A 142,058-nucleotide genomic window follows, 5' to 3' on the forward strand; every position below is an offset into this window, starting at 1 on the left:
TTGCAAAAAAGGTTGAATCATCAGCAAACAAAAGGTGATTAACTGTTTGGCATCTCCGATTAACTTGAACTCATTGAATCAATCTGTTTTGCTCTGCCTTGTGTAGCAAGAAGGAAAGCCCTTCCGCACAAAAAAGAAATAGATATGGAGATAGGGGGTCACCCTGTCGGATGCCCCTATTTGGCCTAAAGTAGTCAAAAGGTTGCCCTTCCACAACAATAGAGTAAGAAACAGTCGTTGCCAATTCCTTAGTCCAGTTAATCCATTTAGCATCAAAGCCCAGCTTTTCCATGATGTACCATAAGTAGTGCCATCAACCCTATCATAAGCCTTGCTCATATCTAGTTTAATAGTCATCTCATGATCAGTTCCACTTCTCTTATTTTTCAAATAGTCTATATATTCGTGGGCAATTAGAATATTATCTGAAATGAGTCTACCTTTGAAAAAAGCACTCTGATTTGGGCTTATTATTTTATTCATAATACCTTGTAGTCGGTGCACCATAACTAGGGGTGGAAACAGGCCAGGCCAGGCTTTGCTCTTAACAGGCCTGGCTGTCATGTAGTTGATTGGCCAGAGCCTGGCCTGCAGCCTGCTATAGGCTTTTTTCAAAGTACTAAGCCTGGCCTAGCCTGAAACCTGTTAAAAGGCCTGCTATTTTTTTTTACAAAAATAAAAATATTATTTAAAAAAATATTTTTAATAAACATATTTATATATAAAATATCATATTTAATATTTATAAGAATTTTTAAACTTTAAAGTATTTAAAATATATAAAATTATTTATAATTAAATATAGTAAATTCAAAATATCTCATTATTTTGTTAATAATAAAAAAATTATTTATATATATAATTATATATTAAAAGGCCCAAACATGCCTGACAGGCTAGGCCAGGCTAATTAGTGAGCCTGGGCCTGGCCAATTAACATAATAAGGCTTTTATAACAGTCTGAGCTTGTGCCTATTTTATAACAGGCCAGGCCAGGCCAGGCCAAACACAGGCCAGGTTGCAGGTCCCTGGCAGGCCGCCTGACCTTTTTCCACCCCTAACCATAACTTTAGAAATAATTTTATACATAACTGAGGACAAACTAATCGGTCGTACCTGAGTCATGTCACTGGCATCTGGCACCTTTGGAATCAAACAAATTTGAGTATGGTTGAAGCTTTTTAGAATTCTGCCACTGTGAAAGAAACTTCGCACTGCCTTAAAAACGTTACCTCCAACTATATCCCAGAAAAAGTGAAAAAACTTAGCTGTAAACCCGTCATCACCAGGAGCACTCTGAGCATGAACACTAAACGTAGCTCTTTTGACCTCGTCCATAGTTATCGGCCTTTGGAGCCTACGGTTCATGGAAGCTATAACTTTAGGTTCCAAATCCTCCAAATATGGATTCGGATCAACCGAACAAGAAGAAGTAAAAATATCGCAGAAGTAGTCTTCAGCTACCTTTGCAATATCCTCCGGTTTCGATGCAATCTCATTATTCCTCCCAACTAATCTCCAAATTCTGTTCCTTCGCACCCTTGATTAAAATTTCTGGTGAAAGAATCTGGTGTTCTGATCTCCTTCTTTTAGCCATTTGACTCTAGATTTTTCTCTCCAATAGCTCTCTTCTTTCATATATGCTAGCACCAACTTCTCTTCCAATATGGTAATCTCCTCTCCCCCATTGATTCCAGCCACCCGCAGCTCCTCTAGTCTAGCTTGAAGGTCCTCAATTTCTTTTCGAGAGTTTGCTTTGTGAGTTATCTTCCATTGAACTAATCTATGTCTACATTCTTTCAACTTTTGGGCCAAGGAGAACATAGCCGAGCCTACTACTTCCATTTTCCACACTTCGCTGACAATTCTTTTGACATCATCTTCTCCACACTAACGTTCCTGGTATTTAAAACGCCTTTTACTATGCCAGGATTGAGGTTCAGTTTCCATCAAGATAGGAGCATGATCCGAGCCTGATTCTGTGAGCATGTGCACCACTGCATTCGGAAACTTCAGCTTCCATCCCATCCCTAATAAATAGCGGTCAAGCCTCTCCTTCACCTCTCCTTGTCTTTGGTTTGTCCATGTGAAAGGCCGCCCCACCATTCCAATATCCACTAATTCATTGCTATCAATAAAATTAATGAATGTTGCAATGGTAGTTGCTTATTTTTGGCCTCCACCCTCCTTTTCCGCTTGACTTCTTATAGCATTAAAATCTCCCGCTATTACCACTTTTCCTTCCAGTTGTTGACTCATTGTTGTAAGCTCCTCAAACTGTAAGGCTCGAATTTGTTCCGAACAGCTCAAATGGACAACAATGAACGTCCATACCCCATTATTTCCGAACTCCTTAACTTCAGCTGCTATAAAGAATTCCCCGCTGTTTATAATTTGAACATTGATGCTGTCCTTCCAAGCTAGCGCAAGTCCTCCTGCCATTCCTGACGGGTTAACAATATGCCAGTTTTCATAGCTGCATGCCCGGAGTTTTGCTTCCACCTGTCGAGATTGGTTCTTTGTTTCACTTATGAACACAATTTCGGGGGAGTGAGATTTACATATCCCTTTTAGGGTGTGAATTGTCAGGGGTCTCCCCAAATCCCGACAATTCCAAACTATAGTTCTCATGGCGCCTTGGGTGCCATTTGTAGGCTAGCACCCTCCACCCCCTGTTCAGCTACATTTTCATCCTCTGTTCTTGATTTCTTTGTAGATCATTCAACTATACCACTCATCAACCTTTTTTTGGATCCAGCTTTAGTATCCAACCCTCCAGTACCTTGTCTTGCTAATTTTTTCCACTTCCTGCCTTCCTCTGTTGTGAGACATTGCCCAATAGTGAATTGCATAGATTGTCCTTCATCCTCCTTGGTATTAGACTGACCAGCTATGATAACCTCCATGTATTCTATTCTAGAGTTGGCTGATTGAGGTGACTCAGGTGCTGCCTTGTTGCCAGCATTTTACGGTTTCAAATTTTGTTCCTCCTCTTGCATTGACATCCCTGCAAATTCCTCCAATAAGCAGTTTAAGACCGGATTTTTCTTACGTTGAGTAGCCTTATTCTGATTCTGGGCTGAGTTGTTGAATGTTCTTTCTCTTTCAGAGTTAATTCGTATTCCCACTTGACTGGCTTTAACCCATTCGTCAATGTCATCCTCTTTTACCCTATCACTCTCTGTATCCTTCAGCAGATCATGGCAGTTTTTCATCTCGTGCCCCAATTTTGCACAGTAGGTACAGAACTTTCCAAGTCTCTCATAGCGCAATGCTACCTCTACCTCCTTTTTATTAGGTCCTGCAATAATTAACTGATCCCTCACTTTCTTGGTAGTTTCAATATTGATCTTGGCCTTTACAATCCTAGTTTCTCTGTCTCTCATATGAAATTTACCTACTTCCAACACTGTGCTCAGCCTCTCTCCCAATTTACGTCCAACTTCGAGGGTTTTAAATGATTCTGGCAAACCCAAAATTGAACCCAAACTGAAAAATTGGAAACAATCTCTTCATCACCGTTCTGATCTTCCTTCCATCTCTTGACATGGAGCACGTAATCCTTGAATAGCCATGGAGAACCACGTTCAACGCGCAAGACATCCACCTCTTTATTAAAAAAGAATTGGAAGTAATTGTCCCCTTTGTCACTCACGCTAAACCCCTCTGGATTTCCCCATATAGCCTTTAAAGCATTCCCCATTGTTCCAACTGAGAAGGTTTTGGAAGCAAAGAGTCTGCCATAGACACTATTGGAGCAAGCGTTAATACCTTCTGATATGTCTGCCTCTTCCAGCAGAATCACATTCCTACCTCCTTTTTTATTGTCTTCCTCGGTCCGATCTTCATCCCTCCTTGCCTCAGCCATGCTGATTACGTAAATTATCTTTGTCAAACTAGTAGTCAGAGATTTGTGTTAAAATTTAACTGACGTTGACAGTGTAACCTTGACGGCAGCAGAGACTCTGTTAAAAATCCTAACAGAGCACTAAAAAACCCTAACAGAGCTTATTTAAGTAATTTACCCTTAAAAAAAGTTATTATAATATGTTATTATAATATGTTATTATTTTACATATTTATTAATTAAATAAATTAAAATATCTTAACATATCAATTAATTAATTATTTAAAATAAAAGATAAATATACTAATTTTAAAGTCGAGTGATTCTTAGGTTGAGTTATATATGCTTTTAAAAAGACAATTTACCTATTTAAATTATTTGGAGAATTATGTTATCAGATTACAACTTTTTAAAATTGTAAACGTAAATGCAACTTTTATAAATTTACAGAAACTACGGCACTCTCTTGCGAATTAAAATTGTACGTAAATCGCTACACCCTATCAGATTTCTTCAAAAATTAGATGAATATAAATCCGCTTGAGGTAATAGCAGATTGTTCACTTGGGGATTTTTGAATGGAATCCTAATTTATATTATAAAAAAATTACAATATAATTATAAAATTTATCGAATCGAATAAAAAATAAAAAAATTTTAATCAAAACAAAAATATTAGACATAAAGAACAGTAAATGATAAAAAAAAGTTAACATAAACAAAGAAATAATAAGAATTGCAAAAAATAATAATATACATGAAAAATTAGAACATTAAAAAAATAATATAAAAATTATTTATCATATAAATAAAATAAATACAATAAAAAATAAAAATATGAAAAAGAGTACTATAAATTTTATAATGTCAAACAAAAAGAAAATATTTTATAATTTTTTAGTACTATCAGTAGTTTAGTATTATTTTAAGCTATAAATTTTTATTATTTATAATTCTATTGTTACTTATAATTAGTTTTTCATTTATTTTGTCCTTTTTTATAGGATCATAATTCATATTATCCAAAATTTTGATAATAAACATATTAGATAATAAATTAATAATTACAATTACAAATTTTACAAAGTCGAATAAAAAATAATTTTTTTATAGAAAACAAAAATAAAGTACATCAAATAATAAATAAAAAAACTTATACAGATAAGAAAGAATAAAAATTCTATAAAATCAATAACATATATCATATAAACAAAAAAAATATAAATATTAAAATATGAAAGAGAGTACTAAAAATAATAAAAAAAATTAAAATATTCACCTTTCTAGTAATTGAAACAAATTTAAAAGACTTTGATGAAAAAAAATGGAACGAAAAACTACTGTGAAGCCATAAAAATAATAATTACTGGTATCATCAAGGTTGGTAGAAAAGAAATAATTTTTTTATTTAATTTTAAGAGACTCAAACGTGCTTCTCTTTTTTCTAACGTGTTTGTCAAACACATCCATAGACACATCCCAAGCAGTCATATTGTGAAGAAACTGTTGCATACTACTCCAGTTTTTTTATGTTGCCTATTCCTTCAGAAATCGTTACAGGGTGTAGCGCTTTCTGCATGCACGCTATTTAACATAAATCGCAACTGTAGTGGTTTATGTGCAATTCTAATCCGCGGAAGGGTGATATGATTTTTATAAATTTGTAGAAGTTGTATTTATGTTTATATTTTTTAAAAATTGTAATCTGGTAACATAATTCTCCAAACAATTTAAATAGGTAAATTATCCTTTTTTTTTTAATTTCAAAAATTTTAAAAATCTCTCAAATGATAAATATTTAATTATTTACCAATAAATAATATATTTAATTAATTTAAATAAAAAATCTATAAATATGTCAAATTTTAGTGAAAATATTTCTTGTCATTGTACATTCACAATTCTATATCTGTTTTATTTTTAATCATTAATCTTCGTTGCACTCCTAAAAAAATGTTAATTTAGCATTATTTTTATTTGTTTTTTTAAGAATTCGTTATTTTTTATTATCATAAGAGGATATACATGCTTGACGTGTCACGTGTCTATGCTTGATGTGTCTGTGCATTATTCATCAGAAGAAAATTTCGTTCGTAAAGAGTAATTTATTCAAACTTTTCAATATTCCTAGATATTTCTAGGTTCAATATTCCTATCTCAATATCAAAATTCTCTACTTACTTTAATATCAAAATTCTCTACTTACTTTAATCGATTTGATGCACGAACTGATAATAATGCTACAAATTTAAAAAGATATTTTGTGTATATTTGGATTGAAATTTATAAATAAAATTGTATAAAATTAAGTTTGTTTCAGGTTATATTACTCAAAATTATTTTTATATAAAAAATTATTAAAAAACAATTATTTTATATTATTTTATTTTAATCATTTAAATAAATTTTATTAATCAATTTTATAAATAAAAATTAATATTTATTTATTAAATAAAAATAATATATAAAATTAATAAAATATAATTTATATCAAAAATAAAAATAATACATCAAAATATTTTTTATTAAATTATATTATTCATAATTTTTCTAATACTCTCAGTACTCTATTATTAATTATAATTAATCTTTTTTATTTTATCTTTTTAATGTGATTAAGAATTTATATTATAACAAATTTACAATAATAAAAATAATATACTAGAGTCAAACAAAAATAAAAAAAATTATATAAAACAAAAATAAAATATAATAAAAATAGAAAAAAACTCATAAACAAAAAAAAATAAAAATTTTATTAAAAAATATAATTATATATATGAAAGATCTTAATACTAAAGAGACTAAAAAAATTGAAAAAATAGCATTAAAAAAAAAGAAAATAAACTCAATTAATTAATTGCACAATGTAATTTCTTAAACACAGAAACAATGCTCAGGACTTTGGACCATTAAATGGTCTCATAACAAAATATATTTTTTAAGTTTTTTTAATAATTGCTAAATAGTCATTTTTTTAAATTTAATTATAAATTAATTTCATATATTTTATTTAATTATAAAAATAATTTTTTATTTTATAAATAATTATTTTATTATAAATCTATCATGTTTATTAACAATCAAGAACAAAAATAATAATGAATTAGATCTTTCATTGATCCTAATAAATTTTTTGGCTATTCCAATCGATTAAAAAATTAAATTTGATCCATCGCGTTCGTGAGGAATCATAAAATCGTGTTTCCTTGACGTACAAACTAGGTGAGTTTAGAAAGTAACTAAGAAAAAAACATAATCAAATACAGAAAAAAAAATTTAAGAAGATAAATGTATTTTTCTCTTTCTCAAGAGAAAAAAAAAGTAAAGAAATAGAATTATGTGTTAAAATTGTGTAAAACATACAAGATACAAAGTATTTACAGATATATTCATCAATTACAATCATAAATATCTAACTGCTAGCTAACTTCTTTTCAATTACTAACGACACTCTATTATTATTATTCTACTATTTAGGGGTGGTAAAGCGGGCCGACTTGTTCCAATTCGTTCTGCTCTGCCAATTAGAGATGGCAAAATTTCCCGAGACGCGGAGATCCCTGCGGAGACGGCCCCGAATGGGGATTCGATTGTGGGGAATTTTTCCCGTGGGGATGGGGATGGGGGACAAAATTCCCCCGAAGCAGGCGCGGGGACCCGAGCGGAGATCCCCGTCCCCACTATTCCCCGAAATTTATTAATTCCTTGAATTATCCTTAATAGTTTATTCTCATATATGTTTTTTAGTCATTTCTCACACATACATATATATACAGAAACCCAAAACTCCTAATCTTTATTTGCATAATCATTCTTCAATTCAGAGATCCCTAAGGCTGTCTATACTCTATCCAACCTCTCTGCAGCCACCCCCTCGTCACCCTCTCACCGCATCGTCACACCTCACCATGCCATCACCCTTACCGCGGTAATTTCTATTTGCGGCGTTCATTTTCGTAACTCTGTCGTCGTGTCCATTCTCCTCTCTATTGTCGCATCTCCCACCTCGTCCATTGCTTTATCTTTTGACTCGTCGTTGCGTCCCTCCATTGCATTATTTCGAAAGAAGTCACCATCGTATCATTTAGACTTTTTGTATAAAATCTTGCAGTTTTTGTACTAGATAGATACTTGTAGCTCTATTCATATAGAAATTAATAATTAGTTAGAACCATTATGTAGATGGGGAATGGGGTCCCCGCGGGGAATGGGACCCTGTGGAGAATGGGGATGGGGAGCAATATTCCCCCACGGCGGAGAATGGGGCGGGGATGGGGAGCAACTCTGAGGGCGGGGATGGGGAGTAGGGAGGCATCCCCCGCCCCCGCCCTGCCCCATTGACATCCCTACTGCCAATTAAAATGAGTTCAAAATGCTAATCTGCTTCACTTTATGGCAGATTGGCGGGTTGGCGGGTTAGTCCTTTAAAAAATAAAATTCATTAAAATTAACCAAAAAATAATAATTAAAAAATCAAATACAAAAAAAAATAGTCAAATTATAATATAATTTTTTTACTATTTTTTTTAAATTTTTTAACTTCAACAAAATTATTCAAAATAATATTTGTCAATAGAATCATCTTTATTTTAAAAAAAAGTCACACAATTTGAACATATATACGAAATTGTAAAATAAAATAAATAAAGTTAATAACTAAAAGAAGAATAAAAACAAAAAATAAAAAAAAAGTGTTTAAAAATTCTATAATTATTAATTTTATAATAGTAACAACTCTTTTATTTAATAAAAAAAAAATAAAAATCTTCAAGTCTGGCGGACCGGTCCGCCCCGTCCCGCCAAAACCCGCTAATTTAGAGGTGCGAGTTTGACGGGCTCCAAATTCTAGCCTGACCCGCTTTTTTTAGCGGCTTTAGCGGACTCGACCCAACGGACTCGACCCGTTTTACTCCTCCTACTAATATTTGTTACATGATAAAGTAAAATGAATTACGGAAGATAAAATTGATTTCTTTAACGTGAATTAAATTATATTTTTTTTAGGGGAATTGTTATTATTTGAAATTTTGAGAATATAATTACAAGCAGAGAGGATCTTATCAAATTGGGTGGAATCAACAACAAATGAACCGCTATGGCCAAACTACACATAAAAGAAGAAAGCCAACCCAATGAGCTGTTTAGTGTTTTGTCTTGTAAACTTTCAGCTCTTACCTTATCAGGTTTGGATTTTATATATGGATTTATTTTAGACAAATGAACCTAATGCACAAATATAGTGTGTGTGTTATACCAAAAAAAAAAAAAAAATAGTGTGTGTTTTTTACTTAAAAACAACGAAGAAATAAAAACACACTGAAATGCATAATAAGTAATAACCAGACCGCTATAAATGGGGTTAAAAAATATTATTTGTTTTAAAAAAATTAGTCATTAAAATTAGCTATTATATTACGTTATGCACAAGTATAACAAATAATAATTTAAGGGGAAAAATGTCATATGAATCAGGCTGCAAGGCAAAACTGGCTACAAAAGTCTTGTTTATAATTTTGGTTACATTATAATGCATTTATGTGCACACAAGATCCGGTCTTGAACGATATAATATGTTAAGAGACAAAATGTAGAAAGAATAAATATATGTGGGGTTTTACCGGCAGCAGGGTCATACATGTAAATAAAGGTACATCATTATAGCAAGGTTTCAGTCAAAATTTAAATCATCATACATATTGAGATGATCTTATATTAGAGCATAGAAAAAGATCGACATGAAATTATGAATTTGGACATGTGGCTACAATGCTTATTGCTTACTAAGTCTACAAAAAAAAAAAAAGAATATTCGGCCTAAGTCTATAGGTCTTCACAAAAGGAGATGAAAATGGGAAACGGTCCCACTCTCCTAACTTTTTATGCATTTTTCATTCAATTATTACATGCAGCATGAGGTGGCAGCTTGAATACTCGAAACTGTATACATATGTGGGTCCAATAATATGGTGATGAGTAATTTACTTTTTTTTCCCCGAGCTTTATAAAATTACCTAAGTACTTATGTTGTATTTATTTACAGGCAGGTAATATTGAGACAGAAATATTGAGATATAAAATTATATTTGATAAATAAAATATAAATAAAAATATTATATTTAAAAATATTAAATTAATATATTTTATGTTTATTTTAATAAATAAAAAAATAGACAAAAATATTAATAAAAAGTATAATTTATTTTTTATTATTTTTATTAATTTTTATAATTATATTTTTGTTATTATATATATTTTTAAATTTTTTAAATGAAAAATTAAAAATAAATTAAATTTTTATAATTTATTTTATTTTATTATTAAATAAAATATAAAAATATTAAATTTTATGTCTTTATTTTTTATGTTTTATTTTCAGTATCTTGTCTTATTTTATTCTCTTAAATCCTATTCTCTTAAACAAAAGTAGCATAAATACTTAAGGGTAAAATATATTTTTTGTCCTTTAAATTTGACAAAAGTTTTAAAAATATCCCTAAATTTTATTTTGTTTCAATTTTGTCCCAAAAGTTTTCGATTTGCATCAAATATACCTCTAACGGCTAATTTTTCAAAAAATTTAAGACCAATTCGACAACAATTTCATAAGAATAACCTTCAACACAAGCAAATCAAGTATAATTTTCATATATTATTGTTAAATTGGTATTAAATTTTTTTAAAATTTAACCGTCAACGGTATATTTGATGCAAATAAAAAACTTTTGGGACAAAATTAAAACAGAATAAAACTTAAAAATATTTTTAAAATTTTTACCAAACTTTAGGAACAAAAACCATACTTTACCCATAACTTAAACTAACTGCATACGACTCATAGGTGGTGGCAAACATTATGACCCTTAGCTTCCCCCATTTTGCCTAACCTCTATGTATGGTTCTAAGGTCCAACAAAAAGCGTTTTTTCAATATCTTGAAGGGATATGTGTTAAGAATAGCGGCTAAAAGAGCTTAATGAAGTGAAGTTAGTGTCTTGACTTTTGTTTTCTATGCAAGCTAAGGGCAAGACTAGTCCTTCTTTGGCTTAAAAAACAAGCTTATCCAAACAAAACCCAGTTTTATTTTAAAGCTAAAATATTGTTTTTATTATAATTAGGTCAACAAATATTTTTTAAAGAAAAAAATTAGAAAACAATTTTTTTTTCAGTCAATAATAAACTCTTATTTCTCTTTGATTGTTAGTTGAAAAAATTATTTTCCTAACAAAAATATGTTTTTAAAAAATATGATAGAAACGTCAGGTTTGATTGGATTATCTAATACATATATAGTAGAGATGAGGAGAAATTTATTACATAATATCTTTTTAAAATATCTTTCATGTTTCATCGTATACGATTTATAAGAAAAAAAAAATTATTAACTGTAAGAATTGAATCCATAATCATTTAATTTTAATATAGTAGCATATATACTTACCATCTTGATTAAAATTAAATTTATTATTGTTATTTATATTTAATCTATAAAAAAAATGAATAATACACTGGTAATAATAAGTTATTATAAACGGTTCAACTAATAACCTTGTTGAATCACTGATCTACTATACTAACAAGTTAACACAATACTTTTGACCGAATCAATTGCTGTTCGTTATGATAACTACCGTACATGGGAGCGATTAATTTTGCCATTTTGGTACTAGGAATGGGAACATAGAAAAGCGTGCAATGGTGTCAACAACGGAGTGTGGCCGCCATCAAGTTTTTCAGGCTGTCTTGGTTTCCTTTCTCTCTCTCTTTTTTTTTTTTTTAATATCCAAAAAGATTCATCCATGCCATGCCCCCCGGGCCCAGGGCCCAAATTAGCCAAATGTGTTGCCAACTGCTTCCTGCTGGCACCTCTTTTACAGCACCCCAATCTCTTTCTTCTTTTTCTAGTAGAATATTCTAGAACTTTCAATTTCTTTTTCTTTTTCCTTTGGTCGCCTCTGTATCTCCAGTTAGACAGGTTAAAGACTAATTTTTCGCAGATCGAAATTCCATCTAAGAGTTTATCATTGGCCTGCATGTACAAGGTGTGATTCGAGCACTTCTTTAATGAACTAATGATTGTCTAATCAACCTAAGGGAAAAGAGAAAATAAAAAGACAGGCTTATTTGGAATTAGAAATCAAATAGAAAAGGAATTTTCAACATAACACATCAAAGAGAAGAAAAGATAATTATGAGGATGTTCACAATGTATGATGATTCGTGTTTAGAACATTGCAGTATGGTGGTAAATATCAGATACATGTTGGCCAATGGCCATTGTCCCCTCTTTTGTTTTGATTCTGCTTGTCTTCTTTTTTCGGTCGGGCTGTAAATAATGTTGTCTACTAAGATTCTGCCAATCGCTAAATGCTAATCCACAACTCGTTTGGGCCACTCCTCTTCCCATATACATGATTCTGTAGTTCACATGGCCCAATTAAGTTGAGCTAGCTCATATTTTTAATACCAAACATATAGATAAAGAAACTCAATCAGACGTAAAAAAAAAAAAAAAAAAAAAAGAAAACAACTATTTCAAATGGACATTGAGTTAGTCACAAAAAAAAAATGGACATTGAGTTCTGACCAAAAACATAGATAACGAGCAATAAGTTAAAAAAAAAAAATTGAGTTGTTTTAGTGGTTAGTTTGCTTAAATAAATGTCGAAAGTTCGAATTTTATCTTGTGTATGCAACAATTCATTGGCCAACGATAAATCCTTAATGACGGATTAGTTCTTGACCTGCCAGACTGGAGAATACTATAAAAAACAAAAAAATTGTAAAAACAAATGATACTAAAAACAAAAGAATTGCAAAAACAAATAAGTAACTTCAGTTGTAAAGTAATTAACTCATTTGTTCACTTAAATAGCTATCGAATATTTAAATTATATCTTGTGTATATAACAATCTATTGTCAAGCAACATATCTTTAAATGAAATCTAAATTTGTTGCAGCATATTAATATGTCCTATTGAGGAGGAATAGAACCTACCTTCACTTATTTCTTTTTATTCTTTATCCTCCTTTACATGACAAAGGCATGGAAGGTAAGCAGAGGATGGTGGCTAGGTGAAATAAACGGTAAGGAACAATGAATCAGAGTAATTATTGGCAACTAGAACATACCGGATAGTGGATAGATATTATAGAAGTAAACCAAAATCATGATCCTTGATGGAGATAAAAATGCATTTAGACACAGACAGCTCCTAAAACCAATCAACTTGGCCTAAGCTTAGAAAAATAAGAACAAGTGGACGGCAAAGAGGGGACACCACCATAACTCCAATATTTGACTTTTCCATTTATTTTTATTTTTATGCATGCGTGGTAACCGGCAACCGGCAACGGCTAAGGGAGCAAGGTTAAGGGAATGAAATCGTGACACTTGCCTCTATCAAGAGTTTGGTCCCATGTGTGAATGAGTTATAGCTCAAATGGCATAATCTTCTCATACTCAATTAAGAGGTTGTGGGTTCGAGTCTCATATCTTTCATAAAAAAAAAAGAGTTTGGTCCCATGTACAAAGACCACAGATTTATCAAATTATTACAACAAATAATATTTAAATTAGTGACATCGACTTTGCATTATTATATGAACTTCAAACTCTATTCTGTTTCAATAATGAACAAATGAATGACGCTTGCGCGAATTGGATTGGCGTGTAAGTCAGTAAGTTCATGAAATCTTTTTATATTTAAGATGTATGTTAAAATAGTAGGGCAAACGATGTTAATTTGATATTGAACTTCCACTAATTCTACAAGATATCGCGTCGTCGCAGGCTGATTTTATAAACACCACTTTATTAATCAATTAATAATCAGTATTAGCGTGGAATTTTGATCCTCCAAAATGAAAGTCACTACTAGCAATAAAAAGAATTTGACTATGGATATAAACCCTTATCACTAATTAAGTAATTATTCTTTTTTTTTTTTTTTACCAAAAATAAGAAACTCGAACCCGTAACCTTTTAATTGAGTAGGGGAAGATTATATCATTTGAACTATAATTCATTGAAAATTAAGTAATTATTCTTATTATTAGAGTATATATCAAATAAATCTTTAAAAAAATTTGCATAAGTCATTTAAAAAAAAAAAAAAAAACTTATCATATTAAAAATTTTAAAATTTATGAAAAAAAGATATATAAGTCCTTCTATTATATTTTTTAAAAACGTATTTATTTAAATAAAACAACGAATCTAATTAAAATAAAAATTTATATGCCTTATTTTATGAATTTTAAAAATTTTAATATAATAAAATTTTGTTAAAGACAAAAATATTTGATGCAAAATACCCTATTTGACTATATACTATTGTTATTTTTCTACATTTTATCATATAGTCTTAAAGGTGACATTTATGCATATACAAACACTTGGTCCCATCACGAAAAAAAGACTTGTGAACTTTCCGCAATTATATTTATTTGGTTGGACCCGTTTTGCTAAAGACTAAAAAGAGTGATATGTAGACGCTGAGTGATTATCCACCATAGAATTAAGTTGATAGACCTGAATATTATCACCTACTTTTTTTAATTAGTTAATGTTCTTACCAGCTTAGGCCGAGGTATAGGTCGCACTCCAGATAGGTCGTCCTCCTGATAAGGTCGGTGGATTCCTAAGACGCGATCCAAAACCTCGGTATAAAGAAAGAGTGGAAGAATCGGGCACCTGCAAAAGGCACTCCGACGCTCAAGTCAGTAAGAGAATATGTATGGAGTCTTTTTCTTAGAAAGATTGCTTACCTTCTTTTGTTCCTGCTTTTCCTTTTATACTCGTTTGTTGTTGAGCGTTTAGATTTAAGTCGTAACGTCTGGAGAGGGAATTTATTGCCTATCCGACGTTATTGTGTGAGAATGAATGCCGATTATAGCAAATATTCGGTTATAATGGTGAACACGTTACCGAGCTTATAACTCGTAACCGACTTTACTGGTCATATCACAGCCCCCAAGCTTGGCCTGACTTGGTGGGGACAGGTTGAGCTTTTAATTGACGAGTTATAGTTCGGCGTGTGGAGCCCCCAGATCAACGTGTCTCAATTTAACTTCAACCCTTGGTATTCGAAGAGGTGAGGTGTAATCTTGCGATGAGTCATTGGTTGATGTGAAATGCAATTATTATGGTTTGGTTCAACTTCCTATGAGGCTTTTTAACCGTTTAACGTGGCTTTAGTTTAACGGTCAGGATGTAACTGTGGAACTGAAGAGTTGAATTAAATTAGTGTTTAGTGAAACTTGCTGCACGTTTACCGTGTTTGAGTAGGAGGTGGAACTCTTATAGAAGAATGAGCACTAGAGGTTAGTAAAACTGCTTCTTCTTCCTATTACTTCTAATTTCTCTACTGGCTTCTTCTTTGAAAATGAGTGATAAAAAGAAAAAATTGTTTTCTGGTGTTGAAGATGATGAGACCTATGGTTGGGTTGATCAAGATGTACATATACGGGCATCACTATTTTCTGATAGGGAGAGTGTAGATAGGGTAAATTTGGGAAGGATAGTAAGAACTGGGTTTCGGGTAGAGTTGTTGCCATGCAATCGATCTGATCGTGTTTTTCATAGAAAAAAGGATTTTGAAAATTTTTACATGTATAGCTGTGTGATGGAGGAATTGCGGGTCAAGCTTCCTTTCTCTAGTTTTGAGTGTGATGTGATGAAACAAATGAATTGCGCTCCTTCTCAAATACACCCGAATGGCTGGGCCTTTATCAGATGCTTCCAAGCTCTGATGGATTTCCTTGAGATTGAGGCAGAGTTGGAGTTGTTTTTTTCTTTATTCCAAGCGAAGGGGGTATGGAAGGGCCTGTGGATAAATTTAAACAGTACGCCAGGGTTTGCTATTTTCAAACTTTATAAATCTTCTTTTAAAGATTTTAAAGAAATGTTTCTGAAAGTGAAATCAATAGATGAAGATTTTCCCTTTTACCTTGATGAGCATCTGGGGGAAAAGTTTCCCATGTATTGGTGTTGCCAACCGCAGCACATACTAGGTCCAGAACTCATCAATGGCCGTAATGAGTGCATTATCTCATTTCTGATTGAGATGGTGGATAGGGGTGGTTTGATATCTGTGTCTGACTTATTGCTGTGGGAGGAGAATAGATCGGCTGTTTTAGAATATTTTGGTAAGAAATTGGGGGGATTTTGGTTTTAAATTTTTCTGATAAACTTATAGACTGAGCAATTCTTTATGATACTGCAGCTGGTAACTTTCCGGGAGTGACTGCTTCGAGCTTAAGGTCTCGTTTTAAAGCAAAAAACTTTGATGGTTCGTCTTCAAATGCCGATAAAGCTGATGGTGGTACCGAGGTCAACCAGCCTCAGCCAAAGAAAAAGGGTATAGTGTTTAAAAAGAGGAAGTCGGAATCGGTTAATGCAGACGAGGTGTTAGTTAAAGACAATAGCCTTCAGCTTGAGGATTTATCAAATTTTACTAAAATGCAAGAGAAGCTCCATGTATTCGAAGAAGAAGGAGAGTCTGGTTCAGTGTGGAGTAAAAAATTTCCTTTTAGTGTTGTAGCTGACGAAATTGTTCAAACAGTGTCAGACATAAGCCGGGTAGAAGAGGTTGGAGATATAGGAATAGATCAGCTCCTGCAGGTTTGCATCAAGTATCTTTTCTGTTTTGATATTTTGTGTCTTGCTTCTTTTTCCTTTTTAACAGACATTGTCTTTTGAAATTTCAGGTGTTAGGCTTCCGTCTTGCCAGTATTGGGCGTAGTCAAGAAAAAAGGCATAGGAGAGCAGCTTGTGAATTTTCCTAAATCACTGAATTGAAAGAGCAGTTATTGTCAAAAGAGTCGAGCCTGACTGAGTTGAAGAAAAAACTTTCTGAGGTTGAAACTGATTTGAAGGTGGAAAGAGAATGTCGTGAAAATATTTCTGGACTATTGAAAAAGAAAGAAAGTGACTTATTAAGTCTAACTGACCGAGTTGTTGAGTTATCGGCAAAAATGAAAGAGCTTGAAAATAATAAACAAGGTGATATTTTGGATGCATTTGCTGAGGGATTTCAGAGGGCTGTTAACCAGGCAAGGTATCTTGCTCCGGATAGAGACTTTTCTGATATGGATCCCGGAAAGATAGTTCGGGAGGGGAAGCTTGTAGATGACGAAGAAACTGTTGAGGAGGGAGATGAGAATCTGGCCGACTGATTTTTTTTTTTTTTTTTAAAAAAACTCTTATATGTGCTTTTTGTAGTCTGCGCGATTAGGTTTTGCTGTTTCCTAATCGTTTAGCTGGTAGCCTTATTTTGGCTTAATGACTGTTATGTCCGTGTAGGTTTGCTTGCGCATCCGTAGTATAATGATGCGACTTTTTGGTGTTATTGGTATTATTATTTAATGATTATGGTATACCGTAGTTTTATGAAATAGTCTTGTTCATACTTCAAACAGAAATAAATGAGCATTGAAGCTGTATGAAAAGATTAAACTTTATCAGTAATAGTACCTGTACAACGTTATTCAGTAGGACCAGCCTCGTTAAAACCTCTATGAGTAAAAACCTCTTGGGAAAAAATCCTCAAAGTAGGAAAAAGAGTACTGGTTTGTTTGCTAACTGTAGTATTGTTTCAAAGAGTTGATGTTCCACGTGTTTGGAATTGTTGTGCCATCCAATTGCTCCAATTTGTAAGCCCCTCGCCCCAGCACTTCACATACTCGGTATGGACCATCCCATGCTGCGGCGAGTTTTCCGTGGAAAGAAGGTCGGCGGGCTTGCTCAGTTTTTCTTAACACCAAGTCACCAGTGTTGAACGTTCTCGGCTGTACTTTTCGTGAATGTCGTCGGCTAAGTTGTTGTTGTAGTGCTCGGTGCCGGATGGCTGATATTTCTCGAATTTCTTCAATAAGGTCGAGTTCTGCTTGCCGAGCTTCGTCATGATGTTCGGTCAGGGTTCTGAGAGAGTCTTGTGATATTTCCATAGGGATCATTGCCTCGGATCCATAGACCAAACGAAATGGTGTCTCTTTGGTCGTTGAGTGTGCTGTGGTGTTGTATGCCCATAACACTTCTGGTACGAGCTCAGCCCACAATCCTTTCGCATCATCGAGCTTTTTTCGTAGTGCCTGGAGGACGACTTTGTTAGCGGCCTCTGCTAAGCCATTAGATTGTGGGTGTTCCACCGAGGAGAAATGCTGCTTTATTTTTAGGTTCTGCAAAAATTCCTTGAAACTATGGTCAGTGAACTGCCGACCATTATCGGTTATGATGTGACCTGGTACGCCGAATCTGCAAATTATGCTTTTCCAAACAAAACTTATCATTTGAGATGATGTAATTTTCGCCAAAGGATGTGCTTCAATCCATTTGGAGAAATAGTCTATTGCGACTACCAAATATTTCATTTGTCTTGGGGCAGTGGGGAATGGCCCGAGAATATCAATTCCCCATCTATTGAATGGCCAGCTCACTTCTGATTGATGAAGTTGCTCGGCAGGCACATTAATCATCGGCGAGTGCTTCTGACATTTGTCACAGGTTCTGACCTTTTGCCTACTATCGTCCCATATCGTCGGCCAGTAAAAACCTGCCCGGAGTACCTTCTGTGCTAAGCTCCGAGCTCCACAATGTATTCCACAAATGCCCTCGTGGGCTTCTGACAAAATAAGATCGGCTTCTGTCCTGTCCAAACATTTTAACAGAGGTCGAGAATAGCCTCGCCTATACAGAATGTTATTCATTAATGTAAAGAAGGAGGCTTGTCGCCTGAATTTAATTTTATCTTTGATTTGTTCTGGAATAGAGCCACTACGGAGATATTGTATATAGGGTTGTTGCCAACTCCCTTCATTGATCATGCTTAGGATATTGAGTATATCGATGCTTGGCCTACTTAAAGTTGACTGCAAAAGTGTTGTAGTTTGTGTTTGTGTAGTGGCTAGTTTTGATAAAGTATCTGCTCTATGGTTTTGTTCTCTTGGTATATGGATAACCTCAATATTTGAAAAATCATTTAATAGCTTCCGGACGATGTCTAGGTATTTTAATAGGATCTGATCTTTTGTCTGAAAACTATGATTTACTTGCTGGACGACTAATAAAGAATCGCAGTAAACTTTCAGAATATTAACATGTAAATCAATAGCTAACCTGAGCCCAGCAATGAGGGCTTCATACTCAGCTTGATTGTTGCTTGCTTTGAAGGAGAATCTGAGAGAATGCTCGATTACTATGCCGTCTGAGCTTTCAAGTAGTATTCCTGCACCTGACCCCTGAGGGTTTGAAGCACCGTCCACGAATAAGGTCCAGGGTTGACCTTTATCGTCGGAGTTTGGGCATGAAAGTTCGGCAACGAAATCTGCTAAACATTGTGATTTAACAGACCCTCTAGGTTGATAGTGAATGTCAAATTCGGACAGCTCTATGGACCACTTAATTAGTCGTCCTGCTAACTCAGGCTTCGAGAGTATTTGCCGAAGTGGGTGTGCTGTTCGAACGATGATTGTATGGCTCTGAAAATAAGGTCGGAGGCGCCTCGCCGAGAAGATTAGTGCTAGGACGAGCTTCTCGAGTATTGGGTAGCGTAGCTCGGCATTTTGCAGCGACTTGCTCACGAAATAGACCGGCTGTTGATCCTTGTTATTCTCTGTAATAATAACAGAACTAATGGTCACATCAGTCACAGATAAATATAAATATAGTGGTTCACCGAGCTTTGGTTTCTGCAGAACAGGTGGTTTAGACAGGAACTGTTTTAAGCCCATGAATGCCTCTTCACATTCTTCATTCCAAGAAAAGTGCCTTGTCGTTTTCTTTAAACACTGAAAAAAGTTAAAGGATTTAGCTGCTAGGCATGGTAGGAATCTTGATAACGCAGCTAAACGGCCTGTCAGTCGTTGAACTTCTTTAATTGTCTTAGGACTGTGCATGTCGAGAATAGCTTGGCATTTTTCTGGGTTAGCCTCTATTCCTCGGCTTGTCAAGATGAATCCGAGGAATTTTCCTCCTTGAACACCGAAGGCGCATTTTTCAGGATTTAACCTCATGTTGTATTTTCTGACTTGCGTAAATATCTCATCGAGGTCTTCTATGTGTGGGTGGCCGACCTTTGTTTTGACGACCATGTCGTCGACGTAGACCTCGACGTTTCTGCCTATTTGCTGCTCAAAGACTTTGTTCATCAATCTTTGATATGTTGCACCTGCATTCTTTAAACCAAAAGGCATAACATTATAGCAATAATTACCGCATTCAGTTATAAAAGCTGTTTTTTCCTGGTCCGATGGATGCATAAAGATCTGGTTATAACCAGAGTACGCATCCATGAAACTCAGCGTACCATATCCACATGAGTTATCAACTAAAGTATCTATGCAGGGTAGGGGATAAGCATCTTTGGGGCATGCTTTATTTAAATCAGTAAAATCGACGCACATGCGCCATTTACCATTATTCTTTTTTACCATAACGATGTTGGCCAACCATGTTGTGAATCTCAGTTCTCGGATGAATTGGGCGTCTATGAGTTTGTTGACTTCAGACATTGAGGCTGCTCGCTTTTCAGTTCCGAGGTTCCGCTTTTTCTGGGAAACTGGTCGGGCTGTTGGGTTGACTGCTAACCTGTGTGTTATTACTGATGGACTAATTCCTGGCATATCCCCTGAGGTCCAAGCAAATAAGTCGGTATTCCGGCGTAAGAATGCAATCAGCTTCTCCTTTGCGCCTTTTTCCAGTGATGCTCCGATAAAGGTGAACTTCGTATGATCGTCAGTCAGGGTGACCTTTATTAGATCCTCATTTGGTACAGGGCGCTCTTGAAAGTCGGCTCTCGGGTCTAGCTCGGCTAGGGTTGGCTGCTCTGATGTTATGGAATTGACACGAACTTCGGTATTGGCTTTCACTGGCTTAAGGCTTATATTGTAGCATTGCCGAGCTTCGTGTAGATCACTGTGGATGGTGGCGACGATGTTGTCCTGCACAGGAAACTTAACACAAAGGTGAAATGTTGAAACTATTGCAGTAAATTTATTCAAGAAGGGTCTCCCTAATATAACGTTATAAGGACTAAAACAGTCAACCACCAGATACTGGACGTCTTGTGTTTTAGACAAGGGCTGCTCTCCGAGAGTGGTTTGTAACCACACAGATCCCATCACGGGAACTCGTTCTCCTGAGAAGCCGACCAATTCTCCCGAATATGGCTGTAAAATGTTAGTGCTCAGTTTCATTTTCTGAAATGTGGTAAAGAAAAGGATATCAGCACTGCTTCCTGGATCAAGTAGGACTTTTCTGACTATGAGATCACCCAGTTGGATAGAAATAACCACGGGATCATCATAGTTGGTGTAAGTGGAATTGAGGTCGGCGTGTTCGAAGGTCAGCTCCGGGACTTCTTGCATCGGTGGAGGATTATGAGGATTATTCTCAACTGCTAACATGGCTCTGTAGGTCCTTTTTCTAGCCGAGCTTGTGTGGCCACCACCAGCATAGCCACCTGAAATGCAATTGATCACCCCTCTAGGGTGAGCAGGAGTTTTATCCTTTTCCTTTGAAGATGGGCCTGTTGTATGTTGTTCAGGGTCCGACATTGCTCTCTTTTGCATATGTCCTGTAATGAATTTGTCAAGGTGGCCTTGCCGTGCCAAACGCTCTAGCAAATCTTTAGCAATGACACATTCGTCGGTTGTGTGGCCATGCTTTTGATGAAAAGTGCAGTATCTAGTTTTGTCGACGTTTTTTGCTTCTGGATAAGCGCCTGCCTTTCGAGGGGGTTTGATTAGCTTAGAATTTAGTATTTCCTTGATTATATCATCCCGTTTGGTGTTAAACTGGGTATAAGATTCATATCGCGGGACCGGTTTGAAGCTCTTCTTGTTATCGCGTGGTTTTTCATCATCCTTGACTGCTGATTTTTCTGCCTTTCTTGCTTGGCGAAGTTCTTCGATATCGATCTGTCCTTTGGCCTTCTCGCGGAATTCGGCCAAGGTTTTTGGTTTTGCAACGGCAATGGTCTCTTGAAATTTACCTGGTCGCAGGCCACTCTTAATTGCATGAAGATGGACCTCGGGGTGGAGATTAGGGATTTTCATAGCCACCTTCGTGAAACGAGTTATATAATCCTTCAGGCTCTCTTGTGGTCCCTGCTTAATAGTTGTCAAATAGTCAGAATCATGGAGGTATATTGCAGATGCTGCAAAATGGTCTTCAAATTGACGAGCTAACTCCTGAAAGCGGGATATTGAATCTGCAGGCAAAGAGCAAAACCAGTCAAGTGCAGGACCGTCTAGAAAAGATGGAAAACATCGACAAAGAATTGGATCAGATGCACCGTTAACAATCATAATAGATCGGAACTTTTTAACATGCTGCTTTGGATCACCCAGTCCGTCATATGGGGTTAAAGTTGTTGGGAGGGTGAATTGTCTGGGGAGTTGAAAGTTCATTATATCCGCCGTGAATGGTCCTGCGGAGTTGTCAGGTTGTTCTTCCTCATTTTCAGGCTGAGCTTCTTCATTCCGTTGATCTTCTTCATTATTGCTTTGTGGTGTCTCAGAAACATGAGTTCGTTCGTTGTTTTCATCATCATTAGTATGGTGCCCTAAACGAGCTTGTTCTAACTGCGCGATTTGATTTTGCATTCTCTGGTTATCTTCCGCCATTCGCTGATTTGCCTGTTGAAGCTCGGTCACCATCCTCAGAAGCTCGGATGAAGTGGGCGGGGGGACGTCCGCCATGAGGGTGTGTGGAAAATCTGGGGCCTAGCACAAGTGATGTTTCAAATTGTTCGGTCCCACGGTGGGCGCCAATGTTCTTACCAGCTTAGGCCGAGGTATAGGTCGCACTCCAGATAGGTCGTCCTCCTGATAAGGTCGGTGGATTCCTAAGACGCGATCCAAAACCTCGGTATAAAGAAAGAGTGGAAGAATCGGGCACCTGCAAAAGGCACTCCGACGCTCAAGTCAGTAAGAGAATATGTATGGAGTCTTTTTCTTAGAAAGATTGCTTACCTTCTTTTGTTCCTGCTTTTCCTTTTATACTCGTTTGTTGTTGAGCGTTTAGATTTAAGTCGTAACGTCTGGAGAGGGAATTTATTGCCTATCCGACGTTATTGTGTGAGAATGAATGCCGATTATAGCAAATATTCGGTTATAATGGTGAACACGTTACCGAGCTTATAACTCGTAACCGACTTTACTGGTCATATCAGTTAAACAAGAAATCACTTCCTTAAGTATTGAAAATTTGGGTAAGACTTAATATATCAAGATTAAATTATATATATTAGTGTATAATGTACGCACATCGACCTAGTCCTATCCATTAATATGATTAAATTAAGCTATATTAACTGAATTTTAATATCTTTACAAAATAATACTATGTTTCTAATTTTTCAATTGCTTTGGCAGAATTCATCAACAGTTAGATTAGATGTAATATTATGTTTAATTAACATGAACAATTAACCGTGGTTCATTCTACATATACTAAAACTATTAAAATAAACTATTGCCCTTGGCTTGACCATCGGCAATAATTCTTGCAAATATACCTTTGCAAGCATGTGATGAAAGTCATACAAAATTGTCCATGACAGCTTTTTATTGTAAAGATCGTAAACATTGAAGAAGACGTTGGTAATTCGTATGATTGAGTTGAAGGGTAATCAATCAATACTCAATAGAATGCTACTCAACAGTTAAGGTCATTATTCTCGATAGTCTAAATTTTAGATTTTATTTTAGAGAATAAAGTATAATTTTTTACTATTTATTTTATAAATAGAACTAAGGAAAAATATGAGAGAGAAAATATTTAAAAATAAAAGATCATATTTTATTTTCTCAAATAAAAATTTAAAATTTAGAGAATTCAAATTTAATACGATTTTTATTTAACAAAAAATCTCAACTTAAATCTAATCAATGTGTGATAATTGATAAATAATTTGCTAGACATTTGAATAGAATACAAACATATACATACGTGATATATAAATTATTTTTATATATCGTTCGTGTTCTAATCGAGTTTACAATTTGACAATTTGTAGAGGTGGAGACTGAAGATTCTAATTTCGTCAAGTGCAGAACTAAGTCGGGAGGACAACCTGTAAGGCATTTCGATATTAAAGTCAGTAAAGTATTAGATGATGAAAGCCTTTTTTTCGTGTGTTTTATCTGTTAGTTGCTTTTCCCTTTTAGCTTTTCTGTTAGAGAATAAATTAGAATCAATATTAGATCAATTAATATCATTTATATTTATATAACATATCTGTATGTTAATTATAGGATTGTATACTTTTATTACTTTGATTCTTCTAGCACACATATATATATATATATATATATATATATATATATATATATATATATATATATATATATATATATATATCCCTTTTACATTGTACTTTTTCACAACCTGAATAATATACTCTTTCAGATTACTCTCTTATTTCTAACATGGTATCAAGAGCATAGGTTTTTTTTCCATGTAAATTCGTTTATAGCCCCTTTGTTTCTTCTCCTCCAACTGCGTTCTTTAGCCTCGTTTTTCGATCCTCTCTTGACGCTTTGGTTCGTCACAGCCGTTCCCACCGTATTCGTCTCATCGTCGTGATTCCAACGCATCCAGATTCGCCGTCACCCGCCGCTGCACGCACTGCCGCAAGACGCTGCCGCAACCAGTATTCTTCTCCTTCCAGATTCATCATGCGCCATCAGATTGGGCTCCGTGATCAACAGCCCAACGCACTCCACGTGTCACTCCCTTTGCTCCGCGCTGACCCGGCAACCCGCGCCTCGACCTAGCCCGATCCGACAGTTGACCCGCGTTCCAGCTCACTCGCCAGCGTGTCCTTCCCCTCCACTCAGACATCGCCATGTGGCATCCATCTGCTGACGTGGATGTTGACATGGTGCTGACGTGGCAGACAGTGGGACCCTCCCTAAGATTTTTTTGGTGAGCTCTTTCTGATTCTGCACTCCGATTTCTCATTTTCTGCTCCGAAATTGCAAATTTCTCTCCTCTCTTTGATCTCTGTGTCTACTATTATGGAAAAGTCAAATGTTTTTGCTGCCACAGATAAAAAGGGTAAATCCTGTCAAAACTGTAACCATTCCGGGCACTTCTTCTCCAACTGTCCTTCTGTTGAATGTCGCACATGCCACCAAAAAGATTACATTAGCTATCATTGTTTACAGCTGTTCTGCCATTATTGCAAGCTCTCGGAACATTTGATTACTACTTGTCCTACTCGCCCACTACATCCTAATCAACTCAAGTATCATTCTCGTCCCAACTTTTCCAAGATTGTGCATGCTTTTGCTGTTGCTGCTACTAATGAATCTACCACCTCTCTCCTCTCAACTCGTCTCCTGTCTCTCTATCTAATATTGCATCTCTTCTTTAGCATATTATCTTCCTTTCTGGTAATACCTTTGCTGCTTTTTCGATTCCTCCAGGTAATTCTAAATGGTATTTTGACTCAGGTTGCTTTAATCACATGTCTCCATTGCTTAATCTTTTCTCGTCTCTGTCTACCACTACAAATGCACCTTTTGTCAATACTGCTAATGGTTCTCTCTTGCACGCAACACATAAGGGTTCTATCTCCCAGTCAATTTTAATCTTCTTGATACTTATTATATTCCGAAATTGAATTTTAATCTTATTTCTGTTGGTCAACTTGTTGATCTGGGTTTTGATGTCATTTTTTTCCATTTCTGGTTGTCGTGTACAGAATCGTCGGATGGGACAAATCATCGGGACTGGACGTAAGGTTGGAAGATTGTTTAAACTCGAGAATCTTCATATTCCTCTTGTGCCAAATCTCTGTGCTGCTTCTTTTCTATCTACCCTTCACTTATGGTATCAACGTCTTGCCCACAGCTCCTTAGAAAAATTACGTCCTCGTATGTCTCAGGGTGTTTTGGGTTAGGTTCCTAATGAATCTTTTGATTGCATTTCTTGTCAAACTACCAAACAACATACTTTATCTTTTCACAATAATTTCTCTCTTGCTTGCTCTCCTTTTAATCTCATTCACTCTGATGTTTGGGTCTCCGCTTTCACCGCTTCTATGAGAGGAGCTCGATACTTTGTCATTTTCATTGATGATTATTCACGTTTTACTTGAGTTTATTTGATGACTAATCACCATGAATTACCTCATATTTATATTAACTTTGCTACTATGATTAGAACTCAGTTTTCCAAGGTCATTAAGGTTTTTCGACGTGATAATTCTATGGAATACCGTGATTCTAAACTTTTAATCTTTCTTGCAGAATAGGGTACTTTGTCTGAGTTTTCTCGTCGTGGTTCGTCTCAACAAAATGGATGAGGTGAATGCAAACACCGTCACATTCTTGACTTTGTTCGTGCAATGCTTCTTCCTTCTTCGTGTCTTGAGTGTACTTGGGGTGAAGCTATTCTTACTACTGTTTATGTTATCAATAGACTTCCTTCTTATGTTCTAAGTAACGTTACTCCCTTTGAGTGTATTTATCATACCTCTCCAGATTACAGTTCTCTTCGAGTTTTTGGTTGTGTCTATTTTGCTCTTCTTCAGCCTCATGAACATAGTAAACTTGAACCTCAGGCTCGTATGTGTTGTTTCCTTATTTATGGCACTGAACACAAGGGTTATCGTTGTTGGGATCCTCTCTCTAAATGTATTTGTATATCTCGTCATGTTGTCTTCTAAGAGAATCACATGTTTTTTCGGTTCTCCTCCTTTGAGTCCATTCCTCCTACTCAGTCACCTTTTTTCACTAACCCCAATATTGATCTTTTTCCTAGTGATGATTCTACTGGTTCTATCTCGAGTCACCCTCTACAGCCTCCTGTTCTTCTGCCTTTTCCATCTCTTAATGATTTTAGACCGGACGACGACCTTGCTCCTACCGTCATGCCTCCTCCTTCCACTTGTTCTTCTACGGTAAGAAATTCACCTCCTCATCTTTTTTATTATCATTGTTTTTCTACTATTCTTCATCAACATAAACCTAAGTCATTCAGAGAAGCCTCCACAAATTCAAATTGGCAACAAGTAATGCAAGAAGAAATACAGGCACTTGAAAAAGCATATACTTGGGATTTGGTTGATCCTCCTTTTAATCAGGAAGTTGTGGGAAGTAGATAGGTATACAAGATCAAGACTCGCTCTGATGGTTCTATTGACTGTTATAAGGCACAATTGGATGCTCAAGGTTGTATGCAAGAGTATGGTATTGACTATGAAGAGACTTTTGCTCCTGTTGCTCGTCTCACATCTGTTTGAGCTCTTCTTGCCATTGCTACAGTAAAAAAATGGTTTCTTAGTCAGATGAACGTTAAGAATGCATTTCTTAATGGAGATTTGAAAAAAAAAAGGTCTATATGAAACCCCTTCTGGGTTATCCTTGTCCTTCTAGTAAAGTTTGTCTCCTTCGCAAGACACTTTATGGTCTTAAGCAAGCTCCTCGCGAATGGTTTGACAAGTTTAGTACCACTATATGCAATCTCGGTTTTACTTGCAGCCCTTATGAGAATGCTCTCTTTATTCGTAAAGTGAACATGGAGTTGTTCTTCTGCTTTTGTATGTTGATGACATTATCATTACTGGAGATGATGTTGATGGTATCTCTGATCTCAAAGCCTCCCTTCAACATATTTTTGAAATGAAAGATCTTGGTTCTCTCAGTTATTTTCTTGGTCTCGATGTCATATCCACAGATAATGGTATCTATCTCTCTCAAACTAAGTATGCTTCGGATTTTCTTGCTCGAGCTGGTATAACAGATAGTTGCACTGAGTCTACTCCTCTTGAGCCTAATGTTCATTTTACTCCTATGGATGACACTGTTTTGGATAATCATACTCTTTATCGACAGTTAGTTGGAGTACTAGTCTACTTAACTGTCACCCGACCATACATTGCCTATCCGGTTCATGTTCTTAGCCAGTTCTTGTGATCCTAGTACTACTCACTATGCGGCAGTTCTTTGCATTATTCGCTACATCAAAGGCACCCTATTTCATGGCCTTTATTTTTCTGCGCATTCATCTTTATCCCTTTAGACATACTCAGATGCTGATTGGGCTGGTGATCCCACTGATCATCGTTCTACTACTTGTTATTGTTTATTTCTTGGCGACTCTCACATTTCCTGGTGAGCTAAGAAGCAAACTTCACTGCTCGATTAAACATGGAAGCTGAATATCGTGCTCTCGCTGACACCACTGCTGAGGTTGTCTCGATTCATTGGCTTCTCGAAGACTTGGGTGCACCGTAGTCGTCCCCAATTGATGTTTTTTGTGACAACCGCAGTGCTATTCAGATTGCCCATAATGATGTGTTTCATGAGAGCACCAAACATATTGAGATTGATGATCACTTTGTTCGACAACACATCCTTATTGATGTTGTTCGTCTAATCGCTGTTGGAACACTGGATCAGACTGCTGATATATTCATGAAAGCTCATCATCTAACTCATTTCGGACTCTAGTATCCAAATTCAAGATGGTATTCTTAACTTCCACTTGAGTTTGAGGGAGAATGTTAGAGAATAAATTATAATCAATATTAGATCAATTAGTATCATTTATATTTATATAGCATATCTGTATATTAATTATAGGATTGTATACTTTTATTACTCTGATTCTTCTAGTACCTATATATATCTTCTGTACATTGTACTTTTCCACAACCTGAATAATACACTCTTTCAGATTACCCTTTTGTTTCTAATATTTTTCTTCTGGAGCTGTCGTTTTTTCGACATTTAGTGCTTATTGCAACATATTATTGCTGAGATTCAGGCGGTTACAAGCTTTAATGGCATAGCGATTGTGGTATCTTGCCGTTATCCCGTGAAGTCGGCCATGACTTTAATCGCTTCATCGGTTATGTTATTTTTTGTCCGGAACATGTATATATAATTTTTTTTGAGAATATATTACTAAAAGTATAAGATATTAATAAAATTAATTGATTATATATATATATATATATATATATATATATATATAATATTTTCAATTTTGTATGGATAATTTATATTTATATATTATTAGTGTAAAAAAAATTACACTAAGTGGTAAACATAACATATTAACAATTATAATTGTTACCCATTAAAACAAAATTCATTTGTTATTTTGACCGGCGAGTAGTCAACTACTAATAATTCACAGAATCTATATATATTAGCAGAAAAGAGAAAAAAAAAAAAAGAAGATTCTTATTAATTTAAAAATATTTTTGAAAAAGTTCGTTACCTCGGTTGTAGGATTGGATAAAGGGGTAAACCGCTCCGCCCCCGCCAAATTAATTCATTTCAAAGTGAAAGGTTCGTTTCACTTCTAATTTCTAATCTCACCCACCAACGTTTCATTCTTCCGTCACCAGATTTTCTCGGAAAAAAAAAAGGGTTTTATTTCAAATTTTCCGGGACAAAACTAAAAAACAAAAAAGGAAAAAGACTTGAGTTGAGTATATTTAAATTCTCTCACTATAACAGTACTCTACGATTACGATTACTTTTGTTTCCCTTCCTTTCCGTTCCTTCCAGTTTGGGATAAAACTTCTCACTCAGTCTTAACTGTTACCTTTTTGTTTCTATTTGTGTGCTTCATGTTAATAACCAGAATCTCGTGAGTGCTCTCGTTCGTTTATACTTTTATATACACATGGCGTGGCGGGGCTTCATATCTTTTGGAAGAATATGGCCACCGTTTCAGGTAGTTATTCATTTTCTTCTTTTCTATACTTACCACAATAATTTAAACTCAGAATTTGGATTTGGATATTCATTTGATTCTTACCGCCGTACCAGTGGGATTTAATGTTGATTTGGTTTAGGATGTTAAAACTTCGAAGCAGGTAAAATTATCTTCTGGTAACTTCATTTACGTTTTAGCAGGGTTAATTGATGATGGAGACCTGATTATGCTTGAATTTTAATTGAAGCATGGAATAACCTAACTTTCAGTGGTTGTTTCAAATAGGTAGCAGCAAATTTATAGGGATAGAGACGTGTGGTCCATTTCTAATTAGGATGCGTGTGGTGTGGGTTGAAACTTGAGAGACTCCTCTTGATCCGTAAGAAACTGAGATCCAAAAATAAAAATTATCGACCATTTTCGTATGAGATTAAAATGAAGAACTAAGTATTAATCAACATAATTTACCCAGTTTATTACTGTTTCTTCAACTGAAGAATTTTACGCTGATTGATTGATGCATGCAATAATCATGTGGTGCGGGAGGAAAATTTTCCGACTAGTTTTATGTGACCATTTTGTACTCAAATGTTGCCTCTGTTAAATTAGATGTTTCTCTCTTGGTTGTTTCTTCCGGCAGGGACGGATGCCCCGGGTTGATCCTTCTGCTCACACAATCAAATCACATGGGGCTACACTTGCAAGAAATCACCTTCATGATTGGCTCATATTGCTGTTGCTCATAGTCATAGAGGTTATTCTTTTCGTCATTCACCCGTTTTACCGCTTTGTGGGAAGAGACATGTTGGAAGACCTTAAATATCCCATGAAAGAGAACACTGTTCCCGTGTGGGCTGTTCCTGTAAGTTCCCTTCCTTAGACAGAATTAAAAGCTCATTGAATTGCTTCCATGTTAGGGGATCCCTTGCTTTGTTGATTTCTGTTTTCATTTCATTACGCCTGCATGAACTTGAATTATGTTTTAATAATAATGGCCTGAGCTAATTGCATATTTTTATTTAATGCAAGTAATTATGTGGTTGATATGTTTTTCCCTTCTTTGATGTGTCCAGCTATATGCGGTTCTGTTGCCAATGGCTGTTTTTCTTCTCTTCTATATGCGGAGGAGAGATGTTTATGATTTGCATCACAGTGTCCTAGGTAAACTTCGTATTTTGCATACTTTCACATACACAAATTAAAGCTGTTGATGAATTGGTAATAATGTTGTATTTCATTGCTAGCAGGGCTCCTGTTTGCCGTTCTGATTACCGCTGTCTTGACCGATGCAATAAAAGATGCAGTTGGTCGACCCCGGCCAGACTTCTATTGGCGTTGCTTCCCTGATGGAGTAGAGGTTAGCAACTATCATTTAATGGACAATGTCTTTACATATATATACTAATATAGCCACTTGATCATAGTTTCTCATACTCAGTGTTTTAGTCTCTCCCAAGTGAATTTTGGCCCCATTTTGTTGTGGTAATGGTGGCATAGAAGGTATAAAGATAATAGGATGGGTCCATCTCTTGTATAGAGTTTCTGGATTATTCCTTGTCTATCTTTTTTATATACTTGTATGGTTTCATTTTATTAAGAGTTTTCAGATGGTTTTACAAGAACTGTAACTGCTGAAATTTCGTACAGAGGGAATGGTCTTTACTTATTTGTTATTTTCTATTCCATTAACCTTGTAGGTTTATGACAAATGGGGAGGTGTAGTGTGCCATGGTAAGGAAAGTGATATAAAAGAAGGACACAAGAGTTTCCCAAGCGGTCATACATCATGTGAGCAACAAAAAGTTTACTGTTCTCTTCTACTACAAGCTTTTGGTCCGAGCAGATTGGAATTAACAATGCATTTTTAGTAGTGAAGTCGAATCATAACATTAAATCAGTTGCTCTCACATATAACTGGGTTGATAATCTTTAAGAAACACGAAATTGGTGAAATGCAGTAATGTTTGTATTCTTATAAGATAGCATATTGTAAATCTAACGAAATTGGTAATCATCATTCACTTAAAATTTTCAGACAGTAGCAACAAATTCTTTCCAAAATCAGTGCTGAAGTTTATTATAGCCAATATGTCTCGTGTGCTGTTAAGTACATAAAATAATATCTTAATTTACTCATCAAATCAGTAGCTAATTCCTTCAGAAAAAGGTCTGTGTGTGGAACCTGATACTTATATTCACTTCTGCAGGGTCCTTTGCAGGATTGGGTTTTCTATCGCTGTACCTATCTGGGAAGATCAAAGCTTTTGATCGCCAAGGGCATGTAGCAAAGCTATGCATCGTGTTTCTTCCAATACTTGCTGCTTGTCTAGTTGGAGTCTCTCGCGTAGATGACTACTGGCATCATTGGCAAGATGTCTTTGCTGGAGGTCTTCTAGGTTGTTCTTAATGACTTAAATAGCTAGAAAAGTTTAAAAATGGCTTAGTCCCAGCGCTGAAAGATCAAATTAAAGGGAAACTCATTTGATTGTGTTTCTTGCAGGGCTGGTTGTAGCAACCTTTTGCTATATGCAGTTCTTCCCTCCCCCTTATAGTGATGATGGTAACACCTCATCTCTCTGTTTGACTTCTTCAGTATTTCAAACCTTGTTTACGTTGATTTCTCCGAAGTTTTTGATTCACAAATATATTTCCAAAATTAAGTCTTTTGTAGTTTTCTTATTGCCATGGCTCTACCAAGATATGGCTTTTTATAGTTTTTTTACTATACCCTCTCACTCCCTATACCTATTAGATTCTTCTTGAGAAGTTAACTTATTTTAGATAGCAAACAAGATCAAACATTGAGCCTTGCTTAATTAGTCACCTGCAATTTCTCCCTTCAAAGTCACTATTCTTCAAGGCCTTTTCCTTTGTCCCTCGTTTAGAAGAAAATTTTAATCTCCTCATTCAAGTTACCTAGAGATATCAGATATAGCACTTGCAGGTGATTTGACCACTGTAGCAATAATCTAGTTTGTAACGAAGTCGCATTTGTGCTTAATGTGCCACTTTTGTCGTCCAATCATTATTTCAATTTTCAACTGAGAATAAGAACGGATGCCTCTGGCCTATAAGTGTAGTTAGGTGGAAGTTGGTTGTACTAGTATTAAATTCTGCATGATTTTGGATTTGATATCATTTTCAATGACAAATAAAAAATATTAAGGTGGATTTGGCCACTAACTTCAGGTTGGCCATGTGGTTGTGTTTGACCACCTTTACCAATAAGCTAAAATTTTGGCCATTCATGATGTCTGGATCAATGTATCATATACTCCTAGTTTGAAGCAGATTCCTCGAGCTGACTTTAAATTTGTTTCTCTTCAGGATGGGGTCCCTATGCATATTTCAAGGCAATGGAGGAAGCACGACCCAATTCAAACACGAACCGGGATTCACCTCTTGTGCAGGCCATGGAGGTTCCAGGGGGTGTGAATCAAGCACCAAGGAGAAATGGTGATACATTGCCCCCTTTCACTTATCATAGCCCAAGCTTGGAAGCAATGGAGCTTGGACAGAAGTGATCCGATGAATTCTTCTGCGTTAATCTTCTCCTTTGATCCTTGTGACTTTGCTTTTGTGTAAATTGAAATGAGGTTCTCGGTCTACACGGCAAACACTTGATTTTAGCAAAGTAGCAAATATTGTGCAGTTTCTGTTCATGCATTACTAGCACTGTTGCTGGGTAAACAGAAAATGGTGCATGCTTTTCCACTTATTAAGTAGATAGAACGTAGCTTAGTGGAAGAATTTCTTTAGATTAGTGTTAACATATGAATAATACTTGATGGCATTTGAATAATAATCGTGGTTCTAAATGTTCTATCTTCCTGTTCGCCATTACTCACAAGTCATAATTTGACGCCTCAAACCAAAAATACATCAGTATTATTCTGTTAAAATTTATTTACCTACTACGGTTCTTGTAACAACTTAAATTTGGATGTGCTATATGATTTGAGTTTTATATGTGAGCATTGAACAATTCAAAAGGAGGAGGAATGGTATAGTGCTTATAAGGTTTTCCATGAAAGTAATGGATGATAAATAAAAGCATTAATAAACTTGTAAGATGCACATGCACTTTTCCAAGTTATCACGAATATCCAGCCAGCTGCATTGTCTGCTTGCTCGCATAACAATAAAGCCCATAAAAGAACATGTTTCTTGTAGCCCTAAAGGGCGAGCAAGAGAATTATTTTTTTTTTCAATTATGTGATAAAGTGTGATCTTTTATCTTAAATTCTTAAAGTAAGACAAAAAAAAAATACGTAAAAAAAGATATTAAATGATAAAAAATTACATGTTATCAAACAATTTAAGAAAAAAATTGAAAAAGTTTACTCCCATAATCTTTTACTGATTTTAGAATAAATAAACTTATTATTTGGCCCTCTAAGTTATGTACTATATTATATTATTATATAATCTTAATACAGCAAGTACGATTCACTATGATATTCAGCTAAACATTAAATAAATCATGAATCATAGGGAAAAGAAAGGAGACTTTTCCTTGACAGTATGTATTTTATTTTATATATTATTTGAGGTGTATGCCTCAGGAAATAATCATATGCAAATCAGTTGTCACCTCTTCTTAGCAATCAAAGGGTTGCTGGAGTAGTAAGCAATAACCACCCCGACCCATTTAATAAAAAATTCAATAAGAAATGTCTATAGTCTAAAATAAAGTCCGTTAGGTTCTGAAAAATTAAACAGTATATTTCACATATAAACTGAAATTAGTCAAAATTTGATTAATGAAAAAGGAGATTTGAATTAAACCCCTTGCAATTGCAAACGAGTTGATAGAGTTTGAATGGATGACTGACTAAATCCAAATAAGAAAAAGCAAAAGCCAAAAGGAAAAGAGGCAAAGCGGGGTTGAGATACGATTACGAAGTTAAAGTGCATATAGAAATTAGAAAACATATCCACTCTTCCGTTGAGTAGTTATGATTTGTGAACGCAATAATAATAATTTTAGTAAGTAATTGTATTGTATTTTACCTTTCCAAACGAAAGGGAAAAAAAAAATCAAATTATTCAAATTTATTTATTATTAGTTTATTACACCATTGGCTTCTTTCTATGCCAAGGCTCTCTCGCCACTCTGTCTGTGTGACCGTGTCGGTTGCTGTTCCTTTTTTTTTCTTCCCCCTTCTTTCATTTTTTTTTTCGGTGTTCTATAGGGAGTTTGAGTAGAGAGCAAATAATTAGTTGTAAATAACGAAAAACAAATAAAAGGTGACATAGGAAGAACCGAAGAAGATTACTCGTAACAATTCTAATAAGCAATTATGAAGTTCAAATTCCCTATTTCCCTTTCATAAGTAGAAAATAGAATAACTGACCCGAAATCATGAAGGAAGCAAATTCCTAATAATTGAGAAGAAAACAAGAGATAGCGAAACCGCTTTGCGTTGTTCAACAACTCCACGCGCCTTCACCATTGTTTCTGCTGCTTCCGCCTTTTTTGAATTTCCTTTCTCCTACATCACCACAAACGCACATTCTCTCCCACACATTTTCATATCATTCTTTCCTTCTGCTTAGCCTTGAATCTCGAACACGTGCATCTGAATCTGCAGGTCAGTTACTTTCTCTCAATCTCTTCGCATTGTGATTCCTCTTTGTTCGTTGCACGTTTCACTTTTGTGTCTCGGTTTTTTACGCTTTTGCTTCTTAATTTTCTGTTAAGCGCGACTTGTGTAATATTTGATAGCTTAAGTTGACTCCTCCTCGAAAATGCTCTTGTTTCCCGTGAAAACCGCTTCCACAGAATATTAACGGTTGGATTTGTGTGCTGATTGCTGAAACACTCTTCTCAATCGATGATTTTACTTATCAGAGATTCAGAGTTGGATGTGATCTTTTTTTTTTTCTTTTTCCGGCTGTGGAACTCCTTGAGACAATTCTCGTTTTTCTTTATCTGTGTTCGACCGACGAATGAGTTTGAACTAGCAAAAGGATGAAAACTCTCCTTTTTTTCTTTATGATTACTTTTTGAAGAGAATACGCACTGTATATAGTTATTAACTTGATGATACCGGTGCCTGCTCAATAGCTAGGGCACAGAAAACTTACACCGTGATCATTATGAATTCTGTGGCTGGAATTAACCGTGCGATCTAGATAATTTTGGATTTTATATAGGTGTATATGTAATTATATATTTCTGGTGCTAAGAAATCGTGTGTTGACTCATTCTTGGTTAATCAATTAGATGTCTAAAGGTTTTGCATTCCCCTGAGGAGGTTTAAGAGAACTCAGAGCTTGCGACTGTCACATCGTTTTGGGATAGGTCAATAATGAATTGTCTTGATTTTATCAAAGTCAATATCTTACCCGTGAATATGATTAATTTGAATGCTGCTTTCGTTGATTGCAATTCAACCCCAAATTGAACCGTGAACCTACATTCCTACCTACCTGTTAAAGTGTTTTATATAACACATTCCTACCTACCCTCATTCCATCTTCTTTTTGCTCCTCCTTTTTTGGAACCTGTAGTCTAAAAGTCCTTACATTCTTTTCCATTTCTCTTACCAATCTAAGCATGAAAAGTATATCAACGAAATCATATGCATAACAATATACTGTGGTTCAATGGTAATGACAAATTGACAATGGTAGTGATTACATGTTTGCTCGAGATCAATATGAGGCACAACATTAAATAAATAAAAACTGAAAAAATGGAACTATACATTCAGGTTTATTACCCTAAAAAACTTGTCACTCTAAGAATTTGAGGTGTCTTTGTGTACAAAATTGGGCTTGGGAAAAAGTGGAGAAAAATCCTTCAGACGCCAAACTACATAGTTCTGGATTGTAAATTTTCTTTCTTCTTGGGTGAAGACTCTTCCCCAATCCTATCTACTGAATTAATAGGATCTATCCCGCTAGTGTTCTGTTTTGTCAGTTTCACATGATTTGTGACTCTCTGTTTGTTTTGTTCTCCTTTCTGATTTTGCTTTTGCTAAATTTCCTTAAATTTTATGGTACCTTAATTCCTTCTTCCTATTTTCTCATTTGAAGCAGAGAAATGCCAGAAATTCAATTGGGTACACACACTATCAGATCACATGGAACTAGAGTGGCAAGAATACATATGCATGACTGGTTTATTCTTTTGCTTCTTGTGATCATTGATGCTGTCTTGAATATAATAGAGCCATTCCACCGTTTTGTTGGACGGGATATGATGACAGACCTTAGCTACCCATTGAAAGATAATACTATTCCCTTTTGGGCAGTTCCGGTATGTTGTATTTCCAAGAATTGTCTTAAAAGAAATTTACACCTATACAGATATTAAAGCTATATTATCCATTGGTTTGATCAACATTCAAGATATAATCTCTTGACTGTGTACTTTCTGAGCAGATCATTGCAATATTGTTGCCGCTGGTCATCTTTCTTATTTACTATTTCATTAGAAAGGATGTTTATGACTTTCACCATGCTATATTGGGTACGTCTCTGAACCTTTTAAAAGTTTTTTGTTATTTGTTATCCTTCCTGTTTGCAGATCACTGATACACGAACATATTGTGAAATTCACACCAGGCCTTCTGTATTCAGTCCTCATTACTGCTGTGATAACTGATGCTATCAAAGATGGTGTTGGACGACCACGGCCAGATTTCTTCTGGCGTTGTTTTCCTAATGGGAAAGGGGTGGGTTTTCAACATCAACTACTGAGCCTGTTTTATTCCCTTTAATGTTGCACTTTGTATTTCATTGCTGAATAAAAATGACATTGGTGCATGACATATCAGGTGTTTGATCAAGTAACAACTGATGTTAGGTGTACTGGAGATAAAAGTGTTATCAAGGAAGGGCACAAAAGTTTCCCAAGTGGACATACCTCCTGTATGTAGCCTTTGACGATCTTAAATTAGAATTACATTCTCTTCTAATATATTCTTTTTTCTATTTAAAAAATCTTTATAGAGTATAACTACAAAGTCAGAAATTGTTCATGGATGAGTTTGGTTAAAAAGAATAAGGATACAAGAATCTTTGAACCCTATTTAAGAATAATATACTTACGTAAAAGGTTGAGGTTTTGGTGGTATTAGAATAGTTAGTTTATCAACCTTGTGAATTTTGAAAAAGGGCTTCCCGTAGATTTGGCATTTTTGTGTGGTGGTCCATCTCAAGAATGTGTTATTCTGTTCTTGTTTTGTAATTTACTACTTCCTACATGAATGACAACAATATAATCAAATAAAGTCTCCTTTTTTGCTTTTATTTTTTTTAATTATTTTATTTTTTATCCAGGGTCCTTTGCTGGTCTTGTTTATCTGTCTTGGTATCTATCTGGAAAAGTTAGGGCATTTGATCGTAGTGGCCACATTGCAAAGCTCTGTCTTGTTTTCTTTCCAATCCTCATGGCATCTATGGTTGCTGTCTCTCGTGTTGATGATTATTGGCATCATTGGCAAGATGTGTTTGCTGGAGGCCTAATAGGTTTGTTATTTAAAGTTAAATTTATTATTAACATTTAAGTAAATCTTTTGGTAAAGTTTCTTATGCAGACTTTTGCTATGCAGGGAGTGTAATTGCTTCCTTTTGTTACTTGCAATTCTTCCCACCACCATATGACACTGACGGTATGACCATGAATTGTTATCTTTTCTAGTATGTGTTGCAAAATCTGTCATATCTAACATCTTATACTGCAAGTTTAGTATGTGTTGCAAAAAAAAGAATGTTTAACATGTTCTGTGTCCTATATATTCTGTGATCATATGATTTGATGCTGTTCCTAATATGATTTAAGCTTCTATAAATATTAACAAAACTATTATTAGATTAGTAAACAATATATTTTGCAGCTTTTGAAATAACTTTCATATCAACGAATTATTGATATTATTATTATTATTATTATTATTATTATTATTATTATTTGGTGGGGGGTGTGGAGGCGGGGGGGTGTCATACAAACCCACCCACACAACCATAACCAAGCTATTGCTAGGGATCGAGCATGATGTGCCTATATAGGAGGCAATTGCTTTTGCAGTTTTGCATAGTTGCACAAGTCTCATTCATTTGATATTATTTTGTTGGGTTGATTATTTTTTAAAAAAAGCTACATTTAAATTTATGTTTATTTAGGTTTAGTTCCAAGGTTGGGCCGTTGGGAACCTGGCCCAAATCTAAAATAATTTATAGTTGGGCTAGGTCCAATCTTTACATAAAATGAAGGGGAAAAGAAGATCTTGTATGACAAAAACAGATCTTGTAACTGAAGAACTGTCGCCACGTAAATTTGTTGGAGCTGAGTGAAAATTTGTCATTTGATGTTTTCTTTCGATTGAGATTAAGCAATGGATTAGCGTCTTTGTTTATGCGGCCAATCTTTTGTCTAATTGTCTAAGGACTAAGATCCTCGGCCCTGTTATTCAGGTGTCTTGAAGCATAGATGGCTTTTCGGTTGGCTTGTTTACACAAGTGTTGTTCATCAATGATTACTTGATTTCATGTTTCAAGAATAATATGATACTGTCACATATGCAGGGTGGGGGCCTCATGCATATTTCCGGATGTTGGCTGAATCTCATAATGCCGCTCGAACCTCTTCCGCCAATAATGACAGCCAGCGAGTGCAGTCCTCTGAGCTTCAGGCAGTGACTTTGTATATCCCACCTCACCAGGAGGGAGATACACGAAGCAATAGCTGGGATTCAAGCCCCATGTTAGGCGCACCACAAAATGTCAGGACACACTGACTGCTGTAAAGAGATTGGAAAGATCACCGGATGTAAAAATTTTACGGGTTTGAGTTTTAGTTGCAGATAATAGACATTAGCATCACCCTGTTAGATATATATGCGGATGTCGATCTCTTTGGTTTTAACTTTTGAGCTTCTTATTGGATTAGAAATATCTTGTAAGTTCGTTATCCTTTTTTTTATAATGGCTTAGTTTTTACTTTTTACAGTCACTTGTTTCCAGTACATATACTAACATTACTCTATACATCATATATCGTTGGATGAATGATTATTAGTGAAACGTAATTGTTAAGTTAGGTTTAAAATGTGTGTCCAAAACTAATTTGTCATGTTTAATTTTTCCCTTAAAATAGCATAATGTGAGAGAGAAAAATAATAATTCTCAGCTATATGGAACATTTGGTTACGACGAAATGAGGCCATATTTTAGAACAAGACTACAAAAGTCGTTGATTGTGTGGCTCAATCCTTCTTATGTGCTGCAGAGTAGTGTCGTAAATAATCTTTGTTATTGATGGCTATGTCGGAGATGATTTTGGATTTGTTTTTCTTTTTCTTGTTTGGATTCTTTGCTCCACTGTAGTGTTGAGCTTTTTTGTTCAAAATAAATAAATAAATAAACAAGGAGCAAAGCACCGATAAATCTATAAATACATATTAGTCGTTGTTCATATTTACGAAGTCTCCAAGAGTTTTATAAAGAGCCATCTTAAATGTTTTGAGTCATCATAACTATAAAAATCAATCGTCATGTATTTATGTATAAATATGTGTGTTGCTTAACTTTTATAGATAATTAATTTAATAATTAATTTTTTTATATACGCATAATATGATTGTCATATTAAGTATAAATGGATTTTCAAGTTAAAAAATATCATTATAGTAGTCATGATTTTTTAATTTAAATTGAGTTTGACTATTGACAATTTTACGTACCTAACTTCCCAATGACTCGAAAGAAAATGTTTGTTAAGGGCCGGACAATATTTTAAAGAAAGATATGACAAAAAATGGAGGGAAAGTCAGCAACAAACGACAACCTAGCACGTTATTTATTCTGGCAAAGATCAAACGGCGAGTGCTTAAAGACCATGCTTCTCTGTTTGTCTGCTTAGTGTAACTGCTGCAAGCAAAGCTACAGAGCAGCAATACTGAAAAGATGACAATCCCATCTGATAGTGAAGCTGCTTCTCTTGATTCTGGGCATGTCCGCCTTCACGAACTCGGCTACAAGCAAGAGCTCAAGCGTGATCTCTCGTTAAGTTCTCTCCTTTTTCACCTTTCATTTTCATTTGCTAACTAGTTTGCTATTTAGATCCCAAGAATAGGATATTTTGAAATACTACTATTAGAAACTCACTTCACTTGTAAATAAACTACTTGTTTGAGAAGTTTTAGTTTAAATTTTGTTTAATTGATATTGAGAAAAGTTGTTTAAATTTACTTAGTGCTGAATGAATTTGATTTTACTTTATTTCCACAAAACAATTTTATTATTTTTTTACTTTTGAGTGGTAAGTTCTTTTTCTTTTAACCAATATTTTTAAGTTTGATTTTTTGTATATGGATTAACATCTCTATAGAATCTCAATACCTGAACATGATTGATTGTCTTGACTAACAAAATATGGTAAGTTTTTGTTTTAGTACTTGGATTCACGGTTTTTTATTTTGATTCCTAAATTTGTCCAATATGCAGGGTCATCTCAAATTTTGCACTTACATTTTCTATTATATCCGTGCTGACTGGTATAAGTACTCTTTACAATACTGGTTTAAACTATGGTGGTCCAGTTTCAATGGTGTATGGCTGGTTGGTAGTTTGTATCTTCACCATGCTTGTTGCTCTATCAATGGCTGAGATTTGTTCAGCATATCCAACTTCTGGTGGTCTCTACTTTTGGAGTGCCAAGCTTGCTGGTCCTCAATGGGCACCCTTTGCCTCTTGGATCACTGGCTGGTATTGTAGCCAACTCATCTTTTTTTGATTCGGAAATTTCTTTTCATACTCATTCTTCGTCGCGCATTGAGCCAATTCATAATTCATTCCTCTCCACTAGTAGAAACGATGAGTTGCTGAGTATATATAACACAATGTTGGTTTCCCATGCAGGTTCAATATCATTGGCCAGGTATTTTTGAAAAATCACATAATCTAGTATTTTTGATAACCCATTTGACTAAGTTTTGAAATTTTTTTCATTTGCAGTGGGCAGGGACAACAAGTATAGACTTCTCACTAGCACAACTGATTCAGGTTATCATTCTCCTTAGTACTGGTGGGAAAAATGGTGGTGGATATGTGGCATCTAAATATGTAGTTATTGCTATCCATGGTGGGATTTTGCTCCTACATGGTATAATAAACAGCCTCCCTATCTCAATGTTATCACTCTTGGCAAACTTTGGTACTGTTTGGAATGTTGTAGGTAGGAAGAATTTTTCTATTTGAATTCTCTTTTTCAGTTTAGGGGAAATGATTTTGAATATCTAATTGGAACTTGAAAAAACTTTCAGGTGTTGTTGTGCTTATTATTCTGATCCCATCTGTTGCAACGAAAAAAGCGAGTGCCAAGTTTGTTTTCACCGAGTTCAATACAGATAATGGGGTTGGAATCAATAGCAGACCTTACATATTTGTTTTGGGACTTCTTATGAGTCAGTATACCTTAGCTGGGTATGATGCATCAGCTCATATGGTGAATATTTTTCGCTCTTTTTCGCCCCCTCTCACAGAATGCATTTCCTGTCATATAAATTTTGCATTTCTATTGCATGATCCCTTGAAAGTGCTTTTTTCGTCAAGAATTTAAGTATTAGTTTATAAGTATTGGTGCTATTCATTTACTGTTATAATCCATGCTGACAGATAAACAAGGGGAAAATTGAGAAAGTTAGAATTGGATTTTGTTAATGGTGAGATTTAGATTTACATTAGAGATACACACTACATATAGGATGGTAACTATCAAGAAACTAACACATTGTAGTAGCCAACATCCAGAAGTGATTAACCTCTAAGTCACTAATGTCTCTAAAATTTAACTTGACTGGTTGAGTGATTAAAGGATTGGACTAAGATTTTTCTTTTATTGAAAACTTCAATTTTCAGACGGAGGAAACCAAGAGATCTGATATAAATGGACCAAAAGGAATTATCAGCTCAGTTGGAATATCTATTGTTTTTGGATTTGGTTACATATTAGGCATTACCTTTGCAGTTACTGATATCCCTTACCTATTGAGTCAAGACAATGATGCTGGTGGATATGCAATTGCTCAAATATTTTATATGACATTCAAGAAAAGATATGGCCATGGATTTGGGGGTATTATGTGCTTGGTGATTATTGCTATTGCCATATTTTTCTGTGGTATGGGTTCAGTTACCAGCAACTCAAGGTAAATGTACCTGAAATTTGGTGCTATGCATTTGGCATTTGCATATTAGAGGCTTTATAATCTCTCTAGTTGCTTATATTTACAGGATGGCTTATGCTTTCTCAAGAGATGGGGCCATGCCCTTGTCATCATTGTGGCATCAAGTTAATAAGGAGGAGGTTCCTATAAATGCTGTTTGGCTTTCTGTTTTGATTTCATTTTGCATGGCTCTAACGGTATGTGCTTTTTTATTTTGTTAAGAAATATTAAATATTTTAAATTTCAAAATGCTCTTCAAACCACATCTTCTCTTATTTGTCCTTGGCAACAATGTAGAGGAACTAGTATTTATCTAACGGGTAATGTTAGGTAGACAAAAAAAACAGACAGAACTTGTCTTATTTAGCATTAATTAATTGTCGCAACAATTAATAAATGCTAAATAAGACAAGTTATAGTTGTTTTTGGCTGATTTTATTTGGTTACCAAACATTTCCATTATCTAACTCTGCTAGAGATTCATAATCAGTATCTAACTCAACTCTAATTCTATTGCAGTCTCTTGGAAGCATGGTAGCATTTCAGGCCACAGTGTCAATAGCAGTGATTACTAGCTATATAGCATATGCACTTCCAATATTCTTTAGAGTGACATTGGCAGCAAAGCATTTTGTGCCTGGGCCTTTCAACTTGGGCCGTTATGGGCTCATTGTGGGCTGGGTTGCAGTTATCTGGGTTGTGATAATCTCAGTACTCTTCTCACTCCCTGTTTCCTACCCAATAACCATTGAGACACTTAACTATACCCCTATTGCTCTTGGATGTTTGGTAATTCTTATAGTTTCTTATTGGATCATCAGTGCTCGCCATTGGTTTAAAGGCCCTTTAACCAATATAGATAAATGAAGTTGTGTTCATTATATTTAGTGACTTATATATAATAATAATAATAATGTCTCTTGGCATATCAGAATTTGATATCAGCATCTAATATTAATATAAAAAACACTCAAGACCATACTAAGAAAATCTGCTTTGGTTTAAGTGTTGATATTTGTTTATGGTCAGCATTTTGGGTTGACAATTTGACCTTGTAATTAAGAATTGTGATTTTTCTTTTGAATACCTAAATACCAAGACTTTAGATCAAAATACAAAAGGAAAAGGGGATGTAAATAAGAAAAGTGAGATGTGATCCACCGACGCTTTTTCTTCGGGCATGCACGTCTTCACTCTTCATGAACTCGGTTACAAGAAAGAGCTTGATCTTTCATTGCCCTGCTTCTCCCTGAAATTCAAACAAATAAAAAAGATTTACAAAAATAATTCGCTAAATTAACTATTTTTATAAAATATATATTAAAATATTTATATATAAATATAAAATAAATTTACTATTCCCAATAAAATAAGATTACAAATTTATACTCTGCACAACTTGACGTAGCTACCTTCCTAATGACTTGGAAGAAAATATTTGGATAAACCATCAAATGCGTTCAACTTTAATGCAAGTGTAAAATTTAAACAGTTGTGCAATTATATCTATTTTTGGATGACCATCTAAGCAATTAATATAATGTGGTATTATATAATTAGATGTATATATAAAATTATTTTATACTGATTAATTTTGATACAATGATAATTATACGTACATCTAATTACGTAACGTTATCAAAATTAAACCCAAAAAGTAGTAGGATTGATGTAAGTGCAGTTAGAAAAATATGAAAGCTGAGTTAGCAAAGCATCCAAAAGTAAAAAGGCAGTTAGAGATTAGAAAAGTGTAGAAATTTATTGTTAGCAATTTATTGCAACTAACTCTCCAACTTATCAAGTTTAGAAGCTGTGTATAAATATAAAAATCTTTGGTTGTTGTTGAATGTGAAAAATCAACTGTTACCAATAGAATTCTTCATTCCCTCTCGTCATCTACTTTTTTTTTCTCTTTATTTTCTTAGCATAAAAAATAATTATTATTTTTATTAAATACTCATCTAAAAGAAATTATACACAGTATCGTGCATTAAAGTTAAACTCAAAATACCATCTGATTTGATAATAAAATTATTCTATAAATCTATTAATGATAAAAATACTCTCATTTTTTTTAAGTAGTAAATAACTTTATGTATTTACGAATCACTTGTATAATTCATCCAAAATTTTGTGAGAATATATGGCTAACCATTTAAAAATTTTATACAAAAATTAAAACCAAAAATTGATCTCAAAATTTGTTATTTTTAAAATTATTTTTTGATATTTACAAAAATCACAAAAATTTATAGTAAAATCATCACATTTTAACAATAAAAGAAACATTTGTGAAGGTTGCACAAAATATTTTAAAGTATGGTACAAGAAAAATTGTAGGGAAAGTCAGCCATAAACGAAAAGCTATAGCGTTATTTATTCTGGCAAAAAATAGTACGGAATGAAGTTGAAGAATATCAATTACCGATTTGCATTAGTTAATGATTTTTTATTTTTAAATTTAGAATGAATTTGACTTTGGATAGTTGACTTTTGTACCGGCTGCCTTCCTAGGCTGCGTTTGTTTTTAAGATCAGGATGGGACAATACACCGAGAACAGGATAAGATAAGACACGGACAGAGATACAAAATTTTGTGTTATTATATTTTGTTTGGTGATAAAATAGAACAAATTATGAAAATTCAATTTATTCTATTTTTTTTATTCAAAAAATTTAAGATGAAAAATATAACAATAAAAAATATAATTATAAAAAATTAACAAGAATAATAAAAGAAAAAATAAAAAATAAGTTATGTTCCTTGTTAGTGTCTCCGTGTCGATGGACACAAAATACACTAATTCAGTGTCTCTTTACACATTGTCTTTGTCCATGTCTCCTCTGCCAAACACAATTTTGTGTCTTAGTGTCCCTGTCTCAGTGTCCGTAGCGACTTGAAATATTTGTTTACGGCTGCACAAAATATTTTAAAGATAATAAATACTTATATCCAGTTATCTTTATGTAAAGTAAAATTAAAAATTAAAAATGATTGAAAATCTATTCATTTAAATTTATCAAATCATTTAACGATTCTCAACTACTAACTTTAAGTCCTTAAGACGCACTGCTTCTCTGTTTATCTGCTTAGTGCAACTGCAAGCAAAGCTAAAGAGTGAAAAGATGACAATTCCATTTGATAATGAAGGTGCTTCTCTTGATTCTGGGCTTGTCCGTCTTCATGAACTAGGCTACAAGCAAGAGCTCAAGCGTGAACTCTCGTTAAGTTCTCTCCTTTATCACCTTTCATTTCAGACCCAAAAATAGCATATTTTGATTCCTTATTTCATCCAATGTGCAGGGTCATCTCAAATTTTGCACTTACATTTTCTATTATATCCGTACTTACTTGTATAAGCACCCTTTACAACACTGGTTTAAACTATGGTGGCCCAGTTTCTATGGTGTATGGCTGGTTGGTAGTTTGTATCTTCACCATGCTTGTTGCTCTATCAATGGCTGAGATTTGTTCAGCATATCCAACTTCTGGTGGTCTCTACTTTTGGAGCGCCAAGCTTGCTGGCCCTCAATGGGCACCCTTTGCCTCTTGGATCACTGGCTGGTATTGTATCCAACTCATCTTTTTTTTATTTGAAAATGTTTTTCAATTCATAATTCATCCCTCTCCAGATGTAACATAATATTGGTTTCCCATGCAGGTTCAATATTATTGGCCAGGTATTCTTGAAAAATCACATAGTTTAGTATTTCACCATCCTTCAACTTTTACTGCAAAGTCAAAGTTGAGTAAGTTGAAGGTTTTTGAATTTCTATTCATTTGCAGTGGGCAGGGACAACAAGTATAAACTTCTCACTGGCACAGCTGCTTCAGGTTATCATTCTGCTTAGTACTGGTGGCAAAAATGGTGGTGGATATGTCGCATCTAAATATGTAGTTATTGCTATCCATGGTGGAATTTTGGTCATACATGGTGTAATTAACAGCCTCCCTATCTCAATCTTATCACTCTTGGCACACTTGGGTGCTATTTGGAATGTTGTAGGTAGGAAGAAATTTCCTATTTGAATTTTCTTTTTCAGTAGTTTAGGGGGAGAAGACTTTGAATACTTAATTGGAATTTGACAAACTCTCAGGTGTTTTTGTTCTTATTATTCTAATCCCATCTGTTGCAACGGAGAGGGCAAGTGTCAAGTTTGTTTTCACTGAGTTCAATTCAGATAATGGGGCTGGAATCAACAGCAAATCTTACATATTTGTTCTGGGACTTCTTATGAGTCAGTTTACCCTAGCTGGGTATGATGCATCAGTTCATATGGTGAATTTTTCCACTTTTTTTGTTTTTTGGCCTTGTCTCATAGAATATGTTGCCTTAGACTGGTTGAATGATTGGACTAAGATTTTTCTTTTTATTAAAAACTTCAATTTTCAGACGGAGGAAACTAAGAGATCTGATATAAATGGACCAAAAGGAATTATCAGCTCAGTTGGAATATCTATTGTTGTTGGATTCTGTTACATACTAGGCATTACCTTTGCAGTTACTGATATCCCTTACCTATTGAGTGAAGACAATGATGCTGGTGGATATGCCATTGCTCAAATATTTTATATGTCATTCAAGAAAAGATATGGCAGTGGATTTGGGGGTATTATGTGCTTGGTTATTGTTGCTATTGCTATATTTTTCTGTGGTATGGGTTCAATTACCAGCAACTCAAGGTAAATGTACCTGAAATTCAGTACTATCCATTTGGCATTTGCACATTAAAGGTTTTGTAATCTCTCTAGTTGCTTATTATATGTACAGGATGGCTTATGCTTTCTCAAGAGATGGGGCCATGCCCTTGTCATCATTGTGGCATCAAGTTAATAAGGAGGAGGTTCCTATAAATGCTGTTTGGCTTTCTGTTTTGATTTCATTTTGCATGGCACTAACAGTATGTATTTTATGTTTTACTAAGAAAAATTATTTAGTTATCTGGATCTTGTGCTAACAGAAAGAAGAAACTATATAACAGAATTATAAGTAACTGCTAACTAACTTCATCTTAGCTAAGGCTATTTGTAACTGTGAAATCTGTTCTTGGCATTGGCAAGTCTCTAAACTCAACTCTAATTGTAATGCAGTCTCTTGGAAGCATGGTAGCATTTCAGGCCACTGTGTCCATAGCAGTAATTAGTCTCTATGTAGCATATGCACTTCCAATATTCTTCAGGGTGACATTGGCAGCAAAGCATTTTCAGCCTGGGCCTTTCAACTTGAGCCGTTATGGGATTATTGTGGGTTGGGTTGCAGTTATCTGGGTTGTGTTAATCTCAGTACTCTTCTCACTGCCTGTTTCCTACCCAATAACCATTGAGACACTTAACTACACCCCTATTGCTCTTGGATGTTTGATTATTCTTATAGTTTCTTATTGGATCATCAGTGCTCGCCATTGGTTTAAAGGCCCTTTAACCAATACAGAAAACTAAAGTTGTGTTCATTATACATGCAAGGCCTTGGTCTAGTGGTCATCATCTATGTCTTGCAACACACGCATACCAAGGTCAAGTAGTGGATAGAACTCTTAAGTATTGTTTGTACGAGTGAATTTGTAATATTTAGAATTAGGAGTTGTCCAATTGACCAAAAAAAGATAAACTACATTTTGGGGTTTAAGTTTTAATGGTGTCAATGAAAAACCTTTAAGTAGAGTGTTTTAGAGTGAATGTGAGTTGTATGAAAAAAAAAATATTGTATTCATTATATTTATTATTTGGTGACTTATATATAATAATGTCTCTTGCCATTTTATTTTTATGTCAGAAGATGATATCAGCCTCTGATATTTGTATACAAAACTTTGAAGACCATACTAATAAAATCTGCTTTGGTCAAAGTGTTGAATTTTTCTTTGTTGATTTTTATTTTTGTCAACATTTTGTGCTGATAATTTGACATTGTAATTGGGAATTGTCACGGTTTGGAGTTTTCTTTCTATTCACGCCCAAATCTTGATTACCAAAATACTGAGTTTAAATCAGAAACAAAAAGAGAAGGGGATGTATATAAGAAACTGAGATGTGGTCCACCAAAACAAGCTTTGGTCTGTGTCTGTCCGGAGTTGAAGAAATTGCATTATTAATGGATAAGATATGATGATGTCTCTTCTCATTGTTTTTATGGCAGATAAGCTAACTATGATGGAAAAAATGGATACGTGCACGTGTTCTTTGTCTCTCAGGCTTAGCTGTTTGTGATTTGTGACATACAACCACTGCTTCATTATATATACGGTTACAATAGAATGATACATTATGTTACCTTAAGTTCTCCACATGATTTCTTTTATACTGTATATTGTATGGATTCGTGAAAAAAAAAAAAATGACATCATTAAAATTGAAGTGAGAATATCCGACTAAATTCCCATTTTGGTCCCTGAGATTCACGCGATTACTCAATTTGGTTCTCGAAAATCAAAATTACCTATACTAATCCTCAGGATTTAAGTTCGGGCACTAATATGGTCCCTCGACTCTTTCTGACGATGATTAGGCAAACGGAGTGCTAAGATGACACTCTCACTGCTACGCTGGATGATAAGTAAACGACGTCGTTTACTCTTGGCGCCCAAACAAGTCAAAAATGAAAAATAGTGGAGGTAGAGAAGAAAAAGAATATTTTATTTTGGGTTTCCATCGTTTCTTCTCCCTTTATATACAAAGACGATATTTCTGACTTGTTTAGGTGCCAAGGTAATCGAAGTCGTTTACTCATCATCCAGCATGGCAAGGAGGGTGTCATCTCAGCATTCTATTTGTTTAGTCATCGTCAGAAAGAGTCGAGGGACCACATTGGTGCCCAAACTTGAATCTGGAGGACCAATATAAGTAATTTTAAATTTCGAGGACTAAAATGAGTAATTGCGTGAATCTCAGGGACCAAAATGGGGATTTAGTCGAGAATATCCATTTGAAAAGTTGTGAGAGTATTTTTGTGTCAATTATGGAGGGCCAGCATAGATATTTATATTGTCCCTGCGTGAGTGCAGGTATTCCGAGGTATAACTCGTTCTACTGTCGCTTGAACTTGCTTTCCTGGGAATGAAGGTAAGGAACGTCGTATTCTTGTGAGGGCGGCGGCGTTGGGCACCTCACGACAAAAATTGGATGGGAGAAAATTAGCATCCAATGATTAACAATGACTTACATACATACATACATAATGAAAATTTGGTCAAAGACTCGCAAAATATCAACTCATGGAGTTTTTATCAATCACAAAACCATACTATAACTTTGACTATTCATTTGCTTCCGTGTTGCTTGCTTAATTTGTTCAACCAAGCTCTTAGCTGGTGGAGTCTTGTATTCAACATGACACTCCAAACTCATGTGGTGGTCGACGCTTCTTCTTCTCTTGATTCAGGCCATGCACGTCTTCATGAACTCGGTTACAAGCAAGAGCTCAAGCGTGATCTTTCGTTAAGTCCTCTCCATTCTTTTCTTTCATTTACCTTGCTTCTCCTTCGAATTCTAACTAACAAACAAAAGAAAAAAGTATGTTTTGTATTCAGATTTCAGACAAAAGAAGGTTGTGATTTACTAAAATAAGATCAGAAATTTATAGTTCAGTCTTTATATATATTTATTGCACACTCAAGCATACACTATTTTGCAGGGCTATCTCAAATTTTGCATTCTCGTTTTCTATTATATCGATCCTGACCGGAGTAACCACACTTTACAACACTGGCTTGAACTATGGTGGACCTTTTTCAATGGTCTACGGGTGGCTTATTGCTGGTTTTTTCACCATGTTTGTTGCTTTATCAATGGCTGAGATTTGTTCAGCTTATCCAACTTCTGGTGGTCTCTACTATTGGAGTGCTAAGCTTGCTGGCCCAAATTGGGCACCTTTTGCTTCTTGGATCACTGGCTGGTATTGTAACCAGTTCTTTCATTTTGCATTGTTTTTCTTTGATGAACCTTTCCAACAGTTGTTATTTCTCTGACATGTGTTCTGTCTGGTTTGTTTTTCAATGCAGGTTTAATATTATTGGTCAGGTATTCTTGAGAATTCGAGTATTCTGGACAAGAATTTCAACATCCTAGTGTGTGATGAAGATTTCTAATTAATTTGAAGCTCTAACTTTTTTGCTTCTTTGAATCTCCAGTGGGCAGTGACAACAAGTGTAGATTTCTCATTAGCACAACTGATTCAGGTCATTGTTCTGCTTAGCACTGGTGGAAAAAATGGAGGTGGATATGAAGCATCTAAATATGTAGTTATTGCTATTCATGGTGGAATTTTGCTCCTCCACGGTATATTGAACACCCTTCCTATCTCAGTGCTATCATTCTTTGGACAATTTGCTTCTATTTGGAATGCAATAGGTATGAAAACTTATCCTTTTTTATTTATGTCTGTCTTTTCTAAGTTCATTTCACATGGGAAAATTAAAGCATTTTGAGAGTCTAATTAGAGGCAAAGTTTTCAGGTGTTTTTGTGCTTATGATTCTGATTCCGATTGTTGCGACCCAAAGGGCTAGTGTTAAGTTTGTTTTCACTCATTTCAATACTGATAATGGTGCCGGAATCAGTAGCAGTCCCTACATATTTCTGGTGGGACTTCTTATGGCTCAGTATTCTCTATCTGGATATGATGCATCAGCTCATATGGTAAATCTTTTCTCTTCATTTCTACTTTTCCTTTGTAACATAATTTCAGTCAAGTTATTGAAGAATTTAGCTTAATTTTCAGACAGAAGAGACCAAAGAAGCTGATAAAAATGGACCAAAAGGAATTATCAGTGCTGTGGGAATATCTATTGTTCTTGGATTCTGCTACATATTAGGAATTACCTTTGCAGTTACTAACATCCCTTACCTGTTAAGTACAGACAATGATGCTGGTGGATATGCCATTGCTCAAATATTTTATATGGCATTCAAGGACAGATATGGTCATAGTATTGGAGGGATTATCTGCTTGATCATTGTTGCTGTAGCTATATTTTTTTGTGGTATGAGTTCAGTGACTAGCAACTCAAGGTAACCAACCATGCCTTAGAATATTACTAAAATTTCTTGTGTGCTCTAAGAGCAAATACATTCTCTTGTTCTGTATCATTTATGTTTATATTGCTACTTTGAAGTTACTTATAATTAATTCATCAGAGACAGAGCACTATGAGAGATATTTAATTAATATCTTTAGCTGTTAATGAAGGATGGCTTATGCTTTCTCAAGAGATGAGGCCATGCCATTGTCTTCCTTGTGGCGAAAGGTTAACAAGCAAGAGGTCCCTATCAATGCAGTTTGGCTTTCTGTTTTTATATCATTCTGTATGGCACTGACGGTATGTATTCTGAGAGCTATTAGATGATAATTTAATCAAATCTGTCAAATTAGTTAACGATTTTTAGTTATCAAGTTTACATGAAGTTAACTACACTCGAGTTTCTACCTTCAATTTAATTATATCTTAGTGTAAATGTTATTGATGCCACATTTCTAAACTAAATTTTGACCGTTATGCAGTCTCTTGGGAGCATGGTGGCATTTCAGGCCATGGTGTCCATAGCAACAATTGGTCTCTACATAGCATATGCACTTCCAATATTCTTCAGGGTGACACTTGCAGCAAAGTACTTTGATCCTGGGCCTTTCAATTTGGGCCCTTTTGGGCTCATTGTGGGCTGGGTTGCAGTTCTTTGGGTTGTCACAATCTCAGTACTTTTCTCACTGCCTGTTTCTTATCCAATAACCATTGAGACACTTAACTATACCCCTGTTGCTATTGGATGTTTGATTATTATTATTGTTTCTTATTGGATCATTAGTGGTCGCCGTTGGTTCACAGGACCAATATCCAATATAAAAAACTAAATTTTATTCATTTTTAATAATAATAATTTTTTTAAGAGAATAATTTCCAATAGACATTGTAAACAAAGAAGTTGTGTATTGTCCCTCTGAAAGTAATCAAAGTAGTGATGGACTGATGTAGCTCCATATTTATTGCTTGTTCACTTTACTTAGCAAAATTTTATATTCGCCTCTCTTAATTTGAGATTTATGTTGATAAATGACTCATAATTACATCTAAAAATTTTATCACAGTTTTTTTCCCCTTAAATGAAGGAGATTTTTTTTGTCAATTAATTTCAGTCTAATATTCATTTTAGGCTCTAAGAAAGGTCGTGTGTGATGGGAACTCGTGGATTTGATTTAGAGACAATTTTGTTAAACTAACTAAGCATCATTGTCCATAATTTTGGAAATTAAATAGTAAATTGGAGTTTTATTGGAGAAAGGAGCTAAGGGGAAAAGAAAGTCAATTGAGACGCAAGAATTCTTTCTGGCTCGGCTAGGCTGGTTCTCATCTCATGTTACTTAGCAATACTGCCAGAATGTATTACGCATATCAATAGTTCAATACTGCCAACTAATTAGAGAGGGTGGAAAACAATTTAAAAAATAGAGAAGAGGAGAAATAGGTCACTTTTAGCTTAGAGATTGAGAATTTGAAAATACATTTAAATTCTCGACTTTTTTAAAACTTGAACCTAATTTATTCTATTTTAAAAATTCTCTCACGTGTATATTCGTATATGGGTTAAGTTAGTACAACAGAAATCACGTTTAATTTTTTCGTTAGATCAAACAGATTCAAGTAAATGCAGAAATCAATGTATCCAAATTTTGAGAAGGTAAAAAATTTAAGAGAAAGTATAGGGAGCCAATGACCTAAGCGTACAATGTGTACAGTGGAGGTTTAGGAAGTATTAGAGATATGACTATTAGTGTTACATTATCCTGTCAGGTTACGCTTTTGGGATGAGTGATTTTATGATATGGTATTAGAGTTCTAGATCCGAAAGGTTAAGAATTCGATCCTTGGTGAACCCCATCCCTAGTATTCGGATGGTTATTCTGGATAGTATGAATGATGTTCATTTTATTCATGGACCAAAGATTTAGCCCATTGTACACATTGTACGCTTAGGTCATTGACTCTCTAGCAGTATTCAAAATTTAAATGTATTTTTAAATTTTTAAAAACTTAAATGGCCATAAGTAAAAAAAAAAATATATATTGTACCATTTGCTGCTATGGCCTATGGGTCAACTTCTGGCTGCCCTTGTGGTTGTTGGGAATATGTTATCATCATATTATATTGTGTGTTGTCTTTGATCTTTTTTTCCTCCGGCCATTTTCTTATTGTTATTTGTCACATGTTCACAGCAAGTCAGCAATGGTGTTTTTTGTCAATGTGAAAGTTATTAACATCCACCGGCCGTCCACAACCCACATCATCATAACCATCATCTGATTTCAATATATCAATTAAAAAGTCAATTGTATGAAGTAATTTATAAAATTATATTTTAAAAAAATCAGATGCCTTATTAAACAAATGAAATAGTCACCAAAAAAAAAAAACAAATGAAACGAATTAATTTAGTTGGTGCAGCACATCTACTCGCTAATCAGTTACAACTTACAACATAACCAACACTAGCTTATATTACCGGAAGGCTGGATAACTAACTCTAGTAGTTAATACGTGTGAGGGACTCAAACTAAAAAAATGTATTAGTCGCATTATTATTCCCCTTCTTTCTCTACCATCCAACTTGCTGCACATTCGAATCGAATCACAGATGCAGAGCGGACAAGTAACTTGTTTTTGGTCAACGCGTGTGATTGAAGTATCATTGTGTGAGTGGGCCCTATCGGACACGGGTTTTGATTTGATACTTAACCAACTTGAGTTGGTCGAGTGGTCAACTCACCCGTCTGCTTAAACAAGTGTCGAGAGTTCGAATCCCGCCTTGTGCATGCAGCAACTTATTGGCCAGCGGCAGATCCTTAAATGAAAGTCAGATCTGCGACGAATTAGTCCTTGACCTGTCGGGTCGAGGAATACTGTAAATAACAAAAAAAAATTATGTAATAATTAACAACGTGGAATGTAGCTTAGTCAACAATAGATCCAAAGCTAAAGGATCCTCACAAAACAAGGGAGAATTTATAATTTTATACGCACCTTTTCTTTTCTTATTAATTTGCATGTCCCTTTAACTCAGACTCCTGTATTCTATCTGCAACAACAGCATGACACTCCCGTCACACGTGGCTCCCGATAATGGCGGAGGCGGTAGTGTTCCGCTTGATTCTGGACATGCCCGTCTTCAAGAGCTCGGTTACAAGCAAGAGCTCAAGCGTGACCTCTCGTAAGTGTTTTGGCTCATCTCATCTCATTTGCTCTTCAATTTTATTTTGCTTCTGATTAATAATGATTGAGTTTGCAGGGCGATTTCGAATTTTGCATTCTCGTTTGCAATTATATCGATTCTAACTGGAGTAACCACACTTTACAACAATGGCTTGAACTATGGTGGACCTGTTTCATTGGTCTACGGGTGGCTTATTGCTGGTGCTTTCACCATGTTTGTTGCTCTATCAATGGCTGAGATTTGTTCATCGTATCCAACTTCTGGTGGTCTCTACTATTGGAGTGCTAAGCTTGCTGGTCCATCATGGGCACCCTTTGCTTCTTGGATCACTGGTTGGTAAGTCAACCTTTTCCCCTTCTTTGCCTTTATATTTTTATTTGCAAATAGTATCCATCATGTGTTGATGTAATTAAATTCAAAGGAAGCTGCTTGTTTCTTTGTTTTGCAATTTGATGACACTATAATGATATTCTATTAGAGAAGAAGATACTCACATCCTAGAATCAAGATTTTCTATGTTCAATTTTCAAGTTCTACTTCTTCTGTATCACTGCTGAATCAAAAGGCCAATCAATTTGGAGTACATTTAAGCCATTTAACTATTCAGTAGTACAATCATAATCATATATTCATACCAGGAATGCTAGGGAACCAGCAACTTTTGTGATTTGTAACCATCAAGTAACCATCAATGATGGTTTTAATGGTGTGAGATTGGTGTGAGATTTCATCCAATGGCTCACTTTTCTTTACTGGTTACATGCTGGCCAGAATTTAACAAAGTTGCTGGCCCCCTAGACTTTTTCTATTCGATATTATCATGTTCAGTTATAGTCAATGAAATTTCTGCCGCTTTAATTTCCCTGTTTTCTTTATTACCCAATTTTTAACTGTAGTTTTGAAAGTCTACTGCATTTAACCACCATTCTATTGATTCTATAACATCTCTTATTTACAGTATGTAAATATCTAATTTTGTAACTTCCCCTCATGCCATACACTTGAAAACGAGGTTTAACGCTTAATCTACATCATATCATATAAGTATAATCACTAGTTAATTGCACTCTTACATTTGCTGCAGGTTCAATATTGCTGGTCAGTGGGCAGTGACAACAAGCGTAGATTTCTCACTAGCACAACTGATTCAGGTTATTGTACTCCTTAGTACTGGTGGCAAAAATGGTGGAGGATATGAAGCATCTAAATATGTAGTTATTGCTATCCATGGGGGAATTTTGCTCCTCCATGGCATCATAAACAGCCTTCCTATCTCATTATTATCATTCTTGGGACAATTGGCCGCTTTCTGGAATATTTTAGGTATAGAACAAGGACATACCTATTTGATCTTTATTTAATTTTTGAATGAATTGATTAGTTCTAAGTTCATTTCTCAGTTTTGAGTCTCTAATTTGGAACGGCTAAAAATTTGAAGGTGTTTTTGTGCTTATGATTCTGATTCCAACTGTTGCAACGGAAAGAGCTAGTGCCAAGTTTGTTTTCACTCATTTCAATGCTGATAATGGTGCTGGAATCAGTAGCAAACCCTATATATTTTTGCTGGGACTTCTGATGGCTCAATATACACTAACTGGATATGATGCATCAGCTCATATGGTAAATCTTTTCTACTATTTACAATGAATATACTTCCTCTTAAAACATTTCAGTTCTAATTTGCTCTTGATTTTCCACTGTGATTAAGAGTTTAGGACTAAGATCATTTCTTGTTTACACTTGTGTTTTCAATTTTCAGACAGAGGAAACCAAAAATGCTGATGAAAATGGACCAAAAGGAATTATCACAGCTGTTGCAATATCCATTATTGTTGGATTCGGTTACATACTAGGAATTACCTTTGCAGTTACTAACATCCCTTACCTGTTGAGTGAAGACAATGATGCTGGTGGATATGCCATTGCTCAAATATTTTATATGGCATTCAAGAAAAGATATGGCCATGGATTTGGGGGTATTATGTGCTTGGTGATTATTGCTATTGCCATATTTTTCTGTGGTATGAGTTCAGTTACCAGCAACTCAAGGTAACTAACTAACTAACCAATGCGTTTGGGATTAGTGTTTCATTCATTAGCTACTTGCAAATTTACAATGCATGAAATTTTTGTAGGATGACTTATGCTTTCTCAAGAGATGGAGCCATGCCATTTTCATCATTGTGGCATAAAGTTAATAAGCAGGATGTCCCTATAAATGCAGTTTGGCTTTCTGTTGTTATAGCATTTTGCATGGCCCTAACGGTATGTATTGAATTCTGTTACCTGGTATTATTTTTAATTGATTTTATGTCTTTTTATAACAAAATGTAATTTCTGTGTATTGCAGTCTTTGGGGAGTTTGGTAGCATTTGAGGCCATGGTGTCCATAGCAACAATTGGTCTCTACATAGCATATGCACTCCCAATATTCTTCAGGGTGACACTGGCAGCAAAGTACTTTGTGCCTGGGCCTTTCAATTTGGGCCGTTTTGGGCTCGTTGTGGGCTGGGTTGCAGTTCTATGGGTTTTGACAATCTCAGTACTCTTCTCACTGCCTGTTTCCTACCCAATAACCATAAAGACACTTAACTACACACCTGTGGCCGTTGGATGTTTGCTAATTTTAGTAGTTTCTTATTGGATAATCAGTGGTAGGCATTGGTTTAAAGGCCCTGTAACCAACCTCAAATACTAAAGTTTAGTGATTTAATGATGAATGAATAGTGCAGTATAGAGCCGAGGTTATTTGTGAAAATTATTGCAATATTTTGTTAAGGTTAAAGAGAGGTGATTCCTATCCATAGGTTAGAACAATTGTAACATTATTCTAGAAAATATCTTAGAGGAATTTTAATTGATTTATATTTTCTTTGTAATTTAAATAAACGAAGATGTTTTTGCTGTATAATTTGTTAAGAAACACTCCATGCTACCTTGAAATGAGGTGGTTTCTGGTTTCTACTTTCTAGCATTCCGAAGAACAAGGGAAGGCATCAGTGGTCTTATCTTAATTCAAAGATGAGAAGGAAGTTTCTCCAAGAAATGGTGTCCCAATCTGTGTCCCTTGAACGCATGTTTGATTATAATCCTTAACAAGCAAGAGAATTAGTGAAGATTGATTAGCAGCTGGATTAAACATATAACAGGACCCAATGCAGTTGCTACAACATATCAGAATAAGTTGCAAGTAGTGAAGAAAATCAAGGGCCAAACAATCCATTGCAAAGTTCATGATTCAAGGAAAATATTTTCTTCCATGTGTCCCCCAAGGAATTTTTTTATTTAAATATTTTAGAATTATAAAATCTTGAATTTAAAATTTAGATGGATATAATTAAAATTAACGACTTAGTTTAATCTAATACAAATAAACATATTCACATTATTTTTTGTTTCAGGAGTGCTAGGGGTCAGTAAATTTTGTGTTTTGTAACCATCAATTGACTATCAATAGTCTTTTTAATGGTATGAGATTACATCCAATAGTGGGAGATCACTCACTTTTCTCTTGATGGTTAAGTGTTGACCACAAAACACAAAAATTGCTGGCCTCTAAACTTTTTTTTTTTTTTTTTTTTTACTTGTAACACTTCTATGTATCCGAACTCTATGTTTAATTGTTTTTTAACCTATGTAATGGCCGTGTAAAAATTATAGGTACACTCAACAATATACATATTGGTAAATAAAATATTTATTTTGTTTATATAAAAAAAAGGAATGCTAAGGAACCAACAAATTTTGTGATTTATAGCCATCAATTAGCTTATCAGATCTTAATAAAAATACTTGACTCCTAGATTTTTTTAAAAAAAACTCCCCCCTCCCCCAAAATTGTGTAAGGATTTTAGAATATTATTTATGGATTACTTTTTCCAAAAGTAGCCTATCTTTGTTGTTTATTTATTTATGAGTAAAGTGATCATTAAGCCTTGAAGATTTTAATTTTGGACTAATTAGCCTTTAAAAAAAATATCAATTGGTCTTTTAAGATAGTCAACCATGGACACATGATGTTTTTCTATCAATTTATTAACTAAAATTTAACGGTAATATTTATATGTACTGTTAATTACTCTGACATGTCTATCTATGAAAGATAATCATGTAGATAACAACTTTTGGAGCGAAATTTTATTTGTTTTGATAGAATTTATAATAAAAAGAGAGCCATTGGTAAAAAGGTATATGAAAACTCAAAAGATAATAAATGTTTCACTGTCCAAAATTACATCATTTTTATGCTCATGTGACAGTAACAAAACATACACCATTATAAATAACAAAATACATTGATAATTTTATTTCGTTTCGTATTATTCATTGACAGAAGGACATTGATGAGTTTGGAAAACTCTAAATTAATATGTGTGATGACTAAACATTATTAAAATTAATTAATTGCAAAATTATTTGATCTGAATTTTTATTCAATACATTGATGATTATAATTTTGCTGCAGGTTTAATCATGGGCCGGAAATAAATGTATTGTGCTAAGCCCAATTTACACTCAGCCTTGGTTTTAATAACAAAAATAAATGTGGCTGTTTTAATGTTACTTGGGCCCAAATAATTTTCTGATCTAAGCCCAAGTGGGTTACATGCTTTCCACTTGCTTTATGCATGTTCCAAATTTTATCAGGAAAGCAAATGTTATTAATGGGCCAAGATCAAATATTGTTGCTACCAAGCCCAATGTTGATGAATGTTTCCATGCCTTATTCGAATCCATGAAGCAAATGAAATGCCTAAATGCTTCCAACGGATTCCACTTCATTATTTTGAAGGATTTCAAATGTAATTAATACATTGGAAACATAAGAAAGAGAGAGAAGATTGATTTGATGGTTATTATGACACTACACGCTACTCAACAAAGGGAAGTGGGAAACTTGAATTAACTTTTACATTCTCTCTCTTTGTTCATTGATTATTGTTCAAACCCATTGAATATTTTCTCTTTCTTCTCTCTCACAACTCTTTCTCTCTTCGGTCTTTACTCAGAAAATATTGGCAGCCATGGAAGCAAAAGTAAGCTACCGAGATGAAGAGAAAGCAAGCCTAAAGACCATCACAATGATGGCAAGAAAACATACTAAAATAAAAATGAGCTGTGGCTAAGATATTCACCAAATGTGGTTAGATTTGGTGAGGTTATCTTGAGTCTTTCATGCTCAAAATGGAAGAAGAAGATTCGGCCAGCTAGAGGAGATTCTTGAAGCATGGCTTGTCTTCGATTCTGCTCAACCACCACAGGAAGTAGCTAGAGTGGCGAAGTGATGGTTGAAGGCAGAGATTGAAGCAGATGAAGTCATCATCATCATGAAGCATCAAGGGCCAGAATTCCATCTTGGAGAGCAAGCCAAGGATGGAGAGCTCGGATTGATGAAGGGTGATGATCAAGAAAGGACTAGAGGTAATTGCATGTTGGTTAATGCATGGTTATCTCTTCTCTCTCTATGTGGCCGAACCGGTTTGTTGAAGGAGGAAGAAGTTGGTTCAGTTTTGGCTTCAATAAGTGGAGGCTCCCCTCTTCTATATTAAGGGTGGACAGCCATTGTTTGAAGCAAGGAGAAAAATTGAGAGTGCAAGGCACAGAGTTCTCAGAGCTACCTGAGCTAACAGTTTTCTCTTCTCCTTCAATGTATTCAGTTTTGTATTTTTCTGTTTAATTTTGTCATGTCTTGAGTCTCATGGTAAAAGGCAAACAGTGAGGTTTGTAATGAAAAAGCCATAGAGCGGAAAAAGGCAGAGAGTGCAAAATTAAAAGAAAAAGCCATAGGTGTCTTAGAGTTCCTTTGTTCATCTATGTTGTGTTTCATGATTCTGTGGGAATCCCCTTGTAAGTTGGGTTAGCACTTTACAAGTTGTAATCTGTTTGATTATAGTGAAATTCCATCATTGTTGTGATGGAGACTGGATGTAGGCTGCACTGCACTTAGCAGCCGAACCAGGATATATCTTGGTGTGATTTTCTTCCTCTCCTACTTCATTTCTGTTTTCTACTGCACAGGAGCAAAAACAAAAAATGTCTCGTGCCAAGTGACGAGACAAAATGAAAATGTCTCGTGGCTAGGGACGAGCTAAAAACAGAAAAGTCTCCTCTGAATCCAGCAAGTGTTAGCAAAAAAAAAGGGGCTAAGATTCAACCCCCCCTTCTCTTAGCCACTGAAACCATCAATTGGTATCAGAGCTTGGTCTCAAAGAGATCAAGCTTTGCAGCTTGGAGTAAAGATCCTCATGGCAGAAAACAGTGGCGCAAATGTGGTGTCTTATAATCTAACTGAAGGACAATCAAGCAACAGACCCCCTCTTTTCAATGGGAAAAACTATACCTATTGGAAGGAGAGGATGAAGATATTCGTACAAGCAGTGGATTACAGACTTTGGAAGATTATCCTCGAAGGGCCTAAATTTCCAACTACCACAAGTGCAGAAGGAGTTGTTTCTATCAAACCAGAAGCAAGATGGACCGAGGAAGATAGGAAGAAGGTAGAGTTAAATGCCAAGGCAATAAATCTGCTCAATTGTGCTATCAGCTTTGAGGAGTACCGACGGGTATCAAGATGCACAACGGCAAAGGAAATCTGGGACAAATTGCAAATCACCCATGAAGGAACCACCATTGTCAAGAAGACTCGGGCAGATATGCTAAACAGAGAATATGAAACGTTTGCAATGAAGGAAGGAGAGTCCATTGATGAACTCTTTGAACGTTTCAATGCTATCATTGTTGGCTTAGATGCTCTGGGAATTACACATTCTGATTCTGTGCTAGTGAGAAGAGTGTTGAGATGTCTCACAAAAGAGTGGGAGACTAAAGCTTTAATTATTTCTGAGAGTAGTAGCCTAGACTCCATAACACTTGATGATTTGAGAGGAAATCTTCTTGCTTTTGAAAATACCTATTTGAAAAAAGATACAAAAAAGAAAGGAATTGCATTTTCTTCTGTGACTAACCCCCTGGATGATGAATCCAGTGATAACTCTTCTGAAAATGAGTTTGTTTTATTTGCAAAAAAATTCAGGAAAATGGCTAAGCTCAGAGGCAAAGGCAGCAGCACAAGGAAAGTGAAGAAAGACCTCAGCAAGGTAACTTGCTACAATTGCAAGGAAATGGGGCATTTCAAATCTGATTGTCCCAAGCTGAAGAAGGAGGAAAAGCCAAAAAGAGGAAAGAAGAAAGGACTGATGGCCACATGGGAAGACTTGGAGAATGATTCTGATGATGATGATGAAGAAACCGAGACCAAGTCACAAACATGTCTCATGGCAGACCACATAGATCAGGTAGTCTTTCATAACCCTAACACTGAAGATCTCCATCTTATGATAGACCACCTTTCTGAAAAAATAAGATGTTTTCTGCTGGAAAATCAAGAACTTGAACAGCAAATTACCATTCTTAAGGCCGAAAACAGTTTTCTAAAAGAAAAAGTGAGAGAGGCCGAAACTGCTTGTGATCTTGTTGAAGAAAATAAGCAGTTAAGAGCCCAAGTTAGGAGCTGTGAAAGTAACCATTGTGTTCTTGCATATGTGGACTGTTTTAAACAAAATGAAGAGTTGCTTAAAAAGGTTAAAAGACTTGAGGAAGACTTAGCCAAATTTACACAAAGTTCTGAAAGTTTAAATCACATCTTGGCTAGTCAAAAACCTCTTTATGATAAGGCTGGGTTGGGGTTTCATAAATCTGAAAATTCACATTTTGAAAATATTGCTTCATCTTCTAATGACATAAGATTTCAAGATCCCACCTACTTTAACAAAAAGGCAACTCCAAGATTTTGTAGACTATGCAATCGGAATGGACACTTTCCCATTCAATGCTTTTTCGGTGAAAGAATGGTTGGTAACAAGGTTTATAAAATTGTTTTTGATTACAATGGCTTAGGACATAGAAGATGGTTTAACGTAAAAGGATCCAAAAAGATTTGGATACCTAAGGTTACTTAAGCATTGTTTTGTAGGTGTGCCTAGCATCCCAAAGGAAAGAAAATGTGTGGTATATGGACAGCGGATGCTCTAGGCATATGACCGGAAAGGCAACCTTCTTCATAAAGCTTGATGACTATGATGGAGGACTTGTCACTTTCGGTGATGATGCAAAAGGAAAAATTGTGGCTGTTGGGAAAGTTGGTAAAAACTTTTCTTCTTGTATAAATGATGTTCTCCTTGTACATGGCTTGAAACATAATTTGCTTAGTGTTAGTCAACTTTGTGATTTGGGTTTTGAAGTTATCTTTAAGAAATCTGTTTGTTTAGTTGTGTGTGAAAAAACTGGGAATGTTCTTCTTGAAGCTAAAAGATGTAACAATGTGTATGGATTAACTCTTGAGGATTTAAAGGAACAAAATGTAACATGCTTCACATCTTTTGAATCTGAAAAATGGCTTTGGCATAGAAAGTTGGGACATGCTAGCATGTATCAAATTTCTAAGTTAGTCAAAAGAAATTTGGTTAGAGGAATCCCAAACATCAAGTTTGATAAGGATCTTACTTGTGACGCTTGTCAATTAGGCAAACAAGTAAAATCCTCTTTTAAATCAAAAGATGGAATCTCAACCAAAAGGCCATTGGAAATGTTACATATTGATCTTTTTGGTCCTACTAGAACTCAAAGCTTAGGAGGTAAACATTATGGTCTTGTGGTGGTAGATGATTATTCTAGATTTGGTTGGGTACTTTTCCTTGCTCATAAGAATGATGCTTTTCATGCTTTTTCCACCCTTTGTAAGAAAATTCAAAATGAAAAGGATTTGAAAATTGCCCATTTAAGAAGTGATCATGGAAGAGAATTTGAAAATCAAGATTTTGAAAAATTCTGTGATGACTTAGGGATTTCTCATAACTTTTCATGTCCTAGAACCCCCCAACAAAATGGGGTAGTTGAAAGAAGGAATAGAAGCCTTCAAGAAATGACTAGGGCTATGTTATGTGAGAGTGAAATTCCTAAATTCCTATGGGCTGAGGCTGTGAACACAGCATGTTATATTTTGAATAGAACAATCATTAGAAAAGGGTTAAAGAAAACACCTTATGAGTTATGGAAAGGAACCCCTCCAAATCTTAAGTACTTTCATATTTTTGGATGCAAATGCTTTGTGCTTAATAATAAAGAAAACCTTGGAAAATTTGATCCAAAATCATATGAAGGAATGTTTGTTGGATATTCCACCACAAGCAAGGCCTATAGAGTTTATCTCAAGGAGCATAGGACAATAGAGGAATCCATACATGTTACTTTTTGTGATTCTAACTTAGTTCCCAGTATTGTGAAGGATATTGATTCAGATTGTGAAGAGGCTGCAACAAGTAAAGAAAATCCCAAATCTGTACAAAATGAAGAATCTGTCAGCCCGGTTTTATCTCGTCAGATTGTAGGAGAAACTTCCAATTTATCTCCTGAGCAGACACGAGAAACTGAAACAGTGAGACCACCAGAAGTTCATCAAAGTTCAACACCTGGCCGAAAACCTAGAGAATGGAAGTCTATGAGGGGTTATCCTCATGACTTCATCATTGGTGATCCCTCTCATGGTGTAACAACAAGATCCTCCACCAAAAGGCAAACCGAACCTAGCAACTTAGCTCTCTTGTCACAAATGGAGCCCAACAATGTCAAACAAGCTCTTGAAGATCCATCATGGGTCAAAGCCATGCAAGAGGAGCTAGCTCAATTTGACAAGAATGAGGTTTGGACATTAGTACCTTATTCGGATGGTATGAAGGTAACGGGTACTAAGTGGGTCTTTAAAAATAAACTTGGTGAGGATGGACAAGTTGTTCGTAACAAGGCTAGATTAGTGGCCCAAGGTTACGATCAAGAAGAGGGTATAGATTTTGATGAGTCTTTTGCTCCGGTAGCTAGAATGGAAGCAATTCGGTTGCTTCTTGCCTATGCCGCCCATAAAGGTTTCAAAATGTTTCAAATGGATGTTAAGTGTGCTTTCCTTAATGGCTTTATTGATAGAGAAGTGTATGTGGCACAACCCCCCGGTTTTGAACATAAAGAGTTTCCAAATCATGTTCTTAAATTATCTAAGGCTCTTTATGGGCTTAGACAAGCTCCAAGAGCTTGGTATGAAAGGCTTAGTGCCTTCTTGTTGGAAAATCAATTTCAAAGGGGTACCACCGACACTACTTTATTTATTAAAGCATCTAATGATGACATACTTCTTGTTCAAGTTTATGTTGATGACATTGTATTTGGATCGGCCAACATTTCCTTGTGTGAAGAGTTTGGAAAACTCATGACTAGTGAGTTTGAAATGAGTTTAATGGGAGAGCTTACCTTCTTTCTTGGCCTCCAAATTAAACAAACTCCTAGTGGTACTTTTATTTACCAAGGAAAGTATGCAAAAGAACTTATCAAAAAGTTTGGCCTAGAAAATTCCAAAGCAATGAGTACACCAATGCATCCCAACACAAAACTTGAAAAGGATGATGATGGTCAAGATGTGGATGAAACAAGGTATAGAGGAATGATAGGTTCACTCATGTACCTTACCTCCTCTAGACCAGATATTGTTCAAAGTGTGGGTGTATGTTCAAGATTTCAATCTCACCCAAAAGAATCCCATCTTACGGCTGTTAAACGCATCATTAGATACATTAAGGGAACTTGTGATTATGGCTTGTGGTATCCTAAATCTGATGAATTTTGTGCAGTAGGGTTTTGTGATGCAGATTATGCGGGAGATAGAGTGGATAGAAGAAGCACGTCAGGCATGTGTTGCTTCCTTGGAAGCTCTCTCAACATGTGGTCAAGCAAGAAACAAGCCACAGTGGCTTTATCCACCGCTGAAGCAGAATATATTTCCGCATCTGCATGTTGCACTCAATTAATTTGGTTAAAAACACAATTGGAAGATTACAAATTAAAAATCAATAGTATACCCCTATTTTGTGATAATATGAGTGCAATAAATATTTCAAAAAATCCTGTTTTGCACTCAAGAACTAAGCACATTGAGATAAAATATCATTTTATTAGGGAACATGTGCAAAAGGGTACTATTGATATTCAATTTGTAAAATCAGAAGACCAAATTGCTGATATTTTTACAAAACCCCTCTGTGAAGACAGATTCTGCACCTTGAGAAAAAGATTGGGAATGTTTGATTTAAGTTTTATTGAAAATTTGTGAATATTTGATTCTGTTCAGTTTTGTCTCGTAGGTTTGGACGAGATAAAAAACGCAAGCTTGATGGAGGAGCTCTGTTCAGGGGGAGGCAACACAAATTTAAATTCTTCTGGGCCCCACCTAATAAATTCTGACCCCACCATGGCAGTTTAGTTAGTTATTCCTTCCTTGAAAAAATAAAATCACAAAATTTTTTAGATTGTCTTTTCAAATCTAGTTGGAAGATACATGTTATCAAATCATATCTTCTCCTTCCAACTAAATCCCTTGATTCAAGGAAAAACTCCCTCTTTATCACTTTTTGAAACTCCCATTTGGATAATAACCGTGCCATTATGGTCATTAACCTCCCATCATCTCTCTCCAATCCTCATTTATTGCACCTCTAACCTCCTTCCATCCTCCTCTCATTCGGCCATCACCCCTTCATATTCAACCCCTCATTCATCCACCATGAAAAAGAAAACCGCTGTTAGGCGAAGTAGCCGAACCCCCATTCCAAAAAACCCACCTTTCTCATCACCTCCAACCCATACACATATCCATCTCCATTCTACCTCATCCTCTTCTCAGTCACCACCCTCCAAGAAAACCGAAACCATGCGCCGAAAGGTTATTGCTCAGAAAACCTCAGGGAGAGGCAAGACAGGGAAGAACAAGCAACCAAATGTTGAAGAAGATGAAGAAGCATCTCAGACTACTCCACCTCCATCACCACCAAAAAGATCTACCTCTCATGCGAAAAGCTCTCACAAGAAACAGAAAACCTTTACTCTGCATGACACAAGCGAACCTCCCAATCTGGAATCTCTAGAGTTCAAAAACAAATTCCACAAAACTCATTCACATTTTGATCCTTCCCGCTTCCACTCATGTGCCTTCTATGAATTTCACAAAGACGTTCTTCTGCAGCGCAATCTCTGCCCCTCTTACTTGGTGAACCTTCCAAATCTTGCCACCAAAGGAATGAACTTTTCGTCTTTGTTTGATGCTCTGAAATGGACTCCTCTGACTCACATTCAGAAATTGGTATACCCGGGGCTGGTCCGGGAATTTTATGCAAACATGCGCCTGATTGGTGGGTCAATCCACTCTTATGTCAAGCGTGTTTACATAACCCTCACTCCTCAAACCATTGGTGCTGCCCTTGGGTATGAAGATGAGGGACCAAAGGTTTATATGGTTGATAAATGGGATGATCAAGTGGGAGTTACTCAACAAACTGTAATGCAACACATCTGTGCCAACCTGTCCGGGCTTGATGGATTAATCCCAACTCACAAATCCCTCGGCCCAGAGAACTCTCTGTTACACCGTATCATCACTCATATCATCACTCCTCAAAGTGGTTCTCATCATAGAGTAACAGTTTCTGACTCTATCATCCTCTTTGCTCTTATTACTTCCACTCCAATTTCATTTGCTTATATTATGACACGTCATATGTGGGAAGCAGTAAGAAGCACAAAAAAGGCTAATCTTCCTTATGGCATGTTTCTTACATGTATATTTGAATATTTTAAGGTTGATTTGTCTAATGAATCTGTTGAGAACAAAGTGTCACAGATTAAAGGAGGAGGAGTTTCGAACAAGAAAAGCAAGAAATCTGTTGCCTCCGAACCCTCTCTAAGCGATTTGGAAAGCCACCCTGAACCCTCAAAGGTGTCGGCATCCATCAGGGAGACTCTCAGTGAATTCCGCAATATGTCCAAATTAATGCTTAAGTCAAGCAAGGCTGCCCGGAAACTGGCGTATGCAAATGAGAAAGCCTGGAGGAAGTGCTATGAAAGGGTCGGTTTCATGATTCAAACCTTTGATGATGAAATGGGAACAGGAGATTCTGAAGATGATTCTGGTTCTGAGTTCAATGTTTCTGATGATTAGTGACTATTCCTCTACTTTTATTTGATATTGGCAACAATAGGCTCAATCCTTCTTTTGTTTTTTGTAAAGGCATGACTTGATACTCCCTGCCGTATGATACTCTGAACAATTACTGCTTTGTTACAAATATTATGTATTGCTCATGTCTCTTGTTGCAGGTTTTTATGCCCCTTGATGCCAAAAGGGGGAGGAAATTTAGATTCCAAAATTGAAATTGGAATAAAACAGGGGCTGAAAAACAGGGGATAACAGGGGCTGAAAAACAGGGGATAAGGGTTGAAATTTTCAAATTGAAAATTCATGATTACCCTTATTCAAAGAAAGCATGTTTCTATTATATTTCCTGCTGTATGTACTGCATTTGGCATTTGGTTTACTATGATGTTTGATATATTGATGCCTGGCTGATGGTTCATCTTTGATAAACCTGTTGGTTTGAAAATTTACATTTGGCAGTTCCTTTAAGCTGTGTTATTTAACAACTGCCATGTTTTGATGTGCTAATATGTGTTTCAAAAATATTTTCCTTATTTTGAATGACATTGCTCTGATATCTGGACTGGAAAATATTTGGAAATTTTCTGAACAACACTGGTTTGTGTTCTGTTGATATGTGTATGTTTGAGCAGTAAATCAGTTTATGATATCAAAAGAGATTTGATTATCAATTAAAACTGCTCATAAATCAAGCATTTAGCATCTTAAAATGTGCTAAATAACATTGTCATTAGAAGCTTGATTAAAGTGTTACAGGTTAGTGCTTCCCTTGGTAAAAACAGCATATATTAAGGGGGAGCAATGTGACAATTTGAAAGGGGGAGAAATACAAATTTAAAGGGAGTACTCTTACTTAATTTTAAATTTCTTTCCATTTCAATTTTAATATTGTTTGTCATCAAGGGGGAGATTGATGAGTTTGGAAAACTCTAAATTAATATGTGTGATGACTAAACATTATTAAAATTAATTAATTGCAAAATTATTTGATCTGAATTTTTATTCAATACATTGATGATTATAATTTTGCTGCAGGTTTAATCATGGGCCGGAAATAAATGTATTGTGCTAAGCCCAATTTACACTCAGCCTTGGTTTTAATAACAAAAATAAATGTGGCTGTTTTAATGTTACTTGGGCCCAAATAATTTTCTGATCTAAGCCCAAGTGGGTTACATGCTTTCCACTTGCTTTATGCATGTTCCAAATTTTATCAGGAAAGCAAATGTTATTAATGGGCCAAGATCAAATATTGTTGCTACCAAGCCCAATGTTGATGAATGTTTCCATGCCTTATTCGAATCCATGAAGCAAATGAAATGCCTAAATGCTTCCAACGGATTCCACTTCATTATTTTGAAGGATTTCAAATGTAATTAATACATTGGAAACATAAGAAAGAGAGAGAAGATTGATTTGATGGTTATTATGACACTACACGCTACTCAACAAAGGGAAGTGGGAAACTTGAATTAACTTTTACATTCTCTCTCTTTGTTCATTGATTATTGTTCAAACCCATTGAATATTTTCTCTTTCTTCTCTCTCACAACTCTTTCTCTCTTCGGTCTTTACTCAGAAAATATTGGCAGCCATGGAAGCAAAAGTAAGCTACCGAGATGAAGAGAAAGCAAGCCTAAAGACCATCACAATGATGGCAAGAAAACATACTAAAATAAAAATGAGCTGTGGCTAAGATATTCACCAAATGTGGTTAGATTTGGTGAGGTTATCTTGAGTCTTTCATGCTCAAAATGGAAGAAGAAGATTCGGCCAGCTAGAGGAGATTCTTGAAGCATGGCTTGTCTTCGATTCTGCTCAACCACCACAGGAAGTAGCTAGAGTGGCGAAGTGATGGTTGAAGGCAGAGATTGAAGCAGATGAAGTCATCATCATCATGAAGCATCAAGGGCCAGAATTCCATCTTGGAGAGCAAGCCAAGGATGGAGAGCTCGGATTGATGAAGGGTGATGATCAAGAAAGGACTAGAGGTAATTGCATGTTGGTTAATGCATGGTTATCTCTTCTCTCTCTATGTGGCCGAACCGGTTTGTTGAAGGAGGAAGAAGTTGGTTCAGTTTTGGCTTCAATAAGTGGAGGCTCCCCTCTTCTATATTAAGGGTGGACAGCCATTGTTTGAAGCAAGGAGAAAAATTGAGAGTGCAAGGCACAGAGTTCTCAGAGCTACCTGAGCTAACAGTTTTCTCTTCTCCTTCAATGTATTCAGTTTTGTATTTTTCTGTTTAATTTTGTCATGTCTTGAGTCTCATGGTAAAAGGCAAACAGTGAGGTTTGTAATGAAAAAGCCATAGAGCGGAAAAAGGCAGAGAGTGCAAAATTAAAAGAAAAAGCCATAGGTGTCTTAGAGTTCCTTTGTTCATCTATGTTGTGTTTCATGATTCTGTGGGAATCCCCTTGTAAGTTGGGTTAGCACTTTACAAGTTGTAATCTGTTTGATTATAGTGAAATTCCATCATTGTTGTGATGGAGACTGGATGTAGGCTGCACTGCACTTAGCAGCCGAACCAGGATATATCTTGGTGTGATTTTCTTCCTCTCCTACTTCATTTCTGTTTTCTACTGCACAGGAGCAAAAACAAAAAATGTCTCGTGCCAAGTGACGAGACAAAATGAAAATGTCTCGTGGCTAGGGACGAGCTAAAAACAGAAAAGTCTCCTCTGAATCCAGCAAGTGTTAGCAAAAAAAAAGGGGCTAAGATTCAACCCCCCCTCTCTTAGCCACTGAAACCATCAGACATACATATCCACCGTTTGTTATCTTAAAGAACCTAATTGATACTTTTTTTTTCAAAGACTAATTAGTCCAAAATTAACACATTTTCAAAAATCTAATTATCACTTCACTTTTTATTTATTATTGGTTTTGTTAACAACAATGAGATTTTAATATAGGATCTCATGCATATCACTTAAATATTTTTTTACTAGAAAACTCAAAGTCACTTATCCAAATCAAACTCTAATTATATAAAAATTTAAAAATATTACACATAATTTTTTTTTAAATAAAATCTAACCAAGTTAAATAATAAAAATTAGATAAACAGGTAAATAAGAGTGATGAGAATAATTTTTATTAATATTAGACTAATTTTTTTTTTTACCAAAGATATGAGACTCGAACCCGCAACCTCTTAATTGAGTATGGAGAGACTATGTCATTTAAGCTATTACTCATTGACAATATTAGACTAACTTAACTGACAAAAAAAAAAACTGTACATATAATATTAGAGTAATGTTACACATTTAAGTCTTTTTATAAACTAAATCTAATCAAGTTAAATAATAAGATTTGGAGTAATATTATCCATAATTAATTTTTATTAATATTAAACCATATTAGTTAAACTTAATTAATAAAAACACTTGAATGTGTAGCATTATTCATAATTATTATTCTAAAAATTTATCATTTACTAATACATTTATTCAAGCCTATCCCTAATAAACTTTAGTTATATTCATTTTAAACCTTACATTCACTTTAAAGATATCATAACCAATCTTATTTATTGTAACTTAACTTTATTTTTCAGTAATTTTATAAGAAATTTAATTTTGGTACATTTAGAATCTAATATTTTTATCACATGATCGTTCAATCAAATCCAATTTATTTGCTAATGATCATTTATTTAAATAGATGATATAAAAATAATTTTATTAATTCTTGTGTTGATGTTTTTTTATAAAATAAAATATTTCTAAACGTTAATTATAAATTATAAATTTAATTAATTTTAATACATTGAAATATTGAACTATTCTGAGATATTTGTAGATGATTTTTTAAATAATAAATTTAAAAATTAGTTAAATTTTTTATGTAACAATCCATTATTAATTATAAACTATAGTTTAAACTTTGGTATTGGTTCAATTTTTTGATTGAGCAATGTGAATCTTTGAAAAAGGAACTATTTTAAATAAAGGTGGAAACCAGCTAGGGGTGAGCACGGGTAGTGGGTACTTGATTACCTATCCAAACTCGAATCGAACTAATTAAATTGGTTCTGAAACCAACGGGTAATTGAGTCCAACGCGAACCAAACCAATGGCCTTTGTTAGTGATTGGTTCGGCTATCGATTCTGGGGGTGCAGAATCCGAACCAACCTGTAAATCCGATCATATATTAATTAAATAAAAAAATAAAAAAAATATATATGATTTTTAGTGACTTTTAGTGAGATTATTCACTATTAATATGTTTGGCTTTTAATGAGTTTAGTTTTTAATGTATTTGGTGTTTAACATGTTTAGATTATTTATATTAATGTTACATGTTTATTGTACTTGTTGAATTTTTAAGATAAAAATTTGATTTTTTTATAAATTTCAAAGTCATCAGGTACCCAATTATCCGAACCGAACCAATCCGTTCTTAATCGGTTTGGTTTGGTTCGGATACATACACAAAAAAAATACAAATCCAAACCAAACCGAACCAATTATATTTTGATCAGTTCAATTCTAATTTCACCTTGAACCCGAACCAAACCGACCCGTGCTCACCCCTAAACTCAGCTGCAGCCGACTTCACATGAAGTTGATAATTGAGAGCTATTAGATGTTTAACTGATTTGACTAAATCTTTATCTATATCTAACGATATCAACTTCACGTGAAGTAGACTGTACTTGAGTTTTCACCATAAATAAAATATGTTGATCTTCATTTTTAAAATATGAAATAGATCTAGTCACCGAAAAAAAAAAAAAGAAAAAGAAATAGATCTATAGAAGCATAGAACTAAAACATACGATTCGAGACGCCGCCAAGCACCAGAAGGGCGCGTGGGTCGTGAGTCGTGAAGTATGACGGTGAGGTTTTTCAAACTCAAATCAAGGATTACCGCCAATTATGAACCCTAGGTTTCTCTCAAATCCCTAATTCAGTTTTCTTTTCTCTATGCAGGACGACGAATTCGCCGATGAACTAGAGCCCTTGTTTGATTACAGTCGCGTTCAGCCCCCCGTCATTTCCCTCGACGATGGTTTGAATCCGAAAATATCTTCTCTTTTGCTTCTTAGTCGAAGTTGAATTTGAATTCCTAATTGTTGTTGATGAATCTCAGAAGATGATGATGCTGATAAGGATGTTGTTCCCCCCAAGAAGGGAAAAACCTCTCATGATCCTGTAATTACAGCATTGCTCCGACTTTCTACCTATTTGCAATTGATTGTTTCTGCAATTTGGGAACTTATTGAAACTGTTGTTGGGATTTAGGTTGTGCCTGAGAAGAAGCAGACTGACGTGAAGCCGGTGCCGGTTGTGGATATTGACGATGAGGATGATTGGTTGCCTCCTCCACCAAAGGTCTCTACTGATGCACACAAGTCTATTGATGAAGATTCAACACTCAAGAAGTTGAGGTTATGTGCATTTTTTACTCTTCAAACTAATTTTCATTTTACAGTTGCTAGATCCTTGCGATTATTACTATCTAACCAATTAAGCATGTTGCATGATCCACACTAATATCTAGATTGTGTAATGAAATGATGAACTGTAACAGTTTAGATTTTTTTTGGTAATACCTCCCTCTTGTTTGTGTGTTAATAATGTGGATAAGAGTAGTCACCAAAAAAAAAATAATGTGGATAAGAGTAATGACTAATTGAAAGTTGAAACAGAAGAAAACATGCTCAGTTATCTTTGATTTTAAAAGAAAACCTACCACGTTTTTGGTAGAGTTTCTTATAAGGTTTTATTCATCTATGTAGATTGAAGAAGCAGGAACTTCAAGATTTGTTCAAAACTGTTGAGGAGTCTGAAAAAAGTGAAATCTGTGATTCACCGAAGTCTTCCATGGATGATACAAGTGAGAAAACATCAAAACCTGCAGAAAGACCTAAGATTTTGATCTCAATTCAAGACAAGAGCGAAAAGAAGCCAGTTCGTGTGTACAGGGTATATAATTTCTCCAGTAGTTATACTTCGTGTAGTCATTGTACTATTTGTATTTCTTATTGCTTTGTAATTTCAAAACTATAGTCTGCTTTTTCAAAAAGTTAGTGCTTTGCATTTGTGGTCAAATATAGGTTGTAACTTGTAACTAAAACTTGTGTTGAAATGTAGGACATGGCGACTCTGCTATATATGTTGAAATGAAATAAATTGAATTTCAGTTTGCACCATTTAAACCACAGTTTGTGATGCTTAAAAGATCAGTTTAGAAAGATCTGATTTTGCATTTCTTTTTAGGTCATATTTTATGATAATTTGGCAGAGTGGAGATAATTTTTTTATATTTCAGCTTGATGTCTGAATCTTGTTCTTCAATTCTCTGTAGGATGACAAGTTTGAAAGGATTTTCAAAATGTATGCTGAGAAACTGGGATGTGATCAAAACAAGATAGTGTTATCATTTGATGGTGATAAAATCAGTCCTTCCGAAACCCCGGATACCCTTGGGATGGAAGATGGTGACATGATTGAAGTTCATGTGAAATCAAGCTGATATAGGGTGAGACATCTTATAGCTTCTACAAATTATTCATTCCTGTAATCTTGTTATAATACTATTTTTTGATGCTGTGTACGACTTGAATTGACTCTAAATGTGTCACAATGATGAAAGTATCCAAAGTAAAAAGTAGGAGGGATCTATTGTAAAAATAGTTAGCAGAGCCCAAATTGTAGCTTGAAAATATTTATAATCTGATTTCTTACTAATAATCTAATGTACCTTCATTCAGGTCTATCAATCAGGGATGCTCATCCTGGCATTTTGGAGCCTCTGTTTTTTGTCGTCAAGTGTTTGTATTGTCATCATTGTGTCTCTGTATTGTAGGAGAAAGCCGAACATATTGACAATATTTGACCTAATTGTACAGCATATGTTTTTTGGGAACGTTTTAGCTAAAGTTTTTGGTAGAAGATTCTCGGCTACTTGGTATAGTTCTGTGAAAAAAAAAATGCAAAAACGCTATTTGGAGTTTTTGGAATCCCCATGTTTGATTTTTGTTTGTCACAAACTAATGGAACGATGCTGATTTAAATTTTGGGAAGGGGAATCCATATTCTAGTTCGATATTATATGGTAAATAGTCTTCACTGTTCAGGGATATTGAACTTGGACGAACGAACCACTTTGTTCTTCTCTGCTTGTTCTATTCTTTTGTAGTTTCCTTTATGTATTTATATTTTATATTAAGTCGTCATTGACTATATTTATTACTTTAATTTATCAAGTTGATGCCATTTGATGTGGTCCATTATGTTTATAATAATATATACATTAATCTGACAAAAAAATAATAACAATAATAATAAATCTATATATTACATGCATAACGCCGTACATAGCGAGGATTCACTTTCAATTAGAATTTAGAAAACATTTAAAGAGTTGCAATTTGCAAATCAATGGGCTGAACTGCTGAAGTACCCACCGTGCTAGTATAAACAACTTCATATTTCGTGGAAAAAATAATCATATTGACTGTCACAATTTGATGCATATAAGTGGAAACCTAGTAATACCCATTTATTTTCGTATATTGAAGGTTTTCTGAAATTGTAGTAATAGTTGTAGGCACCGACACTTTTCTTTTATCTGCACTACCCTGTTGTCCCTATTTTCAACGCTTTTGCCTGTAGATTCAAATGCACAATGAACTTAATACTGACATTCCAAAACTGAAATGATTTCAAATTGTGTTTCGTTGAGCCCAAAATTAACAAATAAATTGTGAGTTTGTCCTGTGATAGTATAACAAAGCCTTGACTCGATAGAAGATAGTAGATAGATTTTTTTTTTTTTTTTTTGTTTCCCACGGTATCCCCCAACCCGGCAGGTCAAGGACTAATCCGTCGCGGTACTGAGCTCCATTTAAGGATTTGCCGCTGGCCAATGGGTTGCTGCATGCACAAGGCGAGATTCGAACCCCCGACACTTGCTTAAGCGGACTAGTGAGCTAACCACTAGACCAACCCAACTTGGTTGATAGTAGATAGATGGAAAAGGTTAAGATGGGTGTGGCTCGTGAATCACGGGGGTGGGTTGAAGGGGTGTGGGTCCTACAAGGTTCCCCGCGCCCATCCCGGTTAGCAAGTTAGAAGGCGAATTTTGATTGGCGGAGTGATGAACTTTCGGATCAACATTACCATTACCTTGACCTTTCTTTTCACATGTGAGGGAGGGTGAGGCACGCACTACACTATGCATCGGATAACGTCCCTGGACCCCACCACTCCTTGTCCACGTCTTCCCTTCCACGCTGGAAAGTTCACTCTCTTTATGACACGTCACCTCCACCATTGGGGCAAACACCTACAACGACCGTACCACCAACACCCAAACCCAGCAACGCATGTCTCCTCTCTCCTTCATACAACGCATTACACGACCTCACACTCGTCACACTCTTCTCTTTTCTTAGTTCTTCTCCCAAACTCCCTAATTTCTCCTTACATAGTTGGATCAATTCAATTCCTTCCTTTAGAGAGGAAAAAAAAATTAGTTGCTGGTTTTATTGGGAAACAATCACGGGTACGTCTCTTCCTTTCTTCTTTTGCAGTTTTCCATGTAATTTGTGAAGTCAGCTCCTCCGCCTGCTTGCTTCTCTGAGTTTCACGAGAATTTCATGCTAGTTCTCTCTCTTACAAGGACGGACTGCTTTCTAACTTTGGGCTTTTATAATTGTTTATTTGTTTTTGGGAACTTTAATAATTGGGATCTTCTTTTCTTTATTTGGCTTTTTTTTTGGTATTTTCATTTTTGGGAGGTTACAGTGCTTTGCTGTTACTAAGTTACCATTAATTTGGAATTTTCCAAGCTGGGCATGTGCATGAATGTGATGATTATTATTGATGAGTGATGATGACAACTATCATACTATAACTACAGTGTGTTCCGCATGCAACAGTTTAATTGACTATGCAACTTTTCCCTTTCGGATATCCAACAAAATTGGAGCTACAGAACTAGGATCTGAAGTTTGACTTTTACTGCCTTATTACTGGTTACCATCGTTTTTTATTATTGTTGTAAGGATTCAACTCCATGCAACTATATTTTGATGTAAACTTATGGTCTTCTTTTTAGCTATATTCTGATTTGTTTTTATTTTATATTTTACATTTTGTTTTTTTGTTTTTTGCTTTAGACAGGACGGAATGGATACCTTAACTTGACTTTGCCTTTGATGGAAAAGGTCTCTGTATCTATCTGAGACCAGCTAGGCTAATATCTGGATTCTACTACATTCAAATTGCTGGCAGCGTAGCATGGAGTTTCACAATTTCAGTGCTCATTTTCATGTTTGAAAACCAAAGGGAATGGAGAAGGTCTGCGAATTCTGCACGGATTTGAGGCCACTTGTTTATTGTAAGGCTGATGCAGCTTATCTGTGTCTATCCTGTGATTCAAAGGTGCATTTTGCGAATGCACTGTCCAGCCGGCATCTTCGGACCCTTGTTTGTAACTCTTGTAGGTACCATCTTGCTTATGTGCAGTGTTTGGATCACAAAATATTAATTTGTCAAGAGTGTGATCAGAAGCTGCACGATGTGTCTTTACCACATCGAAAACGAGCTATCAGAAGTTTCATGGGTTGCCCTTCTGCTAAAGACTTTGCGATGCTATGGTGTTTTGGCTTGAATGAGATGGAAAACATCACCTGTGAGGATTTGTTTGGATCTGCTTCATGTGTTTCCGCTGATTCAAATATGGCACAAACCTCTGTACGGGCTAGAAGTCGAATATCATCTAAGGCCAAACTTCATGGGGGATCGAGCAGTCGACAAGGTCAGGTATGCCTGATGATTATATATATTGATTAGCCATGTAAATTTTTTAGATTAACAGACAAAATGGTACTTAAAAAGTGATTGATTGCAAAAATCTGAAGCGAATACATAACTTAAAGCAGCCCATATATGAGGATACAGAGGTTGGATCACTGGATGTTAGTTTACCTTTGATATTCATTTTGAAAATGAATATCAATATGGAGTGGTTATTAGTTGAGAGTTGAAAAGGACCTATACTTTAATTGCTTTCATTTTGTTTTTGGATTTATGCAATGAAAGGATGCTTGAATTTAAGCCTTTGTTTTTGTAGAATTTGAAACCTGGTATAAGTCGTCTTGCAGATATTATACAGTGATCAAGAGCGAAAAAAGATTCTGCAGCAGATTATTGATTTAAAACAGCTTCAGCTAAATGAGAATACTGATCAAACTATAAAGATAAATGGACCTGAAGAAGAAACAGACTTAACTTCTTCAGCATATCAAACTATCAAGAAATCAGATGAAAAGTTCAATAAGCAAGAACAAAATTCAAAGGATGTTGTGGAAAAAGACAGTCACACAGTGGAGCTGAATCCTGAACCTTTGCCTTCTACGTTTTCTCAGCTTGATAACTTACCTTCAATTGTAGATCTTCCCTTACATGGAGAGTTATTCTGGACAGGGAAAAGTCCACCCCGAAGTAATCAGGTCAGCCTATAACTACAAACTTATTCTGCTGCTCTAGACTTTTCTGCAGTGATAAGCATGCTTTTGATATGGGTCTTAGTGCCAAATCATATGGAAATATGGCGTTCAGTTCATAAAGATGTGCAATACATAATTTTTCTTTTCCTCTTTTTAGTCTAATAATCCTGTTAAAAAGAAAATAATCTCAAAATGCTCAACATTTTATGCTGATGTTAACTAAGATAATATGCCTTATATAGGCAACTCAAAGCACCCCAAATTTACTAGTAAGACAAGCCAAATTAATTGAATGTCTGACATCTAGCAGTGTAAGCAAACACTTGTATACTCTTTGTTGCAGTGACTATTAACATTCTATTTATTCAAATGAGGTTGGTTGTCATTTTATCGATTCAATACTCAAGCCTCTGGATTTTTGGTCATCTTGGAAAATTCTTTTTGTGAATCTTTGCAGTTGTGGTCCCAAAACATACAAGACCTTGGGATATGTGAAGAACTTGTTTGTCGAGATGATTTCAACATACCTGACGTTGATCTAACATTCCAAAACTTTGAGGAACTATTTGGAGATCAAGATCCAGTTAGAGCACTGCTTGATGATAATGATGTTTCCTGCTCCTCTTTAGAGAAGGATATGTCAATTGATAAGTCAGATATTGACAATCTAAGTGCAATAGAGGTCTGAATTTATACCTTCTGCTCTCTGAAATTTCTAACATCTTAACATTATATTCAACGCGTGTTATATTAAAGCATCATCATATACTTTATATGAGCTTGAGCAGAACATGGATCATATGGATAGCTTTTTGTAGACATGAATTATGTTTGCATAAATTCGTTGCTGTCATTCATTGTTGTTAGTGATTCCAAACAAGTAAATGAAGTTACAAAGTTGGCATATGTATGTAAAAGTTATTGCAGCCTTTTACAAATATAGTGTTTTATAAAATAGAAAAATGAGTGGCTATTGTAGCCTTCTATAGTTCTATATGTGGTGCAATGGTTTGAGTCCTTTATTGTGTAGCACAAGCATAAATTACATTTAGAAGAACATATGAACTTGTTAATTTAAAGTTGATTCCATTTGGTCTTCAACAAAATCTTATAATCAACTATTTACAGGTGTTGATGATTGAGCTAGTGTTTAAGATCTAAGATGTGAATGTAACAACATCAATGATATATCCTGCCTCAGAAATAAATTATTTTTTTATGTTATTGCTGTTGTCTGTGATGAAAGGATTCTTCGGCAGCCATATCGATTACCATCTTGCAATCAGCTCATGAGAACAAGGATATCGATAGTACCAACATCCAGCATTATCCAAGAAGCACAGATCCTCCACACACAATTCGACCATTCGAGTCAACTGTGTCATCGTCTGTTTCAAGATTCTGGGCTGCAAGCAATCCTACTTATCACAATGACGGTGCCCTTTCTCCCTGCAGTGAAGAGAAAGGCTATTTAGGAAATTCAGCTGAATTGGAGATATCACATATGGAGGCCACACAAAATCTCACTCTCACGTATGAAGAGAAGCCATCTCGACGGTAAGTGCTAATTATCTCCCTTCAGCCTTCCTTGTTTTGAACAATCACATACTATGGTGCTTTCTGATTTCAGAAGAAAATTGCATCAATCTCCATCTCAGTATTGTTGTTAATATCTGAGCTTACTATTATTGTTTACCATGCTGGTTTTAATAGTCGCAATAATGCAGGATGAGCCTGGAAATACCAATTAGGGTCAATTACACTAATCTCCCGAGATATAAATTATATAATATTCGATATCATAGTCATATGAATTCACTAATTAGGTGATCTACTGCATACTAATTCGTGCATACCATTTCATAATCCATCTGCGTACCGGAACATCATAAGTATACTTTCTACATAAAATGTTTTACATATGGTGTACCTTATACTACCAACCTGTTCCCGTATCGGAACATATTGCGTTCCATATAACTATAATCAATACCTTTGTATTGTATAAATTGAAGTGTGCCGTATGTAATGTCCTTTAATTAACTTTAGATGAGTTCAGTGTGATCTACCCTAGTAACTGATATATGTATGCCACTATTTTTCACATTTTTCTTGTTTATATTCTTTTGGTTCCAGGAACGAGAAGCAAGTTCGACTCCCATCTGGGAAACCTGGAGCTAATGTAAGAAAGAAGGTGAAAGGCACTGCCAAGGCAGAAAGCTATTGACCTTAGCTAGCAATAGCGTGTGAATGCTTTATATATATATATAATGTATTATCCATCTTCATGTTCATTTCACCAACTGATTCTTTCATTTTCATCATACACATACTTTTATATATTTCTAACAAGTATAGGGAGCACCATAATGTTAATATACTAATTCTTATTTGGAAGTTTTAACATGTGTGCTTCTAATTAATTAGTAATAAGGGATAAGATCTACACATATTAGTCTCCCATTCAAATCTGCTAGCAGCCATTTTCAGTTGTAGCTCTGTGAATTGAGACAAAACAGAGAAAGGGACATCTGCTCCTTAGGCTTGACAAAACCACAAGAACAGCTAATTGAGATTGTTTTAGTTATAATAGTCTGCATGGACCGAAGCTGTAATGAAAAGGAAATGTAATCTGACCATTGCTTGTTTTATGGAAAGTCATTATGAGAAGAATTGTGTGGCTAACTTAACAACCGTGACACAAGGGAAGCCCTTCACTCATTGGAGGAGAAATCAATATCCGGATTAGTTATCTTTTAATATTTAGAAATTACAAATTCATTTATCGCAATAAAAGGAGTAAAGGACAACAAATTAGTCTTTCGATTAGGGGTGAACGCGGATTGGCTAAAATTCCAATCTGATCCGCACTAAAATAATCGGATCGGATCCCAAATTCGCAGTTTTTAAATTTGGATCTGTTCCGATCTGATCCAATCGGATATCGGATATATCCACAAAACACAAAAATATTTTAAAAATTTTATTTTTATTAAAAAATATCAATAAAATTTAATTTTTCTATTCTTTTAAATATATTTACTCTTAAAATAATATTAAACATAATTTTCTTAAATAATAAATTAAAATAACACAACAGATATGATAATTATTAGTTGAAATAAAACATAAAAAGAATATTTACTTATTTATTTCTTTATTTTTGCGGATACGCGGATATGCGGATACCTATACAAAATCCGCAATCCGATTCGATTAGTATGCGGATCAAATCCGATCTGATAGCCTTGCGGATCGGATCCATATCCGCAATTTTCGGATCGAATTCGAATAAACACGGCGCGAATATGCGGATTCGGATCCAATCCATAAATACCCCTACTTTCAATGTAAAAAACTAAAAATCATACTATATGCGACGACTAACGTGGGCCTGTTTTTTTTTTAAGAGGAGTTTGCTATTTATAAATTTTGATTAACTACTTTACTTTTTTATGGCTGGGATTAGGAATTTAATCTTGCTTTTTTTTTAAAAAAATGATTTATTGGTACCATGTATTTGTGTTCTTTTATTCACCATTTCACCAAACATTTTGATATAAGATTTTGAATTGATAGAGTAGCGATTAGAAGAAGAGGTTGTTGTAAATGTGATTAAGAAGCAAGCACCTTTGCCTTCACCTCAGAAATAAGAAAAGAGCATGATGGGCTCTATCTTCCTAAATGACATGTGTCTTAAGATGTCCTCATGACTTGAAAATTGGAAACATATGTGCCAAAGACCACCAGCCAATAACCTCCGATCCTTCAAAATAACTTCAAAATCAAGCATTAAATAATCAAATGCCTCTTCTAACCGCAACTACACCTTGAATACGCTCTCTAAACTATCTCTCCCCCTTATTATGTTTTCTGTTAGAACCGATAAAGTCTTTATATTCTTTATATACAATGCATGTTCTAGGTGGGACCCTATTGTGTGCTTTCGATGTGATTGAATGTTGATTAGAGTTGGACATCATTTCATATTGCCAACCATCATATACATACCACAAATCCTAATTAATCTAACTTTTCCTGATTTGATTGTTTTAAGAAAAAAAATAAACAATCACATATTTGATGGAATAGAAATGAGTTGAAAAGATGAATACAATAGTAATTGATATGAGAATTATTGAAGTGTATGTAGTTCAAGGATAAATGCAGACTCAAATAGATACCCATCTGATCGAAATAAATTGAACATATGATTTCAACAAATATTTTGAAATGTTTTTGTTAGATCTCTATCTTTTTGAAATATATTTTTTTTTATAATTATGCAATCTTTTCATGATTCAACTCCAATTTTCTGAAAAAAAAAAAAAAAAGCTTCCCAGTGCAACATTCACTAAATTATATTTATTCCATTCTAATTTCTTTGAAAATTTAAGTACATATCTTTAAATTAATGTATCTAAATTTAAGTTATTGTGAATCCAAAAAATCATTCACTATATGCATCTTAACAACCCTTTCTTTTTTCCGATAAACATTGATTTCATTTTCATGTCCAAAAGAATAAAACTATAAAAGTTGTACTCATTTTATCTCCACTATTTTTTTTCTTAATTTTCTCTATTTTTAAAATTTCTTTCCTCCGTTGCTATCTCTTTCACTCTGAGTTCACATACTCATGTAAGTACAAACTAGCCTCTAGGTAAAATCTTCTGTTACTTATATATTAAGTGTAGCTAAATATATGAGACCAATTTTATTTATTTGAACATATTAAATATACATAATTTAAACATAATAAAAAACAAAAATGATGTAATAATTTATATTTTTCTTCTTTTTTTTTGTTTAAATTTTCAAATGTACTGGTATACCGGTAGGGGTGGCAATGGGTAGGGTAGGGTAGGGTAGGGTTTCTAACCCTACCCGCGGGTTGAGATTTTTATATAAACTCAACTCTATTCTTCTCGCGGGTTACAAAAAAAAATACAACGTTATTACATAACTTGATGATAATTTAAAATAGAACTGATTTTTATATAAAAAAAGTTTATTAAATTATCAATTAATGATCTTCTTTTAATGACTAAGAATCTTTTGTATTTAGTGAGAAATTTTTAGTTCAACGTCCACTTAAAATATATTTTTATATAAATATATAACATATACATATATAAAGTGCGGATTGGTCGGGTAGGGTTGAGGCTCAACCGCACCCTACCCGACCCGCACGAAAACCCTATATGCACCCTACCCTACCCGTTGCGGATCGGGTTGGCAACCCTACCCGATCGGGTGGGGTCAGGTTGGGTATCCGCAGGTAGGGTACAAATTATCACTCTATATACGGGTGTTTCAGTGATTTTTAACCATTAATCTTAATGATAAAAAGTATATATAATATATATAATTAAAATCAACGGTTAAAAATCACTAAAATACTGGTGTACTGGTATACTTGAAAACTTTCCAAGTATATTAGAATGTATTATGTACAACAGTACACGTAGCTTCTTTCCATATCTCCGGCCATTATCATTTGATGGAGCTACAGAATAAAAGTTTGCAATTGCAATGTAGTGACCCTGAGACCTGACTCCTCAGGATTGAGGATCTCTACAGCAAGTCAGCAACCTGTGCCTTTCAGCTCCATGGGCCCCACCAGACTAGATTACCCAAACAGCCCCCGCTGATACCGGGTTCTACTGAAAAGTGTAGGGGCTAACGTGGTAAAATCACTTCCCACCCCTCGATAATTGCACAAGGGTCCGAAAGAGCATTCTGTTAGGAAGTGTGTCGGAGACGGTTTTTTTCCCTCGCACCAAACACACTACCCCTCTCTCACTCATCGCCACTATATAAACCCTTCTTCCACCTTTCTCTCTCTCTCAAGAAGCTCAGAACCAGACGACGACGTCAGGTCAGGGATTCTTCTTCTTTGCTCCTTAGCGTCCATGTTACGTTCCACAAACTCTGATTCGTATCTCAATTGGACCTTACTCTATTCCGTTATTTTCCATTTCAATTTATTGTTATCATACTTCTATATTTGTTATATAATGATTGTTTCATCAATATCATGTTCATTTCTTGAATCATCGCGTTTTGTTTTTAGTTTTTGTTTATATATATTCGATCACATTTATAACAGTTTCTGTGAATTCTTGATGATTCTGTAAAGCTATTGCGACGTAGAAATTTGATGTACGAATGAGCTAAAGAAATGTGACTGATTCCGTTAATTAGTTTGTAGTCAAGTTTCTGATATTTTCGTATATTTGATCGAGATATTTACAGCATAATCTTGCATCGAGGAGAGAAAAAAAAAATGCATAACAAGGAAGCTTGCTCTCCCTCCTCCAATGGCGGATTTGGCGCCAACACCGCCACAGGCTGTACTCAAATTCAGTCCAATGGCGGTGCATTGGCTTCGTTCTACTCTGCTCTCTTGAACGACAATCCGTCGCTCTCGGCGAATAGCAGCAGCTCGCTTTACCCGTACTCTGAGTCGGGAACTCAGATCAACTCGTACGACTCTTGCGTCATACAGAAGCACCAGGACATGGTGAATCGTCACAGCATGTGCCTCAATCGCCTCGTGGAGACTTCCAAGGAGGTAGAATCTCTGCGACAAGAGAACGCACATCTCCGTGCGGTGAACAAGGAGCTCCAGAAGCAGCTCAACTTCGTCATCCAGGCTTCGCTGGAGAACCAATTCGGTGGCGGCTCCTCCTGCCAGGGTCAAACGACGCCGTTCGACGTGGTGCATGGATTCCGCGGGTTTCAGATTGGGGAAGGAAAAGAGAATTGCGGTGATTGGAATAGTAACAACACCAACAATAATAGCAATAACAATAAGGAGCAGGAAGTTTCGGACGAGAGTCCAACGAGCGTGATTGAGAACAACGGCGTTGAGGTTGAGAGGTTCTCTCTCCCAAAGAGCATATCTGTGAGGTCCAATGGTTACCTGAAGATGGCTCAGTCTGCTGCTGCAGCTACTGCCACCAACACCACTACCTGTCGCACTAAGCCTACTACTCGCCCACGCGTCTCCTCCACTCCACCTGATGCCGTTGTAAGCACGTAAAACTCACGCGCTATATATTTTTTCCTTTCAATTAATTAGTTTATTAATATTATTTATTAGTATTAGTCAATTATTTTCTTTGCTTTGGTGTGTGTGATTATTGTTGCTTTTATCGTTATTTACCGAACTTGAAATGCCTTGATAATCCTTTTTTCCTTCGGAAACAAGTTATGTAAAAACCTTGCTTGTCAGCGTCATAACCTGGTAGCTGCAACGAACTGAGTAGTTTGGTTGTTTTCTAAATGACGGATATATAATTAGAAAAATGCGTGTGCTTGTTTTGTAAGGGTGCAAGCACACTCTAGCTGTAGGTAAGCTCACCCGACCCCATTCGCTCTAGTTGCTTTGAGGCACAAAAGAGGACTAGTAGCCCGACTTTGAAGCATTTTGTGTGATAGTCTGAATAAGTAACCTGCGTATTGGTACCTTTGGCTTAGGATCGTTAGGTGGGCTTCTTGATTTTTTCCATTTTTGGCAAAGTTTGTGGCTATTTAGTACCTTCTCTACCTTTGTACAATAACTATATTTTGCATGTGTATCTAGGATGAATTTATTATTGCATATTTACCAGTAGCATGACGGAGAAAGATAGAGACATACTTAAGGGGTCAAATCTTTACCTTTTTCTTCATATACAGATGACTTTTAAAATAGGCTAATTCTGTGATGTTTATAAATTGATATCTAATTTTTATAAATACCATGATAATCACTTTTAAAATATTCATGATAGCAATCTACTGTCAACATCCAATCCGCCGGTGCTGCTGCGGGTGGTGTGTAAGTTCAAAGTTTTATTACATGAAGGCAAAAAATAACTTGAGGACACTACCAATATGGGAAAAATGGGTGCAAATATATATATATATATACACACACACACACTAATTATGTAGCTACTTAAATAGAATCATGACTTTACTTTCAGTTGTTTACGAAATTACAATATCGAAAGGATATCAATATGGCTGACGACAACCAGATTCAATTGTTGTCATCCAGAAGAGGAGTTACTATCTTTTATTTGTTGGTGGTTGATCTATAGGGTTTGACTATTGTTTAATATTTGCGTATGTTTTGTATGGTGCAGCAAAAGGTATATGTGCGTGGAGGGAAGACAGAGGAAGAGCCTCTTGAGATGGTGGTTTATAACCAAGGGATGTTCAAGACTGAGCTGTGCAATAAATGGCAGGAAACAGGGACGTGCCCATATGGAGACCACTGCCAATTTGCTCATGGCATAGGGGAGCTTCGCCCAGTGATCCGCCACCCCCGCTACAAAACTGAGGTCTGCAGGATGGTCCTTGCTGGTGTTGTATGTCCATATGGCCATAGATGCCATTTCCGCCACGCACTCACTGAACAAGAGAAAGCTATATCACATCCTAAGTCCAGAACAATCAAGCTCGAAAGATAGATAAGATACCTGCTAAGTCCCACGGAGAGAATGGACATGTTCATATCACTCAACGAATTGAAGACCATACATAATAATTTTCTTCTTTGTGTAATTACAGACATAGACAAGCATTATAGGGAAAAAAAAAAGTGTAATAATAACTTTCCTAATGAATAGCAAAGGAAAGCAAGGGGGAAAAACAAAGAAAAAGAAAAAGAGAGGTTCGCATCAAGGTGAGATCTATAGCAGGATTCTTGAGGCGAATATGATTGGTCGTCATTCTTTTTTCTTTTGAATCTGGACTCTTTTTTTTTTTGGTGGCTACTCCAATGAAGATTTAATGATTGTCATCATGTGAAGATATATCATTTTGACCATTGGATGATAGATTGTAGGACTTGATTTTATTTGAAGTAAAAGTGTTACCTTTATTTAAAGTGTTGCAAAATAAATAAGTTACACTTTTTAAACAAGGATCATCATGAGAAGATGTTTTTGGCATCTTCATGGGAGTAGCTGCCTTTTTTTTTATGGTTACATTTTGGATACCTCATACCTAATCCGTTTGGTGATCCCACACCAGTAACCAAGGGAAAGTACGCTTAGTAATGATGCTATTTTTTTGATACAATGCAAAGCAAGCAATTTCTGATTGTGGCCGTAATATGTTTCTTGTAGTCTAGATTTTTGCTTGTACGGTATTTTTGCTTCTTGTACTATCTCTTTTACTATAAACATAAATACATTTACCTTAGGAATAGACTTCATGGGAAAAAAATATTATATACATTATTTTTTTCATATCATTTTTGTTTTTTATCTTTAATATTAAAAGTGAGTTTTAATAATTAAAAAAAATGTGTTTTATATCATAAAAAATATAGATATATACAAAAAAACGATGCAAACATTATTCTCCTAAATAAAAAATACAAATAGAGTATTACAAGAGGCTTTTAAGATTGTTTTGTTTTCGGCCTGAGCAAGTTGAAGAATGTTTGGGCTGTGAATGCACCAGGCCACCAGCCAAGGGCTGGGTATTACCATTCATGTTTCGGCCTCAACTAGAAGATAATTTTGGTCAACTCAATTATAGGATTGTAGGTATCCTGGGCCTCATACTTCTCACGACCCCGAAAGATACAGCATAAGAGTGAATCTTTGGACTCCGCCAGGCCCACTTGACCAAAAAAACAAAAAAAAGGACGCCGCCAGGCTACGGATTCCTTTTTATGATTATACTTCATATTTTTGGGGTAGTAGCACTTAAGTCAAATGGCCAACCAAAATTGTAATGCTTTAAGAGATTATTAATACTAAGACACTGATATACTTGTATATGAATTGGCAATGCTTAATTGCTTAGAAGGCAAACAGTGAGTAGGACGACAGAAAAACTAATAATGTTGAACTTTGCTTACACAGCCGTTTGTAGCGCTAAACGTGTCCATGTGGGTTATCTCTAAAGTCTAAACAATAATAGAGGGTAGTGGTCCCAGTTTGGTCATTGTGCTCCCCATTGGCTTTATTATAGAAAGCTGACCTACCCTCACTTGCACGCCATGACCAAGGCTCTCTCCGCACTATTAATTTGTGGAATTAGTGCATCCGAATCCCAAATTGGCTGAGAGAGAACGGAAAGAGGGAAGAGCTTGAGGAAGTTATGGGATATGGGAGGACCGGCAAATTAGCATAGCAAATCTCATCTGAATTTTTGGATGATATTTCTATTTATTTTGCCGATTCCACCCATGCCTATGATTTCCTCTCGTTCCTCTCTTTCTACTCGCCTCTCCCCTCTCACTTATTCCTTTTTGGTAAGCCATATCTACTCTTATAAATGCATCTCCTTTTATGTTTAGTTTTTTAACCTAACCACCAATATCTTTCTAGTTTCTATCCTCATAAAACATGTCATTATAATAATACTAATACTTTGGATCTGGCCATATTCCTATAACAGATCTCACTGCCACTTATTTCAACATAAACTAATTGTTCTAACATCTTTAATTAACACTCGGTTTGTTTCCATGCTCGCTCTACTTGTTTCTGGTTTATTTGATTACCTCAACTCTCTGCTAAGTGTGTATTAATTTTTGGGAATTGTTGATCTGTACTAAACAGAGCTCCACGACAAGGCTAAATTTTCTTATTGATCAATAGATCCACGATTCCAGTTCGGTATGCTTACTAATAATAAATATATATAGTACTAGATATTTTTATCCTCTATGTTTCAAGAGGAACTACTGTTAAATAGTTTCTAAACATTATTGTGTATCGTTATCGCTGCTAATAGTTACCGCTTGATCCTTCATATTCCACCATTAACAACAGAAAGGGGACATCTGTATTCTATTTTCTTTTCACCACTCTCTTTTAACTGCCAACATTTTATTAATTGTTTCACTTTAAAAATTTTAAATTAAGAAATTTTTATAAAGAGGACTAAAACTAAAAGTTTATATAATCAAATATTGTATCATATATCTAGTAATATTAATTTTTTATTATTTTTAATAAAAAATTTATTAACAAGTATCATATCAAAATAAAAATTTATAATAAAAATAATATTTTAATATCATTCATAACTAAAAATATTTGTTCTCCAATATTTTTTATATATGCATTTAAAACAAATTAGTAAATACTGTATGTAAAATATATACATATTAATAAATAATTTATTTAATATGTTCTAATTTTAATATTATGAAAAATAAATAAATTTTAAAACAAATTGACTTTGTATATATTTTTCTTAATACATTTGGTTTGGAGTTATTATAAAAGTTAAACTATTCTTTTATATGATAACAGATGTAAGAACTAAAGGAAAAAAAATAAAAGGAACAATAAAAAAATCGTTGAACAAAATGACTTGACCTATAAAAATATAGTTAGTGGAAAAAAAAGTTTTAAAATGTAAGAAATAGGATTTGATTCAGAAATGGATCGTGAAAGTTTAGTATGGAGGGATCGAATATTAAATAATTTTTTTTATTTCATAAAAATAATTAACATATAGTTATTAGAGTTAGTTTTTCAAAAAATTTATCAAATATATATATATATATAATTATAAAATTTTTTTACAATTTTATTTTTAATATGATAGTTACATAAAAAATATAACAATATCAATAATACATTATAAAATTATAAAGTACCAATAATTTATAGCCTATTTAGTTAAAAATGATCACATATCTTATTAATTAAAATTAATTTTTTTTTAAAATTTTAAAAATTTGAAAATAAATAATAAATTATTAATTATTTGAAAGACACAATACCTTTATAGAATATAAGATATAAGATAATTTTATAAAAGTTTTTCTTTCAACAATATAAATTTAGAAGAAAAATAAGTATTTTTTATAAGAAAAGAATATCTAAAGTACGTAATGTGATTACTAAAATATAACTACGTAAGTAATTATTAATATAATAATATAAATTTTAAATATGCTAATATAAAATAAACAAATGATTTTTTAAATAAATATAAAGATTATTATATAAAAATTAATTTAAAAATTACAAAAATTTGAGAATATAATATTAAATTAGTTAAATAAAAAATATTAATAAATTAAATAATTAAGACATAAATCTATCACATAATAAAAAATAATATATATAAAAATATTAAATTATATAATATTTTTTATTTTTTTAAATACATATCTTATATATAAATATAGTTTCTACAAATTTTGGCCCTATAGGCCCGTCCCTGAATTTGAACCTAGATTTATAGTATAAAAGCTTCACTTGTAAACTACTAGGGTAGTAGGACTATAACCAAATTTTGCAAGTTAGACTACGAAACAACCACGTGTATATAAAATGGCAAATAATTACCTTAAAAAATTCTCACATCCAATAATATGCTCTTTCACAAGCAAAATTCACATCAGTGATCAGTTGGTACACTAATTTTCTCAACAAAAGTAAAATTATTCATAACCCCAAACTAAGCATGAATTTATAATTTAAATACAATATGAAAGCCGTCAAATCTCTCTTGGATAATTTATTTGATCAACCGTAAACACGCAAATTTTTAAGCGTACCAACATAGATTTATAATGCAAAATAAATGTAATTATAATGTAAGCCAAACATCTCAATTTTCCTATGATACGTTTAGTGCTAAGAAAACATTTTGTGATCCTAAATACCATGCCAAGACGTTATCTATTTAAAAACTAGACTGAAGATACATGGAATCTGAAGGTAGTGGAACTGATAAAATTCACCTTTAACACCAGTTGTTAGAGATAGTTTGTCCTCTCTTACTATTAAAAACTTGATTTCTTTTTTTTTTTTTTTTTTCTCTTGATTGTTCACCAAAAAACTAAACTAGTTCGTTAGTGAATTTTTACTCCATGATAAGTATCCCATGAAATTAATTCTAGAGAATAAATTTGTTGGTCCATCATTATATAGTGTGCATGTTGGTCCAAATACTTTTTTTGTGAGCAACATTGGCAGCTTTTATACGTGAAAAATTTTTATTCCCAAAATACGCACCTGTTGAAACTGATCCTGAAATACGTATGGCCAATTTCTGTCTGGCGAACGCGAAATGGAATTAAGCATCAATTCAGGGGTGTCGCCAACGAAATGGCGCAGGCACAGCAGCTTTCATCATTTCGTTGCTACCATGAACGAAATGGAGCAACCTCAACGACGGCGCACACGAAGTGGTGCATCTCAGGGCCAGCGCATGCGAAGTGGGCCAATCTGCTGGCGGCGACCACGAATTGAAGGACCTCGTGCGTGGCGCCCACGAAATGGTGGTCAAAGTAGCAGCTGCAGGAACCGTACCTCACATGCATTGGCTATGTTGGGAGGCAGGAGACACTTGGGAAGGGAGCCAAGACCATTATAAAAGGGTTGTGGGGAGGGGACCTCATGCACGGTTGAAAGGAATAGATGGTAAAAAAAATAAAGTTGTATAAGTGGTAAAAGGAAGATAGGAGGAGGTGGGAGGGCTGTTCTGGAAAAAAAATTAATATGAGTGGGGGAGGGGTTAACGCGGAGGAGAACTTGAACCGATTGGACGAACATCATATAGCGGCACATTTATTCCATAAGGTTAGTTTATGTTATTGAGCTTATTGTTGTTGTTAGCGATTATAAGACAATTTTTTCCATCTTTAAAATTTTTTTTATAGTATTTTTAACTATTGTATTTCTTGCTACCTTATGTTGCAGCTGACACGTGTCCTTACTTCTCATGGCACGCTCGTCGATGTTTTCATGTTAGATCCTGCGGATCCAACCATGAAAATTAGGCGGCAGACGCTTGAGCCTTATCTGAGATGCACGTGATTTTACCACGCCTCTTTGATCAAGCGCTTTGAGCACGACAATCCACTTATTAGTGCCTTTATCGAACGATGGCGACCGGAGACACACACATTTCACTTCCCTTGGGGTGAGTGTACGATAACCCTGGAGGATGTAGCAATGCAGTTAAGGTTACCTGTTGATGGTCAACCTGTTAGTGGTACTTTGAGGTCATAGAGCAAGTTTCACCAAAGAGATATTTGGGAATGGTATCATGAACTTCTAGGTGAGGTTTTCGTCGACCACGTAGGGACAACGAAATTCAACATCAAGTTGAAGTGGCTCAGAACTCGTCTTCAGCAGATGCCGCTTGATTTAGAAGATAATGGCCTCATGCAGTATGCACGGTGTTACATACTTTACTTGTTGAGAGGCGTGCTTCTTCCAAACAAGGCCAACAACATGGTGCATGTTCGATATCTGCCGTTATTGGCTGACTATGATGCCATCTGCACCTACAGTTGGGGCAGCGCCATCCTCTGTTGGTTATATCGTGCTATGTGCTTAGCAACAGATTACAATGTTGAGGTTATGGCCGGTTGTCATACGTTGCTCATGTCGTGGATATACTACAGATTACCTTTCTGGGGACCGAATGTCACGACACCGTATAGTTTTCCTTTAGCCACTAGGTATGGTATATGTCTTCCCACTTTGTGACTTTTATCAGATATCCTTTGCGGTTGGAATTTTTTTTTTAAGTTTGTCGTTGTCCAACAGGTGGGCAGGGAAAAAAGGACAAAATGACTATGCTGAGCAGCGCTTAGTGAGGCACCGTCTGAGGTTGGACAATTTGCAGGTGGATGAGGTTGGTGCTGGTTGTTATTAATATGTTACCAAGAACTGCGTATATGCTTTTAGTGACGGGGTTTCTTTTATGTGTAGTTTGTTTGGTAACCGTACATGGACCCTCAGATTTTGTCTACAGTTCCGGCTGAATTTCTCGGCCACCCACATGGAGATTTTTATACTGCCGTTGTGCCTCTCATATTTTTCAGGTGGATTGAGATTCTAAATATTGACCAAGTGTTGCGTCAATTTGGGGGAAAGCAAGGACCTCCAAACTCTCCACTTAATATTGATACCTTCCATTGACAGTCGGCCCGCAATGATGACGGATGGTGGCTGGTTCGACGATCCGAGTGGTTTGAGGTATGGGCAAATCGGCGCACTGATGCATACAGGCTGCACATTGATCATGCAGATACACTGCATCCCAGTCAAAAACTCCTAGCCTAGTCGCCACATGTCTCCTCAAATTGGTCAGGAAGAAGTATCATGAATATGTGTTCTCTCTTTCGACAAGGGCGAAAATGACCGGTAGAATGTTATTGTTTCCATCTTGTGCTATGCCCATGAGAAGGGTGCCAGCGTACTTACCTTATAGGTGTGTTCTGTCCACTGACACCAGCGGCTTGCAGTGCTTAAACGCTTGAACACATGAAGGGAATGACCAAAAAACCTGGTGAAACATGACACTGTCACGGTCAAGAGTGTTTTCGACATAGTACAGAACCGTTTGGAGGTCAACAATTGTACCTGTTGCGAAATTGTTTTACTTAGTCAAAGTTGATAAGGAGTAAATGGACAATGAAGAGCAAAGACCATACGAAAGTAAAATGCAACGAATACCTGGGACGAAAGCTTGCAGCGCATTGAAGTATCTGCGCAGCTAGTCATACAACTCGTCCCAATCACCATAAATCCTTGCGATTGCCTTCTGCTTCGCGTGCCAAACCTTCTTGTAAGACACCTTGTACCCGTACGCTGACTCTACCGATCCTTACAACACCTTTACACAAATAGTCGCATCAGCATGCATCATGGGGAATATGTGCTGGCAGATCACATTGCTATCTAGTTGAGCGTGGTCTTGAGACATCGAACCTGCCAAGCAACTATGAGGCCCTTTGTATTTTCGAATTTTCCGAAATCTGGAAGACCTTGTCTTCGCAACCCGTACCATCCAACGACATTGATCACCGAACTGCTTACATCGACATACATACCTACTTTGGTCTGACTCTACGACCTTATACTCTGCACTACTACGGATGTTGTAGTTTTTGTCTGCCAGCATCGCTGTTTTCCGGTTCAAAAACTTTAACCCAATCTCGAGCTCCATCTCGCCTGACAGAGCATAGCTGCTAGGTCTGTCCTTCGCGTTACTCGAATGCATTGCTCCATGATTTAGAGACAGGTAGTGAGCTGGTGTGATGGAGGATACACCACCACCTACCGGTTCGACAGCTGTTGGAGGAACAGAGTCGCCATGCAGAGGTTGCGTTTTCAGAACGGCTTCTGCCTCATCACCACTGAATTCTTCAATGTCATCCTCGTCAGACGTTTCAGCGATGCCAACATCGGGATGCCTATCGAACCCAAGTATAGTAGAAAGGGAGGGGCGCGCTCCACGAATATTTGCATTCTGTTCCCGCACCACAAATGCATTGAAGCTTGGACTACGGGCCCTACTTGTATCCGGACCCGGTACAAAATTAGCCGCTCCCAGATTTCTCACACCATCCACATTATTGGAACTGGACGAGCTTCCGCCAATATCCTGAAGATTCAGACAAAGCTCCAACAAATATATGGTTCCTATGCTGCGATGATAAGAGAACATGCGACACCTGCTGATCAGATTTTATCTGCATTTTTTGATACGCAAACGAGTTGGCCACTGCAACCGGCGTCCTGTAAGTCAGCTTCGTGATTCCTTTTTTTCCGACCATTTCGGTATGAACCAGAATCAGATTCTTCAGATCTTGCAACGATGTCTGTGGCGGAATCATTATCCATAATGGATCGTCGCAAACGAATGTAATACCTTCTGCTGTATGAGAAATTTCTCCATTGGGATATATAATCAACTAAACGTTCTCTGAAGCCATTCACAAAACAACTCAATCTGAACACCCAAAAAAATTTTTAGAGAGAGAAACTTGTGAACTTGAGAGATTATTAGAGAGTAGGAGGAGAGTGGATATAGAATGGCTTCTTCCATGGTTGATCCAACAGCGTTTATATAGGCACACGACGATCGTATTTCGTGGCCAGTACACCAAAAGTGTTCCAACTCGCGTCCGTTGCAAACAAATTTGAGCCAATTCGTGGCCGCCGTCCCAGATGTCCCCCATTTCGCGGGCGACAGCCACACTATGGCTGCTGGATCATTTTGTGGCCGTCGCTAGTTAGTTGGTACATGCTGCTTTTTGTTCCATTTTATGGGCGCCGCACTTGATATGAAGAGAAAACCCATTTCGTAGGCAGCGACTAAGAGTTGGCACCGCGTATTTCAGTAATATTTTTCTGCCGTACGTATTATGAGAATTAAAGTTTTTAGCATATTTAATTATATAAAAAAGCCCAACATTGGCCAACTAGTTCACAGACGGTGGATTGGCCTCAGAAAACAAATGGTACTAATTCTTTTAAATACTCACTCGATAATGTGTTGTGAATTTGTGATTGGTCGAAACTCTATAATTGCAACTTGCTTCCTATGAATATGTGTGAATAATTGAATATGTTTTCCATGTATAAACGGTGTACAGTGTACACTAATGAGCCTTTCTTTACTCATATTAGAAAGGTAAGGAGAGAGCATGGCATAAAAGATTTATGTATATATAAATTGTGTAAAATAATAAAGTATATAAAAGTATTTATAAGTGTTAAAAAATATTAAAATAATAAAAATATAATATTTTATAATAAATATTTAAATATAATAAATAATTTTAATGAATATTAATAGATCTTAATCTATTTTAATATCTTGAACTATATAATAAATAAATTATCCAGATTAATTTTGTTTTAAAACAATTTTTTTATAACATGTCATTAGAAAATATGGAAGTAGGGGTGTATATGGTCCGATTCGACCCGAAGATTCGATCCGGTCTCGAACATTTTAGAGGCTAATTTAGTGTGATTTCATCGGGTCTATGATTGGGTAATGGTCTTAAAAATAGATCCGGTCATTATTTTGGGTCGGGTCGGGTCCGGGCCAAAACTCGAGTCACTCGAACTCGGTCCAATGGCCCGGTCATCATACATAATTAATATTTTGTATTATTAGTAATAGATGGTGGCTATTCTTATGTGAAATTTAAATATTGTAAACTTTAATATTTTGTGTTATTAGTCATTATAAGATTATAAGTTAATGTTTTATATTTAAAATACATAAAACTGTAGACTAATGCATAATATTGTGTTATTTGTATTGATTTAAATATTTGGTGTTATTAAACAATATTAGTATTGATTATGGTTATACTTTAATTTTAGAGAAGGGTTGGTTCTTGTTATATTTTTTTAACTATATAAATTCTGAAATAATGGTCGGAGATTAGGCGATTTTTACATGCTAAAAGACCTGATTTTTACTCGATTTTTATCCCGTTTTCATCCGGTCCAAAGATGCGTAGGTTTTATGATCTAGGATCGGATTAAGATTTAAAAATTAGACCCGATCTATATTTGGGTCGAGTTTGGATTAAACCAAATTCAGTGTAACCCGATCCATGTACACCCTATATGGAAGCGTATAGGAGAGATTTTACTTTTTAGATTGAGCCACACAGCAACATGATTAAAAAATAAATAATAAGAATAAACCAATAAAAAAATAGAATAAAAAATAAAAACAAAACAAAACCAATGATAAAGCAAACACATAAAAATATTTCTAATGAATTATTTTTAGAGTATTATTTTTAATATTTTTAAAAAGTAAATTAATTTAAAATTAAAATATATAAAAAAACTAATCAATAAAATAAAATTAGTATCACTTTAAAATTTTGTTCGTTTATACAATTATGTTGATGGAATAATTAAAAATAATATAAAATTTTAATTGAATTAATTAAGATTAAATATTGAAAGGACAAATTTTATTTTTAATTTTAAATTATTATTTATAACAAATAATCTTATAAATATTTATGTGTCATCTTAAAATATCTAAAATAGAAATAAAATTAAAATTAATATTAAAGATAATTTAAATATTACTTGAGAATTTATATATATTTACACCAACACCCTAGTAGCAACAATATCTATTATTAGTTCCATATTTGACCCTCTATTACATACTAACCTCATGGTTTATATGACCATCAATATTTCTTCTTCGTTTTCGTTGCTTCCTGGTGAGGTGTGTTTGCAGCAAATTAGTAGATGAATTTCATAAGAACGCATGTAAATTGTATAAGCCAAGTTCGAACTGCCACATTTAATGGCAGCAAAATAGATTCCAAATTAGATCACACCTTGGAAACAAAAATCGAGGGAAAAATTAAAATAATAAAATAAGCCGGAGAAAAAGCATCCCGTGAGCATGGTAATTGACACAACAATCGGGTCTTGGTCTTCGATTCAATACAACTACAACATCGCATGTGATGTTTAGTGTCCTTTTTCATTTAATTTTGTCGTAACTCGTAACAATATTACAATACAGTCCCACACCTTACTTTTTTAGGTTTGTGGAAATTACTCTAATAAAAATTTTATAATTATCATTATGTAAATATATTTCATTTTGATTATTAGATAATAAATTATTAAATTATAAAATTTAATTTTTATATATTATAAAAATATTATTTTTATTTAAAGTGTAAATAAGTCACATTTTTAAAATAAAGATCATCATGAGAAGAGATATTTCATGAAAGTAATTGCCATAAAATAATGCATTCCGAGCAATGCAACACGTTAAATAATAATGTCCTCTCCCCAGTGGCAATGAGTAAAGCTAAATGATGGGTCTGATTTGGCGGGTAGGAAAGCAATGAATTGAATTATTTGAAAAGAAGTGGGGCAGAGGTGTCGGGTGAATGCTTATCTTGAAGGAATCTCATGATTTAATCAGACTTGCCACGCGTCTGTCCTCTTTTAATCACAGCCCTCAATTCAAGATTCCTTCTCTCTTTTACTTTATTGCGCAGAGTGAGTATTATTACATATTATTTAAGGTGAGAATGAGTGATGGATGGAAGGAAGTGGTGAATGAATGGAAAAGGGAGACAAGATTAGGGGAAGGCGTTGGTATGGGGGGATTGGGAAGGAATGAATGAATGAATGAAGTCATGTGATTTGTGCCTTCAATGCTTCTTCCCTACACCTCCCATACCAATTTGCTTTTCTCTTGTTTCTCCCCCTTCCCTTCCTTTCTTTTCCTCTTATCTGGTAATTTAAAACTATTTCCATTCTTCTTTCTTTCGCTTTATATCTCTATTTCTATTTCTGCAATTGCTATGTCTAATTCTTTTACAACATATCTATTAATCAGAATAATATCTATTTCATTTCATTCCCCAAAATAAGTTGCTTGCAATTGATGTACCACGAATGCTTCTGAGGTAAATATTTCTGCTATGGAATTCTTCCTTGATTCGAATGAACAAGTTGTTACAATCGGAAATGGACAACAATGATGAAGACGAAAGAAACTTCATCAAGACAATTGCAGTTAAGTTGCTTTAGGGTGTAGAATTGTAGATTAATCATCTTTTTTTTCTCACTCATATATCCTGAACTTCTTAGTATTTTCAAAGATGACGAAAGAAGGGCTATTTTACCCTGTAGGTTCTCTTTTCTTAGACTTCAGCTCTGAAAATACAATAAATATATATATAATTGGATAATAATTAAAATTTATTATTTTTAATTATCAAAAAATTTTATATATTATTTTTAATTTTTTATTTACATCCAAAAATATATAAATTATTATACAGAGGTAGTTGGTCTTTTAAGTTTTAAGAAATCAACTAATATATTCTTTTAATGAATAAGAATTTATATATAATTGTCTTAATATAAAATTAATAGTAATTATTTAATAATTTTTAATTATTAACTTTACATAAAAATAATTATATATAAATTTTTACACTCTTAATATTTTGTCTAACACACGGTCTCTTATGTTAACTTTTTGTTTTAATATTTTAACTTCAGTTCCACAAGGACATTGAGTATATTTAAAGGAAAAAAATATTAAGTATATTTTCATATTTATTATAGGGGTGGATTTCCAACACTTATAGAAATTAATGTTATAACATTATTATATTTATCTTTATTGATTATCATATTAGGTGAAATTTAAAGGATCTGAGCATAACTTAATGGGTATAAGATTGAATCTTTTTTTATTATGAGAAATTCTCGTAGATTCTATATATGACATATTCTAATGAGCAAAATTTTTTGAATCAAGAGGCAAGCCCAAAATATATTTAATGACACTAGATAAAGAAAAAGGAAACAATACTAACTAATCTTTTAGAGAAAGAAAAGAGATTTATAACATTTTGTGAGATAGAAAAATATGAATATATTATAATGTTCAATACTATATCTTACAATTGAGATGAGCCTTTATATAATGCCAGCTAAAAGATAAGGATAAATTTTATCTCTTTCTAACTTAGTTAGATAAGTGACAATGGTCACTTTATTTTAGTAAGCTTAATAATTACACATAGTGGGAACTCTTGCTTTAATAGACAGACGGCTTAAAATAGTCTTTTGGAATGGTCCCATCACGGTTTGAGTGGGATGATGTGTCATCATAAGCCAAGTTGACAGCTCTAAAATTCATATTTGAGTCCTGTAAGTAGGTAAATGGATCTTCAGTGTTCTCCTCATTAGGATCTTGGACATCTTGCACACGAGTCATATAGATCTGAACATGAGTCTTCAGTATCATTGGGTATTCTGCATCAATTTTGATTGGGTTAGGTGGTAAGGCATATACTCTAGCACTTAGATCTTTAGATTTCATCAAGATATCTGAATGTGTTAGGCTGATCAGATAAGTCCTGTCTTGACCTCGGAGTATAAAAAAAAATATTGTCCAAATTGATTGATTATTCCTGAAGTTATGAATCTGGTTAACAAAGATATTTGGCCAAGGCATTTAAGATTGACTTTGTCAACTCTGGCGACCTAAAATATATGGAGAAAGAAATGTAATTGAAGGACTCTCATTCAGACCAAATGTTCCAACCACACTCCAAGAGTTTCAGTTCAGATTCATAACCTCAGGAATAATTAATCAATTTGGACAGTACCTTTTTTACGTGCCGAGGTCAAGACAAAACTTCTCTAATCAGCCTAACACATCCAGACATCTCCCAACTTCAAACAAAAATATTGATGAAGATCTGAATTCTGAAGATCTAAGTGCTAGAGTATATGCGTTACCACCTAACCCAACCAGAATTGATACAGAGATATCCAATGACACTGAAAGTACATATGCAAGCCTATATGACCCATATCTGCAATATGTCCAAAATCATAATGAGGAGAATACTGAAGACTCAATTACCTATTTACAAAACCCAAATATAGATTTTAGAGCTGTCAACTTCGCTTATGATGACACATCATCCTACTCAAGCGGTGATGAGACCCTTCTAAAAGATTATTTTAAGTCGTCCGTCTATTAAAACAAGAGTCCCCACTATGTATAATTATTAAGCGCACTAAAATAAAATGAACACTGTCACTTATTTAGCTAAGTCAGGAAGAGATAAGGCTTATCCTTATCTTTCAACTAGCATTGTATAATAGACTTGTATAAAAAGAAGGGCTCATCTCAATTGTAAGAGAGAGTATGAACATTGTAATATATTCATTCTTTCCTATTTCACAAAATGTTATAAATCTTTTTTTTTTTTCTTTAAAAGCTTAGTTAGTATTATTTCCTTTCTCCTTATTTAGTGTCATTAAGTATACTCTGAACTTACTTCTTGTTTCAGATGATCCTGCTCATCAGAATATGGCATAGACATAAACTACAAAAATTTCTAATAATAGAAAAAGAACTCGATTTTATAACATTAAATTTTACCTAATACGGTGATTGATAAAAATAAATATAATGGTGTTATAACATTGATCTCTTGAAATACTCAAGATCCATTTTTGTGTTTAAAGCATTTAATGAGTATGTGATGATAAGTTATATTTGACAATATCAGTTAAAAAATTAAATTGACATGCATAGTTGTTGCCGAGATCTTACCTTTCATTTATGATTGTATTTGTTTTCAAGGAATTAACAAGGGCTAATAACTAAATAAGGTATCCTTTCTTCCTTTGGTCTAGGTTGTCTTTTTCTAAATATTTACAGAAAATAAGAAACTTTTTACTTTTTTTTTAATTCAAATTTTATTAAAAATTTGTCGTTGGAATCTTTTTATTTTATTATTGAACTGTATTATGTAGCAAAATGTCAAACTCTTAGCCCAAACGCTGATGGGGCTCATTAACAAGCCCAAAAAAAAAAGGCAAATAAGGTAGATTTATTATTTAACATTTGAATAGTGCAGCAGAATTAGATTTTTCAGAGTTAGAGCTACACCGTATTTAAATACTGGATTAAGTTCAGGAAGTGAAATATAGAATCCATAATAATAGTAATGTATGTATTAGTGTGTGTGTTTTGTAAAGAATAAAAAAGAAAAAGATTTGAATAGTATATGACCAAAAAAGAATTTGAACAGTGAACATTTATACCGTTGTTTTGAATCAATTGGAAATCATTGGATGCAACTAACCGCTCTATTTTCTTATGGTGAATGCTATGATGCCTAAAACATGGTACTTAATTTATTAAGAAAGGCAAAAAAATAATATTTAACAAATTTTAAATATTTTATTTTTATTTTATATATTTTATTTTTTAATTATAAAAGCAAGTTAGGTAATTTAGGCACAACAATAAAAGGCATTATAAAATCTACCTTTTCTTATATGTAAAATGGTTTTATCATTTGAAAAGCCAAAAACTATTATTCCCAACTTTTAATTTTTTATTTATAATGTAATTTTTTTTATTTTGTGCTTATTAGAATAAGAGTTAAATATGATTTTGATTTTTATAATTTAAGTTAAAAAAATTTGTTTTAAACTTTATTTTATATACAAAATCGTCTTTAAAATTTAACATAATTTTAAAATTATCTTTTTAAATAGATTATTTTTTAAATGACAAAAATACTTTTTCTTTTTTTCTCTCCATCATCATCTACTCTTCACACGGTTATTATTACCACCGCTGCTAAATAGTCCATTTCTCTCTTCTTACTACCATCATCTCACTCACTACCACTCCATCACTATCTGTTTATGAATCCAACAAGAAAATCCAACCTTCAACAACAACTTCAAATAAATAAAAACCAAAACCACAATTCAACAACACTACTTTAATAAACAAAAAAAATCAGTATCATCATCGTCAAAACAAAAATTAACAAGAACAATAAATATCTTGTTCTTCCGCTAATTTCTCAAAACCAAAGAACTAAAAAAGCAACAACAATCCAAAAACAAGAACAAGAATACCACTACTTATGTTTTATAAAATTTTTTGTTAGTTCATCCACAGAGTTTGTGATGAATTCGAAAATTAGGAATTGTGATGAATAAGAACAAAAATTAAAAGCTTGAATCTTAAATTGTATGTGATGATAGTGACGGTAAAACTGCGTGATGATAGTAGCAATGAATCTGAATGGCAGAGGGCAGGGAGGGAAGGGGAAGGGAAGCATGTCGATGATATTAGAAACGCGAGGAACACGATGACGACGACGACGAACATGAGGCGAGGACGAGGCTTTTCTCTCTCTCTCTTGAAGGCATGAGTGAGAAGAAAAACATGATAGGGTTGTGATGGAGATGATGATACTGATGGTATAATTGTTCGAAAGACGATTCTAAAACCAAGTTGAACCTTAAGGACAAATTTAAATAAAAAAAGTTAGAAACAAATAATTTTTGTTGCCTAAATCTTAGGGACTAAAATCGTATCTAGGGGTGGCAATATGTACCCTATCCGCGGGTATCCAACCCGACCCCACCCGGTCGGGTAGGGTTGCCAATCCGATTCGCAACGGGTAGGGTAGGGTGCGGGTAGGGTTTTCGTGCGGCTTGAGCCTCAACCCTACCCGACCAACCCGCACCCTATATATGTATATGTATACTTATATAAAAATATGTTTTAAGTGGATGTTGAACCAAAAACCTCTCACTAAATGCAAAAGATCCTTAGTCATTGAAAGAACATCATTAATGATAACTTAATAAACTTTTTTTTACATAAAAGTCACTTCTATTTTAAATTATCATCAACTTATATAATAATGTTGCATCTTTTTTTGTAACTCGCGGGTAGGGTCGATCGGGTACCCGCGGGTTAAGAACGGATAGGGTTAGGGTTGAGATATTCTCAACCCGCGGATAGGGTAGGATTGAGTTTATATAAAAATTTCAATCTGCGAGTAGGGTTAGGGTTGGCTCCAAACCCTACCCATGGCCACCCCTAATCATATCTAACCTTTAGAATAATTAAAACAATATTATTTTAGCTGTAAAAAGAATGTTTCAAGTTCAACTAATATTTTTATAGGTATAATAAATAGGAATAAATATTATTTTGATTCTTAAAGTTTAGATTCGAAATTAAAATTGTCACTAACATTTTTTTTATTCAATATAGTCGCCAACATTGTATTTTGAATGAAAATTGTTTTTTATTTTTATTTTTCGAATAAAAATAATGCTAATATCTTTATTGTGACTCTAATCTCATTATATACTATCACCATTTTTATATTTAATAATTATTTATTTCATCCATCACTAATAATAACACATCATTTAAATTTAAGAACATCAACAATAACATCATTCATTGCAACTTAATCCTTTAAATTCAATAATATAATAATTTATATTTTTTTTTGAGAGAGTGGGGGAGAGAGTGAGAGAGCACTAAAATTGCTGCCGTTGTTATTCTTGCACTCCAAAACCGCTGCTATTGTTGCTCTATTTGCTACTTCAAGGGCATTTTTCACTCCTTCAAAAAATTCATCTCTCTTTTCAAGTAGTAGTCTCTTAATTAGCTTTATCATGAGGTCATAAATTGCTTCTTAGATCTTGAAATCAGTATTTTAAAATAGTAGATTGTCTATTTTTCTTTTATCACGAGTTCAATTCCCTTAGAAGTTAGAACTCTATATAGTTAATGTTGTAATTTTTTTAAATAAAAGAATCATAATATGAGCTATTAAATTCATAAAGTCAAATTATTTGGCATCAAATTGAGTGATGAAAATTTTTTGTTATTATCTCTTCAATACTTTTTAAATATAACGTCTTTCTTAAAAGAGTCCTGGTAGAGCCAATGTACAAAATGTGTACAATAGTGGGCTATATGAGTTATAAAATGAGCATCACCCATAATATTCAGAATAACCATAAAAGAATCGAACCGAACTCTTAACCTTTCGGATCTAAAATTTTAATACCATGTTATGATACCACTCATCCCAAAAACTTACGCTGATAGGAAAAGATAACACTAATGATTATATCTCTAATACTCCCTAAACCTCCATTATACGCATTGTACAAATATTCTATTGACTCCTTATACTTTCCTTTTTTAAAATTAGAGATATCCCTGGATCGTCAAAGTGAATCTTTGGACTTTAATGCACTTGGGTTTGATTTTTAGTCGTATTATAAGTTTCAAAATTTGTGTTGATAGCTATGGAAAAGGAGCAATTTAAATTGTGAGAAATGCGTAAATGTCCAATTTCATTTGAAATTACGTGCCGATAACCATTATTGTATTGATTTGTTCTAATCTGATGCTAAAACCAGCTTCTGGAATGGTGAAAATATTTAATTTTTCTCAATCTGACTTTAGTAATATTTATATTAATATTGTTAGTAGTTTGAATTTACTCATTTGCATTTTTTTAAAACCCACGATTGGGTACAATAGAAAAAAAAAACTCTATACTAGTTTTTTTATAAGAGAAATATAGCAAATTGATCTCTCCACTATCTCAAAATACAAGAATGTACCACGGACTTTGAAGGTCTTGAAATATTTTTTCCCACAGAAGAAAGCAGAAAGTTCCTTAAACGATTATACCCACATAATCATCTGATCATTTGAAGTTATATATTCATTTGTGAAATTTTTGGACAAGTCAAATGAGTAGTCAACACATGAATCCAAACTTTACTATGAACGATAATTCAATCAAATTCTGATTTTCATTTCCCTATAACTTTTGCGAATTGATAAGGATCATCTCTATAATTATTTTCAATTCATTACACATTGTAAATTGGCTTAGATAATATAACATATTTATCCATAAAATAATAAAATGCAAAGCGAAAATAGTTCAGTTCAGCCGACATATGTGTGTGTGTGTTTTTTTTTTTAATTTTGTTTTTGGGTGTTGTGTGCTGGGAACAACCAAGAGATGGAAAAGAGAATAACCCAAAATGGAAAAGCCCTTAGACGTAGACATATAAATAGTTACAATGTAAAAAACATGGAATGGAGTGGGTTGGCTTACCTTACATTGGATTCTATATTGTGCTTAGCAACATCCACTTCAAGACAAGGCCCACACTGAAAGAACTTTTCTCGAACCAATGTGAAATTCGTGTTCACATACAAACCTACAATATATTTATAACCCTAAAAGTGAATTGCATGATGCATAGTCACACTCACACCACACATACTCACATTGTTATTAGTGGTACATTAATTAATAAATTTAATTTCAATGCACTATTAATATAAAATTATTTTATATATATATCTAATTATATAACATTAGTAAAAATATTTATTTTTTATATTATTTATGTGAATAATTATTTATAAAAATAATTATAAATATCATAAAAATGTTTATCCTAAAAGCTTAAACTAATAAGAAAAGAAAATATAAATAATTATATCTCTAATATTTTTTTTTGGATTTGTTTAATTTTTATAATATAGAACTTTGATTCCATGTCAAAAATTAGTTCATCCCAAAAAGTTAAAACTGATAAAAATAGATAACATAATTAATTGCGTGAATATCCCATTTAGTCTTGACAATTATTTCGAAAGGGCAACAAGATCCAAAAAAAAAAATACACCCAATTTAGCTCCTAATTTTTTTTGGGACTGATTAGCCCCTGTGTCAAAAAAAATAGCATTGACTTTTTTTGGCACAAAGTCTCGTTGTCCTTTTGAAGTAATTGTTAGAGGTTAGATTGAGTTTTTTTTTTTGTCAAAGACCTCGTTGTCTTTCAAGATAATTGTCAGGGACTGTTTTAAATTTTTCTCTAAATAATTATATTTTTAACCGCGATTACACCACTAATACATCAAAATTAAGCTCTAACTCTTAATTAATTAAGCTAATGAAAGGCAAAAATGATGGCATGAAGCTAAGGTTAAAAAGGGAAATGCGAGTTTTTGCATTCATGCGGGATCCAATGTCGTTTTGCATTGGAAGGGACCCCCTCACGCGCCGCTTCCTTGTTGCATTGCACGTGCTCTATCCTTGCTTAGAGTCGGTTTAGTACTAAGTAGAATTATTGAATTATCCGAAACCTAATGACATAATTATGACGTAATGCTGAGGTATATCGTTTAAATTCTTATTTTTATAACCTACAATATCAAAGCTGTATTATGTAGTATTTTTCTAATTGAAATACATATTAAATAATATTATACGAATATATATGTTGTACATATAGTGTTTTTCTCTTATGATTATTGTCGTTACCTTCACGTTTGTTTATTTCTCTCTTTGCTATCACAGTGAAAATCAAACCAAGACGCAACATCATGTTGATCAAGATCACAATGATTTGGCATTATTCATAATGTCAACAACTTCATTCCTTTAATTTCAACACAATTTGGGCCACATACACCTCTTTATTAAATTCAATTTGGAGAATTCGTTGTACCAATCATGATAGTGAGGTTTACAGTGCACTTGTTACAATTAAGGGTGTGAGTTACTGAATCGGATCGAAAATTACCGCAAACCGAATCGAAAATTATAACAACCGATTTAAAAATCGGAAAAATCAGTTTTTTTTTTTTTTGTTTTTTTACAAAATCAATCGGTTCGGTTCGATTTTCGGTTGGCTCGATAGAAATCGAACCGAACCAACTCGAACCGAAAATATGCATTAATTTCAATATTTTAACCATTTTAACCTTTAATCTAACAACAAAAATTTCCAACCCCTAACCATTTCAATGTTTTACTCTTATTATTTCAATTTATTGACTATTTTAAACCTCTAATTATTGTGATTCATATTTTGCTCATTAGAAATTAAAAACTGAAAAAAACCGACCGAACCAAACTGCTGTTGATTCGGTTCGGTTCGGTTCGATTATTGTAAAAACAACAAACCGAACGGTTGTGTGTCTATAGGAATCGAATATATCGGTTCGGTTAGTTTTTGGTCTAAAATCGAACCAAACCGAACCGATAACACCCCTAATTAACGTAAATTATTATAAGAGAGTAATGTGGATTGGAAAAATAGCAACAAAAAAAAAAAGAACAGAAAAGGAATCTAAACCGCTGACTTATTCTAACTATGCTTTTGTAACGTTGTTGCTTTAATTTTCTTTTTTGAGCTATTATTGTGGTGGCCAAATCTATAGTAAAGTGGTGATGATTGAGGTGCACACCATATTATATATGTGTTATTTCTCTATCATGCTCCATGAAAAGGGTGTTTCTATGTGTCTCAGACTCAGTCTTTATCATACCATCAATATGGTAGACAACGACTTTGCTATCCATTACGTTTCAACTTCATTCATTTTCATATTCTCCATCTCCCATTTCCTCTTTTCTTTTTTCTTTTTCACTTTGCATATATAGCACACCCAGCTAGAGGACAAATAAGAAGATAATCATTCACCTTTATGAATAATAATTATCTTAATTATTAGAGGAACTATTCGGAGTCAATGGAGTATCTGTACAATGTGTACAATTGGGGTTTAGGAATATTTGATTCAGTAAGATATCAGATGTTTATTATCCCTAATATTCGGATAGTTATTCAGGATAGTATATGAGTGTATTGTGTTTGAGAAATTAGTAGTATTTTATTTAGATGTTTATTTTTTAACTCATATTGAGCCAAATAAATAATTCATTGTACACATTGTATGTACAAATATTCCATTGGTTCCGAGAATTCTAATTATTATTATTACACAATAATTGAGAATATGTGTATATATAGCTAGGCACATCAATCGTATTAGCAAGTTTCTTAAATTTTTATATATTTGGTGACATTCAAGTGGGGATAAATAATACTATTTTGCATGCTTTATTGAAGCCCTTTATACATATATATATTGTAATTTTGAATTGTCTTTTTCTCGTTATGTTGAGATTTACTTCAACTACTAATACTCATAAAATTTCAAACACGCATGCTATGCGGATAGCCTTAGCTCAAAATGTTGACGTCCATTTTGTGGAGTCCACACTAGACTTGAAGTAATGCATGTTGGTTTCCCTTGGAAAATTCTTCACTAAATGCCGTCACTATGAAGTTTACTTCCTAATTTGAATGTGTTTGCTTAACTATTCAAATGCACTTTTCCATGTGAAGGAAAATTCAAAATAAACCTAGTGCTAAGAATATATTTAGAAGTACCTTGGCTTCTTAATTAAGCCTTAACTACTCTTAATGACCATGGTGTCAAATTCACTTTCACCTTAGTATTCAAATTAGTTGATGTTTTCGACAAGAATGTAGGATAGAATTAGTCTATGTGTTTAAAATTTGTCCCCTTTGCAACTTAGTTCCACTAGTACATATACATAAGTTAAAAAATATACGTAAGGTTGCGTTTGGAAGAGAGATCGAGACTAAAAGACAGAAACTAAATTAAATTTTTATATTATGTTTAGTGTAAAGTGTACGTGATTGAATTATATTTTAGTATCTGTTTAGTTCAAGATAAATTTGAATATGAAATAAAAATATTTACTAAAATATTTTTAGTTATTAAAAAAATACTATTAAAAAATTAATTTTAATTTTTTAAAATTTTAGTCCCTTATATTTTTATTTTCTAAAAATACTAAAAGAATTAAAATTTTGTATTCTAATACTAAAATTTTAATTCTAATTTTTTACTACTAAATATAATATTAAGTCTCAATTTTTTTATTTTAGTTCTGGTCTTTAAAAATAAACACCACCTAAATATGCAGGGAAACTTTGCAGTAAATAATGACTATTACTATAGGACTAACAAATAAAGTAACAAGAAAGAAAAAGAAATATTGTTACTTGTAACATAAACAACATGTTGTGAATATGCTAGGGTAGATAATAATAAAAAAATAGATTTTAGTATAATTATGCTACAATGACTATATTAATTGTATAAATGTTATTAAAATTGAAGTTATAATTTTTTATATTTTAATAATATATTTTTTAAAAATGTTGTTTAACAAAAAAAAATTATTACTTTAATTTTAACAACACTTTTTAAAATATTATAGTTAGTACAATCACTTCAACATAATTCTACTAGAATGACTCTAACAAGAAAAATGCATTTCCTGTATGTTATTGTCTATATTCCATAAGAATGTTATTTCAATCTAGTCCCCTAGATAGTATTGTTAGTTGTATTGCATTGGTATGCATGAAAGTAGAAAATGGTGGTGTTGATTAGTGAATGATGGGGGGTGAAATTGAAGGGCAGAAGATGGTGGGGTTAGCTGTACCTTGGGCCAATCATCGGCCCCCATATCTATGGTAATGCCCCACTACAACTTCCTCTTTTCACACCCCTCCATAATAACCTACTAATAAATACAAAAAGCTTTTGCTTCTCTTCACCTTACTCACAACAAATACTTGCAACATCTTCATTCATTCTATATATTTTGAGAACAATTTTCTTAATTTTTGCTTTACAAATGCAAGAGCCTAGGAAAGCGAGCTAGTGGAGTATTTTGCATTCCCCACAAACATGCCCTTTTAACCATATTAGACCAACAATTTCAACCCCTCACTTTTTTCCTCCTCCACATGCGTTATATTTAAATAAAAATGAGAAAATACTCAGTTTGTTCTCTGAAATTATATTCGAACTTCAATTTAGTCTTTGAAGTTTTAATTATTTTAATTTAGTCCTTAAATTTTTTAAATTTTAATCACCGTAGTCTCTGCGGTAGTTTCCATCACAGAGTCAATTAAAAAATTTAAGAACTAAATTAAGACAATTAAAACTTTAAGGACTAAATTGATATTCGAGTATAATTTTAGGAGCTAAACTGAATATTTTCTCAATAAAAATTCGTTCACAACAAAAAGCTATAATCTCGCCTTTATATACGACCCATCATGTCACTCTTTTCTCCCTATGCTCACTCTCACTCTCACTCACTCACACTCTATTCTTCTAACTCTTCCTTCATTCAACAGAAATGGGCTCCATAAGGGTACCTCGTGGGGCGGCAGAGGATGCTTGCTCCGTCCTACTAGACGGTGGTGGTGTTTGGTGCAAGGGTATTTCAGTAAATATAGGTAAAAGGTGACGCCGAATAAAAACCAACAAAAGAAAAAGGCTTTGCAATTGCACTCTCCCGAGTTTCTAATTTGCAGAATTGGGAGAGTGTTATCGTTGCATTGCGGGGAATTGAGGGTAGCGGTCCGAATCTGCCTTTCATTACTTTAATTACTATTAGGTCCTTCATTTTCTATTATTATTACTTGTTTGCTTTTGTGTTAATTATGTTTTTGATGTTTGTTATGATGATGGAATCGTGTGGGATGGATGTAAGAGATGCATACGAGGTTGCTTCAAGGTTATTTGGTTTGGTCAAATGGGTATTATGGGAATTTATGCGTTAAAGGCTTGGATTGGTTAGTTTTAGGACTCAATGCTACTGGCATGCATCGCTTACACCCATCAATGTATTTTGCTTTTTTATATATGGATTTTGATTTTACATTATTGCTTTGCTTTCATTTGGATCATCAGCTTTTGATTTCTCTTCATTCGATAGAATGATTACATAAAAAAATATTAAAAGAATGATAATGAGAAAGAGATAAAGTAGGTTGTCCACTTTAGACTTTATATATAAGAATTGGAATTACACACACCATAAATGAATATTCCATAAAGAGATGGTGAATAACTCAATTGGATTCATGAATTGGAGTTATTTGTGCATGACAAAAATGGAAGGACATAATAAATAAAGGTTTCTTGTGCTTAATAATTATGGATTAATAATGAAAATAGTTTTGATAAGTTCTTCTATCTAATGAATATTGAATTTATGTCACATATGTCTATGTGTCTACCCAATAACCCAAAAGGGCATTCAGGGTAGTTATGATGTGAAAAAAGAATAAAAAGAGTAAGTGTTTTTTAGCTGGTCCGATCCTGGGACATGTTGCACAAACGCTTCTTCTAGCAGTTTACCAGACCTAAAGTGTACCAATTTGGTTTGCCCTGCCCCAAAAGCAAAATAAATAAAGCAATCTTTACTAAACATTATTTATTTAATTTATTCATGATTAGCTTTAATATGAAGTAGATGACCCCCCCCCCCCCCACCCTTTCTTTCCCTCTTTCCTTTTTTAAGTTTTTGACATTAATCATCTCTAATTACGTGATTAAGACTGCTGAAATGGAAGAGTCCTTTAATTTCCATTACATTAATCATTGTTCTCTAAGAGTATTACTTCATAATTAGCTGACACCATCATGTGTAAACTTGTATACTATATTATATTAATTCAGAAGCCAATTTCTGAGAATGGATAGTCTTAGTTGCATGATAATGATAATGATAATTTTGCACTTGTTGGAAGCATTAGTCCTTACTTAATGTGCATGAAATTCAACTGTCGAGAGTAAGGAATCAAGAAATTTATCGTTACACGCATGTAGGAATATAAATTATTATATATATATTTTTTAGTAGACATGAATTAATATTTCAAACTAAACAATATCCTACAGAAACGGCTATTCATCAATCCTTTTTTAACTTTTAATTAAGAGATGGCTATTAAGTGGTACCAATATTCTACTCATCAATTGGTAATAGAGCCTCAACCATGTATCTCAGTTAAAGTTGAGCAATGCGAATAGTAGTAAAGTGAACTCACGTGCAGTTATTTTCAAGTGGAGTTAATAGTCAAAAATTGTTAGATACTAATTTAGTCAAATATGTCAAATTATTTAACGATTTTCAATTACTAACTTCACAAGTGCGCGTGAGTATTGGACTAGTAATAATGTTATGATCCCATAGCAAGGTATGAGACTTTAGTTCCACATCAGACCAAGTTTGGAAGTTCAATATATTGGGGTTGATTTTTAGGGAACACTAGCAAGGTATGAGATTTATTTAATTAATTCCTATATGGGAAGTAGGGTTTATAAGATCTCCATCAGCCTCTCAAATCACAAGAGATTATCTCTAGGTTTTCGTCATTGGAGAATTTAATAAATCTGATTCAATACCAAGATATGTGCATGTGCCAGTGCCATAGCATACAAGTTCCACTTCTCTCACAAATCAATCCATGCCAAAATTTCCAATTTAAGACCAGAACAAATTACAAATTTGTTATACGATTTTAGTATCATTGTAAAATTTAAACAGAGTATTCTGGCAAGAAATAGAAAGGAAAAGTTGGATCAGTTAAGCAAATCATGTGTTACGAAGCAATCTCCTGTAACTAATAATAAGGAGCTGCAATTTCCAACCATTTAACATAAATTTTAGATATACAACAATAATGATAAAAGCAACATCTGATTAAGAGATATGACTGTTTTATATTGTGATGGATCATGATGAGTTCACAGAGGATCCTTGTGTATGTTGCTGTGTCCAACAATGAAAACATTTTTCTGAATGCATGTGAAACAATTAGATACACGTTTGTACAAGAGATGAAAGTTGCATCCAATAAGAAATTAAAGGAGGCAAGTTGATGTTTCCACGTTGAGCTATTTATGATGAAGATAATGATAATGATAGGGGCCAATCCAATCTTTTGCTAGCTATGTGGCTTCTGCCCTGTGGCCTGTGGCGTCCCCCACACATTAAAGCACCGCAAAATTGTCCTTTGTAATCTGCCAGTGTTTGTGCACATTACAGTTACATTATATTCCTAGCTTGTGCTATGAAATTCAGCTCTTACATTATATCATGCAATGGAATGTAACAAATTTTAAACTTATATTGCTTTGGTGATGTGTGGCTACAACAACAGAACATAAACAACACAAGTAAGATTTCAGAACTTGGACAATGAGCTAAATAACTCCTCAGCTATGCGTATTACTGGTAATTTTAGTGCCCACTATTAGTAACAGAAAATAAATGTTTTATACTTTTATATTAATAAAATAATCATTCTATGAAGTAATGTTAATTTTTTTTTACGGAATTATTTCTGGTAGGCTGCACGCGAATCGGATCGGATACGATATACGCATTTTTTCAGGTTGAATCTAATTGGATATCGGGTATATCCGCATAATTCAAAAAAATTATTTTAAGGTCCTTTTTTGCTCTAGAAAATCTATTTTTTTACCTGTTTAAACCTATTTACTCCTAAAATATTATCAATAAAATTTTATTGAATAACAAATAAAAAATAATAACACAAGATTTAAGTTTAATTATTCTAAGTTAAAGTACAACATAACAAATTAAAAACAAGATATCATAAAATTCATAAAACAACACAATAAAATTCATATCACATTAGAGTTTATTTTTTTAAACTATATTATTTATATGAGACGTATGGATATGCAAATTTGCAGATCAAATCCGTAGATATTACTGTCAAATCTGCAATCCAATCCTACCATAATACATATCGAATAATATCCATAAAATTCAAATTGAATGCGAATAATTACTACATATATACAGATATTATCCCATTCATGTACAGCTCTAAATTTTCTCGTGCACCCTAATTCCTCATCCCAAATTCATCACATGAGACATGCCAACTTCTTTTGGGATGAGAACATTTTAGTAGAGCACTAGAGCCATTCAATTCATTCGTGCAATGGTACAAAATTTTCGTACCACTTATATTTTCCTTTTTTTTTTTATATAAAAGTAATTGACAATACGCGTTTTACATGTGACATCGTTTTCATGCGTAATATCCTTTTTTTTTTTAATTAAAATAGTACCTTAATTTGTACTTAGCTTTTTATACATCACTCGGTTGAATATTTAGAAAAGTACGCACAATTGTATCAATTATTAAAAGCTTAATTATAATTGAGGAATTTATTCATAATGAATATTTTATTATATTCTTTATTTGTTATTAAATATGTTATACGTCTTGATAAAATAATTAAAATATTTAATTATTAATCAATAATTCCTCAAATGTCTAAACATGAATTTTAGAGAGCCTGTTGGTGTTGGGTATCTGAACATTTCTAAAAGAATTCTCCTAGAAAATCAAGAGGGGTCTAATTAAAAATAAGTCAATAAGTGGTTTTGAATTTTACTCTATATTAATTAATAATTATTTAAATTTTATATTTTAAAAAATATAATATTAATAATTATTAATTATCTCTTCTTACTCTAATTTATTTTTTTTTATTTATTATGTAAATTCTAATTCCTCTTTCTAAAAAAAATTTTGAAATTCCAAAAAAAAAAAAAACACACCAAAACATAAGATAAGGAATCATTCAAAACTAATAAAAAGAATCATCCAAATCCTAAAAAAAATATACAAAACATAGGAAAAAGAATTACTTAAAACTAATAAAAAGAATCGTCCGAAATTTAGGAAAAAGTGTAACGGCCTAGCCTCGAAGAAACGACGCTTTTTTGGGATCAAACGAAATTTTTATGGAATTTTTAGGAATTTTAGTGCGTATAAGCACCTCTGTTGCACAGGAGCTGTGTCATCAAGCTGCTGAGTCAGCAGCTTAACTACACAGACACCTCTCCTGATCTAAGTAGACACGTTGCGAAAAGTTCCATTTTTGAAACACTTCGAGCCCAAATTTTAAAATTCTGATTTCCGTGGTTAGTCTCTATGTGATGAGCCGGTCTCGAATTTCGAGAGAAAAATTATATTAATATAATATTTATATATTATTATTTTATTTGGAATATTATATTATTATTTCCTCTACTGTAGTTAATGTTGATCTATGTTTAGTAATATAATAACTGAGCTAGAAATCTAACGGTAATGGATAATACCGACATTCTTAGATGAACTTAGCAATGCTAATGCTTCATCATATATCGTTTATTCTCATGATTATCTTGTTACTAGTGTCATTTATACTAGTAAAGCTTATACTTATCCTTTAGTAGTGTAATCTGATGTATCTAATTTTAGTAATTATCTTCTGAATGATATTTTATTATTAAACTCTGATGAGTCAGCACCCTGTGAAACGTGGCTCTCCCAGAGTTAGCCACCACATGTTTTCTTTCTTGCTCTCCAAGCAAAGGTTTCTTAAGAGAAAAATAAGAAACACTTGTATTCTAATACATCTAGCTTCAGTAATTATCCTTTCTTGAGATATTTTTACACCAAACTTTAGGATAATGCTTATCCAAACCCCACATTCTCCCATGTATCATCATTACTATCATTTTTACTTTCTAAACAAGTTAGAATTCGAAAATCACCATGAGAGAAAGTGAAAGAACTTCCATGAAACTTCCATGAACACCTGAGATTCAACCTCCATTCTTTCTCAAACTAAAATCCCTATCAAAAATCTAATCCTACCAAAGTGTTCATCTCTTCTATCTCTTAACTTCTATGACAATTTTCAAGAAGTAAATTAAGGTATGATGGCTGCTCCTCCTCCTTGAAGTTTCATCCATGGTGGAGAAATCAAGCTAGTGATGTTTTCTTCATGTTTTCACTTAGGATCTCTTGTTCAATCACCATAGGCTCTAAGAAAACGTGATTTCTAGCTTCCTTAAGTGAGGAAAATCTTCTTTTCATCATCATGAAGCTTTAGCCTTCATGGTTCATATGGTTCTAAAGTTGTTTCTGATGTTAAAATAGGCGTAAAAGTGCTATTTCTGTAGGCCGAAGTTCACCTACAGTGAATATCAATTGTGTATATCAGGGTGTTGCTCCTATAGGCCGAAGTTCACCTACAGAGAGTTGTCATTCCAGTAAGCCGAAGTTCACTTACAGGGGTTCACTTATAGAGGTGCCATTTCTGTAGGCCGAAGTTCACCTACAGAAAGTTGTTATGTCGTGGTTAGACTATTCCTGTAAGCCAAAATTCACTTACAGGAGTACTATTTCTGTAGGCCGAAGTTCACCTACAGAGATAAAGCCATATCTAGGACTAGTTCCTAGGTAATGTCGGGCTGCAGGGTGTAAACCGACACGTGAGCTCATGGCCTGCATAGGACAGACATGCATCATACTTGGTTGTGCATTTTCTCTGTTATGATTGTTCTATGAATGTATGCTTTCTCTGTTTGTATTCTATTCTTTGTTTCTATGATTTATTTTCTTGTATTCTTTGTTTGTGTTCTGCTTTTTGATTTCTTAATTTTTTTATTTATCTGTATCTTCTGTTTACTACTTCTCTATATTATGTTATTCGTCTACCAAACAACACAGAATTAATGAACTTAACTAATAACCCCGACCTTACTAAGAACTCCCTAGTTCTTACCCCTTCTCTCTCCCTTTTCTCTTCAGATGGAAGCATGAGTACCCTTCCGTAGTTCGCTGATGACGTTCCACCTGACTTGAGTTTTGAAGATCTAGAATGTACTTTCCCTCACATTAGTAGTTTAGAGGGACTAGGTGAGTGAAGAGTCTAGGCTAGCTTGGGCGCCAGCTTATGGACTTCTTGAACAGGTCAGGGCCTGGGATGTTGTATGTATATATATATGTATATAGTATTATCTAGCTATATCTAGGGGTGTTCTAACTAAAGATCTTTACTCTAATAAAGGCTGGATAACTGAATGTTGTTAATTGTTTGAAATGTGTATAAGTGTGGTTGTTTATAACTGTTGTTTTTGTTATTATTTGAGTATTGATTGTGAATGATTCCATTTATTAGTCCAAACGTTTAAAAAAAAAATACCTCGCTAAATTACTATGCTTTTAACAATGAATCAGACTCATATAATAAGTAATAGATAATAATTAGGAAGACAAGTTGGTAGCGCTCAGTTTCTGGTATGATCTAGACATACTGAAAATTGGGTTGTTACAAAAAGAAACATAAAAAACTAATTAAAAGAATCATCAAAACTAAATAAGAAGAGGAGAAGACCGCAGGGTGGCCGACGACGACGTCTTGGACGGCGTTGCGTAGATGGTGAGGGACTCGCCGTGGCGCGTTGCGAGGAGGAAGCTACGGAGGTCGCGCATTGCAAGTGGAGGAGTCGCCATGGATCGAATAGTTGATCGCGCGTCACGAATGGGGCCCAGCGGTAGCTACGTCGCGGCGGATGGAGGCCGCGATGGTGTTCGGCGATGCAGCTCCCCCGGCGGTGGAGGCGACTATGTCCAACAAAGAAGGACGGCTCGTATGGTGGCGGAATGATGAGGCACCAACGGGGTGGTTCCAAATGCGGCAATCACGTCGGTGGATCGAGGATGAAGCGACACGATGGCTTGTGCGGTGGCAGAATGAGGAGGGAGCACCCAATGCATGGAATAATATGCACTTCCAATTCTTCACCATGATTGATGTTACAGTGTTATTACACCTTCTAAATTTTTCAAATCAACCATTAATATTAATTATTCAAATTATAATTTGTTAAAATAAAAAAATTTATTATAATCAATTGAATTGTTTAAGTTGGCTGGTTAGGGACTTAGTTCCCTATACTTTTCCTTTCTAGAAAGGTTTGAAGTAAAAAAGAAAGTAAATCCTCGTTTCGTTCTCTAATTTTTTGGACTACGAATAAAACGCACTTCCACAATTTAAAATTAATAAAGTGGTCCTCAACTTCTTTTAAAAATATCCATCGCAACTCTTGCAATCAGAAGATAAATGGTGAGGTATTGATATGTCAGTGATTAGTCCACATAGAGTTATCTCCTAAATAAAGACTAATCGCCCTTTGCAACCAATTCAAAACGTTGTCGTTTCCATAGCATTCTTTATGTTCCCTCGTTCAAACTTGTTAAGATTTTTCTTTCTTTTTCATTTTCTGCAGAGTTGATTGCAATTTTTTCTCAACAAGTGCATTAAAAACTTTCTTAAACAACGAAAAATTAAAAAAATTGAGAAATCGAATGAAAAAGTGTATTAAGCGTCTGAAAACTTGGAAAAATTAGAATATGAAAGCCTAAATTTGGAAAATTGGCAGAAAAAAATTGGAAATTTGTTGCAGATAAGAGACTGATTCGTCCTTTTCTTTTCCATCAATAGATACCTACTTCACAACCTGGTTCCAGATCCTGATGGAGTTCGACTCCGATGCCGGTGGCTTCACCTTGAAACAGGAACGGATCCAAAAATATTATTGTGGGAGGCTAATAACATATATAATATTAAAAAATTATGTAAAAAATTATATAATGTAAGATGTATTACAAAAATATACCGATAGAAAATATAATTTAAAGTGCAAAAAATATGTGTGTACTTTTTATTAATGAAGTGGTCGATTCTTCGTATCATAAAATTCATCAATAATAGAATCTGTGTCAAATTTTTCAGCAATTTTCTTTTCAATATAATTAAAAGACAATTAGCAAGAAATTCATCTTTTATTTTATTTGTCAATCATTCTTCACAATATTCATAGTTGAAAAAGATCTTTCAGTTATAGTAATTAAAATAGAAAAATTAATATCAAATGAATCAAGAAAGATAGTGACAAAAAAAATCTACTTTATAAAATTTAAAAAATTTTATTTAATTAAAAAATATTAATAACAATATATTTTTTTAGATTTTTTTATTATTACTTATTTTTTAGATATTAAAAATTATTAATATTTAAATTGGATTGAATTTTTATTTATATTAGACTAAATATTAAAAAAAAAAAAACTGGGGTCCGAAGCCCTCCTAATGTCCGTCCCTGCCTTGAAGTCCACAAGTTTGGTGTAATTCACGGCATGAAAATTCTTAGGGTGGAGGATGGAGGCACCAGCCTCGAATGTGTCGCCCACAATTGTGACGGTAGCTATACGATCGCCAATGGTGGTGCAACACTCAAAGATGATGATTTTTGTTGGGAGGTCGGAAGAGTGAGGGGAGTACTCGTGGAGGAAGTGAGCAATAAAAAAACTATCGACGCTACAAACGGTGGATGAAGGCCGATTTAGTTACTGTGCAAGAGTCAATAAGTCTCGAATATGAACGCATAAAATCAACATAAACTAGTCACTGAAGTGTCAATATTCTACCGTTTGTTTTTCGGTTACAAAGATCACGATGGATATTTTCAATTGAGGTTAATGGCCACTTTACTAATTTCAAATAGTAAAAATACGTTTTGTCTATAATCCAAATGGTTAGAGACCAAAAATAATATTTATTCACAATGAAAAGAAATAGTTGCTTAGAGTGAATCTGAAGCTGATTCATTGGAAAATCTCCAAAACCTTTGGGTTCACTATTGCTGCTAACCCTGACAAAACTTGAGACCTTTTTCCACTAATTTTAAGCTTAAATTGTTAATAATACACTGGAAAAAATCAAATATTAGAAAGCAGTTTCACAAATACTAAGTGGCTAGAATGGTCGGTAGCATGTTTAATTGTTTATCATGATCGTCTAGATAGTAGATATGAATGGCATTATTTACTTAATTACAACCTTTTCCTTTGACTTATTTATTCATATTGAATAACCAAAAATAGCAAAGGTGTGAACGAAGAAGTTTCCATTCTGTTGAGACTGTTTTTCCTTTGATTAAAATAAAAACAAGGAAAGGCTAATATATATTCTGTTATGGAGGATATTGCATAAAATCTTCCCCAAGGTCTCCAATTATTACCCATAAATACAGAGGAGTCCAAAATTTACAGCGCCCCAAAAAGGATTCTCAGGCACACACCACCCCAGACCCAGAGAGCCCTTTCAAAAAAAAAATCCCTTCATAAATAATAACAAAAGAAAGAGGAAAAAAAAAAAACTACCCTAATTAAAATAATTTTTTTAAAAAAACTAATATCCGAGAAGAGGAAACAAAAAAGGACACCAACTCTGCGAAAAGTGAAAACCACCGCGAAGAAGGTAAAAAAGATAAAAAGAGAGGGGTAAAATTGGGATAAGGGAAGATTGGATGAGCAAAACGACGTCGCATCATCACCGAAGGGAGAACCACGAGACGAGTTCACGACCGACGCGGCGTTCCGTGAGGGCCACGCGTTCGTCGGAGAGTAGCGGGTAGCGGCAGAGAGGGCAGTTGAACTTGAAGTGATGGAGCCAGCCGTCGAAGCAGTGGCGGTGGAAGACGTGGCGGCAGGGAAGCATCCGTACCTGTTCCCCTTCCTTGAAGTTGGTCTGGCAGACGACGCAGGCGTCGGAGTCGGCGTGGTCGACGACGGTGTAGGTGTAGAAGAATCGGTTGTTAACGGCCAGCTGATCGGAGAGCATGATGAGTCCGGCGAGGCCGGATCCGACGGTGGCGAAGAATCCGTCGTCGACGATCTGGTGTGTGTGGAGCCTAGAGAGACCTAGGGTTTGGAGAAGAGCGAAGAGCATGGAACGGAGGTAGTTGACGCAGGTGGCTATGTGCGCAATCAGCAGCAGTGGAATTGAACCAGACGACACGTCGTTTAGCTGGTTTTGCAAACCCATCTCTCTTTTCTTTTTGTGAAGCAAAATAGAAGAGGTGTTTAGATTGGAAGAGAATAAGAGGCTCTCTTGCTAGTTATAAAAAGGGGCTATATATGAATCAACTTTTTGTCTCTCACAGAACAAACAAATGCTATAAATATTATTTATTAGAGTTGTAATTAAGTTTTAATTTGGTTTTCCTTTTGATGAAATATAAAATGTGAATTGCGAGGTTGCTTCAAAATCTGTATATATGGCTGTGTGTGCTTTGGGTGAGGATTAGGTGACTGCGAGAGAGAGAGCCACACCAATTATAAGGGCTTTCGTCAAGCCCCATGTGTTGTGGGGTCCTATTTCTTCCTATCATTATTTTATATTATTTTTATTTTCATATATTAGCATTATAAATATTAATAATTAATAATAATTTGTAACTGTCACTTTTTTATTTTATTATTTATCCAAGGACGAAAATTTACTTTGTAAGGTGACTAGTAACAAGTAACAAGAAGTAACTAGGGATTTTTCCAATATGGATTATTTTTCTTTTACTAGGGCATGCCCTACTAGTCAATGCAATGTGTGCTGATTTAGAAGGGAGCAAATTTAGCAAATGGACATGTGATCCTTATTATTTCATACATTGAACATTGAACAAAGTTTACTCTATATATAACATGAGAATGTGAACAAGATCTTCTAGAGATACAATAAATGTTCTTTTCCATTTTATAATGTTCTTTCTCTTCCCCCCTTTCTCTTTGTTTGCATTTTTAAGCTTGTTCATGTGCATCCCCCCTCCCCCTTCTTCCCCCAAAAATAAAAGCGTTAGTGTTAACAACACGTTTCAAACAACAATAACCGTGGTGTTTTTGGATATGCTACTAGTGACAGTAACATGATGTGTTTCAGTCAAACAAGTTAAATAAGTGCAGCATACAGAATCTTTGATTTATTCTTTCGTTTACCTCGACTACTTTAAGATTGTGTGTCCCCCCATCGTCCTTATTGATAGCTAGCCAAATGCCATTGATGATTTGTAAATCCGCAATCTTCAAATTATTTTTTCCTCATTCATCTCATTTAGTCATTTACAATGTGAACTAACCTCGTAATATAATTCAACGTAGGTAGTACGATATACTCATCATCTCATAGAAGTTGCATATTAAAGTTACTCGTTTCATGAATTGATCAACGTGATATATTTTTATTACAAAAATATTATTTATATATTAAAATCAGTCACTAAATTTAATTATCATGTATTTTTATATAAATATATGTATAATTTAATTTATTTTTAATATATATTTTATATTCAATGTATATTATATATTAATAATTGATTTTGATGGTTAATTTTAATATATACCTAACATAATTATTTTAGTTATCTTCTTTTCTTTCTTTTTTTTTTCAAAAAACTCAACAGATAAAACAAGGGAAACAAGATAACATGATATTGGTACTCATGCGTAATGTATATTCTGTAGGAACTACCTAGACAAAATATTATGAATAATTTTTAATTCCTAATGTTTTAAAGGACATGATCTTTTTCTTATCATTGTTGTAAGTTGTAACCATGAAGCGAATATATATATGTATATAGCCTACCTTCTGTTGTTTAATTTAATATATTGAATGTTAGTTTTGGTTTGTCGTGTAGGTGATTGAAAAGGTAAAGTGTCTGGTCCCTTGAGGTACTTGACGGGTAGGTACGCCCTTTGCATATGCTGTGTTTACCCAATACCTAAGGCAATCCCCGCTCCACTTTATCCTTATAAATTATAAGGAAACAACAAATGTTTATTAAAATTATATTTATTAAAGTTTATACAGATAAATTAATATAATTTACACTTATATTTATTAAAAAAATTTAATATTTATACTGACTAAATACTGGTCAAAATAACTATTGGTAAAAGTGAAAATAAGCCGAGTCGAGTCAAGCTTTGACGAGTCTAGTTCATATTATAAATAGAGGATCCAAACCTAGGTCTGTTATCTCTTATAAGCTTTTTTGAAGGCTCAAAGTTCGGACTGTTTAAAATTCGACAAGCCCACAAGTCTTGAAAAATCTGTTTCATGAACTAGAACTCAAAAAACAATAAACTTAAAAAATCTAAATTGCCATTAAATAAATTCTAAAATTTATAATTCATAATTTATAAAAAAAATCGTTTATATATCAATCTTTAATCACATATTATAATCATATTTACAATTTATAAACTTTATTTTTAAACAAAAAAATTACTATCTTAATTAGTATTGACTATTAATTCTTGTGACCATTATTTTGCGTTAACATAAGTGCATAATTAAAAATCTAAACTAAAAATAATTTATTTTTACAAAAAATATTTTAATGAGTTGGCCCAACAAGTTTCATAATTTTTTTTTTTAAATTTATGGCGTGAACCTTTTAATTAATAGGTTTTATAAAAAAACTCAAACCTAACATGTTTTAATACAAGGACTCGAGTCAAATCTAAAATGAACTGAGTCACAAACTCTTGTAGAGTAACCTAATCTACTCTTACTCCTAATTGCTTGTCTCTAAATATTTTATATCGAGTAATTTAGTTAAATATTATAAATTGTAAACGATATATTTTCTTTAGTTAAATATAATTTTTAAAAATAATAAAAAATATTAATAATTTAAATTGGACCAAACTATTAAAAATGGAACGTTTCAAATAATAGAAAAGATAGACGATTTTAAATAATAGAAAAGATAAATAGTCTATTTTAAATAATAGAAAAGATGAACTATTCATTTAAAATAAGTACGTTAACATGTTTACTTTGACGAGTTTTTTATTAGAATTTATATAAAAAATTGAAATTTTGTTTATTGTATAAGAGTATATAAAAATTTAAAATATATTTTAAATAACCTTATCCTAAAAAGAATTTAATGGAGATGGATTGATTGGTTGGATATTCCCGTTAATGAATAAGAATAAATTCTTATTCGATGGAAAGAACCTAGCTAGCTCTAGCTACCTTGTGAAGCACAGTTATATTATATATTCGACTCATATTGTAACAAATTTTGTATAACCAACTTAAGTAGAAAATATTTCATATTCTATGCCAATAGAATCGTGACATTCATTAACTGAATCATCAAATAAATTACATGTATTTAAATTATATTTTAAATTTTTAAATAATGGGTACTGGGTAGTTAGAAAAAAAGGTAACCGTGTTAATGGTGGGTAGTTTAACTGTGTATTTATATGCTTTCAAAATAAATGTGTTAACGTTAACAAAAAAAAAAGGTAAACATGTTAATAGCCAATGAATTATAGTTCAAATAATATAATCTCTTTATATTCATTTAAAAGATTACAAATTTAAATTTTTTTAAACTTTATTTTATTATTTAAAATACACATAAATACACGTATGTAAATAAGATAAGAGAGGTATATTGTACCTTCGATCTCATCAAAATAATAATAATAATTAAAAAAAAAAAACAAAGGGGACCCCACATGCCTCAAATACACCACATGAATAAGGAATGAAGATAAAAGCGTGTAAGGTTTTGAACCTCATTTCCCTTAAATACCCCGTAACTGTGTCTTGATTAATCATTGATTAGCAATATAAACATATTTTTCGCATACTAAAAATTAACTGTTAAATTAATTAATATATATTTTATATGAAGATATTCAGAATCTTCGGTCCAACCCACTTTGTATTTTTCCATGCACGGACAATTAGTTAATTTGTTGATATATATAATCCATGCCTTTCACATAATAATATGCTACGCACGCATATTGCATGACCAAATATGAGTAAATTTCCATAATAGTACCTGAGATTCGCGTGAATACTCAATGTAGTTCTCAAGATTTCGATTTTTTTATTGTAATCCTTCAGATAGAGCTTTGAGTACTCATAATGGTCCCTGTGCATATTTTTGGTGACGAGTCATCACCAGAGCGCTGACGTGGCCACATTTTGCCACGCTGGAGGGTTCCAACAGCTAGCTGAGCTGGCTCATTTCTAATTTATACCCATGTTGGTCCCTCCTATTATATTTAACCATAAATCCCTAAATTTTCATAAATTTTATCTCTTCTTCTTGTTCATCGTTCTCTTCTCATTCTTCCGCTGAGCCTCTTGCTCTTTTCTTCTTCTCACCTTCCAACATGTAGAAAATATGTATTGGGCATTTACAATGTAATATCTATTTGTCTTCTCATAGTAGTTTAGATTATCGATGAATGATATTATTGTTAACAACAGCAATGACATGAATGACAATTTAGTAACAGTGTTATATATAAAGAAAAATGTTATTAACAAAGAGGAAAGGATATTGCAATAGGCCTCGAGTCCTCAATAAAAAAGAAAAGCATAGCTCAACAATATTAGAAATATCCAAAAACAAATAAAATCAGTTGACAAAGTTTTTTTACCCTGAAGTCAGAATCTTGGAATGCAATTGAGCATGTCATTTCAGTAACGCCAAAGGTTATTGATAGTGACATGTGAATATTCAGTATACCAATTCTGAATTGTTTTTACAAACTTACTATTCAAATATTTACTCTCTTTTTTTTTTCTCCTTTAAGGTTACTATATTAAATATGTACCATTCACATCAAACCATCAGACTTCTTATTTTAACATCAAAATTCATTGTTAATACATTAAATTCACAAGTAGAGCAACTGTGCCGGACCAAGTAGTTATATGAAGTAAATGTACCTTAATTTGGTTCAAGGCCGAGAACTTCAGACCAGTCATATCCAAAACCTTTACACATGTGGTGATAGGTTATCCATATTTCTTTGATGAAGAAGGTTACAGAAAAATATGGTTAAAAACTCAGAATGAAATGGCAGAAGCTAAACTACCAAATTAATTTTAGAAGAATCCAAAGAATAATACTCACCAAGACCACACGATCACAATATTCATTGATCTGAATGTGAGATTGAACATAATAATGAACCTGCGGATCATACAAGATCAGGATACACAGATCAGGATATACAGTTAGAAGTCAAATAGTGCCTCCCAACAGACCAATGTTTCTCTTTCTTTCTCTAATAAATTTAACTTACAAGATGCTTTGTCAAATGTGCTAAACCCAACACCAATTGCAAAGACAGAAAGATCCTGGAAATGATCACAAAGAAAGAGATAGGAAAAAAAAAGAAACAGAGATAAGACAATTATATATAGCATAACTTGCACATGTTGACAAGAAAATACATTCAGAAGTGACCGAGATGACATGGGATACCAACAAAAAAAAGATTGTTTCAGAATGAGCACCTCTCTTGAATAACCTGACAATCATATTAGTTGTGACTCGCGAATTAATCTATATAAATCAGGCGGGACTATTGGTTTCTGAAAATGAAACATCATCGAGAATAATAACCAAGTAAAAATTCATAGCCATTTATTAAAAAAAAATCCTTCAAGCATTGATTGAATCCCTTTCCTACTAAATTAATACAAATTATAAATCTCACAAAAAAGCATGCTGGAGAATAGCAGCACTAATTAGTTAACAACATCAATGAAACATTCAAAATTACTTTAACCATCATGATTTCAAATGGCCACACTAGACACAATCCACCGAAAAAGAACTAATAGAGAATAATTTACACAGCCACACAGTACATAATGAATAATTTAAAATGTTAAAATCAGATCAGAATAAGTATCTAGAAACAATAGATAAAAAAAGATAAAAAAAATGGATTATCTGAAAGGTTTTCTGCAATGGCTCCTCAACTAAGCATAATTACAAAAAGAGAAAAGAAGCAATTTTTTAACATGAGCATGAAAAAAGGGAGAAAAAGTTGAGACCCAGGTGAGAAAAAAGAGCAGGGATTAAGAGAGAGATGAAAAAGGTGAGACCTTGATCCATGAGAGATTTGAGGTTGTTGAGGGCATCCTGTAAACATCCCCATCCTGAAAAAATGAGAAAACCTCAACCACACTAACAACTTGCATACCATGAAGAACCAACACTATATTGAAAACCCAAGGTAAAAAGAAAATTTACTTTGAGTCTGATCAGAACCTCGTGCTTCTGGCAGAGAAGGAGAAGAACGAAAAGAGTTTTTAGTTGGATTACTTCTTCTCTCAACTTTTTCAACCCAACAAATAGAATCTTACGGTAGTGCCATTGATGAAGAGATGAAGATGAAGTGAGAGGGTAGAAGAAGAAGTGACGAAGATGAAGTGTTTGTATTGGAGACAACTGTTTTTCTAAATAACATCTAAACGGCGTCGTTATTTGTACTCAAGGGCGCCAAACCAAAACGACGACGTTTTGGAGCCCTCCAGCGTGGCAAAATATGGCCACGTCAGCGCTCCGGTGATGACTCATCACCAAAAATATGCCCAGGGACCATTATGAGTACTCGGAACTCTATCTGGAGGACTACAATAGGAAAATCGGGATCTTGAGGACTACATTGAGTATTTACGCGAATGTCAGGGACTACTATGGGAATTTACTCGACCAAATATAGTTAATGATATTACTAATAAATTACATTCTATCTGAAAAATGAATAAGGGGTGAATGGGGGTGGGGTGGAGGGGGGGGGGGGGAAGGGAAGGCGAGGTGGGGGGAAGGGGATGCCGGATGGTGGTGGGGGTGGGGGAAGGGGAGACGGGATGGGGGTGGGAGTGGGGGGAGAGGGGAGGACGGAGGGCATTTTTGTCCAAAAAAAATAAAAAGAACGAATTTAATTAAAAAAAATGTTAAGGACGATTTTATATCGAAAATAACAAGAGGGACGAATTCGATTTTGGGGCTAAACCTTAGGGACCAAAATTGTATTTACCCCTAATAAATTAATACTTCTTTGTCACGATGAATTAATGTGAAACGACAATATTTTTATTTGACGCCCAATAAATATCGTTGTATTTGATCACGTGTTAAAATTGTTTTATATGTCTACAAATATCAAAATGACGTCGTTTTCAATTTTCAATTTTCAATTAGACATCAAACAAAAATAATTTTTTTTGTACTAATCCAAAAAATACTAATTTATTATCGTATTTGTTAAGTGAAACCTAAAAAAAATCAAAGAATCACTATGATATTCATAATTCAATTCGAAGACCACAATAATACAATTAAAATTTTTAAAATTAAATTAGTACAAGCCGTGAATAAGAATGACCATGGTAGAAATTTAGTCATATAGAGAGACATGCTGCACTATCGGTGGCAATGGAAACAGAATAATACACTCAAATAAAAAATAAAAAACTGGGCAGCTTTGCATATGCCAGGCTACTTATCTATGCAATACTTTCCAGTTTTCATTACATTTTTTTTTATGATAAAAATCAAAGAGATAGGGCGTTTACATAGGACGGAACTCCTAATGATGAATTGTTTTTTTTTTTTTAACGAAAGATAGAGGAATTTAAATTTGTAATTTTTTAGATGAGTATGAGGAGATTATGTCATTTAAGTTGTTCCTAATAATGAATTGTTATTATTATTCGTCAGAGATTGATTAACCATGTTTGTATATTGATTCTGTCTGCAAGTTGCTTTAAATTTGTCTCTAATGAGTTGTAATTAAAACAAAAGAAAAATGCTAGGAGTCAGCAGAATTTGTGATGTTTAACCATTAATTAGTCATCATCAATATTTTTAATGATGTAAGATGACATCTAATAATATAGAATTAATTATTTTTTTATGATTAAATATTGACTAAATTTTAATAAAAGTGCTGACCCCTAAACTTTCTCATAAAGAAATTCATTAGTGTCTTTTTGTGTCAACTTTAATCTTGTGGTATGGAATTAAAATATCTAAGTCAAATAATGAACTACTAATTATAAAAATGGTAAAGTATATATCAATTAAGGGAAAATTAAGAAGATAGTTGGTTTGCATTTTTAGTTTTTTTTTTTTTTTTTTTTGCTTTATTTTTAGTGTTTCTTATTTTAAAAGTTTCTAGGAAAAAAGAAATTAAAAATTAAAACAAAAGGCACAATTTTATTGTCTTTAATATTTTCTACAAATTTCAAAAATAAAAATAGAAATACAAATTAAACGCGATATTAATAATTTAATTTGTTTAATGAGATAGAGCCATTATGGCCAAATACGAAATGATATATAAACCAAGATTTGCAACGCAGAGAGATTTTGCGAGATTTGCGGAGGGTCGGTGACTTGTGTATGTTGTGTTCAGACTTTAAACTAGTAATTAAATGCACTAAACGAAATTATTAAGGTTTCAGAACAGTTAATAAATGAATAAATAATTTAGAGTAATCCGCATTGACCCAATCCACGTCGTCCAATGAGAAGCGCGTATCTGCCGACCACACTATTAGTGGCTTTAAACAAGTCTCTAGCAATATAATGGACACAAAGCAACCACTTATTATCATAGGGTTACGTTTCACAATTTATTTTATTTTATGCATTTTGTTAAGTATTTTTAGAATCTTTGTTAAGGAGATTAAAGTAACCTTTTTTTTAATATAGGATGAATGAAATTAAATACTTAAAATATTATATGTAAATGAAGTTGATAGTCGAAAATGTTAATTTTTTTTTAAATTGTTCAGTACAAACTCGATCTAAGAGAAAAGAAATATAACTAATCTTCAAGGATAACAAAGCCTTCAAAATAAAATTTCACACAAAAGAAACAGTAACTTAGTCTAATAAATAGTAAGAGGTGACAAATAGCGAAATTCGCCCCCCTTCGGCAAAAAGTTCGCTTTCCGGTGGGCGGTCCATCTCGTTCCATCTAATGAAGCGGTCCAAAAATTACACTCTGTCTCGCCTAATTTTTTTTATTATTAAATATTAAATAATATATATAATTTTTAAATTTACAAACATTAAAATTTTTAAAATTATAAATATGTAATAAATATAATCATAAACTAAATTTTTTAAAATAAAATAATAAAATTAATATTATTTAAAATAAAATAAACATTGTCTAAAACATATAATTAAACATCTACAAGTTTAGAACATAATCAATTAAATCTAAAAAATAACTCAAAACACTAAATTATAACATTTTTAAAAAATGTCTCTAGCAAAAAAAAAGCACTGGACCTGCCTGGGAGACCCATTCCGTCCCGTCAAAGCCTGCAATTTAAGCAATTTGGGCTAGGAGAATTTTTGAAGTGTGACGGTCTCAATTTTCTTACTCGACTCGTATTTTTTGGCGAATTATATAGACCAACCCGATAAATTTATGCCCGTTTGCCATCCCTACATACATCTAAAACGAAGCACAGTTTATTTTTTTTTTTACTCTAAATGATATTATTGTATCCACTCTAACTCGTCCGCTTCAAACACATCCACAAAGTCAATTATCACTTTTGAATGTCCATATTTTACCTGCTGTGTTAAAATTAATAAGCATATTATCCCTTTTATATCACCAAAATTAGCTGGTTATTCTTAAAAATGTCCACTTATCCAGTACTTCAATTCAGCGTATTATGGTCATCTTTTAAGTCAGCCACTTAATCCAATTTCCTTCATTTTTTATTACCATCCCTTCTCATTGTTTTTTATGCTTAAATCTTTGCTCTCCTTTATGTACTAATTTCACATTATTGAGAATTTGACTTTTAATATCTGTTCTATTTCTTAAAAATTTCTGGTTCCACCTTACATTTTTTTTTTTTTAAATTAGCCAACCTACTCTATCTTTGTTCTTGATCACCATGGTTATATATATATATTTATGTGCGTTTCTTTCAACATATACTGTAATCCCACTTGAATTCTTTTTAATGTAGCATTACTTAATAGAGTTTCATTTGTGTACTGGATGACTCTGGTACAAGTTGTGAGATTGATCGGAGACTTACCGGTTGAAACGGTGGGCAGATCGTCTGACTGGAGCAATAGGAAGTGGTACCTGTAAAGACACTCCAACGCTCAAGTCAAACTAGATCTGAGAAGTATAAGGTGTATAGAATGAGTAATGTATTTGAGGGGATCTCTGACTCTCTTTTATATAGCTAGTGGTAGTTATCTTATCTTATTTGACTAAGATAAGGGACGTATTTAAATTTAAATGTTGGTTAGAAACTCTAGTGGGCCAGTTTTGGGCCTTCTAGAAGAGAGAAGCGACCCGACCCAAAAATACGGGTTCGGAGGCTGTTCCGTGTGGAGATCCGAAGGTTGGGTTCGTAATAGTTGCCCCCGCAGCGGGAGAGTGAGCAAGATCGGTCTTCGACGCTGGAGGACTTGGGTTTTGCCGTTTGTGGCCTTATTCAGTGCTTACCCGGATAGGATTCGGCATCCAAGAGGTCATTTTGAGGGTTCGTCTGGAGAGGATTTTTCGTTTTTCTGTACCCGTTGTGCTTTCCTAAGGGTTCTGTCAGTTATGCTTCCAGAGGGTGCATTTATTGCGAAAGGACGTTTGAGCTATTTTTCCGCTTCTGTCCTTATGCCTTTGTTGGTTTCGGAGGCCATTTTTGGTTTTATACCTTTTGCAACCGTTTTGCGTTTTGCCTTTTTCCTTTCCCTCGTTCGCTTCATTTTTGGTGCACTTTCTGTTCTGCATTTTCTCTACTTTCTCTACTTCTTATTTTTCCTTCTTCCTTCATATTTTTTGGTGTTTTTGTCTCGCGCTCTGTGCCGTTTCTTGTTTCCATTTTTTCGTTCATACTTGGCTTTATCAGGTTGGTGCTCTTCTTCTTTGCTTTTTACCTGTTTGTTTTGTTTTGCTTGTATGTGTTGGGGCTGTGTTTGTTTTTCAATATTTTGTTTCGGATAGGGGTAGTGGGTTTATTTTGGAGAGGATGAGCATCGCTGCGTTGTAGGTGTAGGATGTGGTGGATAGAAGTGTTTGGATAGTTATTCTACCTTTTTTTGCCGTGTAGTTTTGGTAGACTGACGGTGGTGCTCCCTCCTGTTTTAGGTATGTCTCGTCGGAGGACTGAGGGTACGGGTGCTCCGGTAGTTTCGGCCAAGGGCGTTCCCTCTCTATATTACTGGGTTACCAACGATGTTTGGGGGACGCCGTCTCGAATGACAGAGGCGGGTCTTCAGTGGCTCCGCGACCAAGGAGCTGTTTGTGGGGTGGTGATGCCGAGCGTCAATACGAGCTCGCCCTCCCCGGAGTCGACGAGAGGGTTTGTTACCTAAATCTCGACTCACCGACCGTCCTAGACTGGATGTGGGTTTATGAGTCGATGTTTACTCGGCTTGGCGTGCGACTTCCCTTTTCACCCTTCGTTCAGGCGTTGTTGAGCCAGTGTTTCGTGGTACCGCCCCAACTTCATCCGAATGGATCTAAGAGGTATAAGGTGTGTAGAATGGGTGACGTACCTGAGAAGGCCTCTGGCTCTCCTTTATATAGCTAGTGGTAGTTATCTCATCTTATCTTATTTGGCTAAGATAAGGGACGTATTTAAATTTGAATGTTGGTTAAAAGCTCTAGTAGACCGATTTTAGACCTTCAAGAAGAAGGAAGCGACCCGATCCGAGAATATGAGTTTCAGAGAATGTTCCGTGTGGAAATCCGAAGGTTGGGTGCGTAACAATTTGCTATTTCTTCTATTGAATAAATGACCATTTGTACCCTTGAGAGATGAAAACGCTGACATTTGTACCCATGAAAGCTCGAAACTAATCTTGTACCCATGATAGATGCTGTCCGTGTGACAAAAGTGCCCTGGCTTGGATCTGAGCTTGGTTCGTGGGTTTCCGAACCTACGTGGCACTTCCACCCCCCCCCCCCCAAAGCCATATCTGAGCCAACCATTCTCCATCATCATCTTCATCTTCTTCACCGTCATCCCCATTCATTACTGTCTCTTTCCAGCCACCATAACCTCCATCACCATCACCTCAGCACCGCCACAGCCACCTCCCTTCACCACAACTTCCGGCGACAACCCACACCGCCGCGCCCCTTTCTCTGCTTCTTCCCCTCTTCTCACTTCTGCTGAGCCCAGAAACCACAGCGCCAGCTCCTCCTCTCCACCAAAGCCCAGAGCGGCAGCGGCCACCTTCTCCATTCCTGGGTCTCCTCTCGTCTGCCACCAAACAGCCGCGACACCCCAACCTTCTCCGCAGCGTCCTTACGGCGTTCCAACCCATCACCACTCCCCTGTCCGAACCCTAGCTCCGCCAACCATCACCGTCGGCCTCTATGAGCCACCGCAACCCTCTTCCCTTTTCTCCCCTTTGCGTGTTCTCTGTCTTCCTCAGCCACACCAACGAACCGGCCACCTTCTCCTCCCTCTCTCTCACTGGCCGAACCACCGCGCCGTCGACGAGCCACACCGACACCGACGATGAGCCCCTTTCCCCCTTTCTTCTTCTTTCTCTGTCATCCCGTCTCACCATCGCGAACCAGCCTAGCACCGTCGCGATTCCAGCCCCGTTTCCCGTTCTCCTATGGAACGACCAGAACAGGGTGCAGTCCCTGTGTCTTCTATCCCCTGATTTAGGTTTGGATTTATTCATGCTGCTGTTTGAAAATTTTGCTGTCTTCCATCCCCTGTTAGATAATCTGAGCTGGATAGTGGATTTAGGTTTGTTTTGATTCATGTTGCTGTTTGAAAATTTTGTTGTTTTGATTCATGCTACTATTTGAAAATTTTGGATTGTCTGATGCTGCTGGGAGCTTTTGGGGGGAGGGAGAGTGGGAGTGCCACATAGGTTCGGAAACCCACGAACCAAGCTCAGATCTAAGTCAGGGCACTTTTGTCACACGGACAACATCTATCATGGGTACAAGATTAGTTTCGAGCTTTTATAGGTATAAATGTCAGCGTTTTCATTTCTCATGGGTACAAATGGTCATTTATTCTTCTTCTATTAAACAGTACAATCTATTTTCTTTATCAGTCAAGTATTTTTTGTTATATAAAAATTTAAATTCGATATATATACAATACAACTATTATGTACATTTTCTTTGATCACTATATTGTACTTTATTTATCTTTTGTTGCTTATATTTTTTCTTTTTTTTTTATTGATTTACTAAGGCCTTAATTATTTTTCATCCACTGTCAATTTTTGTCATTTTTTTCTCAGACACGTTTATATTTTTACGCTCTAAATTACCTATAAAATTAACTGCACACAAATTTTTATTTTTTTATATACCTCTAAAATATACAACAAAGTTCAGCTAGATCTGAAAGCTGCAAAAATAGATCAAATGCATCGGACTAATCCATTTATTCGTCACTAATAGATAACAAATTAATATGCACTCTCATGCTTGCTAAAATGGTTAAATCTAAAATTGCAAGATTTTTTACCCTAATAAACGAATGAGACTGGAATAATAATAATAATAATAATAATAATAATAAATTATTATTATTATTATTATTATTATTATTATTATTATTATTATTATTGCAATCTCATGTCTTTTTAGTTTTTGGAAGAATACTTAATTAGCTAGCAAACGTATACGTAATATCTAGAGAGTATTATATTATCAGAAATTCTAATAATATAAAAGTAAAATTGTTGGCCTAAAGTATTGGCTAGAAAATCCTAACTAATAAAGAAAAATATTGGAATATTTTTAATTAAAAATAATAAGCCAATAATTAAACCTTATCAACTTAAAAGACTTAATTTGTTATATATGTGCTTTTCATATACAAACAATTTATATTTGACTATACTTTGAAAATATTAACTAACCGAGCGCATATGAAACAAATTAAAAAAAAAACTAAAAGTCTTAATTTATTTTCTTAATTATTTTTATAATTTTTAAATAAAATTTTGTTGATTGATTTTTTATATGGATATAATATTTTTTAATTATTGAAAAAATAATTAAAAAAACATAAATTAAGACACTAATAAAAAGCCATGCATGAGCCAATAAACTTACCCATATTTATTAAGTGCAAAACTAGACACACTTTTGGGTGATTGAAATCCAAGTGGAAAAGGGCAAATCAGCTAAGAGACAAAAATCATGTTGACGGGTAATACACAAGTTGATGATGACGATGATAAGGCTTGTTAATTAACTAATTGAAGGACAAGTTTCAATTCATAGCTTTCTTATCTTCTAGTAGACAAGTAGTCCCATCTCACTCGCTCATTATCTTAACCTATTGTTATGAGATCACACCATGCAATTTCTCCAATTATTTGATTGATGCATCTCAATTGCCTAAACCAATTTTTTTTTTTTATAAATATATAAAGGATAAAATATTAAATTAGTCTCTTATATTTTTTATATAATTTTGTTTTAGTTTTTAAAGTTTAAAATATTTTATTTAAATTTAAAAAAAATTTATTTAGTTTTAATATAATTTTACTGTGAGGTTAAAGTTAAATAATTAATGAAATATCCTATATGACAGTAATACAAAAAAAGTTAATAATTTAAAAAATAAGTATAAATTTTAGAGACACAAAATCAACTATAAATGTATCAATATATTTATTTATCATTTTTCTTAGTTCTATAGAAAATATTTTATTTAAATTATAAGAAAAATAATAAATAAATATATTAATGCATCTACGGTTGATTTTATGCCTCTAAATTTGTACTTATTCTAGATTATATATTATAAATTTTATTCTTATACTGCTATCATATAGAATATTTTATTAATTATTTAATTTTGACCTCACGGTAAAACTACATAAAAACTAAATGAAACTTTTTTAAATTCAAATAGAACACGTTAAACCTTAATAATCAAAACAGAATTATGTCTAAACATAAGAAATCAGTTTAGTACTTTACCCATATATAAAATATAACTAATCCAAAATATCTTGACCGAATTCATGAGTATATAAGTCAAGTCAAGCTAATTAAGTGTGGAAATTAAATTACAAATCCGGTTTAGACACAATAGCCATGCCCTAACAACTTCTCATTATTAATTCTTTCTTTCTTTCTTTCTTTCTTTGTTTACTTGACCTTGAAATGCTCTAATCTTTGATAAGAATTTACTAGCATCACTTCATGATACAGCCACATACAAATGGAGTTAGGTAAGAGTGTCCCAAGTATAGTAAGCACTACTAATTAGTTTCATATTTGGTTCGGCAAAGTTTTGGTTTTTCTAGAATAATTCATTAAACTTAACTTTTATTTTTTTTTTAAATTTTAGTAGTTTTATTTAGAAAATAAAAATAAAAATAATTTGTAATAGGTTAAAACTACAAAATTTATTTTTTATAAAATTATTTTTTTAAATTTAAAATATTTTTAATATATAATAAATATGATAAATAATGAGAATAAATATAGATATTTATCAATATATATAAAATTATATTAGAATTTTTTATTTTAGAAAACACACAAACTAATTTTAAAAAATATCTTCAAAAGTATTTTCAAAAATACATTTAACATTTTAAAACTTAAAAACAAGCACATCATCTTTTTAATTGTAAAAACATAATAGAGTATTTTTACTTTTTAAAAACTTTATAAAAAAGATTTTGGTGGAAAATTTGATTAAATTATTAAAAAGTATAAAAACTTTATATAATTATCTTCACATATAAAGTTAATATTTAAAAATTATTAAATTTTTTTTTGAAAGAAAGCTCAACACTACAAGTGGAGCATAAAGACGTCTTACCATAAGAACAAATAAAATAAACGAACAAGGAAGACTACCACCTAACTAAGAACAAGGATAATCCATTGTCATCTCCGGCATAGCCATCAACAACAAAAGGGATCTACACCAATCCACTCCCTGTAATTTATAAAGCACATGTTGATTATCTCCTCAATCCTACTACCTTTATTCTGGAAAATTCTTCTGTTCCTTTTTAACCATATGTTCCAAATTATAGCACAAAAGCACACCATCCACCTCTTGCACTCCTCCTTCCTAGTATGTAACTCAGTCCAACTTAGAAAATGTTCCTTTAACATACCCGGGTAAGACCATTGCCTACCAACATAAGACATCCAAGCACACCAAACCTGCCAAGAAAATCTACAGACAAGAAACAAGTGGTGCCCATTTTCAACACCTTCATTATACAAAGCACAAAAATTATCTTGTTGGTTGATGATTCCAAGCCGTCCTAGTCTCTCTTTAGTGTTGATCCTGCCAGTCAAAGCAAATCAGACAAACAATTCCACTCTTGGAGGCACTAGACCTTTCCAAATAGACTTGGTGAAACTATAGCTTGTGACTTCCTCTGGGGTCAATTCCGCTTGCAGCACCTGCACAAAGGAGTTAGTTGAAAAAACACCTTGATTATCATATTTTCAAACCACTCTATCCTCTCTACCATATGCAAGTTTAACCAGCCTTAATGTATCATGCAGCTGGTTTAGCATATCCAACTCCCATTGGAACAAATCTCGCCTCCATAGAAAGTTCCAATTCCACTCAAGCCCATCTCAAAACCCACAGTTCCCTATCACTGATCCCCTTTGGTTTGAAATCGAGAAGAGTCGTGGAAAACGATCTTTCAAGGATCCTCCCATAAGCCAGACATCCTCCCAGAATCTCGTGCCTCTCCCATCGCCAACCTCCATAGACAACCCTGTGATTAACTTCTGTCTAACTTGTTGATCCATACCTTGTAATTGACAGATATCCTTCTACGGACCTCCCTTAACCGGTAAGGCTTGGGTGGACAGGAGCTCATTTGGATTCAGGTTGTTACATGAGCATACCACCTTTTTCCACAATGGACATTCCTCCTTAGAAAAGCGCCACCACCACTTAAACAGAAGCGCTGCATTGCGTACCAAAGCATCCCCAACTCCTAAACCGCCTAATTTTTTAGGAGCCTGCACAATATCCCACTTAACCAGAGCCATACCGTTCCTCCCATCCTCCTTACTCCATAGAAATCTTCTCTGCAAAGTGATCAGTTTCTCTGCAACACCTTTAGGCATATTATACAAGCTCAGATAGTAAACCGGAAGGCTATTCAACACCGACTTGATGAGCACCAGTTTACCGGCCTTATTAAGAACTTTGGCTTTCCAGAGACTAAATTTTTCCTCCACTTTGTCTATTATTGGCTTCCAAGTCTTCACCAACCTTGGATTTGCTCTTAGTAAGATTCCTAAATATTTGACTGGAAGAGAGGCTGCCTTACAGCCTAGCACACCACACATTTCTTGTACCCACGACTCTTCACAATTAATAGAAATCAAGCTAGATTTGTCGAAATTGATGCTTAAACCTGACATTAGTTCAAAGCAGCAAAGTAACCTCCTGTAATTCTTGATGGTCTCTTCTTCCGATAGGCAGAACAGTATATTATCATCAAATAACTTTCTATTATTAACTTTAAATAAATATAACTGCATGTGGATCTTACCACAATTGTAATTTAGAACCTTGAAAATAAAAATAAAAAAAAAAACCGTGGAAGAGTCGAGCGAGATATAGAAATTGGGTATAGATGGCAATAGAGAAAGGTGACAACGAAAACGACACAAACAAAAACTGTTGCTTTCGAGGGGTCTCGGCGGGTAGCGAGTTGGCACCGTTATCATTATTAAAAATTAGAATATGCCCTCATCATATATATCAAAACAAAATTATAGATCACAACCATATGATAAACGATAATATAATAAAACTATACTTTTACCCCGAAGCTTCAGGATGAAAGAGTATCCAGAAGATTCTCTAGAAATTAGAATTAGGTATCCAAAGAGTCTTTGATTCGATGAATTGGTCAAGTGTATTAGTCACCACTCACCAGAGAAGCACCTTCAACTTCAAGCCACCTATATTTATCTGATTAAGACTCAGAATTAAACAATAATATCATCACTTTTTCTTTTTCTCACTCATTCTTTTCACACATGCGGTAGTCAGTGCTCAGTGGATTAAATTCAGTGTTTGCTTACATTAAATACTTAAATCATTTATACAAGAAAAATAAAGCTTTAGAAATGAAAAATAATATCAAGTTGTTTTATTATTATAAAATTCAAAAATATTATATATATATACGAAAATTTATCATTAAATTAATTATTATATATTTATATATAAATATATATTATTTAATATATATTTTATATTCCAACCTATTTTTTATAGGAATAAATAATTTGTAAAGTGATTTTTGCATATGCGTACTGGCTATAGCGAACACTCGAGAGAGGAATCTTAGCATGAAATTCCGTTTTTAGTAGATGTGTCTGAGAGCTTACACAGAGATACATACATTTTAATAATGAAGGAAAAAAACAAAACAGTCTACACGTAATAATTATTTATTTAGATGATATAATACGGATAAATATAAGGTACATGTACGTCTATTAACACAAGAGAAATACTACTTGTACAATAAAATTCAGATTTTGGTCAGCGTTTAAAATTTAAATAATGTTATTTAATTAAATTAATTACAACACATTCTTAATTTGTAGTTAATATGTTAGTAATTAAAATTAATTTAAATTTTAAATACTAAAATTTTTATAATTTTTTACCTACTTCATAAAATAGTTATTTTATAATTTTTTTATTTTATTTGTACGTTTTCCTCTCTCTTTCGTACATTTTTTTTTTCTCTCTCACATTCTTTACAAAAATTTTCATAGAAGAGAATCTATAAGGTAAATTTATTATTTTATATTTAATATTTTATTATTATTAGATGAATCGTGCTATTTTGTTCCTATTTCGAGTGATTTGCATGCTAACTCAAAACTCAATTATCATATTGTCGAATAAAATTTTAATAAAATTATATCAACATTTGAATTAAATAATAAATGAATTATCAGTCTATGCATTAATATTCTTTTTTTCTTCTTCTCTTTCTTTCTTTTTTTTTTTATTTTTTTTAATCTTTATCTCTAGAATGATTAGAGAATACCACCAACATAAAATAATTAGACCAAATTAAAAATAAATAAAAGAGCAATTACAGGTATTTGGGAGAAAAAAAAGATAACAAATAAAAATTTAATAAAGGTTTATAATTTTTAACAATTTTTTTATTATTAGTTAGATTTTTTCATTACTTATTTGAACATTAACGCTTTTAAAATTATTAAAATGTATGTGCGTAAAAATTATTTTTTTTTAAATTGTAAATTATAACACATCTAAAATTATTAAAATAAAAAATTAGAATAAAAAATCACTTTTAAAGGATACCTAATAATACTGTTAACACAATTGATGGGTCAACAGAGAATACGCATATGGGAAACATACATTCTCCAGGAATTGAACATAATTAGTTAACAAATATTTCTTGACACTTTTTTTTTTGGGTGTAATAACGGGCCTGACAACAAAGTCTATTAGAGACTTTTTAAAACTATGATGCCTTTTCCACTAACAATTTTAAGCAGGTACGTTATTAGTTCCATCAAAACTTAGCTTCACAAGACTATTGCGAAAAAAATCTGTCATAAAGTTCAAGATAACTTTGATTATCTTCATCATTTTTTATTATGTATTCTTCTTAACTCGGGTATAGATGTTCTTAATTGGATGCCACCGTTAACTATTAAAGTTTTCTTTCTTAGAATTTTCATAAAAGGAATGAATGCTTCCTCGCATTTTTCGCTACTATTTGGATTGTTCGCTCCAATAGTTTTGTGAAAGACAAAAACTCAAATGTATTTGTTAAATAATAATTTAGTCAAATATATTAAATTATTTAATAATTTTAAATTATTAATTTTATATAAAGATAATTATACTTAAATATCTACCTTTGTGAAATTCTTAGTAGTGAAATAATGAACTCGCTATCTCGAAATATCTAATAATTAAAGGTGGATATACCAAAAGTGATACTAAAATAATGAAGTCGATATCTCTTTTTAATTTTTTTTCTCTCTGGACAGAGACATCTCTTGTTCGTTAGTGTAAATTTTGATTTGTGTCAGAATTAGTGAATTACAAGATATATTTTTGTTATATATATATTTATTAAGATGTATACAACCACCATTTGGTGTTGAAAAATTTTACTTATAAGAATAAAGCGCTCCTTTGATTATAATAATATGGTTGAAGGCTAAATATATATGCTTAATACCTCAAATAATCCTTTTAAAAGTTTTAATATACAGATTAGAGAAATATAGTCCATAAGATTGAGTGGTTATTAAACATAAGGGTTGACAGGTAAGCATGTCCTAATATCTTGGTGGGTATGCACTGTGCAGTGTGCACGGCTAAGACATTATTATGCATGTCAATGTCTCATAAAAGCACCAATATACCTCCCTCTCAACATTTTAATGCCATTCTTGAAGGAACTTGCTCTTCAATTTCCTCATCATAAGAATATCACATTTCACAATAATATTCAAGATTATAATACATATGGTAAGAGTAGTAACCAAAAAATGCTAGAAGGCTATCAAAATTTATTATTTTTTGTCATTACTTAATCCATAATTCAACTCCTTTAGTCTAATAATCTAACAACATATTTTATTCCATATATTAGTGGCTAACTGATAGTCAAAAACAATAAATTCGGATGATCCTCTAATATTTTTCATGTTTACATGCAAATTTAAAGGCTTAACAAAATGAGGCAAAAAAATTTTGATATGGAAACAAAATAAGTGATATACTTTAACATGGTAATTTTTGGTGTTTTTTAAAATTGTGGGAGTACACAAATCGGACCCTCCGATTTGTGTTAAAAAAGTTGAAAAAACTCAGAATACACAACTCGGACCATGCGAGTTGTTTGGTCATAAAATTTTGCTTCACAAATCGCATGGTCCGATTTGCAGCTGATGGAATTTGAAATCTGAAACATGGAATTCGGACCCTTCGTTTTGTTTGTTCTGGGTATTTTTTTTTTTACATTTTGAGGGACACAACTCGCAGGGTCCGAGTTCTGCTTCCTCTGATCCCACAACGAGGTGAAGCACCCCTCCTCCCCATACGCGAGTTCAACACTTTCTTTGGTTCCACATTCAAATTAAAAACTCACAAAATGATAGAGTATAGTAGCTTAATTTGTCGCACATGAAAAGTAGAAAAAATATCAATGTAAAGTAGGTGCTAGCTTGTGACAGTTAAGTCAAATTGGCAGTTTGGTTACAGCGAAGACTGAACTGAAAACTTCATTTTGGAAAGTGAAAGAGGTTCTTTAATTGTAGTTACTTTCAGCCAATGTGAATG

General features: G+C 34.0%; 13 protein-coding genes and 1 long non-coding RNA gene across 25 annotated transcripts; 12 read left to right on the forward strand and 2 right to left on the reverse strand.

Annotated features, from left to right (window-relative positions):
- Nucleotides 1-17,428: 17,428 nt before the first annotated feature.
- LOC140182437 (uncharacterized) lies at nt 17,429-22,549 on the reverse strand. Its single transcript, XM_072228645.1, has 2 exons — nt 20,279-22,549; nt 17,429-19,975 (listed from the first exon to the last, which is right to left on the reverse strand). Exons 1-2 carry the CDS (start codon nt 22,547-22,549, stop codon nt 17,429-17,431), a joined length of 4,818 nt encoding a protein of 1,605 aa, XP_072084746.1.
- Nucleotides 22,550-27,481: 4,932 nt separating this feature from the next.
- On the forward strand, nt 27,482-28,312 carry LOC140182438 (uncharacterized mitochondrial protein AtMg00810-like). Its single transcript, XM_072228646.1, has 3 exons — nt 27,482-27,748; nt 27,882-27,973; nt 28,132-28,312. The coding sequence occupies exons 1-3, from the start codon at nt 27,482-27,484 to the stop codon at nt 28,310-28,312; spliced, it is 540 nt and encodes a 179-aa protein (XP_072084747.1).
- Nucleotides 28,313-29,039: 727 nt separating this feature from the next.
- Nucleotides 29,040-33,349, forward strand: LOC112779521 (lipid phosphate phosphatase 2). 4 transcript variants are annotated; one of them, XM_025823818.3, is made up of 9 exons: nt 29,040-29,158; nt 29,457-29,549; nt 30,172-30,393; nt 30,605-30,692; nt 30,779-30,888; nt 31,229-31,319; nt 31,739-31,927; nt 32,032-32,091; nt 32,859-33,349. In XM_025823818.3, exons 2-9 carry the CDS (start codon nt 29,499-29,501, stop codon nt 33,053-33,055), a joined length of 1,008 nt encoding a protein of 335 aa, XP_025679603.1. In that variant the 5' UTR covers nt 29,040-29,158; nt 29,457-29,498; the 3' UTR covers nt 33,056-33,349. The 4 variants fall into 4 exon arrangements, with proteins under 4 accessions (XP_025679603.1, XP_072083553.1, XP_025679605.1 ...); XM_072227452.1 differs by having other exon boundaries at nt 29,134-29,296; XM_025823820.3 differs by lacking the exon at nt 29,040-29,158 and adding an exon at nt 29,249-29,296 and having other exon boundaries at nt 29,457-29,910.
- A 1,152-nt stretch (nt 33,350-34,501) lies between these two features.
- LOC112776275 (lipid phosphate phosphatase 2) lies at nt 34,502-39,591 on the forward strand. The gene is made up of 8 exons (XM_025820368.3): nt 34,502-35,125; nt 36,579-36,798; nt 36,924-37,011; nt 37,107-37,216; nt 37,319-37,412; nt 37,824-38,012; nt 38,096-38,155; nt 39,069-39,591. Exons 2-8 carry the CDS (start codon nt 36,583-36,585, stop codon nt 39,278-39,280), a joined length of 969 nt encoding a protein of 322 aa, XP_025676153.1. The 5' UTR covers nt 34,502-35,125; nt 36,579-36,582; the 3' UTR covers nt 39,281-39,591.
- Nucleotides 39,592-40,285: 694 nt separating this feature from the next.
- On the forward strand, nt 40,286-43,648 carry LOC112779643 (amino-acid permease BAT1 homolog). Its single transcript, XM_025823977.3, has 8 exons — nt 40,286-40,546; nt 40,989-41,249; nt 41,403-41,421; nt 41,499-41,718; nt 41,807-41,988; nt 42,402-42,691; nt 42,777-42,906; nt 43,229-43,648. Exons 1-8 carry the CDS (start codon nt 40,449-40,451, stop codon nt 43,574-43,576), a joined length of 1,548 nt encoding a protein of 515 aa, XP_025679762.1. The 5' UTR covers nt 40,286-40,448; the 3' UTR covers nt 43,577-43,648.
- A 2,123-nt stretch (nt 43,649-45,771) lies between these two features.
- LOC112776615 (amino-acid permease BAT1 homolog) lies at nt 45,772-48,454 on the forward strand. Of its 2 annotated transcripts, XM_025820824.2 has the most exons (8): nt 45,772-45,933; nt 46,014-46,274; nt 46,372-46,390; nt 46,497-46,716; nt 46,808-46,989; nt 47,104-47,393; nt 47,482-47,611; nt 47,802-48,454. In XM_025820824.2, the coding sequence occupies exons 1-8, from the start codon at nt 45,836-45,838 to the stop codon at nt 48,147-48,149; spliced, it is 1,548 nt and encodes a 515-aa protein (XP_025676609.1). In that variant the 5' UTR covers nt 45,772-45,835; the 3' UTR covers nt 48,150-48,454. The 2 variants fall into 2 exon arrangements, with proteins under 2 accessions (XP_025676609.1, XP_072083209.1); XM_072227108.1 differs by lacking the exon at nt 46,372-46,390 and having other exon boundaries at nt 46,014-46,279; nt 46,504-46,716.
- A 1,264-nt stretch (nt 48,455-49,718) lies between these two features.
- LOC112776613 (amino-acid permease BAT1) lies at nt 49,719-52,695 on the forward strand. The gene is made up of 8 exons (XM_025820821.3): nt 49,719-50,143; nt 50,341-50,601; nt 50,708-50,726; nt 50,837-51,056; nt 51,161-51,342; nt 51,425-51,714; nt 51,893-52,022; nt 52,205-52,695. Exons 1-8 carry the CDS (start codon nt 49,851-49,853, stop codon nt 52,550-52,552), a joined length of 1,743 nt encoding a protein of 580 aa, XP_025676606.1. The 5' UTR covers nt 49,719-49,850; the 3' UTR covers nt 52,553-52,695.
- A 1,530-nt stretch (nt 52,696-54,225) lies between these two features.
- LOC112776614 (amino-acid permease BAT1 homolog) lies at nt 54,226-57,871 on the forward strand. The gene is made up of 7 exons (XM_025820823.3): nt 54,226-54,904; nt 54,983-55,243; nt 55,992-56,230; nt 56,346-56,527; nt 56,667-56,956; nt 57,043-57,172; nt 57,258-57,871. Exons 1-7 carry the CDS (start codon nt 54,786-54,788, stop codon nt 57,603-57,605), a joined length of 1,569 nt encoding a protein of 522 aa, XP_025676608.1. The 5' UTR covers nt 54,226-54,785; the 3' UTR covers nt 57,606-57,871.
- A 14,757-nt stretch (nt 57,872-72,628) lies between these two features.
- Nucleotides 72,629-74,909, forward strand: LOC112778089 (uncharacterized). 3 transcript variants are annotated; one of them, XM_025822452.3, is made up of 7 exons: nt 72,629-72,782; nt 72,877-72,955; nt 73,037-73,098; nt 73,189-73,334; nt 73,686-73,872; nt 74,255-74,428; nt 74,661-74,909. In XM_025822452.3, exons 1-6 carry the CDS (start codon nt 72,777-72,779, stop codon nt 74,420-74,422), a joined length of 648 nt encoding a protein of 215 aa, XP_025678237.1. In that variant the 5' UTR covers nt 72,629-72,776; the 3' UTR covers nt 74,423-74,428; nt 74,661-74,909. The 3 variants fall into 3 exon arrangements, with proteins under 3 accessions (XP_025678237.1, XP_025678239.1, XP_025678238.1); XM_025822454.3 differs by having other exon boundaries at nt 72,649-72,782; nt 73,040-73,098; XM_025822453.3 differs by lacking the exon at nt 72,629-72,782 and having other exon boundaries at nt 72,871-72,955.
- A 1,130-nt stretch (nt 74,910-76,039) lies between these two features.
- LOC112776601 (putative zinc finger protein At1g68190) lies at nt 76,040-80,801 on the forward strand. 5 transcript variants are annotated; one of them, XM_025820805.3, is made up of 7 exons: nt 76,296-76,456; nt 76,833-76,953; nt 77,073-77,718; nt 78,060-78,407; nt 78,862-79,086; nt 79,651-79,961; nt 80,541-80,801. In XM_025820805.3, the coding sequence occupies exons 3-7, from the start codon at nt 77,245-77,247 to the stop codon at nt 80,629-80,631; spliced, it is 1,449 nt and encodes a 482-aa protein (XP_025676590.1). In that variant the 5' UTR covers nt 76,296-76,456; nt 76,833-76,953; nt 77,073-77,244; the 3' UTR covers nt 80,632-80,801. The 5 variants fall into 5 exon arrangements, with proteins under 5 accessions (XP_025676588.1, XP_025676591.1, XP_025676590.1 ...); XM_025820803.3 differs by lacking the exon at nt 76,833-76,953 and having other exon boundaries at nt 76,040-76,456; XM_025820806.3 differs by lacking the exon at nt 76,833-76,953 and having other exon boundaries at nt 76,236-76,456; nt 77,077-77,718.
- Nucleotides 80,802-83,941: 3,140 nt separating this feature from the next.
- LOC112777232 (zinc finger CCCH domain-containing protein 15-like) lies at nt 83,942-87,147 on the forward strand. The gene is made up of 3 exons (XM_025821566.3): nt 83,942-84,285; nt 84,663-85,440; nt 86,543-87,147. Exons 2-3 carry the CDS (start codon nt 84,694-84,696, stop codon nt 86,867-86,869), a joined length of 1,074 nt encoding a protein of 357 aa, XP_025677351.1. The 5' UTR covers nt 83,942-84,285; nt 84,663-84,693; the 3' UTR covers nt 86,870-87,147.
- Nucleotides 87,148-88,360: 1,213 nt separating this feature from the next.
- Nucleotides 88,361-95,104, forward strand: LOC112777233 (protein MAIN-LIKE 1-like). 2 transcript variants are annotated; one of them, XM_072227454.1, is made up of 5 exons: nt 88,414-88,668; nt 91,463-91,963; nt 92,084-92,850; nt 92,939-93,026; nt 93,104-95,104. In XM_072227454.1, exons 3-5 carry the CDS (start codon nt 92,522-92,524, stop codon nt 93,113-93,115), a joined length of 429 nt encoding a protein of 142 aa, XP_072083555.1. In that variant the 5' UTR covers nt 88,414-88,668; nt 91,463-91,963; nt 92,084-92,521; the 3' UTR covers nt 93,116-95,104. The 2 variants fall into 2 exon arrangements, 1 of the variants encoding a protein (XP_072083555.1); XR_003190345.3 differs by lacking the exons at nt 91,463-91,963; nt 92,084-92,850; nt 92,939-93,026; nt 93,104-95,104 and adding an exon at nt 88,979-89,223 and having other exon boundaries at nt 88,361-88,668.
- A 3,101-nt stretch (nt 95,105-98,205) lies between these two features.
- Nucleotides 98,206-98,920, forward strand: LOC112776425 (uncharacterized). The gene is made up of 2 exons (XR_003189931.3): nt 98,206-98,428; nt 98,532-98,920. It is a non-coding gene; the product is annotated as an uncharacterized lncRNA (long non-coding RNA).
- A 21,131-nt stretch (nt 98,921-120,051) lies between these two features.
- Nucleotides 120,052-121,360, reverse strand: LOC112776358 (E3 ubiquitin-protein ligase RHA2A). The gene has a single exon (XM_025820503.3). It carries the CDS (start codon nt 120,927-120,929, stop codon nt 120,435-120,437), a length of 495 nt encoding a protein of 164 aa, XP_025676288.1. The 5' UTR covers nt 120,930-121,360; the 3' UTR covers nt 120,052-120,434.
- Between the last annotated feature and the right edge of the window lie 20,698 nt (nt 121,361-142,058).

This window comes from Arachis hypogaea, chromosome 19 (genome assembly GCF_003086295.3).
Source record: "Arachis hypogaea cultivar Tifrunner chromosome 19, arahy.Tifrunner.gnm2.J5K5, whole genome shotgun sequence".
NCBI lineage: Eukaryota > Viridiplantae > Streptophyta > Magnoliopsida > Fabales > Fabaceae > Arachis > Arachis hypogaea.

Excerpts from the sequence above, each read along its gene's own strand:
- LOC140182437 (XM_072228645.1), bottom strand. The coding sequence starts at position 22,549 with ATGGCGGACGTCCCCCCGCCCACTTCATCCGAGCTTCTGAGGATGGTG. Across the intron at positions 19,976-20,278 it reads GGTTGGCCAACATCGTTATG|CAAATAGGCAGAAACGTCGA; the intron begins GTAAAAAAGAAT and ends GTCTTTGAGCAG.
- LOC140182438 (XM_072228646.1), top strand. The coding sequence starts at position 27,482 with ATGAAAGATCTTGGTTCTCTCAGTTATTTTCTTGGTCTCGATGTCATA. Across the intron at positions 27,749-27,881 it reads GACCATACATTGCCTATCCG|ACATACTCAGATGCTGATTG; the intron begins GTTCATGTTCTT and ends TTATCCCTTTAG. Across the intron at positions 27,974-28,131 it reads GGCGACTCTCACATTTCCTG|TGCTATTCAGATTGCCCATA; the intron begins GTGAGCTAAGAA and ends TGACAACCGCAG.
- LOC112779521 (XM_025823818.3), top strand. The coding sequence starts at position 29,499 with ATGGCGTGGCGGGGCTTCATATCTTTTGGAAGAATATGGCCACCGTTT. Across the intron at positions 29,550-30,171 it reads GAATATGGCCACCGTTTCAG|GGACGGATGCCCCGGGTTGA; the intron begins GTAGTTATTCAT and ends TTCTTCCGGCAG. Across the intron at positions 32,092-32,858 it reads TCCCCCTTATAGTGATGATG|GATGGGGTCCCTATGCATAT; the intron begins GTAACACCTCAT and ends GTTTCTCTTCAG.
- LOC112776275 (XM_025820368.3), top strand. The coding sequence starts at position 36,583 with ATGCCAGAAATTCAATTGGGTACACACACTATCAGATCACATGGAACT. Across the intron at positions 37,217-37,318 it reads GTTTTCCTAATGGGAAAGGG|GTGTTTGATCAAGTAACAAC; the intron begins GTGGGTTTTCAA and ends ATGACATATCAG. Across the intron at positions 38,013-38,095 it reads GTTTGCTGGAGGCCTAATAG|GGAGTGTAATTGCTTCCTTT; the intron begins GTTTGTTATTTA and ends TTTGCTATGCAG.
- LOC112779643 (XM_025823977.3), top strand. The coding sequence starts at position 40,449 with ATGACAATCCCATCTGATAGTGAAGCTGCTTCTCTTGATTCTGGGCAT. Across the intron at positions 40,547-40,988 it reads GAGCTCAAGCGTGATCTCTC|GGTCATCTCAAATTTTGCAC; the intron begins GTTAAGTTCTCT and ends TCCAATATGCAG. Across the intron at positions 41,719-41,806 it reads TACTGTTTGGAATGTTGTAG|GTGTTGTTGTGCTTATTATT; the intron begins GTAGGAAGAATT and ends AAAAACTTTCAG.
- LOC112776615 (XM_025820824.2), top strand. The coding sequence starts at position 45,836 with ATGACAATTCCATTTGATAATGAAGGTGCTTCTCTTGATTCTGGGCTT. Across the intron at positions 47,394-47,481 it reads TCAATTACCAGCAACTCAAG|GATGGCTTATGCTTTCTCAA; the intron begins GTAAATGTACCT and ends TTATATGTACAG. Across the intron at positions 47,612-47,801 it reads CATTTTGCATGGCACTAACA|TCTCTTGGAAGCATGGTAGC; the intron begins GTATGTATTTTA and ends ATTGTAATGCAG.
- LOC112776613 (XM_025820821.3), top strand. The coding sequence starts at position 49,851 with ATGATTAACAATGACTTACATACATACATACATAATGAAAATTTGGTC. Across the intron at positions 50,144-50,340 it reads GAGCTCAAGCGTGATCTTTC|GGCTATCTCAAATTTTGCAT; the intron begins GTTAAGTCCTCT and ends ACTATTTTGCAG. Across the intron at positions 52,023-52,204 it reads CATTCTGTATGGCACTGACG|TCTCTTGGGAGCATGGTGGC; the intron begins GTATGTATTCTG and ends ACCGTTATGCAG.
- LOC112776614 (XM_025820823.3), top strand. The coding sequence starts at position 54,786 with ATGACACTCCCGTCACACGTGGCTCCCGATAATGGCGGAGGCGGTAGT. Across the intron at positions 54,905-54,982 it reads GAGCTCAAGCGTGACCTCTC|GGCGATTTCGAATTTTGCAT; the intron begins GTAAGTGTTTTG and ends TTGAGTTTGCAG. Across the intron at positions 56,957-57,042 it reads TCAGTTACCAGCAACTCAAG|GATGACTTATGCTTTCTCAA; the intron begins GTAACTAACTAA and ends AAATTTTTGTAG.
- LOC112778089 (XM_025822452.3), top strand. Across the intron at positions 73,335-73,685 it reads TCAACACTCAAGAAGTTGAG|ATTGAAGAAGCAGGAACTTC; the intron begins GTTATGTGCATT and ends TCATCTATGTAG. Across the intron at positions 73,873-74,254 it reads AGCCAGTTCGTGTGTACAGG|GATGACAAGTTTGAAAGGAT; the intron begins GTATATAATTTC and ends AATTCTCTGTAG.
- LOC112776601 (XM_025820803.3), top strand. The coding sequence starts at position 77,245 with ATGGAGAAGGTCTGCGAATTCTGCACGGATTTGAGGCCACTTGTTTAT. Across the intron at positions 78,408-78,861 it reads GTCCACCCCGAAGTAATCAG|TTGTGGTCCCAAAACATACA; the intron begins GTCAGCCTATAA and ends GAATCTTTGCAG. Across the intron at positions 79,962-80,540 it reads GAAGAGAAGCCATCTCGACG|GAACGAGAAGCAAGTTCGAC; the intron begins GTAAGTGCTAAT and ends TTTTGGTTCCAG.
- LOC112777232 (XM_025821566.3), top strand. The coding sequence starts at position 84,694 with ATGCATAACAAGGAAGCTTGCTCTCCCTCCTCCAATGGCGGATTTGGC. Across the intron at positions 85,441-86,542 it reads CCACTCCACCTGATGCCGTT|CAAAAGGTATATGTGCGTGG; the intron begins GTAAGCACGTAA and ends TGTATGGTGCAG.
- LOC112777233 (XM_072227454.1), top strand. The coding sequence starts at position 92,522 with ATGCCGCTTGATTTAGAAGATAATGGCCTCATGCAGTATGCACGGTGT. Across the intron at positions 92,851-92,938 it reads AGTTTTCCTTTAGCCACTAG|GTGGGCAGGGAAAAAAGGAC; the intron begins GTATGGTATATG and ends GTTGTCCAACAG.
- LOC112776358 (XM_025820503.3), bottom strand. The coding sequence starts at position 120,929 with ATGGGTTTGCAAAACCAGCTAAACGACGTGTCGTCTGGTTCAATTCCA.